The 132,236-nt window shown below is 47.0% G+C and overlaps 5 protein-coding genes across 15 annotated transcripts in view; 3 read left to right on the forward strand and 2 right to left on the reverse strand.

Moving 5' to 3' along the window:
• Positions 1-3,147: 3,147 nt before the first annotated feature.
• On the reverse strand, positions 3,148-52,860 carry PPFIA4 (PPFI scaffold protein A4). Of its 6 annotated transcripts, none has more exons than XM_087857039.1 (31): positions 52,741-52,860; positions 40,386-41,018; positions 37,037-37,138; positions 36,501-36,665; positions 36,115-36,189; positions 35,801-35,890; positions 35,037-35,228; positions 34,584-34,730; positions 34,169-34,303; positions 32,255-32,338; positions 31,857-31,988; positions 31,519-31,581; positions 30,773-30,864; positions 28,716-28,824; positions 26,960-27,168; positions 25,052-25,292; positions 24,577-24,612; positions 24,227-24,360; positions 23,766-23,932; positions 21,604-21,697; positions 21,008-21,089; positions 20,222-20,422; positions 19,464-19,526; positions 18,810-18,836; positions 16,679-16,854; positions 12,723-12,820; positions 11,866-12,041; positions 9,609-9,677; positions 5,929-6,103; positions 5,684-5,790; positions 3,148-5,458 (listed from the first exon to the last, which is right to left on the reverse strand). In XM_087857039.1, the coding sequence occupies exons 2-30, from the start codon at positions 40,617-40,619 to the stop codon at positions 5,732-5,734; spliced, it is 3,627 nt and encodes a 1,208-aa protein (XP_087713165.1). In that variant the 5' UTR covers positions 40,620-41,018; positions 52,741-52,860; the 3' UTR covers positions 3,148-5,458; positions 5,684-5,731. The 6 variants fall into 6 exon arrangements, with proteins under 6 accessions (XP_087713165.1, XP_087713168.1, XP_087713162.1 ...); XM_087857042.1 differs by lacking the exon at positions 52,741-52,860 and adding an exon at positions 41,172-41,272; XM_087857036.1 differs by lacking the exon at positions 52,741-52,860 and adding an exon at positions 41,176-41,270.
• Positions 52,861-55,491: 2,631 nt separating this feature from the next.
• Positions 55,492-69,880, reverse strand: TMEM183A (transmembrane protein 183A). Of its 5 annotated transcripts, none has more exons than XM_045787627.2 (8): positions 69,675-69,880; positions 69,384-69,473; positions 68,370-68,537; positions 63,045-63,201; positions 61,929-62,109; positions 59,413-59,493; positions 57,741-57,888; positions 55,492-56,194 (listed from the first exon to the last, which is right to left on the reverse strand). In XM_045787627.2, exons 1-8 carry the CDS (start codon positions 69,781-69,783, stop codon positions 56,100-56,102), a joined length of 1,029 nt encoding a protein of 342 aa, XP_045643583.1. In that variant the 5' UTR covers positions 69,784-69,880; the 3' UTR covers positions 55,492-56,099. The 5 variants fall into 5 exon arrangements, with proteins under 5 accessions (XP_045643583.1, XP_045643580.1, XP_045643582.1 ...); XM_045787624.2 differs by having other exon boundaries at positions 57,741-57,896; XM_045787626.2 differs by having other exon boundaries at positions 63,045-63,204.
• Positions 69,881-69,973: 93 nt separating this feature from the next.
• On the forward strand, positions 69,974-101,329 carry LOC123785854 (alpha-1,6-mannosyl-glycoprotein 4-beta-N-acetylglucosaminyltransferase-like). 2 transcript variants are annotated; one of them, XM_087857069.1, is made up of 5 exons: positions 69,974-70,190; positions 85,463-85,609; positions 92,772-92,946; positions 93,863-94,019; positions 97,501-101,329. In XM_087857069.1, the coding sequence occupies exons 3-5, from the start codon at positions 92,839-92,841 to the stop codon at positions 98,634-98,636; spliced, it is 1,401 nt and encodes a 466-aa protein (XP_087713195.1). In that variant the 5' UTR covers positions 69,974-70,190; positions 85,463-85,609; positions 92,772-92,838; the 3' UTR covers positions 98,637-101,329. The 2 variants fall into 2 exon arrangements, with proteins under 2 accessions (XP_087713195.1, XP_087713196.1); XM_087857070.1 differs by having other exon boundaries at positions 92,910-92,946.
• Positions 101,330-109,955: 8,626 nt separating this feature from the next.
• On the forward strand, positions 109,956-113,140 carry LOC123785646 (alpha-1,6-mannosyl-glycoprotein 4-beta-N-acetylglucosaminyltransferase-like). The gene is made up of 3 exons (XM_045787475.2): positions 109,956-110,063; positions 111,056-111,212; positions 111,999-113,140. Exons 1-3 carry the CDS (start codon positions 109,956-109,958, stop codon positions 113,138-113,140), a joined length of 1,407 nt encoding a protein of 468 aa, XP_045643431.2.
• Positions 113,141-128,457: 15,317 nt separating this feature from the next.
• The window catches only part of CYB5R1 (cytochrome b5 reductase 1), a 5,346-nt gene continuing 1,567 nt past the window's right edge, over positions 128,458-132,236 (forward strand). Inside the window, exons 1-7 of the mRNA XM_045787628.2 lie at positions 128,458-128,487; positions 128,797-128,946; positions 129,067-129,139; positions 129,604-129,710; positions 129,948-130,077; positions 130,768-130,851; positions 131,979-132,064. Of these exons, the coding sequence (XP_045643584.1) occupies positions 128,473-128,487; positions 128,797-128,946; positions 129,067-129,139; positions 129,604-129,710; positions 129,948-130,077; positions 130,768-130,851; positions 131,979-132,064 (645 nt within the window). The 5' untranslated portion in view covers positions 128,458-128,472. The remainder of the gene's footprint in view (positions 128,488-128,796; positions 128,947-129,066; positions 129,140-129,603; positions 129,711-129,947; positions 130,078-130,767; positions 130,852-131,978; positions 132,065-132,236) is intronic.

A 132,236-nucleotide genomic window follows, 5' to 3' on the forward strand; every position in this document is an offset into this window, starting at 1 on the left:
GTTTACAGTCTCACCTTCTTGGAACAAGGGCCGGAGAGGAATACCTATGTCATTTGCATGACTCGTAGCTTCCCCTGACTCACTGCCCTTGGAGATGAGGAGAGCCACAAGCCTGGGTGCAACACCTTGGCTCTCAAGTCTACATTCACTCCCTTACTATCCACTAAAAATGCTAGACTACACGTTCAAGGGGGTGTCTGCTCCCCTCAAGTTCATTTCCTCTGTCCCTGGCACCTCCCAAGCTCCCAGGTGGATACGATCCCACCACGTTCAGTTGCCCTGCCTCTCACTGGGGGGCCAGGGGCAGCCAAGGACAAGGGTACTCGTCTCTACCACACAGCTGATAGGCTCTTGAGTGGCTGGACAGATTTTTTAGGTTTATTCTTCTTCAGTTACCACGTCAGTTGGACACTGAGGTTCATATTCCTAACCTGGTAAGAATGAACAGTCCTCAGCTATGGCCACCAGGGTCGACCATTCCTGACCATTGTCCGGGGGTGGCCATTGTCTACCTATTTCTTCTTTGGTCTTTAAGTCCTTAAGCCTCCCACCAGAGCGACAAGCTGCTGGGATCTCCCAGGTGTGAACAGCAAACTTTGCCAAATGGAAGCCCAACCTCACCCATTATTTGCACAAAATAAACAATTGTCATCAATGCACTGAGCCTTTCCTAAAATAAATGCTTAGCCTTCGCAATTAAATTACAGATAAGACTTCAATTAATGAATAATGAGTGGTAGTTCTTTAGGGAAATTAGCTTAAATCTGGTCTCCAGTGGAAGTACCTGCAATGAATCAAACCGGGTTATTCAAATGTTACCTAATAATGGACTTCAGGGAATCCTCTAGAACGTAAAGATAAGACTTACTGGGCATTGACATACTGGTTGTCAATGTGTAAATAGGAACTTCTCAGAGGGTTTAGCTAATCAGCGTGAACTGCAGAATGCTTCCAGGACTATCTGTTGCTCCAAGTACTCTTGTTGCTTAGGTATCCAACTTCTCAGGTCATCTATCTGGCAAACTGGAAAACCTTTTCAGTGCTGCCGGTGTAGTAGCCGGTTGGACCACCTGGAGAGGGAGGTGGAGGAGGACAACGGAGGGTGAGAGGAGAGGTGCCCCCTCAAATCGGGTGTCTGTTGCCTGGATAGAACCCTATCACCAACGTGTCTCATCCCTTGGACTTGTCTGAGTCCCCGGCTTCTGGGCTCCAGGCTGGAGCTGAGGCTCCTGGTAGTGCACCGAACCTCAAGGACTGAAGGTTCTGGGTTCGGCTGGGGTCTTGGCTAAGGACCCACAGCCCAGGCCTGGGTGGAAACCCCAAATCTCCACCCTACGGCAATTCTGGCTGTGCCTCAACCCCTAGCCACAGGCAACCACCAGACACAGACTCTGCCTCTCGCTCTGCTTGGAACATTCCTAAGGCAGGCAAAGGAAAGTGTTCTAGGAAAGAAACCTAGAGCCTTCTTTCTTTTCTACAAATGCTGACAGAAACATGATGTTGGGGTCTCATCTCAAGCTCAGAATGTCTACAACTGAACTCACATTTCCATGTACACTTGCTTCTTCCACATTCCCCATCCCAGTGGATGGCAACACCGGAAAACACTTTTCAATCCAAAAAAAGTTTTTCTGGATTCTTTCAGATCTCATCCTGTAGCCAGCTGGTCACCAAGACTGGTCAATTCTACCTTTGGTCATGGAGTGGGTGGGAGGAGACCTCCAGAGGTTTGCAGGCACTAGGCCAGCACCTTCTCTCCTCTGTGTGCCCTTCCTGGGTCACAGGTTGCTTTGTCTGGCTCCCATCCTGTCACCTGTGCCCGTGGACTCTGCCACCCTGTGTCATCAGTGTTTGGGACAGTGGTAGCCTTAGAAAGGATATGGTGTATTATGCTGCTCTCAAGGAGTCCACAAATTAGGTGAGCAGAGAAACAGTCCAAAGAAGATCACAGAAGCCTAGAACCACATGAGTGTGCATTTGGGAGAGAGAGCTGGGGAAAGCTGAGCCGAGGGGCAGAGGCTGGAGCTCACTTAAAACAGAAGCAAATAAGAGAGAGAGAGAGGAGCAAGTAACATTTGGTAGGCAGTCCTGGCATTGGGTCAGAAGTTTTAACATACATACTGTAGCCAGGACAAGGCACTGCAGTCAGAAGACCTAGCTTTGGAACCTACATCTGTCTCTCACCAGCTGTGTGGTCTTAGCCTTACAATTTCCTGTTCTGCAAAACAGCCAAGATAACACACCACAGGGCTGCAAGGATTAAATGAGCTAATACATTGGGCATGCTTAAACGGTATCTGGCACACAACAGTTCCCAGTAAATTTTACTTTATTTAATAATAATCCTCATAAAAACTCTCTGAGATAAGGTTGATTCATTTATTCACTCGAGTGTGCCCATCTAGGGATCCGGAGATCAATAAGACAGACCCAAGGGGCTTCCTCACAGCCCCGTGTGGGAACAGACGAGGAGAAAGACTACATAGCATGGTGGGGTGCAGAGTGCCAGGGAGCAAAGGGCTGTTGCTTATCTAATTCCGCTGGGGAGGGGCTGGTCATGCCTCTCAGGTCATGTTCCAAGTGGGTCTGGAAGGTTCATCGAGGTAAAGGCAAGGCAAGAGGTACTCTCGCTGTCTTCTGGTGTTGGGGCTGGGGGACAGACGTTTCTGAGTTCGGTGGACTCAGACTGGTGAGTGAGGGGGCCAAATTTGGAGCCAAGTCATAGGCAGCCATCACGCCACATGGAGGGGTGGGCCTCTGCTCAACAGGCAGAGGGGGCTGCTGCAGCGTGAGACAAGGGGTGACCTGAGCAGGGGCCGTGCAGGGGGAACAGCCCTGGGAGCCTGGCGAAAGGCCAGCAGGAGGGCAGAGCTGGACCGTGTGAGTAGAAAGGAAGAAGAGGAAGAAGTCGGGCCCAGCAACAGGGTTCCTCACTCCTTTTCCTCAACTCCCTTGGCACGAGCAACCTGGACATGAACCTCTCTGGCAATCCCATGGTTATGTAAGTAAACAGAAGGTTCCCGACCATATGTCTTTAAAACGCGGATGTTTACTTCCCAGAGGAGCGCAGCCCAGAAGACTGTGGAGGAAGCTGGACATGTCAGCGGAGCTCTAAGTTGAAAAGAGAAAAAAGACCAGAGCCATGTGTAGGTTGTCTTAAAACCAGGTTGTTTATTGGCACGTACACACCCACACTCACACTCATCCACACCCACACACCCATCCCTGACACACTGAGCCAGTACAGTACTGAGAAGGGAACCGACGAGATACAGGAGGCTGGTGAGGGCGGGGTCGGGGCACTGGCGACTCTCCAGGTAAAAACTACATCAACTGTGAGGCAAGGGAGACTCCAAGATAACAGCTTTCCATCACTGTACGCACGAGTTCTCCTGCCCGTCAGCTCCCTGCAATACTTCCCAGGATGCCCTCAATAGACCCAGGTACATGGCCAACCACGACAGGGTGAAGGTGCAGAGGAGAAGCTGGGGCTGAACTTCCCACTTGGCTAGTCCATCAAAAGTCCCCTGACGCAGTCAGATGGCCTGATGGTCCCCAACTCCACTAATCTTAGGAATCCGGAGTTTCTCCACAATCTTAACATCCACGACCCAGGGATGGGGGCCTTTTCTCTCCATCCAACTCAGAACGCCGCCAGCTCCACTTGCAGCAGCCTGCCAGCAGGGAGGGCAAGGAACCATGAGGGAGAATCAGAGCGGCTGCTTGCTGCGCCCACGCCCGGGGAGCCCACTCGGCCCCACCATGGGTGGACCTCCTCTCTACTGAAAAACAGCAGAAGGTTCCAAGCCCTGGCATCGCCCCAGGCTCCATCACTCCTTCTGGCCAGGGTGCTCTGACCCACTATCCCACCTGCTAGCCAAGCCCCTGCTCAGAACCCAAGTCGATCAGGTTGCAAACCAGCTGCTCGACCACCTGCAGGATGGCTGGGCGCGGGCGCTTCTCCAGGACATGTGCTCCAGATACTTTTCCTCTCTCTCACTGGGGTCCATCAGCTCACCCTGAACTCGGGTGCCAAACACTTCCAGGCTTTTTGGCAGGATGAAGAAGCGGCTAAGGAGGAGGGGTTTCTTGGGAATGACATTCCGACCAAACCAGGACCTGTATCCCCGAGCCCCAGTTGCCACCATGCTGCTGAGGAAAGCAATGAAAATTATCGAGGCTGGGTGGGTCTCCAGAATTTCTGGAGGAGGCAGTCCCTGCGCACCAAAAGAGCCCTGAACAAGGGGTGGGTGACTTAGGGGCAAGCAGGAGAGTGATGGGCTTCACCAACATTGGATTTCCTGGACCTGGGATCAGACTCACGGAAGGGGAAGCTTTATTTTCTTCCCAAGAGATCAGGAGAAGAGAGCCTCACACTACCTTTTCCCAAATCTGATTTGGAAGTCAATGTATCTTCAATCCATCCATCGTGTATATTCTTAGGGGCTGGATTACTCAAGAGGTGGGGCAGAGGAGGACAGCAAGGGAGGCAAGACTGGGAGCAGAGTGGGCAGTGCATGGGTGGCTCTCTTCTGTCCCAAAGCCAAGACCCCACACGACCCCCCAGCCCGGCCCCAGCAGCAGCTCCACCTTACAGCTGGGGCATTCCGCCAGCCTTTGGGGCTTATGGCTAACACAGGCCATTGGCTCTCCCTCCAGCTGGCCGGCCTACATGTCTCACTGGGCTGGAGGGCTGAGGGTTTCCCCATCCTTAACCTTGGCTCAAAGCTCAGGGGCCCATTTCTCTGATTCTTCCCCAACTCATGTTTGGGATTCATCTTAAGCAAGGGCCTGGAATCACCACCTTAGCCTTCCTCCCCAGCCTCACCATCCTGAGAGAGAATGGGGCTTTCTGCAGCCCCTCCCAGCCGCCAAGGAGGTCCTGGAGACAGGAGCGGCCCTTGTGGGGATGAGGTGGGAAAGGGGTGATGCCGGGTGGGCCGAGGCCAAATGTCAGACAGCCCGGATGTAGGCAGGCACCGGAAGGCCCAACAGCCTGAGCAAGGCAGAGTCTGAAGTGCCGTTTTCTGGGAAGGGCCATCTCCAGTCCTTGGCCCCGCGTGCTGGTCTCTGGTGGAGGTCGCAGTCCAGACCAGGCTAGGTCCAGAAGAAGGACCGTGAAGTCACACCCCGCCCTGGGCTGTTGCTGTCCTGTCCCTTTGGCAGAATCCCAAGCATGGACAACCTGGACACCCAGCCACAGCCACAAGAGACTTACAAAGGACACACGGTGGGACTCAGGGTAATGGGATGCCGAGGGGATGGATGAGTATATTCTGAGATCCAGGGCAACTGGAAAGTCACGGAGGAGACTAGGAGCCGTGAGAGGACGGGGAACGAGCAGGAGGGGCCAGGGCCGGCTGAGCCTGCGAAACACAGCCGGAGGACGCTGGCCCTGGGGGCCGTGGCTAGTCCCGAAAGGCGGAGAGCATGTGTCCGTAGAGATAGTGGGAGCGAGCTGAGAGAGAGAGAGGGAGGGAGAGAGAGAGGAGTTGCGCGGTGAGCTGGGAGTCGTCCCGGGGGCCAGGGGGTGCAGGCGTGAGCGGCGAGCTTGCAAGCGCCAGGCGCCCCGGCGGCAGCGGCGGCAGCGGCGGGGCGGGGGAAGGCCGGGCGGGGGGCGCAGCGCGCGCGAGCAGGGGCCGGCGGCGGCGGGGGGCGTGCGGCCCGGGCCCGGCCCACTTACCCCGCGCCACAGGCACACCCCCGCGAGGGCCGGGGCGGGAGGCGGGGGTCAGCAGGAGTAGGTCCGAACCGTGGAGGGCTCCAGTCTCGGCGCCCCCGCCGTCCCGGCTGGGAGGAGTCGGCGGCCGCGGGAGAACACAGAGCGGCGGTTAGTGCGCGCGCTCCGGGGGCCCGCCCGCCCCGCCGGCCCGGCGGCAGCGTGAGTGCAGCGGCGCGCGCAGGCCCCTCCGGCGGCCCGTCACTCACCCTCCGGCGTGATCTTCTTCGGCGGCGCGGGCGGGGGCTGCAGCGGCCCCAGGCTGGCCACGCGGAAGGCGGCCGGGAGCGTCTCCGCCGAGGCGCCGAGCAGGCCGCCGTGCGGGTCCCGCGGCCGGAAGCGCTTCCTCCAGGACGGCGCGCGCCGGAACACCTTGTCCTCGCCCTGCACGCGACACGCGGAGACCCTCACTCCCTGCCTGCGCGAGGGCCCCCGCGGCCGCTTCTAGGGGTGCCGCTCCCGGCCCGCGCGAAGGCGGGGGCCAAGGTCACCTCCCCTGTCGGACCTTGTCTTTCCCTCTGTAGACGGATCGGGCTGAAGGAGACGACTCCCAGGGGCCCTTGCAGGCTCTGCGACGCCCGGTCTCCAGGTGGGATGGGGTCCCCGCTGGTCCGACCTGTCACCACCCTGCAGCATCCTGCCCAGCCCCGTCATCTCAACCTGGGCGGGGGAGCCCACTGACCTTTCAAGCACTTCCCCCCCAGCCTCGTCCCATGGGAAGTGGGCAGTGCCCCCCCCAACACCTCCTGCCTTCACTCTGGCTTCGGTCCAGGGCGCTGGAAGCGCACCCGGCCACGGAGACCTGGCTGCCATTTTACTAGCTCCGTGTCCCTGCACAAGTTAAGGGACCTCTCTGAGCTTCGGTTTCTGAAAAATGGGAAGAACATTATCCGCCTTTTTCTCAGGCTGCCTACCCCTAATGGGATTAAGTGAGAGCACCTTGTGACAGTGATGGGGCAGGTGGATGGCCCATCAGAGGCAGGTTCCTCCAAAGGCCTCTACCACCTACCAGCTGAGTCTCCAAACTATGTCTGCCAAAGGGCACCCAGAGCCACAATCCTACAGGATGCCCCTCTACACAGTCCTCCCCACCCCACCCGGAAGAGCCCACTTCCACCCTGCTTGGCAGCCATGTCTAATCTCCTGCCACCCTCAAGCCAACCCTGGTGTTCTCAGAACAGGTGCAGGCCGAGAGCTGCCAGAGGAACAAGGGACACTAACCCACCAGTTCTTGCCTCAACAACCCCTCCCAGTCCCAAGACCTAGGGGTTTGCTGCTCATGCCCTGAGGAGGCCAAAGGCTCCTATCACTCTTGGCACCATGCACCTCTGTCCCAGCACCCACCCCAGTATCATTTTTTTCATGTTTTTACAAGATTATTTCATTAAGCTCTCCCTCTCCTTCTCCCTCAACCCCACTCCCTCAACTCTCTCCCTCTCACTTTCAAATTCTATGCTCCACAGGACAGAGACCATGATCTTTTTTGTTCCAACAGGTATATCCCCAAAGGCAGTGCTTGGGAACACAGTAGGCCCTCAATAAATATTTGTTAAATGAATGGATGGCAGCTGGCTTCCTATGCAAGCATCCCATCCGTGAGTTCATCAGCAACTTTCCTCACCACTTTTATCCACTCCATGATCCTGCCCTTAACCTAGCCCAGATTGCTTTCCCTTTCTCTCTCTCTCCCTCCTTTCCTGGTTCCCTCCCTCTCTCTCTCTCTCTCCATTTCCACCTTCAGCCAACCCTAAGACTTGTGTCTGTAGCACTTGTCCCCTAATAGATGTTCTTCCTGCTCCCCTCCTCTTTTTCCTGGAGTCCTGCTCTCCATGTAGGGGGAGAATCAGATGCAACCCTCCAGGGCCTTGGAGCTTGCGAGGGGAAACTGAGAACCAGAATTGACAGAGGAAACACTTCAAGAGATAGCTCAAGGTTGCTGATGGCTGGACAGGAAACAGCCTCCCTGGATCTCTGAACTCCCCTGCAGCAGCACCACCAAATCCCACCTTATTCCCAGCACCTGGCCTTCGACTTTGAGCTTTCTGATAGAACCAGTCCTCTGTAGCCCCACACCTAGCTGCATCCCAGAAATCCCTCTGTGCTGCCAAGATGACATCATCTACTCAATAACCCCACCCCAATGTCTGAAGCCAGAGAAGCTGGCTAGCTCTGCATGCTTCTAGAAGGCAGCAGGATATAGGGGAGAGAATAGGAATCAGAAACACTTGCTCCATCCCTGCTCTGCCACGCATCGGCCTGTGACAGCAGGTAAGTTACCTCTTTGAGCTTAGTTCCTCATCAGTCAGTCCGATGGGATAATAACCCATCCCCCATGATGACTGTTAGCATAAAACGAGATGTCTGTCACCACTGTACTCCTCTGCCTGGGCCAATGCCTGGCCCAGAGTAGGTTCTTCAAAGAATATTTTTGTAAGGATTGAAGGAATAAATAGCTTTCTAACTAGAAAGCACCAGGCTAAGATATACAGACATCATGTGTCTACGCAGCATCAAAGAAAGCCAAGATCCTAGGTGTGGGGGAAGTAAGAGGAGGATGCACATAGCAGGGGCATTGGGAAAACTAAGATCCCGGAGAGTGGGGACAGCTGGTGGGGTCTGGCAATGTATCTCCTTGACGGGAATATGTACACACACATACACATGTATATGACGTGTACGTGTAAATAACACACTCCCAATTTCAAGGAACCTCTGTGAAGAAAATACCCCTCCACAAATTCTGTGTATTCCTGGGTGTGTCCTATCCACCGAGGCAGGGCAGTCACTCCACAAAGGTGGACTTCAGCCTATGAAACCTAACTCAGAAAGACTAATTGATACATAGGTAACACGAATGGTGTCCCAAAAGAGAGGCCCAAAAGTCTAAACAGAGGCATTGGTCGGGGCAGGGGTGTGTAGAAAGGGAAGCTACACAGGCCATGGAGATCAGAAGAAACAGACCTGATTGAAGATGGAGACACTAAAAATAAGTAATCTGGGCTCTTTCTTAACTTGTTTGGAGCCAAGGCAGCCAAGCCTGACCTGACAGGCAAAGGTAGGCGAGGCTGGTGATCGGAAAGTGAGTAGGGAGAAAAGGACGAGGAGGAGGGAAGGGGGAGGAGAGAAGGGGGGAAGAAGAGGAGTGCTGAGGAGGGGCTGCATTCTCAGGAAACAGGTACTTTGGCAGGCATCTCCAATGGGAGCATTACAGCTCAGGACTCAGTCCAGCCTAAACTCAGGGAAAGACCTGACAAAACCCAGGGGAAAAGGCTGGTTTTTCACTGACCAGGGGGACCAGAAGAGGAGAACCTTAACTTGGCTTGAAGGTGACTCAAGAATAGAACTGGAAAAGAAGCAGTGATGATAAACGTCTGGGCCAGGATGTCAAACTGCACGGCCGAACAAGCAAGCAGACCCTTCATTTAAGGACCTCGGCACAACGCGGACCTCCAAACAACCACGCTATGACAGGATGGGAAACCTGAGAAGCAGGCTGGAGTCATGCTCTGCCAAGAGCACTGAGAGATGGGGTCTGAGAAATGAAAAAAAAAAAGGTGTGATCCCAAAGAGATGGCCTTTGGGGGGAACCTCTGATTCTACGTAGTTAGGAGGGTGGCAGGGCACAGAGTTGGAAGGTGCTAGAAGTATAACATATAGGAGCCTTTCGTTTTTGTACAAGGAGTTTCATGGAGACTTCTCTAGGCCTATTGCTAGGCCTGGCCCTGGCCCTCCCCCCCCAACTCTCTGACTTCATCGCCATCCCCTCAGCTCTCCTCTCTCAGGCCACCCCACCAATCATCAGCCAAGGAAGGCGCAACTCATGAATTTCAACCCAACGAAACAATAATGCCCAAATCCAAAGGCCCCTAATTCACAGCCAAGTACTCACATCATCCAGCTTCCGGTCTGTGCCCAAGGCCAACAGGTTGTTGAACTCTCTCTCCATCACCTGGCGTGCCTGGAGTCCACAGGGCGAGAGACGGAGAGATGGGAGGGGTATAGTTAACGACCTCTATGCCATCTTGCTCCCGTTTCCTAGGGGCCCAAGGGCAGAGGTGGGATTTTCAGTGCATTTAACCCGTGAACCCAGTTGCTGCTCCTTCACGCAAACCTCAGGGTCCTCTTGGAAATGAAACTGTAAACCTTAGGATTCTTTCACAAGGAGCACATTAGAAAAATGTAACTTTGTACAAAGTAGGACCATAGAACGCATGGATACGTGGGCTTCATGTATTGGGGGAAAGCCCCACATTCTGTCTATACAGCAAAATCATGCCTTCCTACCTTTCTGGAGCGGTAAATAAGCATGTAGACCATGGAAAATATGGATTTAATTTATTTAGATTAAAGAAACATATTTCATAAGGCTCCACGTCAAAAATTTGAATCAGGAGGACTGCTCAGTCATAGATGTTGGTGGCCCTTAGGCCGACTAGCGCCTTGCAGGCCCTGACTCAGCCTCCCAGGAGCTGAACTCAGCAGGAGAATTGGGAAATGCCAGAAACAACGAAGCTTTCAAAACTGCCATCAGATATTTTTAACCATTGTTGATGAAGAATTCCACCTTGGGTCAGCTCCCACTCCCTCTAATCGCTGGGCTAAATGGACCAGTCAGGAAAACCAGAAAGCTTAGCGAGCACCAGGGAGGTCTCCTGCTGCTCTTCGCAGATGCACTGCTAGCCACAAAACCCGGACACATTTAGAGACAGGAGACCAACGACAGAGAAGAACAAGCCCATTTCTGGGTGGAAAATGTTAACCACAGAGCTTCGTAAGGACCGCCTCTGTCCCTATTGAGAACGTAATATTCTCCTAAGTGATGGGAAAGGAGAAGCACAGTCTATTTCCAAGTATCCAGATGACACCGCTCCTCCGGGTAGTGAGAGGGGAAGCTGACACTAACCTCGGAAACGTCTCCCCAAGCCGTGGGAGCGGCAAGAAAGCAGAGGAGGTCGGAGATGGGCACACACAGAAAAACCGCATGGGGGGCACGGGATCTCAGCGCTTCTCAGAGAACAGGGCATCTGTGCTCTCCGTTCTAACTGGTCAGAGGGGTCACCGCAGCGGGCCCATGGGACACACTGGCCCTGCGTGATGCCCAACACCCCCAAAAGACCAACACGCCACCCAGAATTACGAGGCCACACAGCCTACCCTCACACAAGCCAACACGCATCTGCTCCCGGAATAGCTTGTGTGGCTCTAGCGGCTGAATTTCAAGGCACCTGACAGCTGCACACAGTCCAGACGAGGGCGGCTAAAATGATCAGGGCACGGAGGCGCGTCTATATGAGGAAAGCCTAAAAGAATTAAGACCACTGTGTCTGGAGTGACAAAGGCTTGGGCCCCAAGGCAACACAATCAGAGTTGATGAAATGAGAAAGGTGAGGCTGGGTCAAACCCAGCTAGTGCCCTTCCTTCCCCAGCGGGAGCCTGACGGGGGCACGTTGGGGACAAATAAAATCAGGAAGTTCTTTGCACAACAGGTAGTACTCCTAGAGTCCATTACCCACAGGAAGCTAGAACGGCCAAACGTATAAATAGGTTCAAGAGAGTTTAGATATAGTCTCGGATGACAGCTCCATAGTAATTATGAAATGTAATTTAAGGAGATGTCTCATCTTTTGAGCTGTTGACAGGGAGACAAAGCCCTGGCACGGAGAGGCTCTGGGCTGTGTTATTTGGTATATTTAGTTTTCTCAAGCCTGGGAGCCCAGGAACAGATCCTTAGGATGGGAGACAAAGGAGACAGGGGGCTCTCTGATCCCCTCAGACCCCAAGGCTAGTTCTCCTCTAAGAAAAGTCGGGTCACAAAAGCAGAGTGAGGAAAAGGCAGCCGCAGAGTCTCAAATGTGAAGATGGGGTTGGGAGAGGGAGGGGGTGCCCACGGCAGGGAGGGGATGAATGCAGTATTGTGGGCCTGGGCTGGGTGTGCTCTCTACGTGAAGGACCCTGGTTCCCTAGGCGGCTTGGTTGTGCACTGGGACCACTTGGAGGTTTGAGGACATGGTGATTCCCCTCTGAGACAGGCCCTCAAACAGTCCCCCAACAAATCCATAAACCCATGTGTGTGAGCGGGAGAGAGCTGGAGAGTGGGGCAGAGGGGGGGCCTGAGATTGAGGCTGACTGATGACAAGGATGCCCACCTGGGTATTCTGCGTGGGGATCTGGAGGACCAGGGCCAGCGTGTTGTGGTCAAAGTTCTCATCCAGGGCCAGCAGGGCACCATGCACGCCGCTCTCCTGCAGGTTTCCTGCATAATCCCGCAGCCCAATGGACTGGACCCAGTGAACCACCTGGTCGTTGGTCCAGACGAGCACATCTGGAGGGCAGAACAAGGAAAGGGGCAGGAAGAGGCAAGAGGTTTGGCCACGACCCCTCCGGGGACAGAAACGGGGCTCCCTGGACCCAGAGCACCAGTCTGCCCTGCATTCTGTCTTCTGTCTCCCTGGCACCTGGGCTCCTGGAGAACCAGCCCCGCTTCCCTCCAGCCCTGCCAGCCGATAGGATTCAAGGCCAGGCCAGCAGGCTCCTGGTGTTCCTCCCAGGGCCCTTGCCTAGGCCCTCTCCTGCCCCCAGGCTGGAATGGTCCTCTTATTTTTCCACCTTCGAAGAGTCTCCTAAGACTTGTCTCTTTTCTGCCCAATACCACCCCGATCACCAAGTTCCACGAGCCCTTTCCCATGCCAGTCTCTAGCACTGTTCTAGGGGATTCACTGCATTTGTCCAGTTGGTGGCCACTGTCGGGGTGGGGTTACAGCTGACTGGGCAGGGACTATTTCTTCTCCACCGGGATGGCAACGTGCTTTGAGCATGGACTATGTCTCCCTCATCACACAGCCTGGGGCTGTGTCTTCCCTCTCAGGTTTGGAGCTTCCCTGAGGCACAGAACGCCTCCTCTCCCCGCCACTCACCCAGGACAGGGAACAGTGAGGTAGGGGCCTGCTCCCTCCAGGCTGCTCCCATCCCTTTAGTGGAGGCCTGCTGAGCTTGACCAGCTTACCCTTGATCTCGTGCTGGCTTTCCTCCCGCCTTTTCTCCAGCTCTTTCCGGTCATAATTCAGCCTCTTCAGACACATGATGCCGTACTGAAGACTGGTTCTGCAGGCACACCGCGCCCCCTGAGCCAGAGTCTCAGTGGGGCCACGCTCCTGCCACCTCTGCCCCACATCCAACACCAGCCATAGCACGTCCAGGCCTACATCTCCCAGCTCAAAGAGCCCCCCAGCCCACTCATGCTTCTCCTTCTCCCAGGGCTTGCATGTGACCCAGCCCGAGGCTACTTCCCCTCCTCTGCCCACCCCTGTGTCTTCCCTCTCGGCCAGGGTATGGGTCTGACTGATGGAAGGAAAGTTCTCTAGATGAAGCAACGGCCCCTCACTCTCTAGACACTGGAATGACCCTACAGATCTCTGACCCATACAGATAGGACCCTACAGAAGGAGCCTTACAGATATTTCCTTGATTCCTATTTCCCTCAGAGTCCTTCCAATGACCTGCACAGGCTACACGATTTGCCCTTGTACACTGACCCCTCTGTTCTTCCTCAAACACAGCAGGCACACTATGCCTGCCTATGTGCCTCAGGGCCTTTGTACTAGCTGCTCCCTCTGCCTGGAACACTCCTCCCCCAATCTGTTGCATGGCTCATCCCCTGTCTCCTTTAAGTCTTTGCTCAAATGTCATCTTCTCAATTCAATGGTCACCTTGTCCACCTGATTTAAATTGCAACATCACCATCACCACCACAGCCCATACCCTCAACCCCCCTTATCCTGGTCTTATTTTTTTCCTAGCACTTTTTATCTGTTAATATACTGTATATATATTATATATATATAATATATATATATATTATATATATTATATATATTATATATATATTTATATATAGTATGTTATATATATTATATATAATATATATATAGTATAGATAGATGGATGAATGAATAGATGGATGGATAGATAGATAGATAGATAGATAGATAGGTAGATAGATAGTTCCTTGTCTGTCTCTCCCAGTTAGAATGTAAACTCCATGAGGGCAACTTTGCTTTGTTCACTGATACACCTCAAACCTCTAGAATAGTGCACGGCACATAGTAAACACCATAAATGCTTAATGAATGAAATGAAGTGGTTCATAGAAAGCACTAAAAGTACTTAAACAGTACCAGGTGCAGATTAAGCATTCAATAAATAATAACAAGCCAGGCCAAGAACCACAGAATCTGCAGGTTAGAGGGGACCCCATGGGCCACCAGTCCAAGCTCCCATCTCATGCAGGCGTCCCCTGTGTAACATCCTTCTGAGCAGTGTGAGCGCCTGTGCGCAGCCCCTCTGAGACAGGGAGCTCACTACCTCTCGAGACAGCTCATCCCACCTTTCATTAGAGCGTTCTTCCTTCACTTGAACGTTGCTTGTCATTCAGCCTCTCTGGGTTTTGTCATCTATCAAATGCAGGAATAGACATTCCCTCCCAACTCTATTATTGAGGCCATTGCCTTGTGAAATCAAATTATGCTGCCTGCTCCCTCCTTCTCTCCCCTCAGCTCTACCCAGGCAGCCCTGCTTCCTAGAACAATCCCTCACAGCTCACAGACACCACTTCTAGGAACTCTTTTCTGGCCCAAGGCAACGAGTCATTGCTCAAGCCACTGGTTTAAGCCTTGGTCCTCTGGAGGCGGCAGGACCACACACACCTCCTGACTGGAAAGGCCTCCTGTCTACTTTTGATCTCACTTGCTATCATATTCTGTCCAGTTCCTAGGTCTTTCAAAGCTGTTGCGTAGCATAGCAGAAATTTAAGCCAGACAACCCGGGTCTGAACGGCAGCTGTGCCACTTCCCAGGCTGGCGGCCCTCAGCCCCTGGAGATGAGGCCAGCCCTCCCCTGCAGGGCTGCCACGAGCATCACAGGTGATCACGCATGGAAGGGCTCGCCCGAGCCCCTGGAGCACCCGGGCCTCCAGGCACGCAGCAATGGTACCACCATCAGGAGGACATTGCCAATCACTGTGTGTGCTGGTTCTCCTGTCAAACAGCTGGTTCTCTAGGAGAGCCGCTCGAGAGGACACGATGCCCCAAGGAAAAGAGCTTGGAGTTCGATGTCGAGAACGAAAGATGTTGGCCCCATTCCATAACCACCCGGCTGAGTGACCTGGTGGCACTCGGTCTCTGTTGGGCTTGTTTTCCTCACTAAAAGGAGGGTTTTTAAATATCTTTTGCCATAAAAAATTATGATTTAAAAGAATTTTTAAAGACATAAGGGCATGCTTGTGAAATGTTATGTGGAATAAAAGCAGGTGTATATGTAGTTGGGGTAAGCAACAGGGAAATGCTTCAGAAACCCTGAGACACTCCAGGCTTCCAACTGAATCTGGAACTGAATCTGGTGCAGGCTGAGACTCTCCTCGGGCCTGAGCAGAGGGTCACCAGGAGGACCTCCAGAATGCGGGGTGGGGCCAGCTGACTGATTCCCCTTGCCAACCAGGCACATCCCAGCTTGGCAGGGGCGTAGCCCTTCCCTCCCCAGCCTATCAATCGCTGAGGAGGGGACAGGTGCAGCCAGGCCTGGCAGCCTCCAGGACAGAGACAAAAGATTCCCTTTCAGCCCTGGGAAGGGGTGGGGGATTGCCGAGGGAGGTCAGAGTAGGGAGTTCCAGCATCACAGGCTCTGCGCTGTGGTGACAACAGGGCTGGACTCCGGTCAGGAGACGTGCACTGGGCTGCCATCCCTGATGCTCCTTCCTGTGCCTCAGTTTCCTCCCCCATAAAAATGGGGAAGCTAGCTAGATCCCTTCCAAATTGAACCTTCTGTGGTTTATGAGTCACAGAGACCAAGAGACGTCCGCAGAGCCCCAAGAGAACCTTGAAAAGCTACACATGCCCAGCCCCAACATTCGTCACACTATCCTCTCATTCTCCTGGGTCTGAACGCCAGCTGTGCCACTTTCCAGCTCAGTGGCACTCAAAATATGGGAGATGGGGTCATACATCTCCTGCAGGGCATTTCCTGCAGGGCGACCCGTGGACATTAAAGGTAAAAAAGACAAAGAACCTGGCTCAAACAGCAGCCTGTGTGATTTGAAGCTAGATGTTAAAAAGCCTCCCTAAGGACTGTTGACCCCTGGAATGTGACCACCCACCCTGCCCCCCAGCCCAAGTGCCTCCTGCAGTCAAGCAGATAACACAGTGAGTGAAGCTCCGGGATCTGGAGACTGTGCCCACCTGTCGTAGGAGGGGGACGCCACCAGCTCCAGCTGGCTGTCTCCATGCTGCAATGTGTCAACAGATCTTCCAAGTTTTTTAAGAGAAGCCAGACACCCAGAATTTTGTGTAAAATTTCCTAGTGTTTAAATACTGGCAACAAAATTCATAATCTTTAAAATACCGTGTCAGCCAAACAAAACACAATTGTGGGGCCAAATTCTGCCCACGGGCTGCCAGTTGGAGACCTCCGCGGCAGACACGTGGGAACAGAAGACCTTTTCAGCAAGGGGGAGGAGACACTTGGATGGCATCCTGTACCGAAGGGCGTGGGTTCAAAGCTGAGCGGCTCAGATCTGCGATGGAGGCAGGACAAGGGCCCAGAAAGACCTTTCCTCTCAACTTGGAAGGAATTAGACACCGAAACGGGACACTGGTTTCCGTTTAAGGCTTCCCAGGGTAAAGAGAGAAACTTCAGCAAGCCCAAAGGCAAAGACACGAAATGCAGACCTAGCAGGGAAATCTCCAAGAATGTGAAGCTAAGGAAGAATGACTTTCTGAGTCTTAAGGGCTGGAGGTGAGAGGGCCGAATCCTCCCCCAAAATGCAGGATGAGACGAGGCTCCGGCTTTCGCAAGGGGGAGACCCGTTAGCGCCCACAGGGGCCACACAAGCAGCCGGGGGCACCTGTATTGGTGCAGACGGAGCCCCAGGGCTGGGGGAGACCCGCGGCGCGCTCCAGCCTTGCTCACCGGTGGAAACTGTCCACCATCTTCAAGTGCACCCGCAGGTCCTTCTTGGTGAGGTGGTCCAGCATGCGAGCGTCCACCAGGCACTCCATGAAGTAGCTGCGGTACTGGGGGAGCCCCAGGCTGGGCAGCCATTCGTTCCCGATCCACTCGTGATTCATGTCCCCATAGGCCAGGGTCTGCGGGAACAAGGGAGAGCGGCCATAGGGGGGCAGGCAGGGCCAGCCGGCTGCAGCTGGCATATCCGGTGGAGAGAAACATCCCTCCATCCGCCGTGGCAGCTGAGTTTCACTAAGAAGCTGGGCGTGGTAGGAGGTGGGGGTTTTAAATGGCACTTTTTAAGATCTCAGAATGATATGGTTCCACTCACGGATCAATTATCTACACTAATGAACAGAAGCAACTATCCAGGCAGCAGATAATACGAAGTCCTTCCTGTCGACTCAGGAATGCATTTGTGGTGTTGTGTGGCCGACCTGCCTTCCTGGTTCTCCGCCGGCCTCAAGCCCACTGAGCCCAGGGGACAGGCCGAGTTACAGAGGACTGCAGAGTAGGGGGGAAAAAAACTCACTTGGGAAACTGGCCTCCCACATCTATCAGAGAGTTACAGACGGACTGAAGAAGTCAAAAGCCGCAGGTGACGGCCTGCACCTGAAGCTCTCAGCACTCTAAGCTCTGGCGTCCACTCCAGGAATTTACAGGGCCCTGTTTGCAGCTTTTTCCAGCACCCTACGCACACCCCCGGCCAAACCCCCTCACGCAGCCCCCCCCCCGCCCCACCCCGCTACTCACACCCCCCACCTGCACTTCCATACACACATACCCTTCGTCGCACCCCCCTACGTGGACTCCCCCCCCCTGCCTGACCCCCCTACGCACAACCCTGGCTGCACTCCCCTACGTGGACTCCCCCACCTGCCCCCCCACACTTCTGGCCACCCCACTCCGCGTACCCCTGGCCATCCCCCCTACGCACCCCTCCCACCCCTCCACCCGCTCTGTTGTCACCTCCTGCCAACAGCAGGGACTTCTCTGGCCACCTATCCTTAGAAACACTGTAGAAACAGCACCCCTCTGTCACTCTGGTTCCTTACCCTACTTCATTTTTTTTAGACTGAAGCACTGATTTTATCTTTTAAAACAAAATCATTATACATATTAAAATAAATGTGGCATAGGTTTGTTATTAAGCACGAAGAGGAAGTTAACGTCGATGGACACCAACCACGCCATCCCATGGCTGTGTCGGCCCCTCGCTCGACTTCCCCGTCCCATCCCCTGCTGCCCCTCCACAGGTAACCGTTATGCTGAGTGTGCTATCAGGCCCTTGCTGGAAAAGATGTTTTTACAGTTTTTAGAATCACCAATGTGCAGTCCTCTAAAAAATATATTATTAAGTTTTCTTGTTTTTGAGTTTTAGTATAAAATTTTATGAATCTTTTGGGCTTAGATTTTGCACTTAATATTTCTAAATTTCATCCATTTCCTCTGCTGAAGCTTTCACTGTGTAAAAATACTATGACTAATCTGTCTGGGACCTGGTTGGGTTTCCCTAGAAGAACCCACAGTGCGGCTCCACGGCACTTAGAGCCACATGACATAGCGGTCATGGATGTGTTTACGTGTTTACTGCCTGTCTCGCCCCTAGAATATAAGGGAGAGTGCTTAGTTTGTCCACTTCTGTATCCAGAGAGCCTAGAAAGGCCTGATACCTAGGAGCTGTGCAATAAATATTTGCCCACTAAGTGAATGAGTAAAAGGTCTTTGCCCAGCTCACCAGGGGTGACCCCTGAGAGGGATGGGGTGAGGAAGAGGATTCGTACCAATCTCAGTCTCATTATTACTGGGAAGAGAGGGGGAGGTAGGTGTGCTGGGGGCACAGCCCTCTAGGGCTCCCCATCTGCCATCCTGAGAAACCAGAACAAGTAGCTAGAGGGGAATGAGGAGGAAGGGGGCTTCAATGGGAGGAGAAAACCCATCCAGGGCTTTTCATGGGAAGAGGAACATAAATAGACTGAGGAACATAAATAGAGGAACATAAATAGACAGGAAGTTCTGTTGGACAGAGAGCCCATTGGGAAAATACTGTCCCGAACTCCTGAGAGGTGGTTCTAGACAGAGCAGGGGGTCTTACCTGAGCCCAGCTGCCCTCCTCACTGTCCTAGCAGGAACGAGTGCAGCGTGTCAGGGGAAACAGGCAAAGTCAAGAAACCTGGAAGCACCCACCCCAGGCCCCATCAAGCAGAGGGAGCAGACACCCCAGTGGCTGGGAGGGTGACTAGGGAGAGCTTGTTGGGATGGTCAAGAGAGAACACAAGGCTGGTGCGTGTGTCTGTGTTTGCACTGAGGGGGGAGCACATGTGTGTGTGGCAAAAACACACTCCCACACCTCGCAGGCTTGGCTGGGAGCCCCCCAAGGGGCCAGGCTCTCCCATACCCTGGTCCGCCACCAAGCCTCAAGCACAAGGGCAAGGACTCCATGGCTTCAGGCCCAGAGCAGGGCAAAGTACTCCCCACTCCCAAGGCCAGCTCTTCTCCACTGCAGCACACCAGTGGCCTAGGGTGAGCTCGGGACCCCCTGAGACGGATCCCCCAGCACACACAGACTGTCCTCGTTCCCACTCCTTTCCCACCAACCCACCATCCTGAGAACAGAACCCAACACATCAGGGATACCAATCTCATATTAGACCGACTGCAACCCCCTCTGACTTCCCACCACCTTCCCCTCATCCTCATGGGGGTCATCAGTCCCAACCCCAGGCCCAAGACCCAGGGCCAGACTCACTGTTTTAGTGGGTGTTGCCAGAGTTTCCATCTCTTCATGGGTGACCCAGACATTCCCGGAAGACTGTAGGCACAGAGGAAACCTAGCTGGTCCTGCGTGTGGGTCCCCAAGATTCCCTTGAGGCTGAGAACCCCAAGGACAAGGACAAACATCCCTTCCCCCGAGTCCTCCCACAGGCCCAGCCCCGAGCCCTGCATACTGTGCTCTGAGCAGCTCCCCGTATCACTGTAGGCGCACTGCTCAGCACAGTGCCTGGCACCTAGAAATGCTCAACAAATGTTTCCTGAATGAGTATGAATGAATGGTGCAGATCTGGAACATGGGCTGATCCCCATCAAAGAGATGGATGGCAGTGAAAGATTTTACCCAGAGGGTCCATGGACTAGTCTACATTCTGATGGAGAGGTTGGAGGACGAGGACAGAAGTCACAAATGCCCTACTCCTCGCCTCGCAGAGTCTGGCAACAACAGAGAACCCCCAGAAGCCCTGTCCTTGGAAACTCTGCCCGGAGATCTGCCATTGTTGGCAGTGTAGGGATAGGGAGATGGGGCCCACTGGTGGTATGTGAAGGCAGGAAACGAGGCTTCTAGAGTCCTCCTGGAATCAATGTCAGCCCCTCCTGGAGAGCAGGTGGAGCCCTTTGAGGGACTGGAAGGGGCAGGAATCCACACTACCATCTTCCCAAAGACCAATGGAAAACTGCAAATACTATTCCAGGACTTCGGAAAATGTCGTGGGTGAGGGAGAGGGCACTCACAGTCCTGGAGGTGGGCGGGGCGGAGGGGCTGGTCAGCGACACCATCTCCTGGATGGCCAGCCGGAGCTTGAGCCGGTGCAGGGCGTTGCTGATGCCGATCTCACGCTGGATCTCTGTGTCCGACAGGGCCGACATGATGGCACCGCTCTTGACGTTGGCCCGGCAGGCTGCCACGTACCAGGCAGGCATCCCCACCCAGAGCTGCAGATACGGGCACAGGAGGTAAGTTCAGCCCCTTCCCCAAGATCTGGGCCTCGCCGCCAAGAGCTTGACAATATCAACGAGCAAGGGCCAGGCCTCATGCATGGTCTCAAAAGAGCAAACGCAGAGCAGAAGAATTCAGAAATATAGAGATGACAACCACCAAATGCCTCGCTTTCCCATTTTACAGAAGGAAAATCTAAGGCCTGAGGATGTGAGGGGATTTTCCCAACATCACATGGGTGATTAGCTCCTGGGGATAGCCTACCGGGGGTGTCAAATTGCCTGTGAAAGCCTTATGGCTCGGTGATGCTTAGTTCCCCTCACCCAAACCAAGCTACCCGTGAGGCATCAGCGGTAAGTAACATCAGTTCTGCCCTCCACAGTAACTGGTACATGCATTTGCTGGGGAAGGGAGCGGGGCTAAATGCTAGGCATGCCACGCGTGTACTTGGCAGGAGAGAAACAGGCTGGGAAAGTTCCAGGGACACTACCCCTCTACCTACCCTCATCCCACCCTGCACATCCCACCCTGCACATCCTTCCCACCAGTCCCCTGAGTAGACTGCCTTTGCCTAGGCTTACCTCCAGCCAGGAGACCACAGTAGGGCCATCCCACTGGGCAAAAGGCATTCCTTTTCTGCGGGCATCTTCAAGCAGCTGGTGTCTTATGGGAAGAGGAACAATAGACTCACTAGTCTCCTTTTCTCCCAACCCTGCTTACTCCTGGGACCACGGACTGTGCTAAGTGGGACTCCCACAACCCGACTCCCCACCACTGGACTGCCACCCCTACTCCGTGCCTGAAGCGGTATGATGCCAAGACATGGGGCAGGACTCCTCTCCATCCCCAGAGGGCAAGGGTCTCTGACTTTGTTTGCACATGGCCTGACCCATAGACATTTCAGTCTGCTCTGCCAGAGACCCATAGGTCCTGGGTCACCTTCTCACAGCCCCCCAGCCTCCTTCTCTCTTGGGTCATCTCAAGAACCACCTCTCAGTCCCTGCTGTGCCTAGGCAGACCAGGCCAACTCAGTTCAGAAAGGGCCCTGCTCCAGCTCTGGCTGCCTGAGCTCATTCCCATGGCACCTAGAAACGTGCAGTCCCACGGCAGGCCAAGGGAAGGACAGTGGACGAGGGGTTGGGTGGACCCCTGGCAGAGCCTGGCCTGTGGCTCTTACTTCTTCTTCAGCCGCCGGTCCTTCTCTGCCTGGGTCCCCAGCTTGGCAGGCACCATGGGCTCCTGCAGACCAAGCTCGGAGTCTGTTAGCAGAACTAGAAGGGAAGAGACAGCATGTGAGCCAGGCCCTCTCCTCCTCCCTTCGCCTGGACAAGGATTGGAGAGCAGGCCCACAGGAGGCTCCACAGTGTTTAACAACCCAGGAGGCCTGATGAGACCGTCCACTCTTCCTGGAACCTCGGCTCATTGTCCCTACATCCAGGCGGCCCCACAGCAGCATCAAACCGGTCACCCAGCCCAGAGAGTCTCCCCCGGGGAGCCTCAGCCCTGGAAGCATTTTCCAACCAGATGGACCGAGGTTGTCCTACCCGTCCAGCAGCAGAGTCCTAGACAGAACATAGCTGTCCTCCAAACCAAGGTGCAAAGGAAACCTGGAGAGCCAGATGTGAGTGGGCCCTGGGCCAGAGAGGGTTACCCTGACCCAGCTGGGGTGCAAAGATGGGCACACCGAGAGACATGGCCTCGGCCTCTTTCTCAGGGAGCACACACGCACGAACCACACGAGGAAACATTCCCAACCCGGTCGTCTTCTCTTAAGGGTCTCCTGAACGGACGCCAGACCCCCATAGGAGTTCATGGCGGCGCCACATCTTAGAACTCATTAAGTTCCGGTCACTCGGCACCATGCAGCTGGCAGTAGGTGTGGGCATTCCAGAAAACGAGGTGAGATGCTGTCTTGGGGTTAGGCGCCGCTGTGGTGCAGGGAGCGTAGAAAATCCTTCCCACAGAATACCTCTTCCACAGACCAGACCTTCTCAGCTCCCTCCCAGCCCCATCTGTGCCAGCTCCACCACTCCCTGCACCGCTGGGGGCTGGGGGCTGGGGCAGGGGGCTGCTCCTCATTCCCCACCCAGGCGAGAGGTGTCTGCCTTCCCTCCTCCTCCTCACTTGGCTAGCTAGCTTCTGATTCACACCTTCTCCGAGGTGCAGAAGGTCTAATTATGCCTTTGGGTTCAAAGGTTCCTTTCTTCCCGTTGATCAGGCCCTCCCCCCTGCACCGGTTGTCAAGGCTCCCGCTGCCTGGGGAGAATTTCTCAAGGCCCTTCTGAGCTGACCCCAGCCTCGGGTCCACAGCCACCTCCTCCACGCCTCCCACCCTCTTTCTCCCCCACTCTGAATAGACTCACTGCATACAGAGCTCCTGCACCCAGAGCCTGCCTCTCCCAGATCCTCAGGCCCCTCACACACAACTCTTCTTGGTTTGGCTATTTCTTACTTAGCCTTCCGGCTTCAGCCCAGCTGCTGCCTGGCAGAGGAAGCCACTGCTGGCATCCCTAACACTCCATGACTGAGTTCTGCGTTCCAGAAACACCTGAAGCATGTTGCTATCATTACTGTTCCGGAATCATCTCTATTTTTTTTTCCTTTCCCTGAGACACTGAGCTCCTTGAGGGAATGACCTATTGTTCCAACACCCAACACACACCTTGTATACAGTAGTTACTCAATAAATGTCTGTTGAACAAATGGCTGAATAGATGAGGGAAAGAGGAGGAAGGGAGGGGAGGAAGGAAAGGAAAGCAGGAATGGGGGAAGGAGGATGAACACGGCTGACATTTATTGCGTGCCCACCAGGTGCCAAGCACACACAGCAGTGGTAATGCTACTGCAGCCCAAGCATTTACACGAATATACTATCTATGAAGCCATCAATAGGCATTATGGTATGCTGCGTCCCGGAGGCCAGATGTGCTAGAAATAAGTTCTAATCAAGAACTGACTCTCCTCCAGAAAGAACCCAGAGATTCCTCCTGAAGGTCCGGAGCACGGTACCTCAGAAAAACCTCGAAACTGCAAGAAACCTCAGAGGGCCAACCTCTTGCTCGGTACAGGAGTCGCTTCCACAGGATTCTAAGTGAATCACCACCCACCTGCAGCCTGACGCTCCTCGTGGCGGGAGCCCGTGGCACCTGAGACAGCCCGTGGCACTGTGCCACAGCTTTAACCCAGAACCACTGCCTCTCCTCTCCGGAGCCAAAATCGGCCTGACTATGGCTTCCACCCACTGGCCCCTGGGAGGCAGGCGGGGAAGGCTGGATCCCAGGACTCCCTCCTGCTCTGGGCCCTCTACTTGCACCCATTCGCTAGGAAGTGGACAGACACCATGGCCCGTGGCTCCATCCCGGCTCAGCTGGATTAGCCGGCCCTTCTCCTTCTTCCCAAACAGGCGGCCGATGGACGACTTGATGCCCTTGCGCTTGGCGCCCTTGTGCAAGGAGTCCTGGCTGCTGTTGCTGCTGCTCGGGTTGCTGCCTTGATCCTCCAAAGCACTACGGGATGACAGCCGGCGGGGGTGGAATGAAAAGAAACATGCTTTCATTATAACAGGACACCTGGAAGTGAGACCTCAGGAAGAACTTACAGTAAGTGTCAGAGGTGGGGGGGAGGGGTATGATCAGAGCCGGTGACCAAAGGAGGCATGGGAATGTCCTTCCCTGACGGTGTTTCAGAGAAGTGACATGTTCAGACACCCAGACAGGTGAGACTCTGTCCCTCCAGAGGCGGGGGAGGGATGAGATGACGTTGGAGGTAGAGGGACTCAAGGTGGGGCCTGTGCCACTTACCTTTTGCCTTCTTCCTGGCTCAGGGCTGGATGGCCAAGCTTCTCTAGCCGCAGCGTCCTGGGTGAGGAAGGAGGAGAAGTCTCACATTTTATGGTGGCTTTATCCTCTCGGTTCTCTTCCCGAGACACTGGCGACTGAACAGACAGTGGAGCCGTCAGGGGATAGAGGGAGAGATCTGGGGCCTGCCTACCCAGCCCAGACGAGGCACAGGAGTTCGGAGAAATGCAGTGGGAAGCCTGGGGGTGTCTCTGAGCCCAGACTCCAACTCAAGGGCCCAGGGAAGAGAAGCCAAAAGGGAAGGGCCTGGGAGGATTCACCCGTTAGTACCTGGGTCATTGGGCAGCACTCACCAGCAGCTTCCTCCTATGCTTTCTTAAGTCACTGGGCTGGAAGAGAGAGTGAAGGGTGAGCTCAGAGTCACCCTCCAGATGCCCGAAAGTCAACCCCAAGGGGAGCCCGGTGGTCTTAGGAGAAGATAGGATTCAGTGCCTCACATTGGAGGCCTGGAGAGAATACCACAGCAGAAAAAATGCTGGCCTGGAAAAAGAAGTCAGGGCTACCTCTGGAAGACAGGGAGAGGTAGGGGCAGGAGGTGAGTTTCTTAAGCATGCCGTGCTTATTCAAGAGAGAGGGTTGAGGAAGACATGACAGGCCCTTGCCAATCCCAGAAGGGCTTGTTGGAGGCCTGACGTGCTGGGAAGAGGATGCCAGGCCCAGCTGAGGAAGAGTGAGCCCTCCCAAGCCTTCGCAGCAACCCTCAGCCAGCCCCCAAAGCGGAGCCCAGAGCTGACGAGGGCCGTTCATCAACTGCCCCAAGACTCTCACCAGGGTCATGACCCCCATTCGGTCCAGGTCCTGGGCAGCACTGCGGGAGGTAAGCTTAGGCGTGGAGCGGCCGCTGAGCGGAGGCGACGCACTGGCCAGCGACAGGGCCGTCAGAGAGGTGGGGATGGAACTGCGTTTGCGCAGCTGGGTCAGGTTGAGGGCCTCCATGCTGCCACTGGTCACCCGAGTCTCGATCTCCTCAGCACGCAGCTCCGTGGACTCCTTCTCTTCCTGGATCATCCTGGGAGGGAGGCAAAACCAGACCTTATGTTGGCCCCAGCAAGGCCCAGCAGGAGGCGGGTGCCGGCACCACTCTCCCCACCCCGGGACCCCAGGCAGCAGGCAATGCCCAGGGGGACCCCGCACTGCTTCTGGCCTCGATGGGACGTGCAAGGCCTCGCGGACACAGCTCGGTCTTCCCACTGCAGCTCAGAAACATTTCTCTCTCTGTCTTGTTAGCTGATTTCATGTAACAGAACTCCCCAGCTCAGCAAAAGCAGTTGCTGGGAAAGGAGGCATTTAGTCAGTGGGAGACGAACCATCCTGGAAGGCAGAACTCTGGACCTACCACTGACTACGCGGGCCACCTGGAGTCAGACTCCCGGGCCTCGTTTTCCCCCTCTGCCCAAAGTCAAGAGGGGTCCAAATCAGCAGTCCCCAAACCCAGGTCCTTTAACTGACGTTGACCCCTGATGGAGTTTTCCCTGTTCCACAGAAAAATGAGAAAACCCATGATAATTCTGGGGGGCAGGGAGCTCAGAGAGGCACGTGTGTATGCACCCTCACACTCAGGCGCACACACGCATGTGTTGATGTGACAAGGCCAACTGTCCATTAGGAGCCGGACTTGTCTTTTCTCTGAGAATATGTCTTTCCAATGTGAGGGCTGTTAAAATGCCCTTTCTTTTCTAGAACAGTTATGATAGGAGACAGTAGTTACCTTTCATGTTTTCCTTTGCAGAATAAAAGTTGGCAGCCCTATGTTAATACCCTTCTCTCCTGTGTGTGTGGGGGGGGGCTGGGTGGCACAGCGGTTGAGCGTCTGCCTTCGGCTCAGGGCATGATCCTGGCATTATGGGATCGAGCCCCACATCAGGCTCCTCTGCTATGAGCCTGCTTCTTCCTCTCCCACTCCCCCTGCTTGTGTTCCCTCTCTCGCTGGCTATCTCTATCTCTGTCAAATAAATAAATAAAATCTTAAAAAAAAAAAGAGAGAGAGAGAGAAATACGTTTCCTTTCTAACTGGTCTATAAAATCCAAAAGTATGGGAACCATGGAACCAGATGCCCCCTATAGCCCTGCAAAGCTCTGATGTATTCTGGCTCAGGTTTTCCTTGCCGCTGGTCATAAACATTTGTAAACCTCCTACAAAGGCAGGGTAAAGTACAGGTCTTGATCGCTTTCCCTGCCATTGGTTTCTGTGTCATGCCTCATTAGGGATGGAAGGAATGCTACAATACATTGAGTGCAGACCTGAGTTTGAATCCTGACCCTGCCACTTACTGTGTGGCTTCGGGCAAATTCCTTAACCTCTCTGGTTTCTGTTCCTTTGTCTGGACAATGGAAATAATGCTGCCTCCCCCCACAGACTGCGGTAAGACTGACAGGAGCATTTACGAAGTTCTCCCCCTGAGTCAGGGGGAGCTCCGGTCTCCGCTGCAGGAGCTGCGGGAACACAGCCTCCCCAGTCCCAGGAGAGGAAATGAAGCCCGAGACATCAGGCTGAGGTCTCACCCCTCTCCGTCCGGTATGGAGCCAGATGCCCCGCACAGAATCCCTAGACTGAGCACTCAGAGGTGCCGCGAGAAAAGGCAAGCAGACACACGTGGAATTTGTCCTGTAGTGCCCGAACCTAAAGGGGCCCCTCTCCTTCAAGGCACCTCCCAGGCCCTCTGCCCCTGCCCGAACCTGATCTCCTCGTTGATGGCATCCAGCTGTTCCTGCAGCATCATGGCCAGAGTCTGGGCATCCGAGTGGCCGCTGGGGGAGACAACATCCACAGAGCCCACCAGACCCCCTGGCTCATCCTCATCCACGTCAGAGATCTCGGGGTCACTGTCAAAGGCAGGGGCGGCTGTGGGGGCCAGCACCCCAGGCAGTGGAGAGGGCTCCCAGTCCTTAGCAAAGGAGGGGAGAAGAGCAGTAGTAAGACACACCAGGCAGCCGAGGAGCGGGACCCTCCCCACCAATCCCAGCAGCACTGGCAGCTCGTGGCAGTGCCAGACGTTAGAAGCGCAAGATGTCAGGCCCCATTCCAGACCTAATGATTCCAAATCTGCATTTTAACCAGTTTCCCAGGTGATTTATTAGCCCATTAGAGTCTAAGAAATGCTGCCCCAGTTCAAGGAGCCAGGGAGCAAAGTGGCTAGGAACAGATTCCGGAGAGAGACTGCCTTGCTTTGAAACCTGATTGTTAGCTGTGCAACGGTAGTAAAGTTGTTTAACCTCGCTGTGCCTCAGTTTCTTCATCTGTAAAACGGGGATGGTAATAGTACCTACCTACGTTGTAGGTAATCGTGAGAACAGAGTGAGGGCATGCATGGAAAGCACTTAGCATGGCATCTGGCACAAAGTAAGCACTATATAAAGGCTATCCCTTTCTCTGAATACAAACTCTCAGAGAGTAACTAGATCCAGGGGACAAGAGAAGCCAAGCAGTCCTGTCTGTCTCGTGTCTCCCAGAGTTTCAGCACATCACAGGACCCTGTAGCCAACCCTGAGCGGTGGTGGTCCCAGAAGTCACCCTACAAATCTCTCCAGCAGACAAAGGCCCAGAAGAGGAAAGAAAACAGAAGTGGGCTGAGCAAGCCAGAAGAGCAGGAGGGCCAGGGATAGAGAGGTGCTCTAACCCCATCCTCTAGGACCCAGACCCTCAAGTTCCCGTTAGGGCTCTTTTCCAGTTCCTGGGCACCTGCTGTGTTCTTATCAACAGCAAGAGAAAAGGGTGAGGGGAGAAAGAGATGCCTTCAGACTGTGACCCCATCAGACGAGGGCTTTCCTAAGGGCAGAGATGAAGCCTCCGCGTCAGACTAGGAGTTCCCTCCTTCTCTACCCATGTCTTGTAGTGCTTTAGAGCATGCAGAAGGCCTGGGTTCAGGGCAGAGCATGCTTAACAGTTACAGGGCTAGGACGGAATAAAAGACAAGGTCAGTCCTTTTCTGCCCCTTTCTTTTCCGCTGCCCCTTCTAGCCCCCCAGGCAGTCTCAGCAGGAATGCAAAGCTGCTTCTCAGAAAACTTCAGGTGCCATCTCCAGGGCCACTTAACCCTGCCATCCCTCCCTCATCTCCCCCATAAACCACAGCTTTTGTTCTAGGAAGCTGTCCAATTCCATCTCACCCCTGCGTCTCCCACTCTGACCACCAGAAACACACGCCTACACCCCCAGGCGCACGTGCACACGCTTCAGTAGGGCCTCAGGGACTGGCTGGCCGCCCGCCAGCCCCGACCACTTGCCCACCAGGAGGCCAAGGCGAGGGGGCACAGCTGTCGCAGCTAACAATGGCCCCAACCCCAGGGCTGCAGCTGTTGTCCACACAGGGGGGACGGGAGGGGGAGGATTTGCACCACACGCCAGCCGTCTGTGAAACTGGAGCCAGGCACGCGGCCGAACTGACCCCACACTCCCTGGGGAGACCCCTCCACACTCACCCCTCCATCCCTCACCTTGGCAGACTCCTCCCGCAGTGCTGAGTAGCGGCGGTGCAGGCCTGAGGGCGCGTGGGTGGTTGTGCTCAGGGAGAGCCGCACGTCCGCTGCGCTGCCCGTGTGCGACCTTGAGTGGTTCGGGGCAGAGAAGACCAGCCCTGAGGACTGAGGGCCCAGCTCCCACCCACTAGGGCCCAAAGAGTTAAGGGATCTTTGGCTTGGCAAAGAGAAGTCTTAGCTGGCAGAAAGCTACTGTAAATGGTTTAAGGGCTGCCGTGTAAACAAGAGATTCGATTTATTCTCTGGTGCCCCAGGGATCAGAATGATCCAGGGGAGAACATTCTAGGAAGCGGCTTTCCATTTAATATAAGAAGCACCTTCGAACGGTAAGATTTGGTTTATGATGCAACTGGTGGCTTTAAAAGAGCTGAGCTCTCCATCAGAGAGGTATTCAAGCAGCGGCGCTCAGGCCATCCAAGAATGGTGCCAGAGAGCTCCTGGCACTGAGGGACTTTGCAAGGGAGGGTCCCTCAAGGTCCTTTTAATCCCGAGGGTCTTTGTTTCTTCATCTTCTCCCCAGCAACTTTCCTTGGGTTTCCCCATAATCTGGACTGAGTTCCTGGCTGAAATTCAACCCAGGCAGACTCCCTTTCCCCAGGAAGCTTCAGGAGGCCCTGACACTCCAGAGACATGGGCTAGAAAAACCACTTAGAGGCCCCCGGGGTTTATTCCAACTCGGAGATTTTAGAATCCCAGTAATGATGCTCTGGAATGTCTGGAAGCCTTCCCTAGTGACACTTCTTCCCTATGATGCCTTCCCAGTTTGGAACCCTTGAGGGGCCCAGGGCAGAGGAACAGGACAAGCCTACAATGGCTAAGGTAGCTGAGGGGAAAGGGGAGTTTCTGCTTATCCCCCTCTTCTCTCCTCCAACTCAGTCCCAGTTCCATGATGGGTCCAGTCTTTCTACGATCAAAGCCAAGAATGCTCAACCATTAAGGAAAGCAAGCAGTGGCAAACAGCTTGGTGTACTCTGAGTCATGGGTCGTGTCCCAAACGATAATTCCTGATGAACTCGAAGGTGGTACTTACGTCTCTACCACCCCAGACACCAACAGGCTTCTCTTCTTCAGGTTCAAGGTCCCTTTCCCTAATGCAAGCCCTACCCCGCCTCACACAGATGTGCATAGACACCTTTCCTGTAACCTCTCTTCGGGGAAACTGATCCTTATTACCCCGATATTGTAAGAGCATTACTGAAGGGAACCTCAAAGCCTCCCTTCCGTGAGACTTTGGTTTGGAGAGAAAACAGCCAGCAGCCATGGACCTTGAGGGGCTTCACCTACTAGTATCCTCAATCTTCACCCTGCCTCTCCGGGCAGAGAAGTGGCAGCAGAATTGAGGTCTGAGTTCAATGTCAGTTACTTCACAAAATGTGGAGAAAAATCCAGAAGTTCCCTAAAACATGGACCTAATTCGAGCATTAGGTGAAAAGCACCACTCCCCATCTCTCACAATGTTTTCAGCAAAAGGGAGGTCACAACCATGACGTGACATCTCAACTTCCAACAGTGTGGAAGTTCTGGATGCCTTACTTCAATCTCTCATGCTGCCTTTCTGCCCACTGCCTGCCATCTGAACCTAGGTGGTCCTTAACTCTCCAACAACCGTCCTCCGGAGCCCTAAAGATGGTGTCTCCAAGGACCTAGACTGAACCAGACACTCTCCATGAGCAAGTCTGTGGGACACAGGTGAGCATGTAACTCAGCAGACCCCTCTCCAGGGCACGTCCTCTGTCAGGGAAGCAGGAAGCGGGGCCTGTGTCCCACGGCACTGGGGAAGGAGCACCCTGTCTTTACTTGCCTCTCTTTACTTGTCCCTCAGGGGACAGGTGCTCCTTCTACACTGCCCAAGTGAGCTAGGTGACTTTGACCAAGTTCTGGGAGCCTCAGTGTCCCACCCTGAATAGGAGGAGGACCCTGAGGTCCTGGGCGGTCTTTTGGCGGGAGGAAGTCTCCTTCCTCAGGGTCCATCTAGGACCCCATCCCAGCACGCCCAGCCTCCCGCGCTCCAGTACCTGGAGTGGACGCCATCCACAAACGGCCCCCCTCGACCCTTCAGCTGGTCCACCTCTTGGCGCAGCTTCTCAATCTCTTCAGACAGGCGGCCCTGTGCCAGGCAGACCCGGGGTGGGGGTGGGGCCAGGGAGGGGCAGAGAGGGGAGAGAGGGACAAAGAGGACAGCAGAGTTGGGGAGAAGCAGAAGAATGTACTGCAAAGTCCAAAGCCAGGGACCCCCGTCCAGGCCCACAGATGATACCAAGAGAAGAGATCCAACTGGAAAGTGAGCAGAAGGGTCGGCAGCGGGCAGGCAGAGGCGCAGGGCCAGGAGAGGGTCTGTCTCGGTCAGGATTCTACCGGACTAGGCCTGCTGAGCCCTCACCACCATGGCAATGGAGGCTGGGCAGCAGAGGGGCATGGGGTACCCGCCCAGACCTCACAGACATGGCTGAGCCAGGGCCAGTGACGTCCTCGCGGAATCACCGGACTCCTGCGTCACCTGCTTTGAGGCCCCACCAAATCTTCCCCTGGGCCCTGCCTCTGCTGCCCGCCCTACGCCCTATGCTTATGGCCTCCGTTTCTTCTTTACTTTGGGTGGTGACGCATCCACCGTGAGGGCTCTAGCGAGGATCAGCGAAATCACGTCTGTACACAGACTGGCGTGGTGCTGGGTATCAGCGCAGCCGCGAGAAGCACGGGCGTGCCCCCTCCTCACCGCAGGCCCGGCCCTCCCGGGCTGGCGGGGCTGGCGGCTGCTGGGTACCTTGTGACGGTGCTGCTCCTCGATCTGCCGTTGGGAGCTCTCCAGCTCCTGGATCAACGTGTTCTGGGGAGAACAGCCGGCAGCTGGGGACCCCGCCCTGGTTTCTTCCACTCCGTCCCCTCCCTGCCCCTCCTCTCCAGGCCAGCCCGCCCCTCCTCACCCCTCCTCGCCCCTCCTGCTCCTCCCTTCTCCAGGCTCCCCAAGTCTGTCCCCCCAGGTCTGCGTCCCAGACACGCCCGGCCCCTGACTAATCTCTCTCGCATCCCGGCTGGTCCCCTCACCCTCGCCCCGCCCCCTCCGGCAGCCCCCACCCCCACCCAGGCCCCCACCCACCGCACCTTCTCCTCCAAGGCTGCCATCCGCTCCTTGAGGTGCAGCTGCAGGCGCTCGTTGGACTCGCTGAGCAGCCGGTCCACGGTGTCTGACAGCCGCTTGTTGTGGTCCTCGTTCATCTTCTCCCGCTGGCGCACCTGCAGAGCCAGCACACCTGGTCCCAGGTCACCCCAGGGCCGCCCGTTCCCACCTGGTTCCACCCCCCTCACCTGTCCCTTCCTCGTCCGTCCTCCAGGAGCCCCTCTCTCCAGCTCCCCGGACCACCTCCTGTGGCCCCTCTCTGGCTCGGTCTCTGGCCAGGCCCCTCCCAGCTCCCACTCTTCTCAGGCCTGTCCACACGCCATCCTGGGAGGCTGCCCTGGGGACAAGGAGGGGGCCCGAGAGCCCAGCCCGGTGCCCTCACCCTCGCCAGCTCCTGGTTCTTCTCCTCCAGCTGCCCCTCCAGCTGCCGCAGGTGCTCCTCAATGCTGCCGTGCCTTTCTTCAGCCTGGAGGCGGGCACGGGTCAGTGCGGCCTGTAGATCCCCTGCCCTCCTGCTCAGGCCCCGCATCCCACGCACCCTGGGCCAGGGGGCTCTTCGGGGGTCAGGGCCTTAGTGCCAATAAAGCCCAGCCCTCAGCCTCTCACCCGGAAGCAGAACTGCCGCCACCCCTGCCCTTCTTCCCAAGCACTCTCTACTCCCTGCCAGGTGGTCCCCCACCCCCTTCTTCCTGCTCAGGGCCTGCCTTAAAACATCCTGGAGCTGGCAGCTCGGTGGGCTCCACACTTCCAGAAAAAACTCCACTTGAAAGCATGAGCTACCATAAATGTCCTCTACGCCTCCAGGTTAGATGGACATGCACTTAACATGAATGCAAGCCAGGCAGCCTGGGTTCAAATCCCAGCTCCCTCTCTTCCCAGGTGTGATGTTGGGCAAGTTATTGGACCTCCATGTGCCTGAGTTTCCTCAACTGTAAAATATGGAGAATAACAACACCTATGCCCATTGGACCGTTGTGAGGACTACATGAGATAATCCATGGCAAACGCTTAGGACACAACAGACACGCAGCAAATGCCAGCCATGGTTATTACCAGCCCAGACAGAGTGGGCTCCCTTCCACTCGTGCCTCTCCAGGGACGGAGACCCCGTGTCTCCGCCGACAAGCTATTCCAGACTATCACACATCTTACAGTCAGGGAATCCCTCCTCATAGCCCCCCTACTATGACTCATTTGAACATACGAATCACTTTAGCCCATCCCTTCCTGTCAGTTTGGGCAGCTATGAGAGCTGACGGCTCAGCATCCCACACGTGGCTCCCTCTGCTGCACGTCAGCCCTCGGAGCTAGAAAGACCTTAGCCACCGCCAAGTCCAACCCTGTCATCACAGAGGTGATGATATGATCAAAGAGACAATGGCACGAATGCCTGATTAGGGAGGGGGGGTCTTTTCTCAGGTCACGGAACCAGTCGGTGGCAGAAGCAGACTTGGTCCTGGATTGACCGAGCGGCAGCCAGGCTGGAGGCTCCAGCCACGGAGCCCCCCACCTGCCACACTGGCACAGCCGTCGTCCAGAGCCTCCGGGGCCTGCTGCTTACTCAATGCCGATTTCCTTCTCTCCGCGGGTTGGGGGGAGGGAAGCTCTGGTGACACCAAGTGAGGACCCGCTGAAAGCACCCAACCTGCTGCAAACACTCCTAAATTCTCTAGATGAGCCCACCGCATGTCTACGTCCGTGCATTCCCCCAGCTCTTTCAGATCCGACGATGATCTCAGCCTGCCTACCTCTTAGAAATTATTCCTCCATAAAGCTATCCATCAGGTACAAATCTAGTCCCTTTTCTCAATCCTAAAGCTGCAGCCTTCAAGCAACCAGAGTTGGTCCCTAGATCCAGAATGCTTCCCTTTGATAAAGAAAGGTAGGCTCAGCCTACACCCCCACTGCCCCCCCAACTTTGATCAGATCTCTTCTCGGATTTCATCTTTCCAGAGGTGAAAGTCCTAATTTTTCCACTCCAGGCCCCAGCAAACGCTAGTATGAACACAACAGAGTAAATGATCATGGCAACACGTTGCACTGGCACAGTCTCATCTGCTTCTCCATGGACTTCTGCAGCCCTTCTCAGGGACTGTCCCTCCCCTGAGGGGTGATGAGGGCAGGGATTACTTTTCCTACAGACAGACACGGACGCTGTGCTTCCCAGAGTCCTGCAGTGAGAGGCAGTTCCCTGGCTCCCAGCCCTGCACGCCTCCCACTCTCTGCACTCACTGCCTGGCTCATAAGAGCTCGGCAAGCGGAAACAGGCAGATCCCCGGGCCCCGGGCCCACTCGCCTTGGTGAGGGCTGCAATCCTCTGAGCCAGCTCAGCCTCCACCTCCGGCAGCGTCTCGGCCTTGCGCATTGTCTGCTGCAGCTTCTGCTCTGCCACCTCCAGCAGCTCCTGCAGGTGCCGGGCCTTCTCCTCACACTGGCACCATGGGGGGCAGCGAAGAGTCAACCGGGAGCCCCGAAGCCTCCCCCAGCCCCTGGCCCCACCTCAGGAGAGAGCAGGTGACAGGCCAGAGGAGCAAAGGACAACCTGGTTCTTGGCTGCCCACCAGGCATGGCTTCCTTTTCCCAAGGTGACCTGCAGGACCCTCCCCCTCCCCCCGGGGGCTCCTGGGCCATGGAGGGAAGGTTCCAGCACCATCATCAGGACCTCCAGGGTCAAGTACAACGCCTGCCCCCACACCAGTGGGAAAAGTTACCTGGCGGTGCAAGGACTCCTTATTGGCCAGCTCATTCTCCAGTTTGTCATTGAGGTCATGGATGGAGGTGGCTTCGCGCTGTGCAGCCAGGTAGCGCTTCTCGAGTGTTGTGATTCTCTCCTCCATGTCTTCCTTCTGGGCCAGAGCCTAGGGCGGGAGAGGAGGGGACGGGAAGGAAGGGCATTAGCTTCTCCCTGCCCCCATCCTGCCTGCACCTCCCCACCAATGCCTGGCTGCCTGTATTCTCCCCATGCCTCCCTGCCGGTTTAGGACCTTGACCCAGCCCTCCCGCTACTCCTCCCCACAGTGGACCCCACCCAACGTTCAGTCTTAAACTCCCCAGCCCGGGCCTGGCCCTCCCTCTACACCTAGGGCATCCTAGCAGCTGCCCTCCGGAGTGCTGAATGCCCGCACGCTGCAGCCAGATGGGGGCAGGCCGGGGCCCTAGCTCACCTCCCGGAGGTCCCGCTGATGCTTGCTGCTCAGCTCCTCCGACTTGATGAGGTCCCGGCGGGCCGTGCCCAGGTCCTCCTCAAGCTCGGTCACTGTTGCCGTCAGGGTGACCAGTCGCTCCTGAGCCTGGCTCAACTCAAAGTTCTGCTTCTCCAGGAGCTCCTGCAGCTCCTCTACCCGGCCCGTGTCATCCTCCAGGGACAGTGAGCCATCCGTCAGTCATCGGGGCCCAGGGCAGCCCGCTCCCCTGGCCCACCCCAGGGACGGCACCCCCAGAGCACATCACAGCTCTGCCTCCAATCTCAGTGCACACCTCCAGCTCCACCATCCTTCCTCTGGGCCCCAGGAGCTCACTCCAGACAGTGACCAAACAAAACACCCTTGCTCTCCTGCGTTTCTTTTGAAAAACAGTAGTTTCTAGTTTTACCTGCTGTCTCAGAATCTTGTAACCCAGGAAGGGGCATGACTAGGGGAACAAAGGCTCAGGGAGAGAGAAGGGATCTTGCCTGACGCTGACACACAAGGCAGATGGCGCCTAACGATTCGAGGGGACAACGTATTATGTGCCTAGCAGCGGTACACACACAAAATCTATTGATTTCTTCACAGGTGGGGTGGGGGGAAGAAGGAAAGAGACATGGGAATATTGGAAAAAGCCCCAAATTTCATTCCAGAATTTGCTCTCCTGAACAAATTCAGGGTGGGGCCCTCACGCCCCGTCTGGGGGCCGCCCTGCCCCTGCCATGCAGTTCCCCATGACCTACCTTCCACAGGCGCTTTGGTCCCAGCTCCACCGTCCCCTCCTCCTCTGCCACTCCATCCCGAACCCCTGCCCCCTGCTGCAGGGCAGACACCTGTAAGGCACAGACCCCAGGGCAGTGAGTCAAAGAGAGGAGAAATTCCTGTGTATTCCAGACCCTTCTGAGTCCCCTGCCTTGTCCCAGCCTCGCGTTGGCTAGTGGTCTCCAGCCATGACCGCGGAAGAAATCCAATGCGGAACAGAGTGGGGCAAAGCCGTGAACCCGCCTCGGCTACTAGGAGCTGCCGTCGGCCGGCGGAGGGTGGACGGGCAGCTCACCTGCTGGTGGGCCCCTGCCAGTTGCTCTTCCAAGGTGGTAACTCGCTCCAGGGCCGCTCGGAGCCGCTCCCGCACCTGCTCGAGGCAAGGAGAGATGGAGGAAGACACAGGGACCCCACAGGACTCAGGCTGCAGGAGCCTGGGCTTGACCTACCAGCATTGGGCATGAGGCAAAGAGAGGGACCTGCCAAGAGGCACATCTCTGAGAGGGAACCTAACAGGGGGACCTGGAAATTAGGCCGCTGGGAGGGGGGGCCAGTTGAGAAGCTAGAGGGCAGTTTCCCCTCAACACGGGGTGCAGAAATTGCAGACGAAGGACACACGGAGGCTCCGGGGAGGCGAGGCTGGATGGTGGGGTGGGCCCGGCGGCGGGCCAGGCCGGCTACCTTCTCATCCAGGGCCTTGTGGTGCTCAAACAGCGACTTGAGGGCCTTCAGCACCTCCACCTCACTGGAGACCCCCGAAGGCGACTGGGCCTGGCGCTTCACCACAGTCATCCGCAGCGACCGCTCGTGGCGGGACACCAGGCACTCCAGATGTTCCAGAAGCAACTGGCAGGGCGTGGGGCAGGGCAAGAGGGAGGGCTGTGAGCACGTGCCCGGGGGCTAGACGTGTCCACATGACCACTGAGGAGACGTGAGTAAGGCTGTGTGCACCTTTGTTCAAATGTTGAAATGCTTCATGTTGGTAAACAGCTGCTGCCCGATTGAATACCTTCCCCAAGCCAGCTGCCCTGGCCTCTGTCCCAGGACCCCGACCTTCCCATGGCCACCCCACCTACAGGTGAAAAACCCGTAGTATCCACCCCAGAATACAAGAGAGGAAGAGATCAGCACAAGGCCAGGGGTGTGCCTGGCCCTGACCACACCCTTGATCAGGGGGTTCACCACGCAACACACACAAACCAGGTCACCCCACTTACCCTTGTGTTATTCCGTTCTGCTTTCAGCTCTGATATCTCTTCTTCCCTTTCTAGAAGCTGCTCCCGACACATGCTCAGCTCCCGGGTCAAGGTGGCAAATTCCTGAAAACCCCCAAGGCCCCTGAGTGCTCAGGGATTTGCCCCCTAACCAGTGTCCTACATGCCCACATCAGTGGTGGGATCTTCTCACCCATCCCTTACTCCCGGCACCTGCGCCCAGAAAAATCCCCATGCCTCCATATTGCAGGGCGATAAACCACAGCTAACATGTGCACCCCCAGAGGGGCCCCGTCTCTGGGTCCTCCACGCACTCCAAGTATGTGTTAGGGTACGAGGGGACCGAGGTGGAAACAAGAGTGAGAACGTCACCGAATCTGCTCTGCAACCCCTTCCCCCTCCAGCCAACAACATAACCTGATTATATCTTTCCACCTAGTTTGTACTTCTGTTTAATGACATTATCCTTGAGAAACAGATGGAGGGGAATCTCACCTCTGGTTTGGCATGGTGAGGTCCCAACAGAGACTGGTGGATATTAGACAAAGAAGAGAGGGGGCTTTGAAGCGAGTGCCCCCGGGAGCTCCCACCCACACCCACCCCAGGGCTTTGCAAGCTACAGGTGGCTGGTGAAATAAGGGGACTGAAATAAGGACCCATGTATGTGGGAGCAAGAGAGCCTGCAGACCTGCCCGGTCAGCCATGCGGCTTTAGCCTACAACCCAGGGATCCCCGCTTCCTTAGTCTAGGGCTGCCTCCTGGTGCCTGAGACCAGGGCACTCGCTCTGGCCTTACCGAATACCCATGTTCCAAGTGTCCCTTCGAGGAACTCTGTTCCCACACTGTCAAGCCCAGACACGCGGACACACCTTTCCAGCCCACCATCTCAGTCAAGACAAGCATACAAGCGTGAGAGGCTACCCCACGGTTCCAGGTCCATCGTATCCTATTTATCCAAGCAGACATCACCTCATTTCAGAAAAGTTTTCAGAGAGGTGGCCCCAACTCTGTGGATGCCCAGGGTCTGGGAGTGACTGAACCGTGGCTGCAGCCCTCTCGAACTGAAGCCTCCTTCATCCACCAAGGATTCATGACTGAAGGAAGAATTCCAGAGCAATCCCCTCTTATCACTCCAGATCAGGCAACAGGGGACAAGAAGGGTTGTGGGAAGGGGCCAAGGGACCCAGGGGTGCCAGAGCCTGAGAAGCCTCAGACCTCTAACCCTGTTCCTTGATTATTGCCTTTCTGTCAAAGCCATGGCCAAAAGTGGCCAAACATGTCACACCCAGAAAGCCGGCTCTGGCCCCAGTGCTGCTCCACTCCTCAGTTCACACACACACACACACACACACACACACACACACACACCATGCACACCCACTCACACACATTCACTCTCACACATGCACCATGCACACTCACATTCACTCACACACACACACACACACACCCATACATACTTCTACCCAGAGACAGGACTCCGCACGCCCCTGGCCTCACGTCATGACGCCATCACCAAAGCACCGGTGCTCTCTTCCACCCACTCCCTGGGATCCACCTCCCCAAGACACCTGCCTCCTCCCCAACTCTAGCCCGTCTGACACACTGCTGCCAGGACAATCTCCCAAAGCAGGCGCTGTCCACAACATTGACTAGAAGCTTCTTATCCTGGTTTTCAAGTTTCTCTCTCACGGTTCCTTTTCACATGCCCCAAGACCTGGTCAACCTGGGTCACCTGCTGTGTCCAATCACCAGCAAGCCGACCTGATTCCACACCTTTGCTCAATGGGCTACCTCCCCCTGGAAAGCCCAACCCTCTGTCACCACCTGATGAAATCACATCTATCTTTCAAAGCCTGTCTCAAAGAATACACCTCCTTGGGACCTTTCTGGACTCCCTGGTGGAAGACTGTCTCCCTCCTCTGAATACTGCCTGGAACAGCACTCAACAGCACCAGCTTAGGGGCCCATCATTCAACCACAAGTACGGTGAGCACCGACCACGTGCCGGATCCTGTGCTGCTCCCTGGGGACACAGTGACAAGAAACACATAATCCCTGTCTTCCTACAGCTCCCAGTGTGGGGCTGGAATCCAATCCCAGCTCTGTCCCATTAGCTGTGTGACCTTGGCCAAGTCACCTAGTCTCCTCTTTGAAGCTCTATCTATAAGATAGAAATAGAGGCCTCCCTCCCGTCTTGCTACAATGACCAAATGAGCCAGTGTATGGAAAGCACTTAGCACAAGTCCGCCAAAGGCAGCGACTTTTACCACCGATGCTGTTTTAACAACCTTTGGGACTGCTCTTCTCTTCCCCTGCCTGGTCTTCTTCCAGTCACTTGGCTTTTTATCTATCTCCTTTCTAGTCTGTGAGCCCCAGGGGCAGGGCCTGGCTCCTCTAATCCCCAGCTTATTCAGGGCCTCCTGAACCCCATTCTGTAACAGGGCTCCATATCCTTTTCGAGAAAGCATCATGAGACTCCGCCCCCACCACTTCTGAGCCCTGGGCAGGAGATTTCCACAGCCCACCTGGGTTCACCCTGATTCTTCTCCCCACGCGTGAGGAAAGGGCGTGGAGCTGAGTCTGGAGCCGTGTGGCTCCTCACGGCTGCCTCCCCAAGTCCCAGCAGCAGCCCCCCCCCCACACACACACACAGCTGGGCAACTGGCTAATCTCCTCAAGCATCAGCTTCATCATTTGTAAAATAGAGATGATGGTGGCAATAGGAGCAACTTCATAGCTGTGAGCATTTAGTGAGGTAAACTGCACACAAAGTGCTTAGTACACAGAAAACACGCCGAAATGGCGACCATCAGTGCTGGCAGGAGTGTTGTTGATCAAGGAGCACAAGACAGGTGTCAAGATACCTAGCTTCTAGATTCAGCTCTGCCTAGAATTTTCTGTGCGATGCCTCTTGTTTTTTCCATCTGTGCAATAGGAGGTGGAGGACGAGATGATCTCTAAGGCTCCTCCATTTCCACCTTCTGATTCCCCACCCACCACCTCCAAGAATAGGGCACTGATGAGGCGCAGGCAAGGCGGTGCCACCAGTCTAGGGTGCCACCTGCTGGCCACATGGGCTCACTGCAGTTGGCTGCTATGGCTGGGTTTTCTTCCTGCATCAAATTCCATCCATCTCTCCAGGTAAAGCCAATTCCAGGCTGAGGTGCTTGGCAGGGACAGGGAAAGGATTTATGTAGGGAGGTGAGGGAAAGTTAAAGGCTCTGTGAATTCCATTTGTTGATATGCAAATAGATGCAGGTACGCTGAGGGCCCAGAGTACAGCAGGGCTGCTGGGCTAGGGGAGAACCAGAACCAGGGGAGGAGGGCGGTGCCAACGATCTGGCCTTACCTGGGGCAGGGCAGAGTTAAGGTGGCGCTGGAGCTGGTCCCGCTCATGCAGGGCATCCTGGAGCCGGCTCTGTGTGGCTGCCAAGGTGTCCTGACTCTCCCGAAGGGACTCCAGCAACTTCTCCCGCTCATCCAGCATGTTCACCATCAGCTGCTCAAAGTTGGCGTCAGCATCGGTGCCATGGGGGGGGCTCAGGGGGTCCCCCTCATTGATTGTGGGCATCACCTCACACATGGTGGGGGTGGGCAGGGCCTTCTCAGCGTCGGGGGACAGGGGAGGAGTTCACAGGGTTGGCACCTCCAGGGGGACCCAGTGCCTGGGTCTCAGAGCAGGCTGCGCCAGGCGAGTGGACAGGTGGGTGGGGGCTTCTCCCATGGCATCAGTTGCTCTTGCTCTGAAAGGGGCCTGGTGCCCGGAGCGCCCCTGTGGAATGGAGCCAGAGGGCCTGGCTTAACCTCTCAGGGCTGGGGCTGGGTGCCCTGTGTCCCCAGACAAGCGGGCAGCAGCCGAGTGTGGCCATGACAGGCAGACAGAGCAGGGCTGGAAGAGGGCCTTTCGCTTAGGCTGAGTGCTGGAGCCTGGCCGAGTCCCAGCTGGGTCTAGCGACACCCATTGTTTCTGGAGGGCAGTGGTCTGTGGAAGAAGAGGCTGCCGTGAGGACCAGCTGAGTAGAGAAGGGCATCCAGGGGGGGGGGGGGGGTGGGGGGGGGGACAGCAGACAGGACCTGGACCAGAAGGTGGGGGAGGAGAGGGAGGTGTTGGCGCATGCCCCTTCTCCAGGCTTACTCACTCAGATGGCGCCTTCCTTACTTCTCCCAAGGAATGCACATGCCCGCTGCCTGCCATAGCCTCTGCCTCCAGCTCTCCCCACCCCCAGCTGTCAGAAGTGCAGCCGCAGTGGAGTGGTTCCCCACCCACGTGGCTCACTGGCCAAATATAGAAATGATTCAGTCAGTGGCAAGGGAGCAGCCAGCAGGCTGCCCAGAGTCCCCCTGAGACCCAGGGGTGGGAAAGTGGGGGGAGGGGGGAAGAGGGTCTCTGCCCCCACCATAGCCTTCTCCCCTGTACTTAGGCCAAGGTAAGCACAGAAAGGGTTAAAGGGCTCTTTGTGGGTGTGAGTCCACACAGGGTGGACTATTAGGGTCATAGGAAACAGGGGCAGGGTGCCTCCTACCCTGGCCACTGACACAGTCTGGTTCCTTGGAAAGGCATGGGCTGGGCACTGGGGTGGCAGACAGCCCTGACCTGCTCCATGCCCATCATTTGGAAAAGAGGCTCTGGCTCAGGTCATCCCCACTCCTGAAACCTGGCAGAGAGCAAGCTTCCATGCTGAATTCATGGCCCACCACCTCTGTGTTGGAGCAGGAACTGAATGACGTGAAGGAACCCAGGGTCATGTGGGGGGTACGGGGTGTCATTCTCCTGATGTGTGCGGGCCCCTGCTCATGGCTGGGAATCTTCTCCTTCTGTGTAACTGCCCATTGCTGGCACTGCCAGGCGTCCGCAGCCAGGGCGGTTAGCATGTGCACAGCCTGGCTCCAGTGACGCCTTGAGGCTGGCACCGGGAAGCCCAGTGGTCAGAGCAAAGGAAGGTGTGCTGGGGATTGGTCTGCCCACCCTCGGCTTCCAGCCCCCCTGCCCACTGCTGGAAGGCACCACTTTAATCAGTTTTCAGAGGAAGCTGTCTCCAGAGCTCCTGCTGCATGAGAAACAATGCGAGGCAGCCAGCACAGCCATGGGCACACAGGAGACGCCCCATAAACAGTGCTTCCCTCCCTTCCCTCCTCTTCCCACTTGGGAGATACAGGGACAGCGTCTCGGCCACCCCTCAGGTGGCCGACCGGGCAACAGGCAGACTGGGACGGTCAGAGAGAGGACAGAAGGTATCAGGACCCAAGGTGAGAAGTCAGACACTGGGCAGCCCCCAGCCTGTGGCGGGGCTGAGCCCAACAAGGGAACCAGAGAAGGGCCAAGCCTCTTCTACCTGAACCTGCCTGTCATGCCCCCCAGCCAGCCCCCCACCAAGTACTCAGGATCTAGGCAGACATGCGAGCAGCAGAGGGAGGCTGAGGAGGAATGTGGGCCTGGATCGGACACAAGCTAGAGCACCAGCTTGAGTACTCCTGAGCTCACCCCCACAGCCCTTCCCAGAGGGCTCAGGAGTTCAGGCCGGCACGGGGGTATGCCCACACACACAGACAGGCAGATACAGAAACCTGGGGACCTGGGACATACACGTGTGGCCACAGACATGCTCCCAGACACAGACTGGACACAGACACTAACCCAGGGGATCCTTTCCCCAAGCTGGACAGCCACGGTGAAGGGGAGGGTCCCAGGAAACGACAGAGGTGAAAAGGAGCACCCTGGTCTGTACTCTCCCTACCTCAACATCCCCGCCCCAGAGAGCAGCTGGGAGTGGACAGAAGGGGCTGCCGCCCCAGTCTTGCCAGGACTGACAACTCGCTGATGCTGATACCAGCAATTCCTCCAATTCTCCCGCCCACTGTGCCCAGGACCCTTCACCCTGAATGCTCCGATCTGTGAGGCTGAAAGCCACGATGCCCCCCCCACCCCAGACCTCTCCAAGCTCACCAGCGGCTGGGCCCTCACCCCACCCCAAGAAAAAAATGAGAGACCAGGAGTGAAGGGCAGCCTGGGGAAGGGGCCCCTTGTGGCAGAATCTGTCCTTTGGAGAAGAGTATAGTGGTCTCAGGAGCGCAGGCGCCTGGGAGCAGCCTCAGCCCCACAGATCCCCGGGCATCCCGCAGTGTGGTAGGGAGGAAGGAGCCCAGAGCTGGGACTTTGGACACCGAGGCTGCAGTTCTGCCACAGATCTGCTGGATGACCTTGGGCTTGTCACCACCTACTGAGAGCTCTGCTGTCAGATGGAACCCACGACCCTTGTTTTGCGATCACAGAAAAACAGAGCCTGGAAAAGCAGAAAGCAGCGCGGATTGCAGCGCCGTGTGACTGACCATCAGAGGTGGGCAAAGGCAGGCCTGCGGGAGGGGTGGTTCTAGCTCCTTACAGGGAAGGGCTTGGGAAGTTCTCAGGAAGGGAGAACAGACCTCAGGCTGCCCGCTGGGATGTGCTAGCTATTTGGTCCAACTTGGCCTCCCCAAATCCTCCTGGTCATTCTGGCAACGGAGAAGCCGGCCGCCACTGGCCCTTTCCCAGCCTCCCTCCCGGCCAAGTGACAGGTAGCCACTCCGCTTCCCCTAGTGAGGTGGCATCGTGGACAGCAGGTTGAGGACGAGCCCAGAGGGCACTGCCGGGCAGATGCCCCGAGATGGCTGTCCGGCACCCCCCGCCCTGGCCCCGCTGATGCAGCAGGGAGAGCAGAAGGGAGCTCTAGGGCAGCCACGCTGGGACACCTGGCTCCTCCTGGCTCCGGGGCCGGCTTTAAATAGCGCAATTATCATCTCAGCCTAACAGAAGCCTCCTCGACTCCTGCACAATTTCTAAGTAACACTCCTAGGTCCTGATTCCGAGGCGACAGCTACCAGCCCCCAAAGTGAGCATTTGAGGGGCTTTGCCAGTGAGGAGTGTGGGCAGGCTGTGAAACAGAGGGAGAGGGCTCCAGAGAGAGCAGGCGTGAGGGTGTATGTGCATGAGGGGGGGTGTGCCAGACCCACTCCAGGTGTCTGGGTTTCTAAACACAGAAGAGGCAAATCTGAGGCCTCTCTAGCTTCTCAAAAGTCACCCCCATCTCTTCCCCACAAACAGGAGGGTTGTGCACTTGGGTCTGATGCCCTGGCCAGCCACACACATGCACGCACGCACATGCACACACACGGCCTGGCTCCCCACTGCCCTACCAGATGGCAGGCACGCCCCACCTTGGTGAAGGAGCTCGTCGAGGGCACAGCCGGCAGCCCTGTGGAGGCCAAAGGGCCAGGGCAAAGCCGGCTGGTGCCGCGCTCAAGTGAATGGGCCATGAGCTAGGCAAAGAGGGGGCCTCAGGGTGGAAGCCCCCCGGAGCGAAGAGGTAAGAGAGGAAGGCCATGCCCCCAGGAGACCAGAGGAAGATAGGTGGTCCTCCAGGAAAATCATACCAATTATGAGAGCAGCTCTGACTTACTGGATATTTACCCCATGCCAGGCGCTGTGTGGCCGGTCGTCATATATTCACTTACTTTAATCCTCACAACGCCTTGCAAGGAAGACACAATTCTTCCCACTCCGCAGATGTGAGGACTGGGCCTCAGAGTCAGGTACCCGAGTCTACACAGCTGTGAAGAGGAAGAACTAGGATTCCATCCCAGTCTGTCTGACTCCAAGGAGGGGACAGGAGTTGAGAAAGGGGAAGAAAGGCTATGACTCCTTCACGATTTCTCGCCCTCGTCCAAGGGCATGGCAGCCTAGGGACAGCTCATCTCGGCCTGCTCCACCTGTCCCCCCTGGGGAAGGAAGGCCTCTGCACAGCAGCCGCCATGCTCCCGAGGTGGCCACTTCCCCACCGGAAGTGACCCATGTCCAAGGCCCCATCCACCATCCACCCAAATCTCTCCCCCAACCCCATCCCCCCTAGGTCTCCAATCTGAGTTGTGAGCAGTCTCCTGAGTCCCACACACCACACCACACTCTCGCAGGAACTGCAGAAACAGCTAGCCCTCAGTTCCCCTCACCCTGCGGAGTTTTCGGGTAGTACCCTCCCAGGGCAATGACATCCAGCTGCCCACCTCTCCTTCCCTCTAACCCAGAATCTTCTCCTCTTCCCCTGTCCCTCTCCCTGTTCAGCCCACCACCCCAAAAAGCCTTGCCCTCACTCTTCCTCTCCTCCGAGAGCCCAGTGAGCCTCCTCCCCTGCTCCCCCTACGCTGTTCACTGTCATGCTCCTAGGCTCACTATTGTTCACCCAGCCTGCCTCAGTCTCCCCTTCCATGTCAGCCTAAGGAACTTCTGATCACCCTTCTAAGCCCACCTCAAACACTACTTCGTCCATGGAGCCTTTTCTGATTCCCCCCTAGGTAAGCTTGATCCTTCCACAGGCCCAGCAAAGCCCTTTACTCCTACCTCTCTCTGTGACACATCATCTCATCTGAAGACTCGGGGGTGAGAACCGTGTCCTACTTCTTTCTGGACGCTCCAACACAGGGTCACGACATCCGTGGAACTAAACTGACACGAGTGACCGGGTCATTTCTGGGGAGACCATCCCTGCCCAAGTGCAAAGAAGAGGAACTCCAAAATAGTAAAAATGGGCTCAAGGCCTGGGAATAGGTTCATTTATCTTCCCTTCTGAAAATTAAAGCTTCTCGAGAGCAAGACAGGGGCCACTCGTGCTTTGCAAGGCAGACTCTGGAGCAAGCTGATGGGTCTGAATGCTGGCTCCTCCACTGACCACTCATGTGACTCTCTGAGCCTCAGTGTCTCCTCTGTGAAATGGGGATGATAGCAATGTCCACCTCACACAGCCAATTTGAGGATCGCTGGAGTTAATGTACACAGAGGGCTGGGATCACGGCCCAGGGCTCAGCAGTAACTCTTAGCACCTTAGGCTCTTAAGGCACCTCAAGGCCAGGCCCACTCTGAACACAGTAAGAAAACTAAAAATCCAAATTAGCTACGGGAAGCCATTGCCAGAGAAAAACTCTCTTGGAAAAGCTCTCCTGACAGTTTCTCCCATCTGCACAAATCCCTTCAAAAGTACCCACTTCTCCCGGCCCCCAGAAAGACCAGCAGTGAGACTTTATCTCTCTGGGCTTCGGGTTCCCAGATCTGGAAGATGAAAGTCATAACACACAACACGCTCTAGTGATGTTCTCAGTGGTCAGGAGGGTCAAAGGAGATAAGACAGAAACTGATATGAAGAGTACAATATGCTACCCAAGGGCCCGTGGGCACCGATGGCCACCCAGGCCCTCCACGTCCTCATGCAGGCACATTCAGGTAGGCACAGGGAGCGAGGTCTCTATCCAACGGTCTCCCCGGGCCTGTCTCTGTGAAGTCCATCTCCCCAGCTGCTCCCCAAAAGTTAGGTATGGACCACTCCTTCCCGAGACATGGCCTCCCACTTGGGTAAGCATACGACTTACTGTCCAAACCAGGCCCTTCCTGAGAATGAATGGAGGCACTGGGAACAATCACACCAGGACACAGGTGTAAACTGAGGCACACCTGGCTGTATGGTCACCCTCATTATCACCACCCCAGGGGGACTGACGTCAAAGGCCAGTGGGGAAAGGAGGACTGGACGTCTCTTCTAATACTTTCTCTTCTAAAATACCCAAAAGTAGAGCCATGACAACTACCTCTCTAAATGAAGACGGGAGGGGCGCCTGGGTGGCTCAGTCAGTGAAGCATCTGCCTTCAGCTCAGGTCATGATCCCAGGGTCCTCTCCGAGAACAGCCTGCTTCTCCCCCTGACCCTCCCCTGAGCACTCGTTCTCTCTGTCAAATAAGTAAATAAAATCTTTTTTAAGAAAACAAAGAAAACAGGATTTGCAGGCTGAGAGAGTACCTTTGGGGGCCGATTCCATGACACAGAGGGGAGGCAAGTGCAAAGGGCTCTGAACTCCCTTTTCTTAATTTAATCTCATCAGTTCCAAATCTGTCAATGTTTCTGGACATCTGATTAAGGCTTCATCTGTATAAAAGCATTCCAAGTCTAAAAAGCATTTTAAGTACCGTCTGCAGAAGGCCCCTGTTAAATAAACACCTGTTCCCTCAGAGTCAGCACGTCAGTGCCACAGGGCGATGAGCCTGAGAAGGCTGCACGGGGGACTCTGGGGGCCCCCTGACTCCTTCCCACATCTTAAAGGTCTCCCAGAGATCATATACCTGCATCAGCCAAGACGAAGGCTACACCCCTGAACACAGCACATGGCTTTGGCCGAACTTCCCTCATTAAGTTCAGTAACCCTAGCCGACCTCTGCCAATCAGAGCCATTGAGTAACACTCATATATGTCCTTAAAGATTGTTTGCAAAAGAAGAAACAAAGTAATAAATGTGGCATATTTGGACAATAAAAATCTTACAAAACTAGGGGTCCAAAACTGTAGGCCATATATGGTTCTTCTGGCAATGAAAAAAAAAGCTCAGAAGTCTCTGCATTAGATCAGCCCATAGATTAGGGAGCTGTCACATAGCAGAAAACAGAGCTGCCCGGGTGGGGAGGGGGGCATCAGGAACACTACAGGGAAGTGCTATCAGGTGCCAGGGCACGAAAGGTCCAGAGTCCTCAGAACTGCATCATAATGTGTGTGTACATGGTCAGAAAAGGGTGTGTGGGGGGGTGGTCATGAAAGAGAGAGAGAGTGGGGGGGACATGGGCAGCCATGCCACAGAGTGGAAGAGTAGAGTCATGAGAGTGTGTGGTGTGTATGGATGGCTGTGAGAGAGTGCATGTAGTGAGACTATGGTCATGAGAACGGGTCCTGAGAGCGTGTGCATGGACAGTGAGTGGGTATGTACGCATAACGGCAGGACAGATTGTGTGTGGTCATATGTCAAGGGCTCCTGATGTAGGTCTATGGTCATGCCAATGTGTTGTGCATGTACAGTCATGAGAGTGACAGCGTGTGGTTATGTAAGCACGTGCACCTGGGAGTCACGAAATCGTGTGTGCTCATAAGACCGCGTGGGCTCCATGAGAGCTTCTGCGTGTGTGCGCGATCATGAAAGCAGATACCGCTGGTCATGAAAGAGGGTGTGTGCATGTGTGGTCTTGAACCTGTGTGAGAATGTGTGAGAGAGAGAAGAGGGAGATATGGGGATGATAATGAGAGAATGAAAATCCCCTGGGGCACCTGGGTGGCTCAGTCGGTGAAGCGTCTGCCTTCAGCTCAGGTCGTGATCCCAGGATCCTGGGATCGAGTCCCACATCGGGCTCCCTGCTCAGTGGGGAGCCTGCTTCTCCCTCTCGCTCTGCTCCTCCCCTCACTGGTGTGCTCTCTCTCTCTTCCTCTCAAATAAATAAATAAAATCTTTAAAAAAAAAAAAAGAATGAACATCCCATTTGTTCCAGGTGCTCTGCCCTGAACAAGAGCCAAACATTTTGGGTACTCCGCAGTGGGCCTGGTGTGAGCTGAGGTCAAGACACTGTGCCCAGCCCACCCTTCTCCTTACTGCCACCCATCAGGTCTGCACTGCAGGGTCTTCCAAGCCCAGGGCTCCCTGCGCATTAGAGACAGTGGTGGTCACCCCCTGGATCTCCCAGCACGTCACTCCTCATAAAACAGCCCAGGCCAAGGTCCTGGCCTGGTCCCCCTTCCTGAGCCCTCCACTCTCAGCATCCTCCGAGCCAGACAAAGGAGAGTCCTTTTCTGAAGCGGCTGCCAAGGACCCCTACCATCGACTGCCCACCCCACCCCATCCCCTTACCTAGAACGGCACATTCCTACTTGGAAGGACCTCCTCCGAGGTCACGTAGGCCAACCTCCCCCACAGCGTGGGAGCTCCTTCCACACCTCCCTGACAGCTCCATCTTTATTTGATTATCCTTCAGGAATAGGAGCTCACTACTAACTGAGGAAGCTCTCGTTGTCCTAAGGAAACTTCTTCTTCAACTGAAAGGAAACCTCTCTCCCCTTTGAAGTGACAGTTACCTATCTGAAGACAGTGGCCATGAAGTCACATGGGCAGCATATTTTACCTACGAGAAGTCAACTATCTTGGGTGAGCAAAATAAGCAATGAAAGCCTCTAATGCAAACCAGCTATTTCATCTGACACTTAACTACAAAATTGTACTGTACGTAAGTACTCTGTAAAATCACTGTACACATTATATAATTAATATATAATGTATACGCTCTCTGTATATTACCATTTTGTTCAGCATCAGAACCATACACCATGCTTTATGGGAGGTTTAGGGATTTGCACTTTACCTATAGCCTATAGAATCTAATTCTCCCACTGAATGTAACACCACCGTACTGGGTCCCCAGAGGCTTCTCTGCTCCAGGTTAAATATTTCGAATTGCAAGGAGGCCCTGCTTCACTGAGTCCAGGGAATAAGAAGACAGACCTCTTCGAGTCAATCCAACAATTAACCTATTGGTAGATCTCCATGAAGCCGATGCTGAGCTAAGAGTTGTTATGGATACAAAAGGTACGTAAGATATGCTGTCAGCCCTCAAAAAGTTTAGTCTACTTGAAAGAACACCGACAGAGTGGTCCCCCCATCCATAGCCTCATTTTCTGTGATCTCGGGTCCCAGCGGTCAACCACTGATAGAAGCAGACGATCCTCCTTCTGTCATCACAAGGTCAATAGTAGCCTAACACTTCATCACAGTGCCTACGTCATTCCTACTTCATCTCATCATGTAGCCATTTTATCATTTGCATCATCACAAGAAGAAGGGTGAGGACAGTAAGATATTTAGAGAGAGAGACCACATTCCCAAAACTTTTTTTAACAGTAAATTGTTGTAACTGTTCCTTTTAATTATCAGTTATTGTTGCTCATCTCTTCCTGGGATGAACTTACAGATTAAACTATCATAGGTGTGTAGCCTGGGGAAAAAATCGAGTATATCTAGGATTCGGTACTATCTGTGGTTTCAGGCATCCACTGAGGGTCTTGGAATGTATCCCCTGAGAAAAGAGGGACTACTCTACGCACGTAATGGTTCGAAAGCAACAGGGAGTAGCACGTGACCAAATATCCAGTCTCTGGCACCGCCTGGGGGTCAGCCCCGAGCACCACTTGGAGGAGGACCAACTGAATTAACCAGTGGCAGTTTCCCCTCCAGCTCTCTCAGAATGAAGCAGCCCCAGTCAAGGCCTCTCAGCCCGATAGGCAAGAAGCTGCTCTGTGTTAGAGCTTGACTTCACTCGAGGGAATAGAAGACACTTGAGGGGGGCGGGGGTCTGCAGCCCCCAACCAAGGCTCTCTGAAAGCCAAGCAATGAGCTGGGCAGCAGTCATGTTTCCTGTGTGATTGGAGAGCCATTGCCAAGGAGAAGAGAGCAGTCCTCAAGCTCTGCCCAGCCCTGGAGTTTCACACCGTGCTAGCTCAGAGCTCCTTCTCCCACTATTCCCCGCCCCCCCCCCACTGGTCCTGCCCCCATGGCATTCTCAGTTCCCGCAGGCCCCTCCCAGCACAACAAAGACTGAGGGTCCCCTAGGAGCTGCCCCTCTCACCACAGCCCATTCCAGTACTTTTGACTCCACTGGCCATCCGAAGTGCCACGCTCCTGTGAGCCAGCACCGTATGCCCTCCGGAGCTAATTATAGGTCAGTGAGCTAGCAGGCCAGAGGGGGGACAGATGGTGACTTCATGTGGCTGCAATACACACCACCCCTCCCCCTGACCTCCCCTCCATTTCTCCTGATCCCATACTTGGGACCTAGACTCTGAGGCAGCTTTCACTCTTGTGGTCCTCCCTGATCCTTACCAGCTCCTCTCCCAGACACACATGCCACATGCAACTCTATGCCAATCAGAAGCCACACCTTGCTTCTACAGCAACCCATCCAAGGGTCCACAGCCCCAGGGGAGAGTATCCCTGGCATAAAAAGGCCTCAGCTAGTGCGTCCACATCCTAAAGACCCCTGACCCCCAGCTCCCCGGCCCTACTGAGCCTTCAACCCTCACTCCTCCTCCTCTCCCCAGCTCTCACCCTGCTATCCTCAGAGGCTCTGAAAGGACCCACTGAAGTCCCTGATGACTCTTGCCAACTCTAAGATTCCAGCAATCAACTCAGAAAAGAGACCCAGGAGCCTGGTTGCCTGCCCTGCCCTGCCCCTCCAATCCCTCCTTACCACCCAACAGCCAGACCTCATATACTCCACAGTTTTGACATCATGACATGCTCATCAGCACACACCCAGATACCCCTGGACAAAGTTTCACTTCATACCCCCTTCCCCCACACTCTTCTCTCTTCCAGAGAGGGCATCTCCCACTGTGCCGGGTGTCCAGGGCATTCTTGGCCCCCAATAATCATTGTGCTATTCATCATCTCATTATTTTGAGATGCAGCCTTCTCAGGCATCAGGACAAAGTCCTAGAAAATAGCCAAGGGAAATCATTCAAACTCATTCCTTTTGCTAAAGCAGCTTCTCTTGGGACTACCTGGCCAGTTAACAGTGGTAGGGAGTGGATGGGTTGGAATTCAGTTCAGACAGCTGTTTGAAAGCACGTGGACAGGGCTCTGCTTTTTTAATAATCTAATAGCAATGAAACAAAATCAGGGGCAGGGGCTGTTAAGAGAGTGCCTACTGTATACCTTTCAGCAGCTCCATGGCCCTAAATTGTCTTCAGAAGACCCAGCACATAGTATAGTGCTTGGCATACAGTAGGTGCCCAATAAATGTTTGCTGGGTATGGAGCAAAGTACTAGGAATCAGTTCCAACACTCCCAGAAAGACTGAGGGAAGTCCCTGAAACCTAGCTGCTGGAAGGGCCCCTTAAGCTCCCACCAGGAGGGGATCTCCATGCTACGCAGAGCCTCCTCCTTAACCACTTGCTCACCACGTAGAACAACAGAACAGCAGCCCCAACTCCCATATCCCTCTAATGGATACTACCAGCATACTTCTTCTCAAAGGTGACATCAGCACCTAGTGGCACCTTGTCCTGGATCCCTCCTCCTTCTCAAAGAAAACCATCCACACCACATTTCCAAGTCCTCCAACCCGACCTCTCTCTTCCCACCCACCATCAAACCCTGCAGGATCTACACAGGAAAACACCCCTACTGCGTGGTCCAAAGTCAACTCCCCACTCTCACCCTCCCAGTTCAGGAATCTATTCCAGCCCTCTTTTCCGGTTGCGCCCACTCTCACCCCCACCCCCACCAGACCTCGGGTTGGCCGCTCCATCCATCCCATCGCCCTGGCACTGCGGAGACGGGGGCATTTTTCTGGCACAGCCTGAGACTGGCAGTTCAAGGAACAGAGAGCTAGCGATATCAAGAAGGGGTGTTAGTAGCAACGCGGGAAGGATTAAGACCCCCCGGTAAGCGCGAAGACCTCAGCACCTGTGCCCAAATGAGCGGAGCTGGCCCAGGAGCGGAGCTGGGCCAGGAGCTAAGAGGTGCTTTTTCTCTGACTCTCCAGGATGGGAAATGGGGGCGCAGTCCATCCAGCTCCCACAGGGAGACTTGCCAACTCAGCCCCCCTCTTCCGAGACCGATGGAGCTGAGGGCGAACTCCACGCCCTCCCGCAAACTGGGCATCGCCCCCCATTCTCACCCCCAAGGGCACAGGGCACTGCAAAGGCCTGCGAGGGGCGGCGTAGGGAGCAGTATCTGTGCCAGCCGGAGACGACACATCCGGAGTAAAACTGGGCTGTTTTCCAAGGCGCGTTAGACAGAGACCCCCTCCCCAAACTGGAGGGCAGCTGGAGGTAGGAAAAAAAGGCATCCTTTTCCCACCCCAGGTTCTGGACGCTCACCTGCCTGCAGTCGTCGAAAGCCGACTCAGCTCCGAAGCGGAAGGGAGCCGCCCCCGACCCGGGGAACCCGACACGTCCTAGGGAGCAGAGCAAGCGCTGAGGTAGCAAGCCTCCGCCAGCGCCTTAGCGCCCCGCCTCAAAGTCCCGCCCCTCCCTCCCCGGAAGGCCTCTGGCCCCACCCCCAAGGGCGGGGCCTGGTCGGCTCCCTCAAGGCCACGCCCCCAACCCGGCACGTGACAAGAGTCACTTCGCTACTGCGCGCCATCTTGGCTTGGCCTGGAGAGTCCCTCTGAGGTGATGAAGAACCATTTTACCCAAGACGACTACAGTGTCGGAGCTCAGCGGCGCCCTCTCGCCTTCCCAGTGAGGCGCAGCACGCATTCTGTCCGTCCATTTGAACTCCATCCTTGTTCCCCATCTAACCCCCTGCTCCCTAAATTGGCCTCAGTCCTGGCCATGTTGCCAATGGTTTGTCACCTTTCACACCTGCTCTCTTGCACCCATTACTCTTCTTTTGGTCGCATCTATTTCTAAAGTGGAGAATCTCGAAATCCAGATACATTTCCATAGTGTACGCTTTAGTGAATTGTATTGCTCGCCTGAATTCAGGCCCCTGGCTGTGCTAACACTGTTACTAGAATATGAAATGTTTGTTATATATACATAGTATGAAGACAAGTCTCAATGCCAAATTCCTGACTGACAAATTTTAGTGCAATCTCTCCATTTTCCTGAATTGCTCCTTACCCTGTCCCGTGTGCCTATTAATTGCATCTTTCCCGTCTGATTTGTGAAGTGTCATCACAGTGCCTACTCAATCCTTTACGATACCCAGTAAGTGCTGCTACAAGTGCGAAGAATTTTTATATACACGCAATGTGTACACATTTATAAATATACACACATGTTCTGTATCTTCTGCAACAAACGCTGTATGTCATTGAGATTGGTGGCACATACCTTTTTTTTCTTCCTCCCAATATATTCACCAATTGGCTTAGTTTCCTGTATCTTCAGTAGAAGGCAGGAAAATTTGAGTAATTCTGATTTATTATGAGGGTGAGAAATGAAGCTAAATTTGTGTTACTTTGTTTGTCTGACCCTGAGAGCAAAATCAAGAGATGTATTTTTAAAAGTGAAAATTACAGAGCAGTTTTTACAAAAGTAATCCAGAAAGTTCCAACTCTTCTCCAGGTGGTTTGGGGTTCTTCAAAAGGAAATCTCTGAGACACTTCACACATCCTTTCACTAAAATGAATCATCCTAGAAAAGGCAACTCAATCAATGCAGAGGGAAGCCTAAGCCATGATAACACACTTTACCAAGTGTCTGTCAATATCATGCTAAGAACAACTGAGACGATACCTAATATTATATCTATCATCATCATAAAGTTTAATATAAAAACTTAGAAGTTGAGTCAGAACACAATTATTAAACCAAATTAATTTCCCTCCCCTTTTAAAGGTTACCTCCCACATGGGGGAGGACAATGATCCACCAGAATAATTCCCTTTTGCTTCATAGCATCTCCAGTCCAGGGAAACAGAACTCTGTGCTTCTCTCCTTCTGCCTCAAAGAAGCAACGTTTGCTTGTGGGGGTGAAAGGTACTTATTGTCCAAGGTGCTTAGTGTCCTTGGGTTCTTTTGCTTTTTACCATTTACATGCCCAAATTCTGATTTTTGCTGACCCAGGCTCACTTTCCATGTGAACAGCTTTTAGTACCACCCTCAGTGTAGAATAACATTTAACCGTTGGCAGCAGTATTAAGCAGATGCTTCCTAAGAATATCCTTTAAATAGCAGGGGTTAGGGAGGATGATTAAGGAAAAAACCACACACTAATTTAACAGTTTGGTTTGTGATAATAACTGCCCCCACAAGATTTTCATGTTTTAAGAATATTGTATTAATGTCCATCTCATGGCAATATCCAGCTAATAACGAGCTCACTGGCTAACTTGGAGGGCTGAGAAGGGAGGACAAGTAGCAAGGTTATCTTGTTAGCAAAAACAAAATAAAACCAAAATCCCACCCCTGATCCTCTTCTCAGAGTACACCAGCTACAGCAATGACTAACATGACATTAGCATTTCTGCAGGGATGAAAGGCCAGGCTCCTGTAGACACACAGGATGATAAGCAGCACAGGCCCGGGCAGAGCAGAAGAAGGTCACTAAGTGCCTATAGTTCAGGAGGCTGGTTTCAACATGGGATGCATTTTTTCAAATGACCTTCAGCATAATAAATGCCTTTCTAACGATCCTTCTTATCCTTCCTGCCTTTCTTGGTTAGTTTTACAATTTACTTAGAAACACATATTTCAAAGACTCTTTCATCAATCTAATATCCTTTTAGGCTGATAAGGGATGAGGTATACCACAAATTTTTACCCACCCTTTTACTTTCTTATCTATGTATACTCTACCTACTCCCCTTTGCCACCATCTACTACAGGGAATAAAACTGAACTTTTTAACTGTGGGATAGCGAAAAGACCTGGCTGTATGGCCTTGGGTAAATCACTGATGCAGTTTTCTCAGCTACAGAATGGGAACAATATCACCTACCTTGCAGGATCATGAGAATTAGAGATATTATGTAAAGTTCCCAGTATAGTACCAAGGGCACAAAGTCATCATCACCATTACCAAGCCTCATGCAAAAAAAAATACCTAAAATCCAAAATCGGCAAAAGAATATTTACACAATATCCAAAAATTATTTTAAAAGAAAGATACACAAGTCAATCTTGTACGATTCTGAAAACCCTGTCACCTGCTTTATTTCTGGAGAAGGGTAAAGGGAGAAGAGAAAATATTCACTTGAATTTGAAGGGCAGCTTAATGGGAAGCAACAGTAGCAACAATTTCCGGCCTCGAAGGCTCCTCTCTGATCACAAAGGAATGCTGAAACTTCCTTGTTTGGAGATGGATGAGTTTAATTTTTCCCTAGAGCAAGATCATCCATTTTTGCTGGGATAAAAGAATAAAGAACAAACTCAATAGCACCAAATGGGGTTTAACACAGAAAATAGGGCCAGGTTTCTCCTTTCAAATGCAAATTTTTACATTAAGATAGGTTTATAAATCATAGTTGTTTTTCCTCTTGAGTCAATCCTTCTCCTTCTCCTAACAGGAGCCCTGGGAGCCACAAGAGCATGTGCATTACAAACCAGATATACAATCCAGACACCCCTTCCAAACTGGAATCTGATTACTAATGGACTGGCCTAGCTCAGGGCTGTCCTCAGGGACAGGAAGCAGTAACTATGCTCTCAGGGAGAATGGATACTGAGGATGCCACCAGTCAAAGAGTCGAACGCTGTGCACTGGATCCAGGATGACTTGCACACCCTGTTCACTGCGCAGTTTCCGACCACCATGGACAGGAGAATCTTGGAACACCAGTCTTACACGATGATGCCGCATGTCCGTGCTCACATTGATAGTAAACTAGGAGAGAAAAGCAAATTCAGTACCCAAATTAAACAACCTTGTTTTCCCACGGCTCACTCTGAAATAAGACAGTCTAGACAAAATTTACACTGGCTAGGCCACGAAATGAAATTCTTCATATTTAAACTATGCTAAAGAAAGCCTCTCAAATGGCTGAATAAATTAGGATACATGCACATAGACTAGCACTGAAGCCAATTTTTAAAAACTGGGTTAGAACTATACGAAATGACTTGAAGGGGTTCTGATGAGATATTGTTGAGCAAGTCAACCAAGATGCATGAAACATACATCTAATCACATTTTTGGTAAAATAAACCACAAAATCTCTAAATCTGTTTATATGTATATGCTGGTCAGAACAGAATTGTGTGAATATGAAATACATGGAATATGAGTATATAAATAGTCACTAATGTGACTTAACCTAGAGGGAGCGGAGAGGTGCCTAACCACCAAAACAGCATATATGATATAATCTCAATTAAACAAAATTATTTAAGAGAGTGGGTGTATACAAGTACATAGTAACAGATACATTAAAGAACAGTTCCCAAAAGATTAATAGTTATAGGCCAGTAAAAGTCTAGATCACCTTTACTTTTTCCATGTATTTATGTATTATTTAAATTATTTCCATGAAGTATGCATTACTTATTTTACCATTAAAAAAAGAATAAAGCTAGGCACCTGGGTGGCTCAGTCAGTTAAGGATCTGCCTTCAGCTTAGTTCGTGATCCTGGAGTCCCATGATCGAGCCCTGTGTGGGACTCTCTGCTCAGTGGGGAGTCTGCTTCTCCCTCTCCCTCTGCACCCCCCACCCCAGTTCTTGTTCTCTCTCTCTCTCATAAATATAGAAGGAAGGAAGGAAGGAAGGAAGGAAGGAAGGAAGGAAGGAAGGAAGGAAGGAAGGAAGGAAGGAAGGAAGGAAGGAAGGAAGGAGGGAAGGAGGGAAGGGAGGGGAAAGAAATGAACAAAGCTATTTTCGGTGCAGAGGAGGGAACCCCACATAGCTCTGAACATAAGCCTAAAGGACAGAGAAGATAAACTGCATAAACTCTCAAGTTCTCAATCCAGTTAAAAATTTTAAAAACCTGGAAAATATGCCAGAGACATATCTGTTATTTACTAATCTAATTCTTAGCTAAGGCTTGAACAGTCATCATCACATAAGGGACAGAGCTGGTCACCCTACACTTTAGTATTCCATTTATGATACCACAAGCAAGCTTCAAGGTCCTGACATACAGTGCTCATATATAAGTCTCATTATTATCCCTGAAAGGATAATGTTTCTCAAATATTAATGATCACTACACAGAAGATAGCAAAAACATTCCCTTTACTATAAGAAGGAAACAGATAAAATATTCTCAGATATAATTAACTCTATTTCTAATAAACAAGTCTGCTTTCAGACTTTTTAAAAAAATTCTTCAAAGATTTCTTCTTCCTCAACGGTTAAATTTACAAATTTCTTTCAAAACTTAGGTATAGTGAGAGTCTACGAAAGAGCTAAGGATGATATTCTGTCTCCACTTACCAGGGTAAATATCATTCCCATGACAATTGGAATAAAGATGAAATTGAGGGTGGTGACCTGCAGTAGGCAGCAGTCCTGGTCTGGGTTGGTATGAACATCTTCGTACTGAATGGGAGGCTGCAACCCTCCCACACACTTGCTCTTTAATCTAGGGGACTGAAGAGAACTGAGAATTACTCGAATGGCTTAGAGGAAATGTTGATGGCTCTAAGACTCCACCAGTGAAAATCCTATGGTTCTCCTTATATACATATTGGTTTCTACACGGATCAAGGAAAACCTGCCCTTTGAAAGAAGAGGAAACACATTTGCATTAGCAATGTGGCAGTGGGTATATGCTTCATTTAGATGGTATTTCCTGCCATCTGGCAAGAAATGAAAACTTATTGTTCTATCAGAGGCTCTCCAAGGTCTGAAAGATCGCAAACTCCTCGTGACTCGTCGAACTCCAAAGAACATCTGCTGCACAAAAGGGACAGAAGCAGAAGGGGCCATCTAATTCTAGGCACCGTAAATAAAAGAACCACAACTCTCAGAAGTGAAGGAAATCTGAGCGTTCACCCTCCTGCAGTTAATTCCACTCTCAGCTTGAACACTGCTGAGACTGCCCTGCAGCCCCTTCCCAGAAAGGTCCTATGGTGGACTTACCACCGACATCTCATGGGTATCACAGGTTGAAGACACTGAAGACATTAAAATCAAATGACTAGAAACCAAAATTCTTCCCTAAAACCATGTTTATGAAAAATCAATGGAAAAATATGATTTACTTTCATTATAAACTTATCTGTAACTCGCTGGCCATCAAGTGAGGGATAACTAATCCTATTTGTAATATGTCTCCCTAGTGAGATACTAAGTAAGGGAGACAGAAGGAAGAAATGAGCTGCTGAGGATAAAAAGTAAAGGCAAGCAAGGGAGATCTTCAGTGCGGCCAAGATCTCAGGTACAGTCCAAGCAAAACGCAGAAACAGAGTAGAATACTATCTATTCTTCTTATAAATAGTCTCTTGGCGGCAGTCCCTTTCCTCATGACTTCCCCAAATGGCCTCAGGTATAAAACCATATAAATTATGGTTGGTTGCTTTGAAAAACAAAAAAATTATAGGCAAATAACCTCACTACATTGTTATAACAAGTTTTCCCCTTTTTCCCACCTTTAGAAAGTCTTCAACTATACAGAAAGTTAATAAAATAGTGCAATAAACTCCTGTATACCCTCTACCGCTAGATATTTCACCATATCCGCTTCCTCTCCTCCCACCTCTCATTTTATGTATAAAATGGTGGAGGGGGCAAAACCATCTGCAAGGAGCACTGAAGCTCCACCCTTATTCAGCATAAATAAAGACACATATATATAACCACAGTATCATTATCACACCTGAGAAATTAACAATGACTTCATGTCATCTAACACTTATACTCAAATCTCTTCAATTGTCCCACGTGTCTTTTACGCCCTTTGTTCCCTGATCCAGCACCCACTCATTCAGCTATCATACTGCTGTGTCTCTTTCATACAGAATAGTTCCTTCTACCTTTTCGTTTCATGGCATTATTGTAAATTTTGATGTGTACTAGTTGATTTTAATAAGGCAATTTTATGCCTAGTGAAATTTATTAGAACAACATACTACCTAAAAAACTAAGAGAAGATATGACTACATACCTGTTTTTTGAACTTAAAGTTGAATTCCCACATTGGTTCCTGTCTGTTCCCAACAATCTTTCTGCACCAGAAAAGTAAGCACTGTAAGAAAATAAAAACAAAATAAACCAAAAATAAATAAATAAACAATAGAAAAGGAAAAAATGAAAATAAGGTAACAGAAAATAATCAGCAAAAACCTGTCTCACAGCTCCAAGGCCAGCCACAGTCCCAATGCTGAGATTTCACTTCGGCACAGATAGAGACCCCCCCAATTTGACACTGGTGCAACATGAAAAGAGACAGTCCCAGGGCTATTCAGTAAAGAGAAGAGGGACCGATATAAGTCAACCTCAGATGCTGTTGAGGGCAACCCCCACTGTTCTCATCTTTAAAGACAGAAACATGGTCTCTAGAGACTGGGACATTCTCTGAGTCAGCAAGCCACTCCTCTATATGAAAATATAAGGGCAGCCAGTAGCCACCGGCAAGATGATAACAAAGCCATAAGGCTGGCAGAGATGGCTGTCCTGGAACAGGTGCAAGCCACTCAGGACCTTCTGGGAGCAGAGAGCCGGTGTGAAAATGACAGAGCTGGGCTGAATTCAGTCTACAGTAAGCCCCTCCATGAAAGTCAGGCTACAGCTAGGTTAACACAAGAAGTTAAGTACCTCCCAGGGGATAAGGGGTGGGTCGTCCGCCGTGCCAGCTGTCCTGCCCTTCAGACATGCCCTGTACGTCCTGCTGTTCCATCAAAAATAATGGGCTTGGCTTTAAGGGGCAAATACTTCTGCTGCCATCACAGCGGCTCCAGTGTCCCATACAAGCTATGCTATTGAAAAGAGAGAGAGGGAGAATCAAATACGAAAAGCTGGAGTCCAAGAACCTGGGACAACTTCCTTTAGGCATGCTGCCAACTCCCTGAATGCCATGCGATTGTGGTTATACAAGTGGCAAGGCCATGCATGGGACACCTGTCACTGCAGGTCCCATATCCTCTTCAGAGATCTGTAACAACAAGGCACCAAAGCAGCAGCCAGGTGGCCTGAGCTTACTGTCTGGATTAAGACCTTAGTTATCACCACCTTGGCTTTTTATAATCTACTTCAAAAAAATTAGTATACAGTGACAAGAATATGAAGACACAGGTATTTTCGATTTAGGCAGTAGCACTTGCATTGTGCACTGGAGCCGCTAGGATGCGTCAAGCATGAGGAGTTTGCCCAATGCTGCTCTACTCCCAGCAACTGATTCACACCCAGCGTGGTTAGCTGTGGGATGACCCCCACCTCCTCAGAGTTGGTCTGATACTATCAAATATTTCTGGAGGAGGGAAACTGCAAATGTGAGATGATACACTGTCCACTCATATTACTAGGAGAAGCAGCTGCTGGGTGAAATTCTACTCGCCCCGCATTCTACTCCGCCCTAAAGCCACCAGCTAGTGTGATATTAAATTGAGCTCAGCCCAAGGCCCTGACCATCTCAGTTTGCAACCCTCAAAGGAACCCTGATAATCTTGAAGCCAACAGTACCCTTTCAATCAATATGTATCAGGTAGAATATTATCATACTGGAGCTAAAATAGGGGAGAAGAATCATTACAGAACATCCAAAACACAAAAACAAAATAGAATAGAAAGTACTACAGAACACCAGATTTGGGGTAGGAATGGAGTAATAAAAATTACCCTCTAACTCAAAAGATACAAAATTCAGACAATGGTATTAGTTGAAGGAGAAATAGGCTGAGACATCAACTTGCCTAAGTAATCATATCTGTTGTACCAGTCTAGCTTGGCAAAGGTGAGCTCAGTGGATATTTCATTATGGAGAAAAGGAGAGAAAGGACCAAAGGCTAACAGACCTATTTACAAATCAGAAGAATGCCAAACACTTGAAAACTATGTATGAATATAAACTACTGGGGAAATCCCAAGATATAAGAAATAGCCCAGGACACAGGAAGAATTTTAGAGAGCTAAAGTCTGTGAGTGGGAGTACCTTATAGTCTCGGAAACGACCGAGCCCAGAGGTTGGCAATAGTGCGCCCTCAGCCTATGTTAAAGTCTACACCAAAATCTTTTAAAGAGGTCAACAAGAAAGAAGAATCCCAGGTATCAAGGTCACATTAGGAAAAGAAAATTACCAAGGTGTTCATGTTATATCTTTGCATCATGATTTACAGCATCTTGTAAGAACTATGGTTTACATCTACCATTTGAGTTGTGCTCTTCCTAATCCAAACCATCAAAATCATCTAAAGTGGTCCAACGTACAAGGCATGAGAATAAATTAAAGAGAATAAAGAATATGCTAAAAGCACAAGAAAGCTTTAAGGTAAAGAGAAGAGAAGCCAGCCCAGCAGAGCAGGAATGCCTTAGAGAACTGAAACCCTGAAAGTTTACGTTAGCCCCCTGGCAGCCCGGGATTGACAGCCCTAGCCCTCCCCATCAAGGAAGCCAGAGACAAGCCATATTAACAGGCCCACCATGTAAGAGTCCATTAGTTAGGCCCCAACAATAATTCTCACTTACTTTGGAATTCTTTAATGTGCTGGGAGTGCTTTCTGGAATGGCTGGATTCTTGGAGATTCGAGCAGCAAACGGCTCATACATATGGTATAGAGATCGGATCACACATGCCCGGAGACAGCGCAGCTTCTCCATTGACTCTGGTCGCAGGCGTAAAGGCAGAGAGGCATCCAGCGTGTAGTGCCTGAAAGAGGACACATTACTCCTACCAATATGTGACCTGTCTCTCCTGCTCTACCTCAGTCTCCTAGGACTCCTGGTCTCTGTATGAACTTAATTATACTATTACACTATTCTACTGGCCAGTAGTTAGCTTGTCCCAGTGTTCTCTCGCTCTCACACACACACACAAATCACCACCTCCTTCGTTTCTCTGCTACTTTTGCTTCTTTGCTATGCAAAAACCAATTCACATATACCTTATAATCCTGCACTCCATTCATGTTAAAATTTTAAATCCCATTTGACTCTAAAAAATGGCAAGTCTGGGACTTGACACCAGTACAGTATACTTCAGTTGCTCCAAAGGAGTGTGTACTGAAGAGCCACCACGGGTCTCAGCAAGTTCCCTACACCCTTCCACTTCAATATCCCTTCCTACAACATCCTGACAGTTTATAATCTTCATTACACTTCTGCACCCGGTACCAAAAGCTAGCTGTCTTACTAATCCCATCATTTACTCCCTCCTCACCACTACAACTATATATAGGGCAGCATGAGTACAAAAACTCTATGATACACCAAGATAACTACCCAACTAAGAAACACCGAATCCAGTTAGAAAGATAAGTAGATAGGCAGCTTTTGAAAATTCTAGCTAAGATAAACGTCTGAAGACAAGTCAAACACAGTTCTTTTTAAGACCTGAAGCACAACTTTTTGCTGAAAGTGGATACTGGCTGGGGGGAGGGGCAAACATAGGGAAGACAATTACCTGGACAAATTAATAAAACCAAACTTAAATTAGAGAGGGGCTCAAGGAGTCCAAAGCTAGGTTCATGCCCATGCATGGAGTAGAGAAAAGGAAAAGAGGTCACCATCCAGGGAGTAGCTCCAAATCACAAACAGCAATGAAATCAGCTACACAGATAACAGAGTGAGTCTCTGTGGTCGCACCTTCGGTACAACCTGGTCCAAAAGGCAGCAGTGCAAGTGACAGTCCAGGCATTCTTACAAATCAGGGAAAAATTCACAATGTCCTCAGGACGGATATAGGAGGCCAGCAATAGCCAAATATCCATGGGATACTCTTCTCCTCCAGCAACGTCCAAGTCTTCTGAAACAGAAAAAACAGAACTATAACCTTTGACCTTCGATCATGTACATATCTAAAGATCCCCAATCATTTCAATTCTCCCAGGGCTTGCACCACTAAGAAAACAGTTTTAAATAGTCCAACAAAGCCTCTCAGACTCATCATTTCCTGCTTATTCTAGCTGCTGGAAACTTTTGCTTCCTGTTGCCCAAGTGACTGGGTCTCATTCTTAAGGCCTTTCTTCAAGAACTATTCACATAGTATTTTCAAGTTTTCAAAGTTTTTCAAAGTTTTGCACACAGTATTATCATTCCATTCTAATAATTCTTCAACAGAAATAAGGAAAATATTACTGTGCCCATTTTACTAGTAAGAAGACATAACCTTGCCACTAATTAAGGTAAACAGACCCAGGTTTTTGTTTTTTTTTTAAGATTTTATTTATTTATTTGAGAGAGAGAGAGAACAAGAACACAAGCAGGCAGAGCAGCAGGCAGAGGGAGAAGGAGGCTCTCCGATAAGCAGGGAGCGCAACGTGGGGCTTGATTCCAGAACCCTGGGATCATGACCTGAGCCGAAGGCAGACGCTTAACCGACCAAGCTACCCAGGTGCCCAGACCCAGGTTTCTACTCCAAATTCTAGCTTCGCACTGTAAACTCTGCCCCTGATTTCCCTCATGGTCCTCTTCCACCAAACATTTTCTTCAGTTCAGTCATTTAAAACAACTGATTTTAAGAAGGTATGAGGAAACCTCAAAGTGCAAACTCAATAAAACACCCGGTAAGTTACGGTATATTTTCATTACTCAATAAATGCCTGTAGACATTTCTTTCCTTCTAGTTCCTCATTTCATTGCCAGTTTGACCTATGATCCCAGCCACAGGCGTTCAGTACTCAAGATGCCCTGTGACAATGTATCCCCACCTCCTCCTCCTACAGACTTCGTTAGGATTCATTCTCTTGACCCTGAAGTCCACTAGGTGTCTCAGGTCCAAGTAAAAACTCACACTCCAAAAAGACACTTGCATCTGGGGCCTGAGTGGCTCAGTCGATTAAGTGTCTGCCTTCGGCTCAGGTCATGATCCCAGGATCCTGGGATTGAGTCCCGTGCTGGCTCCCTGCTCAGAGGGGAGCCTGCTTCTCTCTCTCCCTCTGCCTGCCACTCCCCCTACCTATACTTACTCTGTCAAATAAACAAATAAAATCTTTTTAAAAAATTAAAAAAGAAAAAAAAAAAGACACTTGCATCTGGGCAAACCCCACTCCCAACCTGTAATTCAGACCTGGTCACAGAACTATGCAAAAATCAGCTTTCTTCTTTCTGTTTCCTGGGTGAAAAGACCCTACACAACCTCTCCAAAGCTGCCTCTACTTTTTGAGCAAACTGCTTCCTGCAGCAGTATGACTCAGTCAGGTTATTGTATTGGGTTCTTCATAACAGAGACCACTACCTCTAAAACAACATCCTCTTTTCTGGTTCCTAATCTTCCCTGTAATCTCCAGTGACCACTGAAGGCTTAGTCCTATCATGTTTGAGCCCCATCATCTCCCATGTTAAGTCTCTCTCTAAAGGATGACTGTCAGGATTTCTCCCACTGAGACCCATCAGGACTTTTACAAAGCAGGGTGCTATTAAAAAATGTTCTGTCTGGGGCGCCTGGGTGGCTCAGTTGTTGGGTGTCTGCCTTCGGCTCAGGGCGTGGTCCCGGGGTCCTGGGATAGAGCCCCGCATCGGGCTCCCTCCTCCGCTGGGAGCCTGCTTCTTCCTCTCCCACTCCCCCTGCTTGTATACCCTCTATTGCTGGCTGTCTCTCTCTCTGTCAAATAAAGAAATAAAATCTTTAAAAAAAAATGTTCTGTCTTTAGTGACAAAACGCAGTAATTACTGATGAGGAATAATTTTCATTGTTTTAAACATTATTAAGAAATTTCAGAACGTAGGAAATGGAATCAGTAAAAGAAAGCTCCACGGAGATAAGCCATGAAGGACAGAAAGAACTTTGATAGGTATAGGTTAAGAGTATTCCAAGTGAAATAAACAGCTAACAGGAAGCCCAGATACTTAGAAAACGAAATACATGTGATGGCAATAAAGAGACAAGTCTAACAGGATTTTGATGCTATCAAGAAATTACTGTAAATTTTTTTAAACATGATTAACTTTTTTTGTTAAAGAGTATTTGTCTTTTGGACGGAACTACCAAAACATGTAGAGATAATAATAGGGTACCTGGAAATTATTTCAGAATAATGCATAGTGTGTATGTTGGGGTGGGGGAATAGTGGCTGAAACAGAAATGGCCATGAGTTGATTAAGTGTTAATGCTGGGTAAGAACTAGATGGGATTCCTTAGACTATTCTCTCTTCTGTATTTGTTTCATTAAAAAGAAGCTGAAAGAGGGGCGCCTGGGTGGCACAGCGGTTAAGCGTCTGCCTTCGGCTCAGGGCGTGATCCCGGCGTTATGGGATCGAGCCCCACATCAGGCTCCTCTGCTATGAGCCTGCTTCTTCCTCTCCCACTCCCCCTGCTTGTGTTCCCTCTCTCGCTGGCTGTCTCTATCTCCGTCAAATAAATAAATAAAATCTTTAAAAAAAAAAAAAAAAAAAAAGCTGAAAGAAAGAAGGGGAAAAAAAGACCAGTCTGACTAGAATAAAGGAACCTAATGGGAGTAAAGCAGAGCAAACAACTAGTTAAGTCTGTAAGCCACAAATCATACATCTGGTAAGTGACCAGTATCCTGAATATACAAAGAATTCTCACAGCTCAGCAATAAAAAGATAACCCAACTTTAAAATGGGCAAAGGAGGGAGTCTGGGTGGCTCAGTCAGTTAAGCACCCTCCTTTGGCTCAGGTCATGATCTCGGAGTCCTAGGATCAGGTCCCGCATGAGGCTACGTGCTCAGCGAGGAGTCTGCTTCTCCCTCCCCCCGCCCCTCCCCCAGCTTGTGCTCTCTGTTGCGCTCTCTCTCAAATAAATTAAATCTTCAAAAAAAAAAAAAAACAGGCAAAGGATTTGAATAGACATTTCGCTGAAGAAGACATACAAACGGGCAATAAGCACACATGAAAAGATGCCCCCCCCCCAAAAAAGATGCTCAACATCATTAGCCATCAGAGAAATGCAAATCAAAACCGTAAGATACCACTTGACATCTACTAAGATGGCTATGATTTAAAAAATCAGACAGGGGCGCCTGGGTGGCTCAGTCGTTAAGCGTCTGCCTTTGGCTCAGGGCGTGATCCCAGGGTCCTGGGATCGAGCCCCACATCAGGCTCCCTGCTCTGCTGGGAGAGCCTGCTCCTTCCTCTCCCACTCCTCCCGCTTGTGTTCCCTCTCTCGCTGGCTGTTTCTCTGTCAAAGAAATAAATAAAATCTTTTAAAAAAAAAAAAATCAGACAATAACAAGTGTTAGCAAGAATATAGAGAAACTGCAACTCTTACACACTGCTGGTGGAATGTAAAATCGAAACCTCAAAAAACACACTGGTAGGGCACCTGGGTGACTCAGTCAGTTAGTTAAGCATCTGCCTTCAGCTCAGGTTATGATCCCAGGGTCTTGGGATTGAGCCCCCTGTTGGGCTCCCTGCTCAGCAGGGAGTCTGCTTCTCCCTCTCCCTCTGCCCCTCCCCTTGGCTCGTGCTCTCTTGTGCTCTCTTGTGTTCTCTCTCTCTCAAGTAAATAAAATCTTTAAAAAAAAAGAAAACTGGCCATTATTCAAAAACTTAAACTACAGTTATCATGTGATTCAGCAATTTCACTACTACCCAACAGAAATGAAAATATATGTCCATGCAAAAACTTGTCCAAGAGTGTTCATAGCAGCATCATTCAAAACAGCCAACTGAAAAAAACTGAAGGACTGATATATCCTACAAAATGAATGAACTTGAAAACATGCTAAGTGAAAAAAGCCAGACATAAAAGGCCACATATTACGTGATTCCATTTATATGAAATGTCCAGAACAGGCAAATCTATAGAAACAGAAAGTAAATTAGTGGTCAGAGTATGCCGGGAGAGTGGGAGGGTTGGGAGAGAACAGGAAATAATGCTAATAGGTCTGGGATGATAAAATGTTCTAAACTTAGATCATGTTGATACCTGCACAACCATGTGAACATACTAAAACCACTGAACTGTACACTTTAAAAAAGTGAATTTTATGTCAATAAAGATGTTTTAAAAGTCTGTAAGCTGTTCTATGGAGTGTGCCCAAAAACAAAATAGAGCAAGATAAATTTCTAATAGCATGGTGATGATGAGTAGAAATTTCAAGCAAGAAATTAAGGAACAAAGAAGTGTTAGGAACATCAATATTAATTTTGACCTTCTGGAAAAGAATGGTTATCGCTGACAATAACTGGCATAATTGTAAAACGGCAGTTCATTAATTATCAATTACTTCAATGTAGTTCAGTAAGTACAAATATCTGTTTATCTGACTCTCAAGTACAGGTAAAAGTTCTGGTAGATCTGAAATCAAAAATACACATATCACTTATTCCATTAGCTTCCCCTAACTCTAGCTGATCACTGGAACCACTTCAGCTTTAAGAATGGCTATTCTGGGTGCTATCCCAACAAAGTCTGATTCATTAAGTCTAGAGCAAACCACTGCACAAAGGTTTGGCACATTACATATTATTAGCTTATTTTTTGTTTCATTTGTGTGAGTTTTATTGCCATTAGGTATAAAATCACATACTTTTCTACTTCCCACAGTATCTATTAGACATAGAGCAGACAGTAATAATTGCAAAGCACTTAAAAGTCCATAGTAATACCTAACTTCAGTTGAAATGAAACCGGTTAGATACACTCCACATATCTGGGAAAACATATTTTTGTCACATCTTTGATTCCTTACCTGTCCAGAAATCCAGAAATGCAAAGGCTTTTTGTTTTCATGCTACCATAGGGGTTTTTACCTAACAATGACATGTTCTCAAAGAATGGTTACTATAGTCGAGTTTACAGCTCCAGAAATCTACTGAATCTTACCAATCTCCTTTCTTCTCAAATTTAGACAAAAGTAGAAAGCCCTGGTATATTAAACCTGTCCCACTTCTAAGATCCAAACCCTGGTTCTCCACTGGTATCACCTCTTACCCTACTGAGAAAGTGAACAGCTTCAAGTTACCACCACAGACAGAACTAATCCAAAAGCAAACAAGCCCTATACCTTTGTGTCTCTTGCTTTTCTTTTTTCTGGAGACAGTTCTCTCACGGATGCTCTCCTCCTGGGCATCCATCTCGTCACTGCTGTCAATGATGTCACAGGGCTCACCAACCCCAGAAAGAGCTTCCACTGCAGGAACCTGGGAGGCTTCCAAGCCACAAAGAGATTTTACTAGAAGAAAATAAGGGGAGAATGAGATGGCAGAGTCCCATGCAGAAATACAAAGGACTCAGGATATCAGCATCCATGAGGATGCAGGGAAAAAGGGGGAAAAAAGCAATAGTGTGAGAGAGTCTGCAGAAGAAAGGTGAGAACTAGAAAGAAAGAAATTTTAGCATTTTAAATACTAAAAACTGGAAAGCAATGGGCAAACTGACCCCAAAGTTGCAGAGACTGACTCCTTAAAAGTGGCAACTTCAGACCTGAAGAAAAAGGGAGAGTATTATTCTCCCACTATAAACCCTGTAGGATAAAAAAAAAAAAAAAAAAAAAAAGTGAATGCTATTCTCATTTGTATAAATTCTGAGGAGCAATGTTTGAGAGAAAATGACCCTGTTCCTAAGCTGGAGACAGTCGGTGTCATAAAAGCACAAGTCTCAGGGACATGTGAGTAAAAGGTTTGAAAGTAAGAGAAGCATGAGAAAAGGAAAAGCATACTTCAGAGTTATTACACAAAGAAGCAAACTGCAGAATAAGTGGAGAATATATGTGAACCACAGGAAAAAGATGAATAGCCAAAAAGAAAGCAGTGAAACCTACAGAAGAGCACGCAAAGATTTTTTTTTTTTTTTGGATGCAAAGAGAGAAATAAAATATTTCTGCTATAGAAAGCGTTACTGCTCTTGGCTAATCCTCCCTGTCCCCTCCTCCGAATACATGAGGGGCCGATGAAGACAGCAAACACGTTTATGGGAAAATGCCCAAAGGATTTTGCAAGAAAAACACTGAGGCGGAGTTCCAGGAAAATAAAACACCTAGTTCTGTCTTCCCGGCCTGAGAGACTCGTCGGCAGCCTACCTTCCTGCTGCACAGCATTGGCGACGGCTTTCTTGACCCGTCCAGACCTCACGACCGCCGGATCCGAGTTGGCATAATCCGCCACGGTCACTGAAATACAGCAACAACCCTCAGAGGAGGAGGCCTTCTCTCTGTCAGCGTCCTCTCCGCCAAGACCTCCTGCTTGCTCACTGCAGGTCCCCGGCCCCAGCGCCCTCCCATTACAGGCAAGCGAGCGCTCGCCTCGGCGCTGTCCAGCCCCCTCCCTGCCGCCAGCGCCCAGCCTTTCAACGCCCCCGCCCCTTCGCCCACCTCGTCCAGAGCAGGCGTCGTGGGCCCGGAACTTGAGTCGCTTCCCTCTCTTGGGCATGGCGACCGTGTCGGGGCGAGGCCGGCCTACCAGGCCGGGCCCCCGGGCCATGTCTTGGGCCGGAGAGCCGGCTCCGGGAGCCGCGCGCCAGCTCCGCCTGGCTCAGCGGCCATCCCGCACCGGAGTCCGCGGCTCTCGCGAGGACTTAGGCCGGGGCCCGCGTCGCGTTGGCAGCCGACGCCCCATTCGGAAACCAATCACCGCCTGGGCTGCGGAGTACGTCATCATCCAGCGCCTACGGATCACCTGCCTCGGGGTTCGGTAGGGATCAACCTGTGTCTGGGTTGCTGCTGTTCTGGCAGTGTGGGATTTCGCTGCACCTCTTGTGAGGTGATTGGTGTCTCAGACGTGGAACCCACACCCGCGTTGACTAGAACTGAGTTTACACGCTGGTCTCCACGGTTTTTCAGCTGCCGCCTCCGTCCACGCTCCAGGTTCACTTCAGCACCCAAATGTCCGTACGTTGTCGCTTCCGTGCTTGCTATTAACAACATGAGTCTGTAAGAGTCTTCACTCTAATTTCTTACACAAAAGCTATAAAGTTATGAATTCTCAACATGGAGGGAGGGGTTCTTAAAAGTTTTTCGAAGTACCACGGTCCTCCAAACAAAACACTCCAAGGATCGATGAGGAAAGAAAATTGTCATTCCTTTATATTGAGAGAGAAAAAAGTCACTGAGTGAAGGTTGCAGAACTGTGAGGGAGCAGGACCCTAGACTGGTAGCGCTAGTACGAATAAGAAGCTATTTATGGTTCTGAGTTACGTTCTTTGTCTTCTAACTTCCTTGCAGCTCTCAAAAGATGCTAATCCAGGTCTTGAGAAGCCAGACATCCAACCTGCTGGACCCACCCTAAGATATTTAGGAGACTCCTGTTTTTAATGTGATTACCTAATACATAAAAGTTCATTAGGAGCAAACCACTGGACTTTTACTAACATTGTGCTAATAGGCTTGAATCAATTAGGAATTATAATTGAAGCTGAATATAATTGATTATAATTGTGAACTATTCAAAAAATTTTTAAAGATTTTATTTATTTATTTACTTATTTATTTATTTATTTGACAGAGAGAGAGAGCACAAGCAGGCAGAGCAGCAGGCAGAGGGAGAGGGAGAAGCAGACTCCCCACTGATCAGGGAGCCCGACATGGGGCTCGATCCCAGCACGCTGGGATCGTCACCCGAGCTTAAGGCAGACGCTTAACAGACTTAGCCACCCATGGGGCGCCTGGGTGGCACAGCGGTTAAGCGCCTGCCTTCAGCTCAGGGGGTGATCCCAGCGTGCTGGGATCGAGCCCCACATCAGGCTCCTCAGCTATGAGCCTGCTTCTTCCTCTCCCACTCCCCCTGCTTGTGTTCCCTCTCTCGCTGGCTGTCTCTATCTCTGTCAAATAAATAAATAAATAAAATCTTTAAAAAAAAAAAAAAAAAACAGACTTAGCCACCCAGGCACCCGTGAACTATTCAAATTTAATTTATCTAAAGGCAAAACATAAAACAAGGGTCCAATAGACTGTTAACTAAAAGAAAATTGTTTCAAATAATTTTTCCACGTATACATAATTCATGTTTGTTGTCAAGTTCTAAATGCAGCTGGTATGCACTGAGCCTTCTCATTTCACAATGTTATCAATAAAAAATTAGTAAGGCCACCGTTCATATAGATTTCTGCTGATGTGGCACTTTGCTGAAAACACTCAGGGTTCACAACTTTGAAGGAAATCAAAAGTGCAGAAGATAAAAATTCTATTAAAATGTTGTCACTTTTGCAAACAGTTAAAGGTTAAGGGTTTTAACTGAAATGTTCCCATTTTCAATGGCATGCACTCCTATTTTAATGCATTGGAGTGAAAGAAGTGCTAATACCAAAACTGTTTATTTCACTTTTCAAATTTTCAAGAATGAGAAGTAAGGCCACTCAGACTGTTAAGTCCTTTGGCCACTTTAGTGGAACAAAACACCTGTAGGTCTTTTATTCTACTTTTTATTAAAAAGCAACAACTTTTAATTAATACCACTGTTAGCTTCCAGATCCAAAATACAGGTTCTTTCTAGGAAGACAAGTTGTAAACATTACTAAAAGAGCTCTTATATCTAAATGCAAGTAGCATCTAGCTATTAACCTAGTATTAGGAAGAAGGAAGAAGAGTGTTCTAAAGTCTTTGTCCTCGGGGTGCCTGGGTGGCTCAGTCATTAAGCGTCTGCCTTCGGCTCAGGGCGTGATCCTGGAGTCCTGGGATGGAGCCCCACATCAGGCTCCTCTGCTGGGAGCCTGCTTCTTCCTCTCCCACTCCCCATGCCTGTGTTCCCTCTCTCAATGGCTGTCTCTCTCTCTGTGTCAAAGAAATAAATAAAATCTTAAAAAATAAATAAATAAAGTCTTTGTCCTCAGCAAAGTGGAAAATTTAAGGACAATACATGAATACATATAGTATTAGGATGCTATCTTTCTAAGTTCTATCCATCCTACTTTGGGAGTATTAAATCATCCTTTATTTTGGGCTAATAGTAAATGATAGTGGTGGTGGTTGGTTTTTTGAGGTCCTTTCTTGTCAAAATTTAAAAGTGGCAAATCTATACTGTTTATCAGAATCTTCTTTTAAATTTTAATAGCCTGTAAAGTCCTAAACCTAGAAACCATTGTTTTGGAGACACTGGAAGATTATTCCTTCTGATTTGAAGAAATACCTAATAGTAGCATTTCCTATTGGAAACAGTATAAAGCAATATAGAAGAGTAATAAAGAGTGTGGATTCTGAACCAGACTTACCTGGGTTCAGGAAATATTTCTGCCACTTCTTATCCATGTAACCTTGGAAAAGTTACTTAATCTCCCTGGGCCTCAGTTTCTGGTCTATAAACTAAAGATAATGATAACTCCTAATTCATAGGGTTATTGAAATAAATTAATTAATCCATGGAGAGAATTTAAAATAATACATAGTAGTCACTCAATAAATGTCAGCTACTGTCGTTGTGGTGGTGATAGTTAAAATTGTAGTGTTTGTTGTTACTTAAAGTCCCCTCAGATGACTAAGGTCCTTTTGCTTCTTCATGAAGAAAGAAGTTGAAGCAAGACATACATTGTAGTTGATTAAAATGCTAGAAGACTGGCTGATATTTATTGAGTACTTATCATGCGGTGACAGTACAGAATTCAAATTGAGGATTGTCGGGCTTCAAAATTCATATGTAAAATCACTGTACTATATTACCTCTAAAATGAAGGAAAACATATGAAAGCTTTGCCTTTGAATAATATTAATAGCCTAAACAGATGTGGAGTCCAAAAGTGGCTAAGGGGAAAATCTATAGGACAAAACAAACTGAAATGGTACTTAATGAATTTCTATGATGTGCCAAAGCTGTAGACAAGGTATCTGAAGAATCTGATTCAAAGTAAGATTCAGTGGCACTAGAAAAAGTACATTAACTTAAATCTGGGAAAAAAGTGCTTGTGACTAACTTTTTATATACTATATTTAAAATATAGTGTGTGGTAAAATAGCTTAAGATAGGGGCGCCTGGGTGGCACAGCGGTTAAGCGTCTGCCTTCGGCGCAGGGCGTGATCCCGGCGTTATGGGATCGAGCCCCACATCAGGCTCCTCTGCTATGAGCCTGCTTCTTCCTCTCCCACTCCCCCTGCTTGTGTTCCCTCTCTCGCTGGCTTTCTCTATCTCTGTCGAATAAATAAATAAAATCTTTTAAAAAAATAGCTTAAGATAGAGTTTTTTCAGTTAAAAATAATAATAAATAGAGTAGCCTAGTAATGAGGAGCTCAGTTTCTAGAAGCAGATGTCTGGGTTTAAATCCCGGTTCTTCCTCTTGATAGCTACATGACCTTGCAGGTGAGGGAAAAAAACTTTTCTTCTACCCTCTCAGGTTCTGTTACTGGAGTCCTGCAAATTAAACTGACAAAAGACAGATTAACAGGAGGAAAAGATTGGTTTATTTACATGTGCAACATGCACATACATGGGAGACATCAGTGATGAATAACTCAGAGGTGATTAGGATTTGGGGTTTTTATACCATCTTAATAGGTGAAAGGGAGGAGGAGAAAGGCACTTAAAGGAAAACAAATGACTTTTTGGAAAGATAAATGGATTTTCAGGAGAACAAACAGGAAATAAGAAAGTTTGTGATAATGGTTTTCTATCTTGGTACAAGTGGTCTTTTTGTCTCCTTTAGGGCCATAAAACTTCCCTAAATAAAGGATTTGAGGTAGGTTTTATTCTAATTCTTTTTCATTCTCATTTTCATCCTATTTCATTCTCATCCTTCCTTCTGGGAGTAGTTCTGCCCTCAAGAAGAATTTATGGTAGTCTTATTCCCCAGAAGTTGTTGCTTTTAGTCAGATAAGGGAAGCTCTAAAAAGCCTTTTTTCTGCAGCTGTTGAGTCTTAAATACATCTCAAATACCCTTAGCTTAAAATAATCTTTACGCCAAAGTGGCATAGTTGGGGGTGGCATATTCTGTACCCTCAACCTTGAACAAATTACTTAATCTCACTAAAATTCAGCTTTCTTATCTATAAAATGAGCATAATAATGGTACCCAATTAATGGAGTTGTTGTGAGGATTAAATAAGATAATATATCGGAAGCTCTTAGCTCAGCACCTGGAATATAATAACCATTTGATGAACTTAGTTATTTATTATTTGCTACACCTACAACTAGAAACTTACTGGTTTGAATCAGTAATTCTCAACCTTGGTTGCACAATGGACTCCCTGGTGGGATTTCACAAAGTACCAGTTACCTAGCCCCACAACCAAAGGTTTTTATTCAATAAGTCTGAGGTAGGGCCTGGGCACACACATTTTTAAAAAAAAGACCCCAGATAACTTTATTGTTCAGCCCAAATATTGAGGTTTAGATCAAGAGTGAACAAATTAGTGGCTATAGGACAAATCTGACCCTTACCTACTTTTGAAAATAAACTTTTAGTGGAACAAGGTCACACCTATTTGTTCATGTATACCTGTGGCTTTTACTCAAATCTAAAATATTTACTGTTTACAGCAAGTTTGTCAGTTCTTAGTTTAGAACGAAGTTGCTGGGCAGCCTGTACCACATGGGGGCAATATAGGCTCACAGGATCAAGATTTTAGGGACTAACAAAACTTGAAAATTGACTGCTAAACTAAATACATCAGGAATTATAAAAATGAATATATTTTTCCTATCTGTAAGCTCTTTTCTCTAGTTTCCAATCATGCACAAGTCTATTCTAAATTGAAAACATCTATGCCAGGGGTGCCTGGCTGGCTCAGTCATTAGAGCATATGATTCTTAATTTCTGGGTTGTGAGTTTGAGCCCTGTGGGTGTGGAAATTACTTAAAAATAAAATCTTAAAAACAACAACAACAACACCAAATACTGATCCCTCCTCTGTCTACCATTCATGCCTAGTAAGTCTAGCTTTTACCCATGGCTTTTCTGTCTTTAGCACCTAGTCATTTCTGGTGTCTTTGAACTCTGGCTTCAAAGCTCATTTGTTCGTTGAAGGTTACTCTCCAGGGTCACCAATGACCTCCTAGTTGTATTTTCTGAATTCTCTTTCTTGTATTTCCATGGAGATCCCATCCTTCTTGAAACCCTCTACTCCATGCCATTTCACATTCTCAGTTCTCTTGCTTTCTAGCCACTTTTACAGTTAAGAAGTTCTTGTTCTTCTCCTTTAACCTGTATTCTCTTAATATGCTCTGTTTAGGATGGCTATCAGTCCAAGTAGGTGCACTACTTTGCTTTTGTAAATTGTTATTAGCCCTACAAAGTTTGGGAATCAGGTTGCTGACTTACAAGGGGTGGCCATGATTTAGTGCGAAATATGACCAGATAAGAAGGAATTGATATTAATTGAAGAGGTTTGATCAAGCATCATGTCCAAAGGGCAGACCACAGTAAGTTAGGGGGTAGACACAAACTTCCTTAGCCTCATAAGCCCACACTTCGTGACTCAGTCACCTTTGAGGGCTAGACTCAAGTCTAACTTTAGAGATCTTTAGGCTCTTTCCTCCATTAAGGAACATCTGCTCTGCTTCTTTCTTCTGGGTAACATAAGAACCCTGTGGGATGCAAAAGAAAAAGGAAGGAAGGAATGAACAAACGAACTGCATTGCTACCAGTAAACACTGTACTTGCACCTTACTATAATTAGCTCGAAACTCTGAGAATTACACTTAAAAATTCCTAAAGCCACCTCACCCTATATCTACTGCCTAACCACTGTTACCGTACCAGAAAATATTACTCCTAGACTCCCACTCAGCAATTCTTTCTTTCCACATACTGCTATAGATGGAACACTGTTCCTCATATACAAAAGTATGAATATGTCATATTTGTTTTGTTTTGTTTTGTACTTGGCAGGATAAGTGGAGCCAAATAACCAGACTGGTCTTTGTATTTGGTGGCCTCACCCATAAAAAATGGCTAACAGTGTCATCCATAGGTTGGGGACAAAGGAGGGATGGTTGGTTATTTATTAAGCCAACTAATTGTTTCTTCCTTCAAACGATAAAGTAGAGTGAACTGTTCTTATAGGCCCCTTTTCAGGAAAACTTGTACTAGAACTAAGCCAAAACTACTGAGAACCGCAGGTTTAGTTAGATCTGGGCTCAGCATAGGTAGATGGGAAATAGAGTTTATAACCACACAGAGCTAAAAATAGCAAGCACTACCACTCAGTGAATGCTGAGAATAAACAGAGCTACCAGAAAGGGCTTTGAGGACCAAGCCTTAGCCACACGGGAAGAGTTGACAGCTCCAGCTGTGTGTGTGGGAGAATGTTGAAATGCTGGCCACATTTCCCCTGGACCCTCAGACTTTGGCTCAAACCAACAACCACATTGTTAGCTAAAATACCTAAACCTTCTACTTTACCTCACACATCAGCTTACATACTCTGCAAATCAAAAACAAACCTCCCTATCCTGCTGTTATCAGAAGCCTAGATAAATAAATCACATACCAGATGTTTCTTGACTTGAAGTAAAAGAAACTGATCCTGATCTTAAGTATGACTGGATACACCTGGTTCTAAGGGATTGCTTTCCCCTCAAGTGGATAAGGTTTGTATCTGAGAAAGCTTATCTGGCAAGAAAGAATGAAGCAAACTCTCCAAGAAACACAGCACAGGAGATGAAGATGGTATTTCTTAGATTTTTGACTCAAACTAGGTTTTCTGTGTTCTTATTACAATTCTTCTTGAGGCACAGGTGCATGTCTTCCCTTGTTTTCATGAGACACCCCTGAGATCTTAAGATACCATTTGAGTTGGTTTTTTCTGTTTGTAACTAAAGAATCCTGATTGCTTTGCTGCCTAAGCCTCAAACCTACCTGTACCAACGTGCAGTGCAGATTCAGCAAGCCACTGGCTCCCCCTGAGGGAGGGAGGGAGGGACATTTTGTGAACAAGAAAAACATCCAATTTTTAAGATTGCTGCAGCTTCAACAGGGTCACTCAACAGGATGGCAGACAATTTAAACAGATCACCAACATTCTGGACACCATAGACCTTAGATTTTAATGAATTTCCATCTTTTGGCATTAGCCAAAAGAGTATGTCGGGCTCTTCTGGCAAATGACCTCGTATTCTTCCTAGGACTAATGAATGGATTTCTCATAGCCTCATAGAATAGTTGTCATCTGTTTAGATGACATCTTGATTTATATGCCCATTTAACCTCTCATGAGTCCCTGCTGTGGGCCACAGCACCTCTGAGATAACCTTGAGAAATTTATGGTTGAAGGCCCAAAGGGAGAGCTCTTGAACAACATTCTGTCCTACCATGATGTCTGTCTGAAGCTGGACAAGTTACCAGCGGTCCTGGAGTAGCAAGCCTCTGGATAATCAAGGCTATCCAATAATTTCCAGAGAATACTGGATAAGAATAGCAGTTCAGCACCTGTTCTTTGCTTCTGGAACCCAAAGACCAATGGACAAGAAAGTGAAGGGGTTTATCTGGTATCTGGCTGTAGCAGGGACTGTCTTCGCTTCTTTGCTCCAATCTTGACCTAATTTGACCTAGCTCAGCCCCACAAGATACTTCAAGGTAGAGTCATAAAATGATCTCTGGGTCTACTTCAATATCTTTGTGCCCAAGGTCAGAACCACAGGCCTTGGGGTGCCTGGGTGACTCAGTTAAGTGTCTGCCTTCGGCTCAGGTCGTGATCCTAGGGTCCTGGGATGAGCCCCGACTTGGGCTCACTGCTCAGTGGGGAGTCTGCTTCTCCCTTTCCCTCTCCCTCTGCTGCTCCCCCGTTTGTGCTCTCTCTCTCTCTCTTTCAAATAAATAAATAAAATCTTAAAACACACACACGCGCGCGCGCGCCCCTTATCTCAAGCTAGAACACCGGAAGCCATCAGAAGTGACCCCCACTAAGAAATAATCCTATCGCTTCTTATTTTTGTATATTACGGTGAATATATTTTTTAGTTTTAATTTATAATTAGTTCTTTTTCATGGCTACTCAGTCCTAATTAATATCCACCTCTTTTGTTTTGTAACCTTTGTCCTAGTTTTAAGGGTAGTATTCTTTTCTTTATCTCTTTAAGGATCTTAATCATACTCATTTAAAGTCTTCTTTTGATCCATTGCTCAATCATTTACCCTTCCTCAGGAGTGAATTCTTCTGTTAATTGGGTTTGTTGGCTATCTTTGATCATATGCTTTGCACTTTGAGTCTGCAAACTCATCTGAGGTAGTTTCCCCTTCTTTTAAACATTAGTGTTTTATTAACTGCCTGGGTACCACAGCCTAGCCAAGTTGATACGTAAAATTAACCATTACCCCAATGATAAGACTTCGTATAGAGTTAAAATAATCAGGATAGTGTGACATTAGCAAAGGCATAGACACGATAATCAATGAAACAGAAGAGAATGTCCAGAAATAGTCTCACACAAATGTGGCCAATTGATTTTTGACAGAGGTACAAAAGCAATTTCAATGGGGAAAAGATAGTCTTAACAAAGGTGTTAAAACAATGAACATCATTATGCAAAAAATAAGCCTTGATCTAATCCTCACACTTTATATAAAAATTAACTCAAGAAGTATCATAAGTATAAAATGTAAAGCTATAAAATACTTGGGAAAAAAAACATGAGAGAAAGCCTTTGAGACCTGGGGGTAGGCCAAGAGTTCTTAAATATGACACCAAAACCACATCTACAAAACAAAAATTGATAAATTGGTCTTCAATTTGGTTTTCGAAATGAGAACTTTTGCTCTGCAAAAGGCACTGTTAAAACAATGAAAAGACAAGCTATAGATTGGGAGAAAATATTTACAAATCACATATCTGACAAAGGACTTGAATGAAGTCCTTTAAAGAACTCTGATGACTTAACAGGACTATTATAAACAACCCAATTTTTAAAATGAATCAGACACTTCAACAAAAAGGATATTGAGATGGCAGGTAAGCACATGAAAAGATGTTCAAAAGATGCCATTAGAGAAATGTAAATTAAATTTAAATTTAAATCATAATGAGATACAATCATACAACTTAGAATACTGACGATACCAAGTGCTGACAAGGATGCAGAACAGCTGGAACTTTCATATGTTGCTAGAAGGGATGCAAAATGGTACAATTTAGCCTCAATTTAGCAGTTTCTTATAAACTTAATCTACCAGTTTCTTATAAACTTAAATATACATTTACCATATTATTCAGAAATCATACTCCTGGGTATTTACCCAGGAAAAATTAAAATCTGTGTTCACACAAAAGCCTGTACACAAATGCTTCTAGCAGCTTTATTTATAATTGCCAAAAACTGGAATCAATCTAGATGACTTTAAGTAGCCAAGTGGATAAACAAAATGTGATAATCCATAAAATAGAATATTAGTGATAAAAGGGAATAAACTTGTTCTACATGTAAAAATGTGGATGAATCTCTAAGACATTATGCTGAATGAAAGAAGTAGTCTCGAAAAGTTAAGATATTATATGATTCCTTTTCTATGGAATTCTAAAAAAAAAAAAAAATACAGGGATGGAGAACAAAGAGGAAGAAGTTGCCAGGGATTAGGCCTGGGGAGGGGGTGTGATGATAAAGGGATACCACAAAAGAATTTTAGCGGGTGATGGGACTGTTCTGTATGGTGATTATGGTGATTGTTACATGAGTCTGTGCACGTGTTAACATTTATAAAACTGCACACCAGAAAAATTCTCACATGGTGACAGTGGATCTCTTCACTCACTCTGTTGAATCAAATGCCATTCTCTCCAGAAGCATCCTCACAGACACACCCATATATGTTTTATTAGCTATCTGGGCATCCTTTAGCCCAGTGAAGTTGACGGGTAATGCTGGCCTAATAGGAAGAGTCACGAAGTGTTCCCTTTCCTTCAATCTTTTGAAACAGTTTGAGAAGGATTGGTGTTAGACCTTCTTTAAATATTTGTTAGAATTCACCAGTGAGGGGCGCCTGGGTGGCGCAGTCGTTAAGCATGTGCCTTCAGCTCAGGGTGTGATCCCAGCGTTCTGGGATCGAGCCCCACATCAGGCTCCTCCGCTAGGAACCTGCTTCTTCCTCTCCCACTCCCCCTGCTTGTGTTGCCTCTCTCGCTGGCTGTCTCTGTCAAATAAATAAATAAAATCTTTAAAAAAGAAGAAGAAGAAGAATTCACCAGTGAAGCCATCAGATCCAGGACTTTTCTTTGTCAGAAGATTTTTGATTACTGATTCAATCTCCTTACTAGTTACAGCTCTATTTAGATTTTCTATTTCTTCATGATTCAGTCTTGGCAAGTTTTGTGTTTCCATTTCAGAATTCTAAAAGAGAATAATGAGGAGAGACTTATTTTACCAGCTGTAAATACATCACTAAGAATATCAAATACCTACTTAATAGCCATTCTCCTATACTCATAGTAACAGAACTCCAGACATATGGAATTGATATTTTGTGTGTAGTATGAGATCATGATTTTTTTTCCAAATGGATATCCAGTTGACCCAGCAGCATTTGCTCAAAAAGGTCAGATTTTCCCCACTGTATTATAATATCACCTTTGTCATAAACCAAGTAACTATATATGCATGTATCCATTTCTGGACTTTCTATTGTGTTCCGTTGATCTACTTATCTTTATGTCAGTACCACACTGAATTACTATAGCCTTATAATAAATCTTCATAACTAGTAGTGTGAGTTCTTCAACTTTACTCTTCAAGATTGGCTATTCTTGGCACTTTGCATATTCTGATCACTTTTAGAGTCAGATTGTCAATTTCCACCCCAAAAAAATTGCCTGGAATTTTTATTGGTATTGCAAGAATCTATAGATCTGCTATAGAGAATTGAAATCTTTACAGTATTTAGGCTTCCAATCCATGAATATAGTATGTTCCTCTATTTTTTATCTCTCTTTTAATTTCTTTTACTAATGTTTTATAGTCTTCAATTTATTTTTTAAGTTTATTTATTTAAGTAATCTCTGTACCCAACATAGGGCTTGAACTCACGACCCAAAGATCGATGTGTGTGTACATACAGTGGTATGGGAACAAAGTGCGTAGAATATGGTGGAAAGTGCTGTAGAATGGTGGGAGACGAAGCCTGGGGAGCGTGCGCAGTGAGAAATGCAGAGCACTAACAGTGATGGTCCCTGGGGAAACCTTCTGTAAAGAGTGGGCGGAAGGAAGGAGAAAGAAAAAAGGAAAGAGAAAATATGAGAACCGGAAGAGTGCAGTCTTACAAAAGCAAAGGGAGTCTGAGCATTCTAGCAAAGAAGGGGCAGTCAGCAGTGCCAAGAATCAGAGAATGCATCCTCACTTTACAAATATAACTTTTTTTTTTACCTCAGTGAGATCTCATACATGTCCATCTAAATACAGAAATCTAAATCTAAATCAAAATCATATTGGAACATTAGCTATTAAGGAATCTGAGAAATACAGATTTTAGCTTGCCAACCTCTACAGAACAGGGAAGCACATTTAGAAAAACATTGAACTGGCTGCTGAGCAAGCAAATCCACAATATTCACCAAAGGGTGTACATGCTGGGCATCAGAGCTTCCCTCCTTCGGGTAACCCGTCCACCTTGGAATAAAGGGGAAGGTTCTGCCCATCCCCCACCCCAGTCAGAGCAATGATTGTCAGAAGGGTGTTCCCTGGCAGGGGCAACCAACTTTGACTTCCAAGCCCCATTGGACTTTATTCAGTTCCATCCTTAGTTTAATTTGTCTGGATTTGGGGGGAATACCAGGTGGAAGCCCCAAACTCGGTCTCCTCTAGGACTGGCATAGAAGAGAAAATCTCCACGGGGAGAGAGACAGCTAAACTTTGTAGCTCAACTCTACCTCCCGGAGAGTCACCTTCACCTGGAGGGGGAACTCTATCATTAGTTCCTACTCTGCCCATAGCAGAGACGTCAGAGACTCTCCACCCCTGGGTTCATCCACCTCCCATGACCTGAGCTCATTGGGATTGCCTGGCCTAACCTCAAAGGTTTGACATATATATTTTCTGGTAAATAATATTATAGCAAACATTTTACTAAACCAAAGCCAAATAAGTAACTAGTAAAACTGTTTGCTACCTCCTCTTACTCATGCTGAGCTAGACTATAGAACACCATGATGGTAGAAGAGATTTTGACAGCAGGAGGACTTATCTGGAATTTCCTAATTTTCTAGCTTGCAATCAGTAGGCTTTTTGCCAAACTTGCTCCCACACCAACAGAAAACCTAACAAACTGATTATACAGAAAGAATTTTAAGCAAACTTGCACAAAGACACTTAACAGGCCATAAGAAAAGGACACCTTGCTTAGTTTGCTTCCAGCACACAGCATACATTCATGGGTTCCCAAGAAACTAGAGACTCCAAAACACAAAGTATTTTTGCCTTCTCAGCACTAACAACTAGAAAGCGCATGATATGTAATATTTTATCCTTAAGTAGGTGATCATTTGACATTCCAAGATTAAATCCACTAGGTTAGCCAGAATATTAATCTATTAAAAATATTTTTCAAAAATATTGCTTTTTTTAGAAAGAGGTTTCTCCTAGAAACAGTGGAACTACATCAGGATCAGCAAAAGATACAGTCCTTTTTTAGCAAAAAGGACTGCAAACATAAGCCTAGGGGTTGATTTTTACATCTCTCTTTTAGGTAAAGAACATCTCTTTCGATTGATTCCCACCGCCAAGACTAGCTGTGATTTTCCTAGAATGGTGGGTAGAAAATAGAATCTTCAGAAAACTTAAGAAGGCACAGCTAGTTTGAGTAACACCTTAGATAAACATTCCCAAACACTCAAAACCACCTCACAGCTGAGCCTCTGGGACTGAAAAACTGAGATCCTTGCCCAAGTGAAAGAGCTGTGAGCACACAAAAGATTCATGCAACGCCTGTCTCTGGTGGGGGTTCAGCATGTGTGCTGGAGGAAGGGGTCCCAGGTGGGATGTTCAACATGAACTGACTCTGAAGTTGCCTGACTCAGAAGTACCTGGGACAGGTATCTACTCTGGGAGGAGTCCTAGAATTACTGAATACGAGAAGATATTTTAGAGGAAACAGCAATCCCTGAAGTCAGATAATTTTATTTTTTTCAGGCCCTTAAGTGTTTTTTTTAATCAAGATATAATTCACACACCATAGAAATCATCCTTTTAAAGTGTACAATTTTTTTAGCATATTCACAAAGTTGTGCAACCATCACAGTATCTAGTTCAGAACATTTTAATCACCCCCAAGAGAAACTGTTTTAATTATCAATTTTCCCTATTCTCCCTCTGCCGAATCCCTAGCAACCATTAATCAACATTCTGTCTCTATGGATCTGCTATTCTGGACATTTCATACAAATGAAATCATATCTTATGTGGCCTTTTGTGTCTGTCTGCTTTCACGTAGCATGATGTTTTCAAGGTTCATGCATGTTGTAGCATGTATAAGCAAGCACTCCCTTCCTTTTTATGGCTGAATAATAGTCCATTACATGGAATACCTTATTTTGTCTGTTTATGAATTGATGGACATTTGGATTGTGTACACTTTCAGGCTATTTTGAATAATGCTGCTGTGAACATTCATGTACAAATTTGTATGGACATGTATTTCCATTTCTCTTTGGTATATACCTAGAAGTGGAATCGCTGTGTCATTTGGTAATTTTTTTTTAAGATTTTATTTATTTATTAGTCAGAGAGAGAGAAAGGGCACAAGCAGGGGGAGGGGCAGGCAGAGGGAGAAGCAGACTCCCCGCTGAGTGGAGAGTCCAGTGCAGGGCTCAATCCCAGGACCCTGAGATCATGACCTGAGCTGAAGGGAGATGCTTAACCAACTGAGCACCCAGGCATCCCCCATTTGGTAATTTTATGTTTAACTCTTTGAGGAACTGTCAAACTGTTTTCCTAAGCAGCTCTACCAGTTTACATTCCCACCAGCAACGTGTTAGTGTTCCAACTTCTCCACATCCTCATCAACACTTGTTATTGTCTGTCTTTTTTATTATGGCCATTCTCGTGGGTATGACATACTATGTCATTGTGGTTTTGATTTGCATTACCTGACTGACTAATGATATTGAGCATATTTTCATGTGCTTATTAGCCATTTGTACATCTTCGGTGAAATGTCTGTCAGATACTCTGCCCATTCGTAAATGGGTTGTCATTTTATTGCAACAGTTCTTTATATATCAATGTGGGGAGTGTTGTTATGTTAATAACATTAAATCTTCTGTTTTCTTTTTGACTCCTCAATACTTAACATTGATGAACAGGTACAAATTCAGATTTTCCAAGATCTGTTTTTCTGTCATTGTTAGCCTAATCCTCTCCCAACCTATTGAGCTGTAGATGTCCAAAGCAATCCCATTGGCTGGAGGTGAAAGCCAGCGTTGCAGTGCTCTGGATGATGGAAAGATGATTTGCACAAGTAGCCAGTATACCACTGGTTACTTCCTGTACCTGACCTCCCTTTTCCGCTCTGTAGTCCAGAAGCATTTCTTTGAAAGATAGAAAATCCAAAAGTGGGAGCAGCCTGTCAAAAATGTCACCAACCATTTCATCTTTATGGGGCTGTAATGTGAAAGTCACCAAGTTAAATCCAGGAAGGCTCCAGCAGCTGTTCTTTCATATGCTTTTCTACCAAGTAAATATATTTGTTAAAAATAAGCAGCATGGGTCGCCTGGATGGCTCAGTGGTTAAGTGTCTGACTCTTGATTTCAGTTCAGGTCATGATCTCAGGGTCTTGAGATGAAGCCCTGCATTGGGCTGAACACTCAGCAAGGAATCTGCTTCTCCTTCTTCCTCTCTCTTCAAATTGAGTAAATAAATAAATAAATAAATAAATAAATAAATAAATCTTTTTAAAAAAATAAGCAGAATAAGTGATTTTATTCTTTCCTGTCTTCAAATTCCTGGTAGTATTTGTCCATGGAATTTTTTTAAATAATCTAATGTTTTACATTGAACATGCATTGTGTTTTAAATTGGGGGAAATACCAATAAAACTATTTTTATTTGGAGAAAAATGTGGCCCAGTCCATAGTCCTGAATCTAGGTCAGAATCTCAGGAAGCTGTTATCAGAACTTCCTCACCATTTCCCTGGGACCATCACCAAGGAGCTGGTGTTGGGTGTGAAGTTGGAGGGTAAACAGGCCCCATTCAGGGAGAACAATGGTTGTCAGGGGGAGTGTCACCTGAAAGCAGTGACCATCTTTGTCTTGCCTCAGAGGATGCAAATTCTGGCCCCATCCCAGCTCCCCCAAACATTATATTTTCTTCTTGACTTTGGAGAACAACTTCAACTCTCAAGAGTTGTGAAGCTGAGTTCCTCTGCAGTCCACGAAAGAAGTCTCAGAACTATAGCTCCATTAAAGGTGAGAACTTAAATGTGTTGTGGTTGAAACTTTTATATATATGAATATATATAAATTTATATAAATATATATATTTAGAATTTATATAAATATATATAAATAAATATATACTTTTAGTAGACCTATAAAAGAGCAGTTTCTATGTTATTGAAGTTAAGCCAGTATAAATTCAAATTAAAGAGTTATAACTTTAGGATGCTAAATGTAATCCCCATGGCAACCACAAATAAAATAGCTATAAAGTACACACAAAAGGAAATGAAAAGGTAATTAAAACATTTCACTATCAAAAAATCAACAACACAAAAGTAGATGGTAATGAAGAAAATAAGGACAAAAATCTGTAAGGCATTTAGAAAACATATAACGAAATGACAGAAGTACATCTTAGGAGTAATTACTTTAAATGTAAATTAACTAAACTCTCCAATCAAGACGGACATTAGCAGAATTGACTTAAAATACTGATCTGGGCACATGGGTGGCTCAGTCGGTTGAGCGGCTGACTTGATTTCAGCTTAGGTCATGATCTCAGGGTCCTGGGATTGGGCCATGGTCAGACTCCACACTCAGTGCGGAGTCTGCTTGTCACTCTCCCTCTGCTCCTTCCCCATTCTCTGCCTTTCTGTCTCTTTCTCTGTCTCTCTGTCTCTGTCTCTGTCTCTCTCTCAAATAAATAAATAAATAAATAAATAAATAAATAAATAAAATCTTTTAAAAATAATCTGATACAACTATGTGCTAACTATGAGAGACTCAGTTTTATTTTTTAAAATTTTTTTAAAGATTCTATTTTTAAGTAATCTCTATACCCACTCAAAACCCCAAGATCAAGAGTCACATGCTTCATTGACTGAGCCAGCCAGGCTCCCTGAGAGACTCACTTTAGATCCAAAGACACCAACAGTTTGCAAGTGAAAAGATGGAAAAAAAATTTCCAGGGCGCCTGGGTGGCTCAGATGGTTAAGCACCTGCCTTTGGCTCAGGTCATGATCTCCAGGTCCTGGGATCAAGTCCCATGTCAGACTCCCAGCTCAGCTGGGAGTCTGCTTCTCCCTCTGCCCCTCCCCCTGCTCATTCTCTCAATTTATCTCTCTCTCTCAAATAAATTTTTAAAATAAAAAAATAAATAATAAATAAGTAAATAAATAAAAGAGTACTATGAAAAATTGTATGCCAGTTAATTGGGTAATCTAAATTAAATGTCCAATTCCTAGAAATATAAAACCTACTAAAACTAAACCATGAAGAAATAGAAAATTTGAATAGATCTATAACTAGTAAAGAGATTGACTCTAGTAATCAAAAATCTCCCCACAACAACCAAAAAACACTGGGCCTGATGGCTTCACTGATGAAGTCTACCAAACATTTAAAGAACTAGTACCAATCCTTCTCAAACTTTCCCCAAATACTGAACAGAAATAAATACTTCATAAATCATTCTATGAGACCAACATTACCCTGATACCAAAGCCAGACAAAGACACCACAAGCAAAGAAAACTATGACCCAATACCCTTTATGAATATTGATGCAATAATCCTCAGCAAAATACTAGCAAACCAAATTCAGTATTTTTTTAAAAGATTCTATTTATTATTTATTTGAGAGAGAGTGAGAGAGATCACAGAGGGAGAGGGAGAAGAAGACTCGCAGCTGAGCAAGGAGCCCAATGCAGGACTTGATCCTAGCACCCTGAGATCATAACCTGAGTGGAAGGCAGATACCCAACCAACTGAGCCACCCAGACACCCCTCAAATCAGTGTTAAAAGATACATGCACCATGATGATGTACAATATACTCCTGGAATACAAGAATGATGCAACATACAAAATTTGATCAATCTAATATGCCACATCAACAGAATGAAGAAAAAGCCCCATGTGATCATTTCAATTGATGCAGAAAAAGCGTTTGACAAAATTCACACATTTTCATGATAAAAACTCATACTCAATGGTGAAAGACTGAAACATGTTCTCATCACTTCTATTCAACATAGTATTGGAAGTTCTATTAAGAGTAGTTATGCAAGAAAAAGAAATAAAAGACATCCAAATTGGAAAGGAAGAAGTAAAATTTTCTGTTTGCAAATGATATGATCTTATAGGTAGAAAACTCTGAAGATTCCTTACATACACACACCAAAAAATCTGTTGGAACGAATAAATGAATTCAGTAAAGAAGCAGGATACAAAGTCAACACAAAAATCTGTTGCATTTTTTATACATGAACAATGAACAATCTGAAAAGGAAGTTATAAAAACACTTCTACTTACAATAGCATAAAAAGAATAAAATACTTAGGAGTAAACGAGTGAAAAGACTTATACAATGAAACTACAAAACATTGCTGAAAGAAATGTAAGACATAAATAAATGTAAATGCATCCCATGTTCATGGATTAAGAAACAATATTGTTAAATGTCGGTGCTGCCCAAAGCAATCTACAGATTCAGTGCAATCTCTATCAAAATCCCAATAACATTTTTTGGAGAAAAAGAAAAATTCATCGTAAAATTCATATGGAATCTCATGGGACTCTGGATAGCCAAAATAATCTTGAAAAAGAAAAAACTGGGAGACTCACACTGACAGATTTCAAAACTTACTACAATACTACAGTAATCAAAACAGTGTGGTATTGGCATAAATACAAAATGGGATAGAATAGAGTGCCCCAAAATAAGCCTATGGATATATGGTCAAATTATTTTTGACAAGAGTGCCAAGACCATTTAATAGGGAAAAGAACAGCCTTTTCAAAACTGGATGTCCACATGAAAAAGAATGAAGTTGGACCCTTACCTTACACAATATACAAAAATTAGCTCAAAATGTATCAAGAACCTAAATGTAAGATCTAAAACAATGAAACTCTTAAAAGAAAACACAGAACAAAAGCTTTACAGCATTGGATTTAGCAATGATTTCCTGGATATGACACCAAAGACACTTAACAAAAGAAAAAATAGACAAATTGGACTTAACGAAAATTTTAAATTTTTGTTCACCAAAAAAAACACTATCAACAGAGTAAAAAGGTAACCCACAGAATGGGAAAAAACATTTGCAAATCATATATCTCATAAAACATTACCAACCAGAACATAAAGAGAAGTTCTAAAACACAACAAAACAAACTGATTGAGAAATGGGCAAAGGACTTGAATAGACATTTCTCCAGAGAAGATATATGAATGGCCAATAAGCACATGAGAAGGTACTTGACATCATTAGGGAAATGTAACTCAAAACTACGATGAGATATCATCTCACACCAATTAGGATGGCTACTATTAAAAAAAAAGTCACAAAAAGACAAACACTGTATGATTCTACTTATATGAGGTACTTAGAGTAGTCAAAATCATAAAGACAGAAAGTTGAACACTACATCAAAAACTAATGATGTACTATATGTTCGCTAATTGAACTTAATAACAAACAAACAAGAAAGTACAAAGGTAGTTGCCAGGGGCTAGGGGGAAGGGGAGAATAGGGAGTTATTGTTTAATGGGTATAGAGTTTCCGTTTTAGAAGACAGAACTATAGGGGTGGATGGTGGTGATGGTTGCACAACAATATGAATTTATTTAATACCACTGAACTGTAGACTTAAAAGTGGTAATTAATTAGTTTTAAAAAGTGATTAAAATGGTTTTAAGGGGGGAAGAAAAAGAAAGGAAAGGAAGGAAGAAAGAAAAGAAAGAAAAAGGAAGGAAGAAAAAAAGAAGGGGAGGAAGGAAGGGAGGGAAGAAAGAGGGAAGGAAGAGGGAGTAGCCATATTAATTTCAGACAAAGCGGACTTAAAACAAGGAAAATTATCAGGTTTTTTTTTTTTAAGGATATTACATAATGATAAAGGGGGCAATTCTCCATGAAGACATAACAGTTCTTAATGTGTATGCACCTAAAAACAGAGCATCAAATTTAATGAAGCAAAAACTGATAGAACTGCAAGGAGAAATAGATGAATCCACTATCATAGTTGGAAAGCTCAACGCCACTCTATCAGGAATGGACAGATCCAACAGGCAGAAAATCAGTAAGGATATAGTTGATCTCAACAACACTATCAGTCAACTAGACATAATTTATATCCACAGACTGGTTTATCTAACAACAGCAGACTACACATTCTTCTCAAGTTTACATGGAATGTTCACCAAGATTGACCATATTCTGGGCCATAAGACACATCTTAACAAATTTAAAGGAATAGAAAAAGAATCCAGTAGACTGAAATCATAATTACCTTATGTTCTTATTGCCTTTGGTTTCTGCTTTTATTTTCCACTGGTCATCACATACATTATTATTCTATTCTCAATGCTTCTTTGACGTTCCATTTTATACCAATACATGGACAGGCACATATAGATTAAAAATTGTTTAGAAGCCCTATTTTCTTTTTTTTTTTCTTTTTTTTTAAGATTTTATTTATTTATTTGACAGAGACAGACAGCCAGCGAGAGAGGGACACAAGCAGGGGGAGTGGGAGAGGAAGAAGCAGGCTCCTAGCGGAGAAGCCTGATGTGGAGCTCAATCCCAGAACGCTGAGATCACGCCCTGAGCCAAAGGCAGACGCTTAACGACTGCGCCACCCAGGCGCCCCCTAGAAGCCCTGTTTTCAATAGTAGCCATTTCTATCAATTATCACGAACAATTATATAGGTACCAAAGACTTCTGGCGAGATCAAGAGCTCAGTCATTTCCCACAACTTATATTACTTAGCCCTGACCATGCTGAGCATGAGTCTTAAGGTTTTGAATGTATTTTAAAAGCATCTCATTTTTTTTTTCAAAGATGGAATCAAAAGTTTCAAGAATGGGGGCGCCTGGGTGGCACAGCGGTTGGGCGTCTGCCTTCGGCTCAGGGCGTGATCCTGGTGTTGTGGGATCGAGCCCCACATCAGGCTCCTCCGCTGTGGGCCTGCTTCTTCCTCTCCCACTCCCCCTGCTTGTGTTCCCTCTCTTGCTGGCTGTCTCTGTCTCTGTCGAATAAATAAATAAAATCTTTAAAAAAAAAAAAGTTTCAAGAATGTATTAAGCACCTATTGTATCCGCAGCACTATGTTTAAATGCCATGGAGAGGACAAAGGAAAAATAGCTTCTTCCTTCAGAGAACTTACTGCTAATAGAGAAGACAAGATTGACAAATATAAGGCAATGAGAGAATGAAAGAACAATTGGTTCTAAGTATGCATAAACCATAAAAGAAAAAAACTTTCAAATAAAAAGAAACATGTTCTATGTTCTAGCATCTGACTTGCTTTCACAAAAAACTGAAAACCTCATGAATGGTGCACTGAAATAGCAAAATTCAGGTCAGGGGGAGTGGGGAGGGGAAAGATTTAAAAAAATAGAAATCACACAATGTCTGCTCTCAAGCCATAGTGGAATTAAACTAGAAATCAATAACAGAAAGATAACTGAAAAATCCAAAATACATGGAGCTTAAACCAAGGAAACACCTCTGAATAACACATGGGTCAAAGAAGAAATCTTCAGGGCAACCCCCTTAGGTCCCCTCTCTGGGAGCTTTGAACTATCACTTTGTTATTGCTCAATAATAAACCTTGCTTTGCTGCCCACCAAAAGAAGGAGGAGGGGGAGGGGGAGGGAGAAGAAATCAAGAAGAACAAGAACAACTCTTAAAATATTTTGAACTGAATGAAAATGAAAACACAACTTATCAAATTTTGTGGGATACAGTGCAAACGGTGCTTAAAGGAAAATTTATAACATTGAATGCATATATTAGAGAAGAAGAAAGACCTAAAATCAATAATCTAAGTTTCCACCTTGGGAAATTAGAAAAAGAAGAGCAAATTAAATCCAAAGTAAGCAGAAGAAAAGAATTAATAAGAATTAGAGCAGAAATCAATGAGATGGAAAACAGGAAATCAATAGGATGAAACCAAAAGCTGTTTCTTTGAAAAGATCATTAAAATCAATGAGCCCCTAGCCAGGGTAACTAAGAAAAAAAAGAGAAAGGACACAAATTACTAATAACAGAAATGAAAGAGAGACCATCACCACAGATCCCATGGAAAGCAAAAGGATAATAAAAGAATACTAACAATATCTCTATGCCCACAAATTTGATAACCTAGATGAAATAAACTAATTCCTTGAATGACACAATCTGCCAAAACTCACACAAGGAGGAACAGACGATCTGAAAAGCCTCCGTCTATTAAATTGAATTAATAACTAATAACCTTCCAAAAAAAAAAAAAGCATCAGGCCCAGGTGGGTTTGTTGGAGAATTCTACCTGACACTGAAGTAATTAAAACAAATTTTACACAATCTCTTCCAGAAAATAGAAGAGGGAATATTTCTCAACTCAATTTATGAGGTTGATAATATGCCGATACCAAAATCAATGAAAACAAAATACCTCTCATGAACTTAGATGCAAAAATCCTCAACAAAAATATTAGCAAATTGAATCCAACAATGTAAAAAAGAATTATACACTATGACCAAGTAGGATTTATCCCAGGCATGCAAAGCTGGTTTAGCATATAAAATCAACTAATGTAACCCATCACATCAACAGATTTTAAAAAATTATCAGATGCAGAAAAAGCTTTTGACAAAATCCAACACTATTCATGATAAAATCTCTCAATAAACTAAGAATAGAGGGGAACTTTCTCAACTTGATAAAGACTATCTACCAAAACCCTACAATTAACATCATATTTAATGGTAAGAAACTCAAAGCTTTCCCACTAAGATCAGGTACAAGCCAAGGATGTCCCTTTTTACCACTCCTTTTCAACATTGTACTGGAAGTCCTTACTAATGCAGTAAGGCACAAAAAAAAAAAAAAAAAAAAAGGAAAGGGAAGTATACAAATTGGGAGGGAAGAAATACAACTGTCTTTGTTTGCAAATGATGTGATCATTTATTTAACAAATTCAAAAGAATGAATAAAAAAATGTGTAGGAGTGGAAGGTATATGGAAAATCTCTGTACTGTCCTCTCAATTTAGCTGTGAACCTATAACTGCTCTTTTAAAAAGTCTTTAAAAAAAAAGAATGCTACTTATACAAGTAAACTGTATACTATAAACTTCCTTGATTCATGAAAAAAATATTACTGTCAAATGAAAACTTTTCTTAATACTGTATAAATTGCAGACATCTAAATATACATCCAAGGATCACATATTGAGAAACAGCTCTGCAAGCTCCCAACCCCAACACCATGAAAGATTTCCTATGGATATTCATCATTATTGCAACAGTAATGGTGTTTTCGATCTTCTTTTTCATTAGAGAAAATCCCTTTGATACTACAAGTTTCCTATCTTTGGTGAGTACCAGAAATTATGGATGGAGCAAAGTTGAAATCCCTTGACTTAAAAAAAAAAAAAACAGATTATCTAAGTGTCTAATTGTGTGAAATTGTCACTAACATTGTAGACACTCAAAGAAGAAAAAAGATAATAAAGTTTGAGGACTCAACATATCTTTTTTCTTTGATGGAGGCAATAAGGGATGTGGCACTCCAAAAGACAGAATTTAGGGCTGAGAAAAAATAACACTTATTTAATACTTCAGCAAAGTTGGCCCTTTTTTTAATAGCAATTGATGAGACATAAAATATTCTTTGTTTAGTAAGTTTCCCATTTTAGAAAATTTCCTTCAGTTTCAAAGTTACAGATCCCCTCTCGCCCATTTTATACGATAGGATGCTGAATTTCAGAAAAGTGAAGTCATTTATCTAAGCCAAGAAAAAGTCTAAAGAGTTGAGAAAATTGCACTAGAAACCAGAAAAGACAAAGAAGAAAAGGGAGAGTAGTAAACGAATTTGGAAGAGTGAAGTGCCACCAACAGGAAAGAGTTTAGATTGGGACACTGGGTGGAATTACCTTCTCTCCTGTATCTCTCACACTTAATATATGTTTTGCCCTTCACGGAACCCATATCAGGCTGTAGTCATAGGGAGGATTGTGAGTGAAGAATGACATAGACTGACATTATCTCATTTCCTACATATAACCCAGAAGAGCTAGAGAAATTCCAATTCCCTTCACCCCAGGACCCACAGCCTATACAAGAACCCCTAGCGTAGAACTTTTTTAGAGAATAAGAAAGAAACTGAAGTCAGCCCTGAGCAACCTGCCCTGTATCCTGGAGATATTTCATTGTGTTACACAAAGAAAAGCCACTCAACTATTATTCCCTAAGGGCTTGAATCATAGAGCTGAAACTTACTTTTTTCTCAGGAGGAAAAGGAGATGGTAGCTTGGCAGAGAGCCCGGATGCAGATCGACCCTGATAGAACAAACCACTTGGAAACCTTTAAAAATATGCAGAAAAACTTAGAACTGCTCAAAAATGTAAACTCCCGTATCTTGATTGGAGCTCCTCCTGTGAAAAAAAGTGAGTATGCACAAGGCGTATGGAACGTGCTGGGACAGGTCAGACAAGAGTAGAGACAAGGCAGTAGAAAGGAAATAGGCCTAGCATTTGGTCCAGTGGATCACTGTCTTAACATTCTTCAATTGCTTACAGAATCCCAAACTCTCCTGGTTTTCCTCCAGCTTCCTAGTAGATCCTCAGTCTCTTTTGCTGGTTTATCTTCTCTCCAATGTCTAAATGTTGATGTATCCCAGTTCTTGTCTAGACTCACTGTCTTGGTAACCTCATCTAGTCTCACAGCCCTAACTACCATCTATATACTAATTACTCTCAAAATTGTAGCTCCAGCCTAGGTCTGACTGTGGTCCTCACTGACTGCTGCAGTAATGGTACCCCTCTTTCCCCTATCACTGGTAACTGTGCTAGCATCTGTTATGAAGTGTACGGCTAGAGAATATGTGGCTTTTATCTGTTAGCTCAACTAGGACTCTGGGATTCTCTTTGCTAAACAAGCTTCATTTTGGCATTGTGCACCCTTCTGAGGTCCAACTATGGCACTCATTTGATCCCCATAAGTTGGGATGGCATTTGATAAGAAAAAATAAACCTTGTGGCAGAATAAGCATTAACTGACTCAAAACACTTTAAGAATTCAAAGGACAGTGCAAAGCTATTTATTGTCAATAAAATAAGGTTAAGTTCAAGAGGGCTTAAGCTTGTTGGTCTTAAAAATACAAAGAACTCTCAGCAAGGAAAAACTACTTTTTTCTTTAAGTTTAAATGCATTTTTGGGGGTGCCTGGGTGGCGCAGTCGTTAAGCGTCTGCCTTCGGCTCAGGGCGTGATCCCGGCGTTATGGGATCGAGCCCCACATCGGGTTCCTCTGCTGGAAGCCTGCTTCTTCCTCTCCCACTCCCCCTGCTTGTGTTCCCTATCTGGCTGGCTGTCTCTCTGTCAAATAAATAAATAAAATCTTTTTAAATAAATAAATAAATAAATAAATAAATAAATAAATGCATTTTTGAATTGAATACATTTTGAAATATCAGTCTGAACCCATGATGTGTTCTTTTAAAAATTTTTTTAAATTTAAAATCTTTTTAAAAATATTTTTAGCTCTGTGCACTAGGGCCTAGAAATGACCCACTAGCAACGAGTAATACCATTTTATAATAAAAGAACCAGTCCTCCTTGAAAAAAATACCTGATTCCAGGTCCAAGGCAGGAAATGTCATACCAAATAGCAAGGAATCTTTCAAAAATAACTAAAGTTGAGGGGCGCCTGGATAGCTCAGTCGGTTAAGCATCCAACTTGAGCTCAGCTTTCAGCTGAGGTCATGATCTCATGGTTCATGATGTCAAGCCCTACATGGAGCCCCATGTCCAGCCTGGCTCAGCCAGGAATCTGCTTGAGATTCTCTCCCTCTCCCTTCCCCCCCCAAAATAAATAAACAAATCTTTTTTAAAAAAAGAAAAATTACTGAAGTTGTATTGAAGGGGCTCAGGATCCAACTTTAAGAGGCTACTTGCCTAAGATAGGACAATTTGAGCATCAATGAAGATAAAATTTCAATGGTTTGAAACATAAAATTTATTAGTTCATATGGATACCAAAACAAACAAACAGGGGCGCCTGGGTCGCACAGCGGTTAAGCGTCTGCCTTCAGCTCAGGGCGTGATCCCGGTGTTATGGGATCGAGCCCCACATCAGGCTCCTCCGCTGTGAGCCTGCTTCTTCCTCTCCCAGTCCCCCTGCTTGTGTTCCCTCTCTCGCTGGCTGTCTCTATCTCTGTCGGATAAATGAATAAAATCTTTAAAAACAAACAAACAAACAAAAAACCACTAACCAATTGTGTCACCATTGGAGAATGCTAGGAAACAAATCCATTATTTTGAAAGCTGGTAAATAAAGGGGAAGAATCAAATACTTAGCTCACTTTCCTATATGAACTATACCACTTGGTAACCAAAGAAAAGGTTAGGGGAATTTTCACTTTATAGAAACATTCCAGATAATGAATGGAGAAGGAATGTTTGACTTAGAGTATCACCATATTACAACCCCGAGAGTATTAATGGATCTAGACACTGAACGTCGAAAGTTGCGAATATCCTAAAAACAGAAACAATTTGCCATTGTGTGCCTTCTGATGGAAGAACATACCACCAACTCATGAAATATTATTGCCAGATAAATCTAAGCTGAACTTGGTCAAGTCCCCATATCCATATTTTCTACAAACTTCTTTTCATACAAGCCTGTTCTTTTGCCGAAGAGTATGCTTTCTTCTTCAATCCTCTGAAGATTGATGTAATATATTTGAAATGTTCTTCATTTCAGTGTTCCCTCTTATATTTTTGGAGTTCTCTTTCTGGTTGAGTTGTTGCTTTTCTTCCATTATGTTGGTAATTCTTGTTTCATATTTATATCCAAATGTTTGATGATTCTTGTTTCAGATTTATATTCAAGGATCTAGAATGAACAGTGTAATTCTCTACAAATAACCACTCCTTTTTGCCTCTCTGTAGAAGTGTGTTGTGATTATAGAAGCCTGCCTCATTAGATGATGGGGAAGCAGTGACACAGAAAAGTAAGGAATGTGGGTAGCAGATCTCTGGGTGAAGTATCCCACTCTCTCTCCTAGTAGAACCCTAAATCATCTGGGGAATTTCCCCCATTTATCTGCTTAGACACTCCGGCAGGCTCTACATTTCTGAGTGTCTACTTGAGGGAATCTAAAGGTAAATGCCATAGTCAGCTGTGTTATCTCCTCTCCCCCTTCTTCTGTGCCTAGAGATCTTGGCTGCAGTTATGATGTTCTCTCCAGCCCCAGGACTCACACCTTGGGCCTTTGCCTGGCAGACCTTCCACTTTATTTAGACAGAAATCTTTAGGACTTTAGCCTGGGCTTTGGTGTTGCTACCCCCAGCCCCTTGGTGATCACTGGTGCAGTGGTTCTGGGAACAGTTCTGCAAGTATCCAGGTGACCATCCAAGAGCCCATACCTCTATATTTGGTGGCTCAAACTTCGAACTTTTCTGAGGCTTTTGGTATAGATGTATCTGTGTAGTTGTTTTCTCTGTGTGTCTTTTGGGCTATAAATTCTACTTAGATTTCTCCACCAATCCTGTTCCATATTCTATCTTCCAGGAATTCCTCAATTATGATTTTCTCATGGCAACCTTCCTCATTTCTCAGTGGGACTTTGGGTGGGACGAGACACAGATGCAATATTATTAGTTTATCTTCTTTATCTATTTCTCCCACGATAGTTTTTCAAAGATAATTTTTTTTTTAACTCACAACTTATGGCCAGATATTTTTAGCTCCTGATATGGTCCATACCCAGGCCTGGGGGAGGGAGAGAAAATGTAAAATAACCACAGGGACAAATGAATTTAGCATATGGAAAGACCTAAGAAAGTATTATAACCTCACCTATAGCAACTATTTTCCTCATTTCTCTAAGTTGTTAAAGGTCCTCTTTTCTCCCCAATCCTAGAACTGCTGACCATAGGGATTTCTTCAGTTCAGCATCCCCGTGGGAGCTACCTCTTGGACACCCTGCAATCTCTCTTCTTTGCCTCCTCCTCATCTGAGCAGAAACACTTCATCGTCGTGGTACACCTGGCAGATCCTGACCCCAAGTGGCTTGGTCAAATGATCTCCAGCATCTCAACCCTTTTTAAACCGTATATCCAGGCCAGACAGCTAATAGTGATCAATACACCTCTTAAAAGCTATCTTCCCTTAAAAGACCTTAAGAAAAACTTACATGACTCCCCAGCTTATGTAGCCTTCAGCTCCAAGCAGAACATGGATTATGCCTTCCTCATGAACTTTGCTACCAACCACTCTGACTACTTTCTGATGATCGAAGATGATGTGAAATGTGCTCCAGGATTTGTCACCCAGATAGTTACTATAGTGTCTGCCTGGGAAAACAAATCTTGGTTGACTCTGAACTTCTCTCAGCTGGGCTTCACCGGAAAACTCTTTCGTACTAGAGATCTTCCCTGCCTGGTTCACTTCCTTTTCCTCTTCTACCAAGAAATGCCCTGTGACTACCTCCTCGCTCATTTTCATGACCTTCTCATGCAACCAACACCAATCCAATTCTTCCCTTCCCTTTTCCAGCACATGGGTAATTCCTCCTTCTTTGATGGCAAATTCAATAGCTTCAAAGATAAAGAGATTGAGGAAAATGACCCTGGTTCTCCCAGCAACCCTGCTGCTTCCATCTACACTAGCTTGAAGGTTGCCAATGGCTCTGTTCTCATGAATGCCTATAGCTTGGATAAGAATTTCTTTTATACCAAATCTGCTGAGGCTGGCAGTCATCTGACTGTGGTTTTGGATGTACCTGCCAAAGTGTTCCGAGTTCAAGTGTTGACTGGATCTCACCTAAAAAACAAGAATCAGCTGGAAGAGGGACACGTAGAACTGGGCTATGATGCTACTAATAGGATCAATGACTGTGATGACTATATTCTACTGGGGCTACTGGAAAATGGCACCCTGAATAAGCAGATATTATCTAATGAATCTGGGAAGAAGGTAAAATGTGTGAGATTGCTTGTGACAGCCACTCCACCCTCTGGAATAATAATCAGGCACATCAACCTGTGGATTAAGTGAAGTTTAATAATATTGAAGAAGCCATTGGGAGTTCTGGGAGGGATCAGGTTGGAGGTTAGAATCTATAGAGGTTAAAAAAATTAAAATCTTGAAATTGGTCAAGTACATCTCACTCTTGGGTCCTTTCAGGATTCTTAATACAGAAGACACAGCATGTTAAAAGGCAGAGTGAAGGTAACACCTCTTGGTCCCAGAGAGCCGCTAGTGGAAGAGGCAGGATTTTTAACACTTCCCTGGTTTTCTATGCAAAAGGATCTACCATCCAAAATTCTTCCCTTGAGGCAAGAATGCCAGACTTCTAGAAACTATAGGAACATGTGGGTAGGACTGACTGATGCTCATACCCCAAGACTCTAGCAGTGCATGAAAGAAGACAGAGGATCTTTCCAACAGCCAAGAAATAGTGTCATTGAAGGCTGAACTTCCTATGTAACCAAAAAAAAATTGGTTGGTCAGGAGAGGAACATGACTATTTTCTCTGTGATCTCATTATCCCATTACAAGGCAGTCATTCATTTGATAAATATTTATTGGGTAACCTTTATATTAGGCAGAGTTTCCTCCTACACAGTTACCCAATATGTCAGGGCATTCCCTTTTAAATAGCATCAAAATTATTAAAAATAATTTTCTCTGATTTTTGGTTGCTCCTGTCTCTAGCATAGTCTTATCTCTGGGACTATAAGGTAATTGGGATGTTTCTGATAGGAAAAACTGGGTATTTTACTAACATTTTTTCAGTTCAGTTTTGCTACGAGATCTCTATTCCAGGAAAAATCTGAGCTCTGAGCCCTGAGCTCAACTAATGTGCAGTGTCTGGTTTTCACTAGCTTGAGAACTATAATCCATGAAGGTAGGGATAAAGAAAAAAGAAATGACCACTTTAAGAGGGATATTTGGGAAGAAATGAAATAAAAAAAAACAGGCAGTATGTCCTAATGAGTGGTAATAAAAATGGATAGAAAGAGCTGGGGGATTTGGAAACAGGATAATGGGATGGAAACACGGAGGGGGATGTGGGGGAAACCGAACAAGGATGAGAGGTAGAAGCTTTGGGAACATCAAACGCAGGGAAATGGAGCAAGTGTATATGGTAGCCATAAAAAGGTATTGTTGAAAGCTGCTGCAAGCAGCATGACTGACAGCTCCCCTGCTATTCTCTGGATCCACCACAGCGTTGGTGGTAAGGTCATACTTCCCACAGAATGCTCCCGCCAATAAGTGACTACAGCAGGGGTACTAGCAAGGCCCATTCTGGTAAGATGGGGGACTCCTCCAACAGGTGACATTGACTCAAAACTCTTCATCATCCTGTTTGAAACTTTCTTTGAACCATACTGCAGTCCTAGACTCTTCTTACCAATTTCTTCCTTCTCCGTCACCTTCCACAGTTGTCACTACACTCTGAAGCCTCTCCATGCTTTCTCCTTCTCTCTCCACTAATAAATCTCTTGGATGTCTAACCCCATTTTCATGTTAGCTTCTTGGCAGGTGTGTACTAATACAAGAGGTACTAAGAGTATGCCGAGGAAGTGGATAGTAAGGTGAGGATTTGGGACCGGTTACTCATGACCCTCAGGAAGTTGTGGAAATAGAGGTTAAAATAGATGAATAGAACATGTCATCACTATGCACAAAACAGATGGATAAGAAGGCTGCTACTTAATATCTACAAGCAGGAAAAGGCCAACATGGAGGAACAGGAGGTTGAGGGCAGTCACCCCAATGAAAAGTCACAATCTCTTGCTTAGGTCCTGGACTTACGCCAATTTTCAGGCCTATATTCACTGACAGAAGAGGTGGCCAAGTCCCTAGAAGGAGGACCTTGTAACAATATATCCTGTAATGATTCCCCAGCTTTTTTCCCAAAAGGACCTATAGCCATCTACTTGGATAATTGTACAACTGGGGAAGGGGAAATATCCAGACATTTTCACAACTATCACACACAAGTTCTGGGTTGATATTGATATCCAGAATCAAAGCATAATCACAGCCTCCTGTTAGAGTGGGAACTTAAGGGGGCCACATTATAAATGCTGTCCTTGCCAAAATCATGCTTACAGAGGGACCACTATGTCTACAGACCCACTCAATGGTCATTCTTCCAGTCCCTAAGTGTATAATTGGAATTGATGTATTCGGTCGTTGGAGTAACCCCTCATTGGATCCTTGGTCTATGGGGTAAGAGCTATCATAGAGGAGAAAGCCAAGTGGAAACCTCTGAAACTGCCCCTACACCCGGCCAAGATAGTAAATCGAAAACTATTCTATGCCAAGCAGGGAAGGGAAGGATGGCAGAGTTCAATGTCACCAGTAGAGACTTAAAGTATAAATTGTGGAAGTCCCTATAATATCTATTTAATTCACTAATCTAGCCCCTGCAGAAACTGGATGGCTCCTAAAAAAATGACTGTAGACTACCACAAGCTCATCCATTTAGTAGCTCTGATTGTAGCTGCTGTGTCAGATATACTGCCATTGTTAATGCAGATTGATATCCCCGTGAGCACATACTATGCAGCCATTGACTTAGAAAATGCATTCTTGGGGCGCCTGGGTAGCGCAGTCGTTAAGCGTCTGCCTTTGGCTCAGGGCGTGATCCCGGCGTTCCGGGATCGAGTCCCACATCGGGCTCCTCCACTGGGAGCCTGCTTCTTCCTCTCCCACTCCCCCTGCTTGTGTTCCCTCTCTCGCTGGCTGTCTCTATCTCTGTCAAATGAATAAATAAAAATCTTTAAAAAAAAAAAAAGAAAATGCATTCTTTTCTATTCTGATTAGAAAAGAAAATCAGGGGCACCTGGGTGGCTCAAGTCCTTAAGCGTCTGCCTTCGGCTCAGGGTGTGATCCCAGAGACCTGGAATCAAGCCCCGCCTCGGACTCCCTGCTCCACTGGGAGCCTGCTTCTTCCTCTCCCACTCCCCCTGCTTGTGTTCCCTCTCTCACTGGCTCTCTCTCTCTCTGTCAAATAAATAAATAAAATCTTTAAAAAGAAAAAAAAAAGAAAATCAGAAAGACTTCACAGTCACATGAGTTGACAATACTCGTTCACATTTTTGCCCCACAACTATGTACACTCAGGGGTGCCTGGGTGGCTCAGCTGGTTAAGCATCTGCCTTCGGTTCAGGTCATGATCCCAGACTCCTGGGATTGAGCTCAGCGAGGGCTCTCTGCTCAGCGAGGAGCCTGCTTTTCCCTCTCCCTCTGCCTGCCGCTTCCCCTGCTTGTGCGATCACTCTCTCTCTCTCTCTCTCTCTCTGTCAAATAAATAAATACAATCTTTTTAAAAGAAAAAACAAAAAGAACTATGTAAACTCTCCTGCCTTCTGTCATAATATAGTCCAAAGAGATTTGGACTGTCTAGATATCCCACAGAACATCATACTGATTAGACAAGACAAGTGAGTGGCTAGATGCTGGAGATCTTGGTAAGAGGGTAAAATTCAGGAATTTGCCACTTGAGTGAAGTATTTTGGAGTCCAGTGGTCAAGGGAGTAGCAGAATATTCCCTCCAAACTAGAGGACAAATTACTGCATTTACATCCTCTACTACAAAAAGGGAAGCATGGTGCCCTGTAGACCTCTTTGGGTTCTGAGCACAATAGTTTCCAAATCTGGCAATGCTACTCCAGCTCATTTATTGGATGATACTGAAAGCTGCCAGCTTCGAATGGGTCTTAGAGCAAGAAAGAGCTTTGCAGCAGGTCCCTGTTGCAAGACAAGTTTTGCCACCGAGATCATACAATCCAGCAGATCTGATGGTATCAGAGGTTATGCTGATGGGAAAAGATGCAGTGTAAAGTTTATGAAAAGCCCCCATGTTCAGCTCATAAATGGGGTGCATTTCTGATACAAAACTGGATCATCCCAGGGGCGCCTGTGTGGCTCAGTCAGTTAAGTGTCAGACTCTTGATTCCGGCTCGGGTCATGATCTCAGGGTCGTGAGATTAAGCCCAGCAACAGACTCTGTGCTGGGTGTGGAGCTTGCTTAAGATTCTCTCTCTCCCTCTTCCTTTGCCCTTCCCCCTGCTCTCTCTCTCTCTCTTTCTCTCTCTCTCATCTTCTCCGTAACCACTTCTTTTATTTTTCTCTTACTGCATTGTCCCCACCCATTTTGTATGAATCTCTACATCAGGCTGTCTTTTATTGACCTTCTGTCCATTTTAAAAATAATTTGTTGTGTGCAGATCAGAAAACACAGTTGGTTACTTGTGATCAAAATTAAGTTGGGATATCCTAAGACAGCCGAGCAAAGTCTCCCAAGAGTTAGAGTCTAGAAATGGAAATACTGAGACCCAGGGCCAAAGGTAGGAGAAGGCAACATCTATCAATAGCAGACTCTTAATAAATATTTCTTCTCTTTACTTAACCTCACTTCCTCATATGTAGGGATAATAATATATACATTCAATGGCATTTATGAGGACTCAATAAGAACACATTAGCAAGTGACTTCCCATTCCATCACTACCATGTCTGCCACAAAAGTTATTCAGTAAATGCTAATTCTCTCAGCTCTTTTTCTTTGCATTATATCAGAGATGGTACTAAAAATTTAAAAACTAGATGGAACAAGAACACTTCAATTGAAACAAGCGCTGGCCCCAGCACTAGGACAGGGTCCTAGAAGTCCCCTGAAGTGCCCGTTCTTAACTCCTGTTACTAGGTCATGGAAGGTCTGGGGAGTATCAGAGAAGGGGAAGAGATGCCTCCTGGGACACTGGACCACACCCAAGGGCAGGTGCTTATTAATTGGTTGGTAACTGGGTTGAACATCAACCCTGTATTACTCACAAGAGTCTCACAATCTGGATCAAACTTCTCAGACTCATATCCTTCTACCTTCTGTAGCCAAAATTCAGATCGTCTAATATGCCCTTACCCTTAGATTCACCTGGAAAATTCCCAATCAGCTCTCAAATTCTAGCTCAAATGCAATCTCCTCTGGGAAGTCTTCCCTGACTATCCAGAGACAGAGTTAACGCATTTCTGCTATTTTTCATAATATTTTATGCTGAACTCTACTATAGCACTTTGTTCAATCAAGAAATTATATTGAGGGGCTGGGGCGCCTGGGTGGCAAAGCGGTTGGGCGTCTGCCTTCGGCTCAGGGCGTGATCCCGGCGTTATGGGATCGAGCCCCACATCAGGCTCCTCCGCTGGGAGCCTGCTTCTTCCTCTCCCACTCCCCCTGCTTGTGTTCCCTCTCTCGCTGGCTGTGTCTCTCTGTCAAATAAATAAATAAAATCTTTTTAAAAAATTATATTGAGTGCCTTCCATGTCATAAGAATTGAGCAAATAAATACCCTACAGATATTATAACTTTCTGTCTGCCTGTCTCCTACATTCGACTATATCTCCAAAAGTCACAGGGCAAAGTCTTGCTCTTCCTTTCCTCTCCTACAAGACTAATGCAGCACCTGGCAACCAATAGAAACTCAACATACATTTGTTGAATAGGTGAATTATTTTCATTCAGGCCGTCTGAAAGTGAGTCACCCATTCTCTCAAAATTGAGTGCCCTCTAAGCTAAGCCTTATGCTAAGCACTGGGAATTTAAAGATCGATGATACAGTCCCCAAGATGTTTACAGACTAGTGGCGAGATTGATAACATTCTAGAATATTGCATCATCATTTAATGGGAAATGCTAGTTAGACATGAGCACAGAGAGTAAGGACAGCAGAGAGGAAGGGCCCCCACTCACACTGCCCCAAAGCATGGATGATTTATTCCGAGAGATTCCTCAGGATCCTAAATTCTACCTGTCAGATACAGAAGTCTGTGAGTAGGGGACTTTTGTGAAAAGACACCCTATAATGATGAGTTCTTAACCTGGAGCTAACCTGAACTTCAATACAGAAGTGTGTGTGAGATGTGTGTGTGGTTTTTGTAAGGAGGTATGTATATGGGTGCTTACGGGTATGTGTGAAATATCCAGGTGGGTGGGTAGGTGAGTGGGGAGTATGTTAATGAGAAGAGTGTATTGTGTATATAAGTGGATGTATATGTAGGTGTGCGGGGTTGGTTGGTGTGTGGAAGGTGGATGTGTGGCCATGTGGGAGTGGGTATATGTGCAGGGGTGTGGGGGTGTTAATCGGTATATGTGTGATTGGTTGGAGGAGCTGTGGTCTTTGTATAAGTAGGTATTGGAGAGTGTGTGAGTGGCTGGGCATGTTTTATGCATTTTTCTGAAAATGTCCAAAGAAGTCTATGTCTAAAATATGATTAAAAGCATCTCCTGGATACTCTTCCCTTTCCCTCTGAAGAACATTTGAGTTTGTCAGTCTAGAAAGTCCCCAGATAGGATCATCCCTGAGTATAGTACAGGCCTAGTGAACGGGATATCACCCAATGTTCCTCAGAGACACAAAACAACGCCTTAAGGAAAAGACAACATCTGTTACTGCACCAATCAGGACCAGGCCCCAGGCCAGGGCTTATCTAGGCAAGATGGTAATGGGCCCAGCCAGAAATGGAGGAAGCCAAGAGATGACAAAATAGCGCCAAAGACCTCTCTTTGACAAGACAAGCCAGAGAAGCCAGATCTGCTTCAGGTTCAAAGAGTTATCTGGTCAGAGACTGAAAAGAGAAACCAAAAAGTCAGGAATGAGGTCAGTGGGAAACCGAAAGCAAGGCCAGGTGAGAAAATTTTGCCAAATATTTTGCCACAGCAGAACAATGACTGTGTATTAGAGAGCTACCCTGGTTTCAAGGATTATAGTCATACAAAATATGCTCTCAAACTGAAAAGGAATAAAAGTAGAAACCAAGAACAATTAAACATCTAGAAAATCTCCAAAGATTTGGAATATTAAGCAACATTTCTAAATAACTTATGGGTCAAAAAGAAATTGCAAATGAAATTAGAAACTATTTTAAACTGAATAATAATGAATACACAACCTCTAAATTTATGGGATGCAATTAAAGCAGGACTTAGAATAAAGAATATAGCTTTAAAGACTGATTTTAGGGGGGGAAACGATCAACATCATTAACTATTAGGAAAATGCAAACTGAAAACACAATGAGACACTAACATATACCTATTTGAAGGGATAAAATGTTTAAAATAACCTGACAATCCAAGTATTGATTGGGAGCAACTGGAACTCTCCTCATATATTGGGGGGGGGGAGGCTCAAAACGATCCACTGCTTTAGAATAGCAGTTTCTTATGAAGTAAACATGCATGTATCGTATGACTCAGCAATTGCTCTCCTGGGCATTAATCTGAGAGAAATGAAAATTTATGTTACACAAAAACCTGATAGAGAACATCTTTAGTGGTTTTATTTGTAATTGCCAAAACCTGGACACAACCCAAATATCCATCCGATTATGAATGAATAAAGAAGCCCTGGCCCATCCTTAAAGTAGACTATCACATCTTTAGTGGTTTTATTTGTAATTGCCAAAACCTGGACACAACCCAAATATCCATCCAATTATGAATGAATAAAGAAGCCCTGGCCCATCCTTAAAGTAGACTATCACTCAGCAGTAAAAAGGAAGGAGCTCCTAATATACACAAAAATACGGATGAGTCTCGAATGCAGCGTACTGAGAAGAGCCAGACTCAGAAGGCTACATACCACATGATTTCATCGGTATGAAATTCTGGAAAAAGCAAGACTGTGGAGACAGAAAACAGGTGAATAGCTGCAAGAGGCTGGGAATGAGGGAAAGGATTGACTACAAGAAAGTATGAGGACATTTCGGGAGGTGATGACAGTGTTCTCTGTCTTGAATATGGTGGCAGCTACATGACAGTATATTCATGCCAAAACTTACAGAACTCTATGCTTTAAAAAGCTGATTTTACCATAAAAAAATTAAATCTTAGTTTACAAAAGAAAAACAAACACAATGAGATACCAGAACGTACCTACTAGAAGCAGACGGTAGAATGGTGGTTGCCAGGGCTGGGAGAGGGGAAATGGGGAGATCTTAGTCAAAGAGTACAAAGTTCCAGTTGTGCAAGATTAATAAGCTCGGGGGTCTCGTGTACAGCAATGTGAGGATCGTTAACAATACTGTATTGTATCCATGAAATTCGCTAAAAGGTAGATATTAAGGGCTTTCATCCAAAGAAAGGAGGGAGAAGGAAGGAAGAAAGGGAGGAAGGAAGGGAGGGAGGGAGGGAAGGAAGGAAGGAAGGAAGGAAGGAAGGAAGGAAGGAAGGAAGGAAGGAAGGAAGGAAGGAAGGAGAGGGGAAAGGAAGAAAGGAAAGAAAAGGAAAAGAAAGAAAACGGTCACTATGTGAGGTGATGGATATGTTACTGAGCTTGATTGTGGTGATTATTTCACAGCATAAACGTATATCAAAACATCAAGTCGTACACCTCAAACACATATAATTTTTATTTGTCAATTACCGTATACTTCAATAAAGCTGGGGGGAAATTAACACTACAGATCTAGAAGGAAACGTTAGAGGCTATCTCTGCAACCATGTAGTGTGTGATATTTCTTAAACAGGACCAAAAAAATCACTGACCATAAAAGAAAAAAAATAATAAATGAACATTAAAATTATACACAATTTTAATGCCAAAAAAAGTCCTAGATTTTTCTCTAACCATCTTAACTTCAATGTAATAGTTTTTTATTTGTTTGCTTGTTTATTTTTTGGTTCCTAGAGGAGAAAGGAGAGGAGAGGAAAAATTGGAAGAGAGGATTCAAAAGGGGAAGAGAAGGGAAGGAAAAAGGGTTTTAGTTCAGGGTAGTTATGCTGTGGTAGAAAACCATATTTTTTAAATACATGGACTTCTCAAACAGCATTATTAGGAGTCAAGAAAATGTGTGTAATACTCCTCAGCAGTCAAAAAGAAGGAAATCCTGCCACTTGTGACACCATGGATGGACACGGAGGGCATTATGCTAAATGAAGTAAGTCAGACAGAGAAAGACAAATTCCATCTGATCTCTTTCATATGTGGAATCTAAAAAACAAACAAATTCACAGAAAAAGAGATCAGATTTTCAGAACCAGGAGTAGGGGGTTGAGGGGAGAAGGAAGTGGAGGAAGGTGGTCAAAATGTACAAACTTCCAGTTATAAAATAAATAAGTACTGAGGATGTAACGTACAACATGATGACTGTAGTTAACTCTGTTGTGTGGTATATTTGCAAGTTGCTAAGAGACTAAATACTAAAAGTTCTCATCACAACAAACTGAGGGCCTCAGAGGGGAGGGGGGTGGGGGAATGGGATAGACCCGTGATGGGTGGTAAGGAGGGCACATATTGCATGGTGCACTGGGTGTTATACACAACTAATGAATCATCGAGCCTTACATCGGAAACCGGGGATGTACTGTATGGTGACTAACATAATATAATAAAAAATCATTATAAAAAAAAAAAAAAGTTCTCATCACAAAGAAAAAAATGTGGTTTTTTTCCTGTGTGCGTGTGTGCGTGTGTGTGTGTGTGTGTGTGTGTGTATGTCCATATGGGATGATGGATGTTAACTAAACCTTATGGCCGTAGTCATTTTGCAATATATGTAAGTAAAGCCACTATACTGTGCACATTAAACCTATGTAAACAGTTCTGTATGTTCACTATATCTCAATAAAACTGAAAGGAAATAAAATATTATTGTAAGTAAGATCTTATCCTAAAGGCAGGTTCTGTTTTTCTTTTCTTTTCTTTCCTTTTTTCTTTTCCTTTCCTTTCCTTTCCTTTCTTTCCTTTCCTTTCCTTTCCTTTTTTAAAGATTTTATTTATTTGAGAGAGAGACAGAGCACGAGCCAGGGCAGGGGCAGAGGGAGAGGGACAAGCAGACTCTGCACTGAGCGTGGAGCGTGGGACTCAATCACAAGACCCCAGGATCATGACCTGAGCCAAAGTCAGATGCTTAACCGACTGAGCCACCCAGGGTCCCCAAGTTCTGTTTTTCATATCTAAAAAGCTGAACTGATAAGAGACAATGTCATTTGGTTATATTCTTTCCTTAGTAAAAGGCCAAATGTGCTTTTTTGCCTAATGCGAAGTCAAGCATGGAGGGGAGTGGTGGGGAGAGCAAGGAAGAACTGGAAATGTGATCTTGGTAACGAGACAGAGCAGCTAAGGAGAATAGAAGAAAAGGAAACTTCAGACGCCCACTGGGCAGTTCTGGGAAGTGGGAGGCCCACGTAAGAACTGCAGATCTGGGGACCAGTTTGTGGTGACTGGCGCATCCCCCAGCAGCACAGCGTCACAGAGCCTGGGTGGGGAGGGGGCAGAATGCGAGCTATAACTCCTCCAGGAACCATCTGTGGCAGCCTTCTCATAGGGGACAGGAACATTCAATATCCACTTCCGTTAATTAGATTCGAACCAACAGTTAATTTCCACACCTCTGAGTTTGAGATAAAAGATAAAAGGCTTTAAAACTTTAGCCCCACCTTATCCAGGAACAGGTGCTTGATGTGAGGCTGGAGTGGTAACAAGCCCCCCATTCAGGTTGGACAATGGTTGTCAAGCAGGGTCTCCTGGGAGGGGTGACTAGTTTCTGCTACCTCAGAGGAGCCACTCTGGGACCCCATCCTGCATGCATAAAAACATTAAAGTATTTTCTCCTTGATCTCAGAGAAATTCCAGCTCTCCGATAAACCCTCAAGCCACATCTTCTGTTAGACTAAAAGACTCCGTGGATATAGCACTCCAAACATGGTAAAGACTTTCACGTCATTAGAAATTTCTGGTCACTTTTAGGTTTCCATCCTAGTCACCAGTTCAGGATGGGGAGAGATATACTAACAAGAGCTTCCCTTGGTCCCTCTGACTTAATTCAAAACATCATAATCTGCTTAACATAATCCTGGGAAGAAGGATCAGACACAAAAATTAAACAGGGAACTAACAGACAAGACCCAATTGATTGATCAATAACATCCAAGTAGAGACTTTGACTTGAATTTGGAGTTTAGGGAAGAATATGATTAATGCCTAACACTTGATTTCCTCTTCTTGGCAACACATTCTCTCTGGTTGGGTCTCTACTCCAAGAGTGGATAAACAAAAGAAGCTACTCCAGTGTCACCTGGAAACCCAGACAGGAGGTGAAGAAGGTAGACGTGGAATTGAATCAACCTCCTTGGCCCTTGTCTCTCCTTAGATGGCTACAAGTAGGAAGGGGGGTCGAGGTGGGTGGGGGAAAGACGGCTGACATAATTTGGCAATGGTGTCCAGAAGGAAGGAAGAGGGGACAGGAAGTGGGAGGCTTCCAGGCAAGAGGAGGCCGTCCCTAAGCTTTTCTGAGCTGGAGGCACTCGGGATGCATACCCTGCTCACATTTCTTTTCAGAGCTGCTCCAGGCTCCAGCACCATGCATCATTGCCCATGGAAATGTATCATAGTTGCTGTGTCCTTAATCTTCCTGAACTTCTTCCTCCAAGAGAATAATGAAGAACATCTTCCATATAACTTGCCATTGGTAAGTACCAGAGACTGAGATTGGACTGTTTGTCAATACTTCGGTAGGGGGAAGTTTTTTCCAGTCATGCAAACACTCTAGTTATCATGGCAAAAGTTCTAAGAAGAGGGTGCTTGAAGAATCAGGAGAGTGTCAGAGAAAAGGTAAATATTGAACCAGCCTTGAAAGAGGCATAAAATTTGAACAAAGGCAAAGAGGAAGAGGGGGCAGTTTAAGTGTGGAGAGAGCAATGCACAGACACGTCTAGAAAACCATGCTGACTCAGGACCTGCATGGGATGAGGACTGCCTGAGTGCTGGCCTCTTCCCCCACTGGAGCCTGGCACAAGAGATGTGATTCATTCCATTTCTCACATGAAGGGATTGAGACACATTGAACCCTAAAATAACTTCTCCCATGTGCACGACACCTGCAAGTAGAGAAAACCAAATCCAATGCAGGTCATGCTCAAGTTTGGGGAGTCTATATTTTTCCTTAATGCTTCTGACCAGCTACAGCAAAGCATGGTGGATGTGGGGAAGTGTTTGAGAAATGTGCACATGGTCAGAGTGGAGTAAAAGAAAGGGCTTTAGAATTGAGGCACTGTGGGTATCTTCCATAAGGACAGGACCAGACACTGGTCTTCAGTACCTACCACAGAACCCAGCACAGTCTAAGCTGACTTAGGTGACTTTGGCCAGCCTAATAATGGTAGGAGAAATTAGATGTGAGGCATGCTGGGGCTAGCAAGTTCTACTCCACAGAAGCCTAGAAACTCCTACAAGTATTCCTACTTTCTACCGGATTCCAGGGCCCACCACCCCTTCTGGAAAATCCTGTGTGTTCTCATGGTGCAGTGGGGACAGCAGTCAGCTAAGTCCTGATACTTGGGCTCTCTGGTGACTGGATCCTGGGGCTTGCCCTGACTGTCTTAAAAGGGGGATCTGCCCCTTACTTGTCTCCAGGGGCCTCGGGATGAACATCAGTGCTGATGTTCATCTTATCCTCAGCAGGAAGAAAAGAAGAAAATACTGTGGCAGCTCAACCAGGAGCAAATGAGTTCTGAAAGCAAGAACTACCTGGCAACCTTCAAGGACCTACAGAAACCCTCCCCTTTACTCCGACAGGCCAACTACAAATTCCTGGCTGGATCCCCTCCCCAGGAAAAGAGTGAGTATAGGGGAGGGAGTGGTCAGACTCGGAGAAGGTCAGACAAGGTATTCCAACAAGAAAAAGGAGGATGGGTAAAAAAGGAACATGAGCTGGCTTCTGGGGAGGAAAGCAGGGTGGTCTGAGGGAGGGCCATGCTATAAAATTTGGTGCAGGTTATAATCCTGAGTGTACTTTCTTCCCACTGGCCACCCCCTTGAATGACTAACAAATTGAGAAGTCCATAGTGACCTATTAAGGGGCCATTCCATAGTGAAGCTCATCATGGACCCCCCCATGCCGGGGCGGGGGGGGAATACAGGATGGGAGAGGAGGAGAGGAGAGGAGAGCTAGGTAAAAAGCACTGGGTAGAGGAAGAAAAGGGTGGGTGGACGTTGACTCGCTGTACACTAGACTTCCAGAACCCTTGGGTTTATGTAGTTCCCTGGAGATCCTCTAATCCAGGTCCAGTTGATCCACAGTAGCTGAGAAAACTCTGAGGTCAAGGCCTGGCTCACTGGCCAAGCCAGGAAATTTACCTTTAGTACATGGCAGCTCCCCCATCAGAGAGACGCTTGTTCTTCATAAAGTTTCCACCAACAGCCTTTTAACGTTTGTGATCAAATAAAACCACTTCACGACTTCTAACCAGAGATTATTAACCTCATATCTGGAGCACACTCTTCCAAGGAAAGGAAATGTGAATTTGTCACAGGTATGGCATTTAGGGGAAGACCTGAGAGGAGAGACCTAGGAATTCTTCCATCTGTAGGTGGTAAAGGCTCCCTTATCTCCCTCCACCCCTAGAGCTGCTGACAGTGGGGATTTCCTCAGAGAAGCGCCCTCACGGGACCTACCTCTTGGACACCTTGCAGTCCCTTTTCGAAGCCTCCTCAGAACCTGAGCTGAATTGTATCGTAGTGTTGGTCCACCTGTCAGATCCTGACCCCGAATGGCTCAACCAAACAGTTGCCAATATTTCAGTCCTCTTCAAACCACACATTGAGGCCCAGAAGCTGCTCCTGATCCATGGTGATCTCAGTGACTCTCCTCTCCCGGGAGATCTGAATAACGTTAGTCACGCCTCACCCTGCGAAGCACGTTATTCCAGGCAGAAAGTCAGTTATGCCCTCCTCATGAACTTTGCTCTCAACCTCTCTGAATACTTTCTGGTGATAGAAGATTATGTTCACTGCACCCCCAAATTTATTTCTACCATCTATTGGGTATTATCAGCCTGGAAAGAACTATCTTGGGTGATCCTAGAGTTCTCCAGCCTGAGCCTCTCTGGGAAAGTTTTCCGCAACAGTGACCTCCCCCGTCTGACCTCTTTCTTTCTCCTTTTCCATGAGAACATTCCCATTCATTTGTTTCTCTCTGAATTCCGTCTTCTCTTGGCCCAAAATGTTCCAATTCGTTTCAGTCCCTCGGTCTTCTACCACATGGGCAATTATTCTGTGTTTGAGGACACATGCTTTCCTGTGGAGAAGGAAAAGGTCTTTGGTGAACCAGACAACCCTGTTGCCAACGTCCTCACTGACATGATGGCAGGACTGAACGTTATTCCACAGTACGCTTATATTCTGAACAAGGAGTGCTACTCTGTCCTCGATCCTGTAGAAGGCAACTACCTGACAGTGATTTTGGAGAAGCCACAAAAAGTCATCCGGATAGAGGTGCTGACAGGTTCTGACAAACAAGGGCTGTACTGGCTACAGCAGGGGCAAGTGGAACTGGGCTATGATCCCTTGGAGAATTCCAGAGGCTGCACCCGCTATACCCTACTAGGTCCACTGGTAGAAGGACATTTGGACCAGAGGGTATTTTATGAAGAAGATTCTGTGGAGGAGTTGAGTTGTATACGATTAATCGTGCTAGCATCTCAAAAGTCTTGGCTCCTGGTCAGGCAGATCAGAGTCTGGACTCAGCCTGAGGAAGAGAAGAGTTAGCGCAATGGGAATTCTGGAAGGGTGGGGCCAGGGAATGGAATCTACACAGCTGACCAGAAATAAAGATAAAATCCATCAAAGCCTGCTCATTCTGAGTAGGGACCGTGTAATTTATTATCCAGGGACACTTTTGAGAAGGAAAGGAGGCACTATTAAAAATTACACTTGAACAACATGTGGAAAGCAAGACTGCCCCAGACAAGCTGAGATGTGTGGTCATCCTAATTCTGATTTTTATAGGTTACTCAAGATAGATAACATAGTCTGATGAGGGGCAGAGACAAGACAACGTCCTCTGGCTTCCAAGGGCCAAAAAGAGGGAAGAAGTCTCCATGAACTACCTGGGTTCTCATCAACAAATAAGTGTAACATCCCAAGATCTCTCCATGAAGGAGTTATTGCCCTATCTAGAGTTAGAACAGTCTTCATAGTGGTGGAACTATGATCCTGGTGGAACTGACTTTGGATCAGATCTATACACCTGTCCTGGTCTGTTTGGGCTGCTATAACAGAATTCCATAGATTGGGTGGCTTATAAACAACAGGAATTTATTTCTCACAGTTTCGGAGGCTGGGAAGTCCAAGGTCAAGGTGCTGGCAGATTTATTGTCTGGGAAGGTCCTGCTTCCTGGCTCATAGCTGACTGGCGGCATCTTTGCTGTATTCTTATATGGCAGAGGTGGGTAAGGGAGCTCTCAGGCTTCTTTTATGAGGGCGCTGATCCCATTCATAAAGGCTCCACCCTCAAGACCTAATCACCTCCCACAAGCTCCACCTCCTATTACTAGCACCTTGGGGGTTAGGAGTTCAACATATGAATTTGGGGGAACATATTCAGCCCATAGCAAGACCAAAACCTCCAGGGTGCCAAGGTTGAGACCTTGCTGAAGCAAAGTTCGTTTAGTTGGGATTCAGGAATGGACATTTAAAATATCTATGAATAAAACAAAGTACCTATGAATCTCCTAGAACTGTATGCAAAATTTGGTAGGAATTCATATGTGCATTTTTCTGAGAACAAAATACTTTGATTACAGCATTAAAATACTATATCTATCTCTAAAAAGTTAACAATAGTATAACAGCAGCTATAACCTTCCTGAGGGAAGGAACAATGTTGTTTACAACAAAAATCTTTCTACTTCCATTGAAAAATAAGGAGTTAGGATTACACAGTCCTTCCTGTATCTGTTCATCAAATATTACATACTTAAGGTTAAGTACTGTTACAGACAGTATGAGCAATAGGATGAACCAAACATGGATGACACCAAAAAGTGACTTAACAACAGAAATCAGTAATTAAATTGTGTGACATAGAAAAATGGGGTGACATAGGTATCAATTCTCTCTAAATAGATTAATAAAATTGATGAACCCCAATAAAAACACAAATTGGAGTTTTTGTTTTTGAACTTTTTCCTGAATTTACTTTTTAAAAAGATTTTATTTATTTATTTGAGAGAGACAGAGATAGCGAGAGAGAGCAGGAGACAGAGATGAGGGAGAATCAGGCTCCCCACTCAGCAGGGAGCCCCACAGGGGGCTCGATCCCAGGACCCTGGGATCATGACCTGAGCTGAAGGCAGATGCTTCATCGACTGACCCACCCAGGCACCCCAAAATTTTTCCTGAATTCAAAAGGAAAAAAAGACTTGAGTCTAACCAGTTGCCTCTCACTAGAATATTTATTCTCCCATTTCTTTTTTTTTTAAGATTTTATTTATTTGAGAGAGAGAGAGCACGAGTCAGGGGAGAAGCAGAGAGGCAGGGAGAGAGAGAATCCCAAACAGACTCCCCACTGAGCACGGAACCTGATGTGGGCCTCAATCTCACAACCCTGAGATCATGACCTGAGCCAAAACCAAGAGTCAGATACTTAAGTGACTGAGCCAACCAGGTACCCCTATTCTCCCATTTCATTAGAAACAATAACTTCATGGGAAACCACGTACACATCTAAAAATGAACAAAATTCCCATATTCCTTGCAATTTGGTTGACCAATAAAATGAAAGTAAAATCTTTGGGTGAGATTTCCATTAAAAAATTCCAATAGAGGCTTAGTCAGCTGGCAGAACCCTTTTTTCACATTGACGTAATAATTCTTCTTTATCTTGTAACTTTGCTATTGCTTTCAGTCAGACGCTATTTATATTTTGTTCAGCTTTTCTAGTTGTCTTGTGTAAGATGGTTCAAATTACCTAAACTGCTATTATAAAAAAAAAAAAAACTTTTATGTATAACTCGAAAAGATCTTCAAGACACACCATTAAATGAAAAAACCCCAGCTTCAATATAATATATACAAAATTATTCATTCATGCAAAAAAATCTATGCATTTTATTAGCATAATTACAAAAAAACTATAGAAGAATCGATTATTGGTTATTTGTCTATGAACCCTATAAAAACTCTCCTGATTGAAACAACTAAATATACTAAATGTACTACTTAAAACCTGTTTTTTAAGAGTATCAATGAAATGAAAAGAATATAAGAAATACTCAGAGACCAAAAAGTTAAACAAAAATAAGAATCCAGGGGCGCCTGGGTGGCTCAGTCGTTAAGCGTCTGCCTTCAGCTCAGGTCATGATCCCAGGGTCCTGGATGGAGCCCCGGGTCAGGCTCCCTGCTCAGCAGGAAGCCTGCTTCTCCCTCTCCACTCCCCCTGCTGGTGTTCCCTCTCTCACTGTGTCTCTCTCTGTCCAATAAATCAATAAAATATTTAAATAATAAAATAAAATAAAATAAGAATTCAGATAGGTTGGGGCGCCTGGGTGGCACAGCGGTTGAGCGTCTGCCTTCGGCTCAGGGCGTGATCCCGGCGTTATGGGATCGAGCCCCACATCAGGCTTCTCCGCTATGAGCCTGCTTCTTCCTCTCCTACTCCCCCTGCTTGCGTTCCCTCTCTCGCTGGCTGTCTCTCTCTCTGTCGAATAAATGAATAAAATCTTAAAAAAAAAAAAAAAAAAGAATTCAGATAGGTAAATAAGGTCTTAAGCTGGCTTTTGCCCTGATGGAATTAACCAAACATTGATGGTTTTTTTTAATTTTTTAAATTTATTTTTTTGTTTAAATTCAATTAATTAACATGCAGTGTACTATTAGTTTCAGAGGTAGAGTTCAGTCTTATTCATCAGTCTTATATAACACCCAGTGCTCATTACATCCGTTGCCCTCTATAATGTAATCACCCAGTTGCCTCATTCCCCCATCCTTCTCCCCTCCAGCAACCCTCAGTCTGTCTCCTGTGAGCTCCATTTTTGACAGCTGTGTGGGATGCATGAGACTAAAGAAAAGGTCAGGGATATCTAAGATTTCGTGGATAATGGGAGGCCACCGTGTAAATCTGCAATACCTGGCGGCTACACGCTCATCATAGAGAGCTGGGAAGAGACACCACCACAGAAGGGAACAGACACAGAATTACCTGTCTCGGTCTGCACTTAGATGGGAAAAAAATTTTCCCTGATATTCCTAAACACAAGCTGTCCTTTATGGATTTGCTGTGATTCAAATTAACATTTCCAAGCGCTCCCAAAAATCTCCAGTCAAGATTATCTTTTAAATTGGTCACAGTTCAAGTTGGTAGTGCCCCCCAAGATTTTGGGAAAAGGCAAATGTAAATCTTTTGGAGGAATTTAGGATTCAGAGAATCCTCACGAAATTCTAAAAATCATAAGCTCACAGTAACAACTCAAAAATCACACAAGGAAATATGGCACCATAATGAGAACCAGGAAAAAAAAAAAAACCCAACAGAGTCAGAGCTGAAAAGACTACAAATTTTGAAAATATCAGACACAGAATAAAAAATAACTTTTAATATATTTTTAAAAATGGAAGTTAGGATTGAAAATATGAATAAAGAATAAATGACTAGGAAAAGGACTGAGAATATTTGAAATAGAGAACTTTTTTTGAAGGTTTTATTTATTTAAGTAACCTCCATACTCCATTCAGGCTCGAACTCACAACCCAGAGATCTAGAGTCACATGCTCTACTCACTGAACCAGCCAGCTACTCCTGAAATACAGAACTTCTGAAGATAGGAAAAAATAATAATTGAAATTTAAAACCCAGCGGATAGGTTGAAAATCTGATTGAACACAAATAGTAAATTAGTGAACCAAAAGACAGAATTGAAGATATTATCCATAATGCAGCACAGGATAAAAAGATGGGAAAAATATGAGAAAGGATTTAAGAGATTTAGAAGACTGTAAATGGCAATCATAATTCCAATCTGGGTTCAAAAAAAAAAGAGAAGTTAGAGAATGAATTTTATTTTATATAGTTATTGTGTGTAAGCACACACACATGGAGGGGACTGTTAATCAGAATTATAGTACCGTAAGGTTCTAGTTCAATGGAAGAGTAAATATACTAACTTTAAATATTAAGTAAAAATATTCATGTTAAATTTTTAGAATAACTCTGAAGGCTAGAAATAGTATTCCATGCCAAAACCAGAAAGAAAAGGAAATGTAATGAGGAAAAAAAGAAAAACTCAACCAATTCTCCCAGAAGGCAAGAATAGAGGGAGAAGAAAGAAAAACAGAAGGCACCTGATGTAATAGTATAAGTAAATTAATAAATATAAACAGTATCTGATAATTGAAAATGAACTAAACTCATTAGCTAAAAAAAGATTTTCTTACTTGGTTGGAAAAAAATACAACTTTTTCTATTTATAAGGACTGAAACTTAATAACACATAAAAGTTGGAAACGACAACATGGAAAAAGATATAACTGACTAATACAACCAAAAATTAAATGATACTGAACAAGACTTTAAGGGGAAAAAAAAAGTATTACCAGAGGTAAATAATATTAAGACATATCTCAGGGATAGCTTGATAAAAGATGCAGCTCACAAGATGTCCATCAACAGATGAATGGATAAAGAAGATGTGATATATATACGTATATATATAGAATAGAATATTACACAGCCATCAAAAAATGAAATCTTGCCATTTGCAACAATATAGATGGAACTAGAGGGTATTATGCTAAGCGAAATAAGTCAATGAGAGAACGACAATTATCATATGATCTCACTGATTTGTGGAATTTAAGAAACAAGGCAGAGGATCACAGGGGAAGAGAGGAAAAAAGAAACAAGATGACACCAGAGAGGGAGACAAACCGTAAGAGACTCTTAATCATAGGAAACAAACTGAGGGTTGCTGGAGGGGAGGGGGGTGGGTGGATGGGGTAACTGGGCGATGGACACTGGGGAGGGTATGTGTTGTAATGAGCACTGATGAATCATAGACCTGTACCCCAGAAACAAATAATACATTGTATGTTAATTAATTGAATTTAAATTAAAATATATATATTTTTTAAACAATTTAAAAAAAGAACACAACTGACAAAAATATATATATTTTTTAAACAATTTAAAAAAAGAACACAACTGACAAAATTGGAATACCAATGGTGTAGAGATTTAAAAAAAAAATGCAGCTTACAATAGCGTAAAGGAAGCCTGCTTAATATTCTCTCTTCCTCTGTCTCTCCCCGCCACCTCCCCATACACACACACACACACACACACACACGTTTGTTCTCTCTCTCTCTCAAAAAAAAAAGAAAGAAAAGAAAGAAAGAACAAAAGAAAGAAAGAAAAGGAAATACTTGTGAACTTCTGATGTAGAGACATGCGAACACTCGTACTGCTAGTGGTGGTGTAAACCAACAAACCACTTTGGACAACTGGCTGTATCTGCTACTACCGTGTACGGTCAAACATGGAGGCACCGTACTGATGTGGTTGTGGAATATAGGTGAGGTTCGGTGGGGTGGAGTCCGGAGCCCAGGACCAAGAAAGAATTCTTGGGACGTCTTTGGTGCAAAATGGTGGTTTATTAAAGCACGGGGACAGAACCGCGGGCAGAAAGAGCTGCTGCCCCGGGTTGTGGGGGGTGGCTGATGATACACTATGGGGTTGGGGGAGGTAAGGAAACAGGGAGGTTGAGAAAGTACTTTCATATGTTAAAGAAGACTCACAGGATGCCAGAGGCCTTGCCTTTGTCAAGTTAAGGTTGTTTTGCCCTCTAGCAAGGCATTAACCTAAAGATAGTTGGGAGCTTCCGGGAGGAACATCACATCCCCACCCAGGAGTTGGGGAGGGGCGGTTGCAGAGTGTAGGCTTCTGCGCGGTCTTCAGCCAGCCCGCCGCTCCCTCATCAGTACTATTCACAGAGGAGGTAGTGGACAGGAAAACAAAGGGTAAGAAACAAATGGCGAAGAAAGGAAAGGAAAGAAAGAAAAAGAAAGAAGGAAGGAAGGAAGGAAGGAAGGAAGGAAGGAAGGAAGGAAGGAAGGAAGGAAGGAAGAAGGAGGAGGAGGAGGAGGAGGAGGAGGAGGAGGAGGAGGAGGAGGAGGAGGAAAGAAAGAAAGAAAGAAAGAAAGAAAGAAAGAAAGAAAGAAAGAAAGAAAGAAAGAAAGAAAGAAAGAAAGGGAGAGAGAGAATCTCCGTCATTCCCAGAGCTCTTTCTGTGCCCATGGAAAGCATTAATTCTCTTTGACTATTGGCTTCTTACCCCCAACCTGTGCCTTCCCAAGAAAGATACACCGTAAGGCTAAGGCGAGCAGATAAGGAAACACACAGCATTGCCGGAGGACTGGGGACTGTTTTAAATAACAAAGAGTGACAAAGACACAACTAAGGCAAAGATAAAATGAGGTATGGTTTTGCTTGCTCGGTTCCATTCTACCCTCTCTGTACAAGTATCTTCTTCCCAGTCTCCCTGCATGGTTCCCTGACCCGCTCCTCACCAGCGGATCTCAACCAGAGTGATTTTTGTCCCCCCTCGTCCACCAGGGGACCTTTGGCAACATCTGGAGACATTTCTAATTGTCACAACTGGGGGACGCTACTGACATCTAGTGCAAAGAGGCCGGGAGAGCTGCTAAAGACACCTCAACAGATGGAACATGTTGCCCTGACGACAAAGAATGAGCCCACCCAAAATGTCACCAGTGCCCATGTCGAGAAACCAGCTTTCCAGTGAATCAGCAGCAGCAGACCTGACAGGATGACACCACTTTTATTTCTTTTTTAAAAAGATCTGTTTGTTTATTTTAGACACAGAGAGAGAGAGAGCACAAGAGAGAGGGGCAGAGGGAGTGGGAGAGACAATCCGAAGCGGACTCCTCGCTGAGCTCCATCTCACCTGAGACCACGGACCCTGAGACCACGACCTGAGCCGAAACCGACAGTTAGACGCTTAACCAACTGTGCTACCCGGGCACCCCTGGATGACACTGCTTTTAAGCAATTTTTCAAAAGCAGAAAGTGTCAAAATTATGCAAGGAGGAAATGCAATTATCACATAGCAGACAGATCAACAAAGTATTTTAGCCACAAAAGGCAAAACCACGAGCTCAGTGAGTAAATCACGGCATGCATAAACTATATCTAGAAAAATGCCTATAAAGAACAGAACTTGTGAGTCTTAAGTTTTAAGGAATTTCTACTAGGATTTCTTTTTAACTTCATGATTCTACATATTTGAATTGTGGTGTTTTGTCACATTTAAGGTTTTACTTGGGATTTGTAATAGAAAGATGATCTGACCCCTCAAAGGGGCTAGAGCCAGACTTTATAAATCTATGAATGTCTCAAACGCTCTCCACTCAGGATTTTGCCTCTATCACTCTACCAAAACAGCTCTGGTCAAGATTTCTAATGACCTCCCGGTTGCAAATTTTGAAATTTGTCAGCACTTAAAACCATGAGGTGTTCAAGGACTGAGGAGGCTGAGTAGATGAAGGGGAACCAGCACAGGTGAGCGAGAAAGAGCAGACCTAGAGATGGGCGGGAAGGAAAGCAAGTGAGTGTGACCTGACCTAACTGCTTTCAGCCCTTTTAACGGTTTCTTCCGGTGTTTATTTGCATCCATATTTCCAAATAATAGACATACGTTACCATCGTTTGATTAGCGTAATACACAATTCCTTGCCACGACAGTTAAGGTGTTAGCCTTTTATGCTACTCCGCAAATTTAGACACCTATCCTTTCGTTCTTCCCATATAGTTTTCTCCATGATCACATCCTGACGCTTACGGGAAGCATTCACTGCTGAACAAGGCTTTGGCAGGCAGTCCTCCAAGGCGTTTCTCCGTGTCTTGGGCTCTCTTTTCAAGGATGTTTGTACAGCAAACAGCCTTGGGAGCTAGAGCTAGTGTCTCCGGTCCAGCAGAGGGCAGATTGGTTTTAAAAGACAGCAACTCTCTCTGGAGAGATTTAGAGACCTAGTACTGCAGACACACTGCGGAATAATAAGGTCTCCTCTCCCTCCTCAGAGAAGATGTTTCCTGAACCAAGAAATACAGATAATGTCTCCCAGAGGGGCGAAGGTTGGGTTTGCTAGCAGTGCCCTTATAAGACTGAGAGTTTCAGGGCGCCTGGGTGGCACAGCCGTTAAGCGTCTGCCTTCGGCTCAGGGCGTGATCCTGGCGTTATGGGATCGAGCCCCACATCAGGCTTCTCCGCTAGGACCCTGCCTCTTCCTCTCCCACTCCCCCTGCTTGTGTTCCCTCTCTCGCTGGCTGTCTCTATCTCTGTCAAATAAGTAAATAAAATCTTAAAAAAAAAAAAATAAGACTGAGAGTTTCCACAGTTTGGCATTTCTCAGCTGTGACACAGGTGCGCTGTTCTTCGCAGGAAGAACTTGGGGCAGGGAGCAAAGGGAATTATTGCATCATGAAGTCCAAGCTACCTGCTGTGTCACGGGTAATAGCAGTTTCTTTGTTTCCTTAGCAACTGGGTTTATGAAAGTGTGGCAAGACAACCGAGCAGCTACACTGTGCTTAGGGATTGCTTGATTGTTTGATTTCCCAGAAGCAATCTGTGATGATTTTTTTTTTCATGTATAATTTTTCCTCGGGGCAGTGGTTATCTCTTTTATTATTTGCACTCTTGTAGGCACTCAGGATGCATTAGTAAGCAGACCAAGATGGCTACCCTTGTGGGGTGCATATACTAAAGTGGGCAAGGCAATGAGCAGAATAAGGAAGTGTGAGGCAGAGAGATCGCAGGGACATGATCTGACTAAAGTTATGAAAGGATTACTCTGGCTGCTGTGTAGCAAATAGATTGTAGAGAAACGAGGATGGAAACAGGGTTAATGAGGATGCTTCCACGGGCGTCCAAGTGAGAGAAGGTGGTTTAGACCAGAGCTGTGGCAGTAGAGGTGGTGAGAAGTGGTTAGATTTTTTAATACATTTTGAAAATCGATCCAAGAGCATTTCCTGAACGATTGGTTGTAGGGTTTGAGAAACAGTAAGAATAACTCCACAAAGCTTTTGACCAAATCACTGGAAAGATGGAGCTGCCTGCCACTGAAATAGGAAAGAATTTTTTATGTCTTTTAAGGGAATTTGGTAATTTTCTCATCAGGGCCTTGCACCTCCTTCATTATATTTATTCCTAGATAGTTTATATATTCTGTTGATATTAATATATTCAACTATTACTATAAGATTTATACTTTATAGTTATCAATTATAATATAATGGACTTTTAAAAGGTTTATTTATTTGAGAGAGACAGGATGAGCAGGGGGAGGCGCAGAGGGAGAAGGAGAGAGACAAGCAGACTCCCCACTGAACACGGATCACCGTGTGGGGCTCAATCTCATGACCCATGGGATCATGACCTGAGCCAAAATCAAGAGTCCAATGATTAACCCACTGAGCCACCCAGGTGTCCTGGACTTTTTAATATTTTAGTTTAATCTTGTATCCAGAAATCATCTGGAATTTTCTTGTTATTAATAATAGTGAGCTCATTGATTCTCTTGAACTCTCTATGCAGACGCACACTCTATGCCAATAATGACTATTTTGTCACATTCAGTTCTTATTCCTCACTTATTTTTCTTATCTTGTTGCATTGGCTGGAACAGAGATTGGCAAACTATGGCCTGCATGTCAAATATTTCCTACTACCTGTTTTTGTAAATAAAGTTGTAATGGAACAGAGTCACTTTCATTAACTCGTGTATTACCCGTGCCTGCTTTCATGCTGCAACAACACAGCAGAATAATTGCAACACAGACCATGTGTCCTAAAATATTTACTCTGTTCAACCCAAACAGAAAAAGTTTGCCAACTCCTGGGCTAGGACTTCCAATACCATATTAAATAATGGCTTGGATTACCGATATTTTAGCTTTGTTCCTGATTAATGGAAATGTATCTAAAATATGATATTTGCAGTAGAATATTGATGTATAATCTTTATCAAGTTAAGTAAGTTCTCATCTACTCCTAGCTTCCTAAGAATTATGGGGTTGAATTTTATTAAATGTTTTGTCAGCAACTAATGAGATGATCGTGTGATCCTTCTCCATGAATCTGTTAATGCAGAGAATTTTATGTAGAGATTTCCTGTCTTTACATTCTTGAGATAAATCCAACATAATTATGGTTTATTGTTTTGTGTTTGTTTTAAAATAATTGTTGGGGCCCCTGGGTGGTTCAGTTGGTTAAGGGTCTGCCTTCTGCTCAGGTCATGATGTTAGGGTCCTGGGATCAGGCGCCAGGTTGGGCTCCCTGCTCAGTGGGGAGTCTGCTTGTTCCTCTCCTCCTGCCCCTCCCCCAGCTTGTGCTCTCTCTGTTTCTCTCTCAAATAAATAAATAAATCTTTAAAAAATAACAATAATAATTGTTGGAGGGGTGCCTGGGTGGCCCAGTCAGTTAAGTGTCTGCCTCTTGGTTTTGGCTCAGGTCATGATCTCAGGGTCATGAGATCAGGCTCTGCACTCAGCATGGAGTCTGCTTGAGATTCTCCCTCTCTCTCTGCTCCTCTCACTCGTGCTCTCTCTCAAATAAATGAATAAATCTTTAAAATTAAAAAAAAATTATAATTGTTGGATAGGGTTGCCTGGATGGCTCAGGCTCAGTCAGTTGAGCATCCGACTCTTGTTTTTGGCTCGGATCATGATCTCAGGGTTGTGGGATCAAGCCCCACATCAGCTCCCCACACTGGGCTCCACACTCGGTGCTGAGTCTGCTTGAGATTCTCTCCTCTGCTCCCCCACCCCTGCTCACTCTCTCTATCTCACTCTCTCTCTCTCTCTCTCTCAAATAAATAAATAAATAATTGTTGGCTATAATTTGCTAATATTTTATTTATTAATTTTACACTTATGTTCATAGAGATTGAACAATAATTTTCCTTTCTTGTGTTTTCTGTAATACCAGAACAGTATATAACCCCCAAATATTTATTGAACCCCTAATATATGAAAGCACTTTGTGAGGTACTGGAAATATGTCAGTCCCTACCCCCATGGAGCTGAAAATTTAGGCAGGAAACAAAATAACTGACTACAGAATGGATCAGATATAACTGTTGTGGTAAGTGCTAAGAAAAAGCAGAGTCAAGATGTCTAAAGAGACTGGGTTATTGGGGATAGGAGTGGCTGAAAAAAGCTTCCTCTAAAGAACAGATGCTTTGGGGGCACCTGGGTGGCTCAATCGGTTAAGCATCTGCCTTTGGCTCAGGTCATGATCTCAGGGTCCTGAGACCGAGTCCTACATCAGACTCCCTGCTTAGCCTCTGCCCCTCACCCCACTCGTGCTCTCTCTTTCTCTCTCAAATAGATGAATAAATAAAACCTTAAAAAAAATAAAGAATAGATGCTTTAGTTCAGCTCTATATTAGTTTTCTATTGCTGCATGGAAATCACCACAAACAGTAGCTAAAAATAACACAAAGTTATAATCACACAGTTTCTGTGGGTCAAGAGTCCATGCACAGGTTATCTGGGTCCTATGGTTAGGACGAAAACAAGGTGTCAGCGAGGGCTACAATCTCCCCTGAGGCTCAGAATCTTCTTCCAAGCTCATTCAGATTGTTGGCAGAATTGAGTCCGTTGTGCCTACAAGATTAAAGTCCTAGTTTTCTTGCCGGCTGTCGTCTGGGGGCTTGCTCTTAGCATCTCAAGGTGGCCCTCAGGTACCAGCTCCATGGCCCTTTCTCAACATGGCAGTTCCCTCCTTCACACGCAGCAGGCGAATCTCTCAGGGGTCTACCAAGTCAAGTCATATATAAAGTAACCTAATGAAGTGAGTGAGTGTCCCATTATAGTCAGAAGTCCTACCCACACTCAAAGGCAGGAGAGTCTACAGGTCATGTCCAACAGGGGTAGGAATCTTGGGCACCATCTTAGAATTGTGCCTACAACAATCTCTGAATAAGTTAGAAAAACCTAGGTGAAGGGTGGGTGGAAGGATAGGGGATGAAAGTTTTAGGCAAAAGGAATGGTTTTGCAAAGACTACGAAGACCCTAGTAAAATGACTGTTTGAGAAAATGAAAGAGAGTGTGGCTAAAGGGGAGAAAGCAGATGGAGTCTGTCACCATGTGAGGAAGAAGAGCTAGAGAGGGACCCTTTTTTTAGGGAGCCTGGAGGCTATGCCTGATGTTTATTCTAAGAACAATGGGAAGCCAAGAATGGGGTTTTGGTTATGTTTCTTTTTTAAAGATTGGAACCCCCAGATTATTAATTCCTCTAAAGAGGGTCTGTGTCTTATGGAACTCTATATCCCCCAATGTCTAAACTAGTGCCTGAAAAATGATAGGCACTCAGAAAATGTGTTCTGTGATGGTTTTTCCCATTTGTCGACTTTCTATTTCTTGGATTCCCCCGGTTTCATAACCCAACGGCTCCTGCCTGCCTCTGATCCTTTTGTTAGCACCCCTGTTGAAATCCATTCTCCGGCGCCCTGACCTCGACCCCCACACTAAATGCTCATATCCGCTTCTTTGATCTACACTCTGAAAGTAAGAGATGAACCCTCCACCATCCAGGACTATAGGTTTCTCCCTGGACAGAACACGCTATCTGAGAGGGAGCAACAGAGCTCCCTGATAACAACTACCCACCTTCCTTTTAATCAGTAGGACCCCCTGGGAATTAATACTATGATTCACCCAGGAATATCTACAGACTTAGAGACTGCTGTGTTTTGGGGACACTGGGCCTCAAATACCTTCTACAAGCAACTTATTATAGTGGTTAGGAGTATAGCCTTGTTTTTTCAGTAAATAAATTTGTAAGGGGAAAAAAAGGCAAGCAAGAGATGGAGGGGACATGTATACATTTAAAAATACCTAAGAGACATAAACAAATTGAATGTGTGAACTTCCTTTGGATTCTGACCCAACAACACATTTTAAAAATGTAAACCAGACAGAGACAGTACGGGAAGTAGAAAACGACAGAGCAATATTTCTCATGAACATGGTTGTAAAAATTATCAACAAAATACTAATCAAATACAAGAATATATAAAAAGAACAATACACCAGAACCAAGTGAGGCTTATCCCAGGAAAGCAGCATTGGCTCACTGTTAACAACAGAAAACCCAACGCAATCCACTATATTATAATTTAAAGATGATCATATCAATTGATATAGAATAAAATATTTGGTGAAGTTTAGGATCCATGCAAGATAAAAACTCTTGGAAAACTAGGAATAGAAGGGAGCTTCTTCAGCCTGATAAAGGGCAGCTACAAAACAAACGAACACCTACAGCTAACATCAGACTTAATGGTGAAAGACTGAATGCTTTCTCCCTAACATTGGGAACAAGGTGGTACCGGTACTGGAAGTACTAGTGTGTGCCGTAAGGCAAGGAAAACAAAAAGCATATAGACTGGAAAGGAAGAAACGAAACTATCTCTATTCACAGATGACATGATTGTCCGTACAGAAAATTCTAAGAAATCTACCAAAAACAAAACAAAACAAAACCCTTAGAACCAATGAATGATTTTAACAAGATCACAGAATACAAGGTCAACACATGGAAGTCGATCTATTTCTATCTAATAATGTACAACTAGAAATCAAAATTTTAAGAAGCAATGGCATTTAAAATAGCACCCCTCTATGATGGCCTGAATTGCGTCACCCGCCCGCCCCCTCAAAATTCACATATTGAAGTCCTAGCCTCTAGCCTCAGAATGTAACTGTATTTGGGGATAGAGTCTTTAAAGGGGTCAGGAAGGTGGGCCCTACCAATATGACTAGTGGCCTTATAAGGAGAGGAGATTAAGAAACAAACACACAGAGATAAGATGTGAAAATACGAGAAGATGTATATCTACCAGCCTAGGCAAGAGACCTCAGAAGAAACCAAGGGCAAATGTCAGTCTGGTTGGGAAACTGTGTGAGAAAGAATGGCTATCTTGGCCAATGTGTGGCTCCGGTGGCTCTCAGTATCTATTTCTGACTCCTCTTGTCCCATTTTGGGGCCGACAGAGCTCAGCTCTAAAACCCTATCAGAGCTATCTTCTGAGCCATTAAGGCAGCTGACATCTGTCAAGTGTCTTGCTCCCTAACAGGTGTTACACGAGGCACATTACAGATCTCATTTAAGCCTCACAACAACCCCAACGGACTAGACAGACAAGAGCACACATGCACTTCGGGATGGGGAATCACAGAGAAGTCAAGTCAGGTCACAGAGACAGTACGTGCCCGAGGCCAGATTCTAACTCAGTCTGGTCTGCCTCCACAGCCCAGGTCGCTCACCCTGAGGCTAGGAGAACCCAGATCAGGACAAGAAGCTGGATTTGATGATGGGTAGTAAGGAGGGCACGTATTGCATGGTGCACTGGGTGTTATACACAACTAATGAATCATCGAGCCTTACATCGGAAACCGGGGATGTACTGTATGGTGACTAACATAATATAATAAAAAATCATTAAAAAAAAAAAAAAAAGAAGAAGAAGCTGGATTTGGACCCAAAGGAAGCTACTCAGTGGCCCCGATGGCCTGGCGCTTACAAGCAAAACCAGTCAAGCGGGACGAGGAAATGAAGTTGCCATGCCACACTGCTCATTCCTGAAGGAACCCCCACCAGACGGTTCAATTCTGTTGCAATTCATTCTGTTGGAAAACTAAGGGAATTTCAGCCTTTCCTGCTCAGCTGTGGGCCCCCAGCTCTGGCTCAGTGCCAGACAGCTTTCTGTGCAGCATCCGCAGACTCTGATTTCCAGTGCCCCACCTTTGATGGGACTCCCCTCTTGTTCGGGGTCAGCGGATCGAAGTGGCAGGGACAGAAGGCTTGGAAGGGAAGGAGAGGGAGATCTGCGGTCTTAAAAGATCTTGGATTAATCCAGGGGCTACTGAGCCCCCGGGCCACCGAGTCTGGGAGCAAAGGGGTGGGGCGCAAAGCCGCTCCGCCCGCCAGCCCCGCCCTCACCAGGCCCCGCCTCCCGCCCGCCCCGCGGCGCATTGTGGGATCTGTCCGCGGGCCTGGCTGCGAAGGACGAGGTGTGCGGTCATGGGCTTCCAGCCGGTGAGACCCTTACTCCGTGCCCTGCACCAGGGAACACCGCCCCATCTGGTTCTGAGCACTCCGCTCCGGACCAGGGGCTCTCGCCGCCGACCCCGCCCCGTAGGGCGCTGCACCTGCCCTGGATGCCGGGGTCCCGGTACCGCACAGTCGGGCTCGGGACCCTGCCCAGGCTACCCTTCTGGCCCTGACAGGCTCCCGCGCTGGAGCTCGGGATCGCCATCCCTGGGGCGGCTGGTCGTACGGGACAGTCACCACCCAGTCCCCGGCTCTTCCCCAGCATGATGGTCACGCTGCCTCCTCTACCCACAGAGCCCTGTCCTGCTGGCCTCCCTGGGGGTGGGGCTGCTGACTCTGCTCAGCCTGGCTCTGGGCTCCTACTTGATTCGGAGGTCCCGCCGGCCAAAGGCCACTCTCCTGGACCCCAATGAGAAGTACCTGCTGCGACTTCTAGACAAGACGGTAAGTTGTGAAGGAGGGAGCCCGGGTAGCGGGGGGACCATCCACTGGGGTTGGGATGCCCCAAGGGACTTTGCGGCACCAGACCTGCCTGGTGAAATGTGTGTGTCATCCATCCTCCAGACTGTGAGCCACAACACCAAGAGGTTCCGCTTTGCCCTGCCCACCGCCCACCACATTCTGGGGCTGCCTGTGGGTAAGGAAAGTGTGGAGTGGGCTCCTTTCCCTGGTATCCTAACAGGGTGACTCCCCTTCCCTACCCAGTTATGGATCCATGAGGTACCACTGACCCTTGGACCACTCCAGGGTGTGGCTTCTGTGCCCCCAGACATGCTATCACTCACCAGTTCTTCCCCCTTCCCGCAGGATTTGTTTATACCTCCCCCTGAGCAAACACTAATTTTTTTTCTCATTGCTCAGACCCTCAGTTCACCTGCCGCTGCTAAGGTCCTGGCAGCAATTGATGAGTTTCTCCAATGGGGGCTTAGGAGGGGGACAACTGGTAGCCCAAAGGGGTCCTTCCTGCCTGGGAGCTCATTGGAACCATGCTAGGAAGCAAGACATCTTTGTTCTCTGAAAACTCCTTAAGTATTTCGAAAGGTAACAGGAATGCGGCTCGTCTACAAGCAGCCCTTACGTAGCTCTCCACGTGTTCCCCAGGCAAACATGTCTACCTTTCTGCCCGGATCGATGGCGGCCTGGTCATCAGGCCGTACACTCCTGTCACCAGTGATGAGGACCGAGGCTACGTGGATCTCGTCATCAAGGTAAGGGGGTAGGAAGGAGCCCCAGGAGCTCCTTATCCTTCTCTTTCTGGGATTTGTAAACTTCCAAGAATTGTTTGATAGCAGGAGACACGTGTCCTTCGGGCATATGAAGAAAGTACATGGATTGGGGAAGAGGCACATGCGTAATTCCTGCCCCCGCTTCAGGGAGGATCGGTCAGCAGGCGGCTCAGAAGTCGTGACATTCCAAATAAAGTATGTTCCGTTCTGTTTTATCAGATCTACGTGAAGGGTGTGCACCCCAAATTTCCTGAGGGAGGGAAGATGTCTCAGTACCTGAATAGCCTGAAGATTGGGGATGTGGTGGAGTTTCGAGGGCCAAGTGGGTTGCTCACTTACACTGGAAAAGGTAATGGCCTCTCTCCTGCCCAAGCCTGTCTCCCACTTCTGCAGCGCCATTGTCGTCTTGGCACAGTGTGGCCGAGCGTGTGTGTGCATGTGCGCCCATGGGGAAGGCCCAGAGCTGCCCTTCCTTTAAACATAGCACTGATGTGGTAGAGAGGCATACTTCTCGGCTGCATTTGCCACAGGGATCGGTTCCCTCTCCACTAGAATTCTCCAGCCATGACTGCTGTGGAGATGCCTAAAGCAAACCCAGGTCTCTGTTTCCGTCCCTCAGAGATTCGCGTCTTAGGCTGAGCGGTTCAGATAGCTGGAGATAGCTTGCTTTCTTCCCTGCCCCTGGGAACAGCTGCGTGCATTAGCAAGCCTCGGGAGCTGCCCTGTGCCACTTGGGAAAACATTCATACCTGGCCCCATGCCTGTCGCCCTCACCAGGGAGTGACCCTCTGCCAGAGGCAGCTGATGACTCACTGTGCGGCCCTAAACTGACTTAATATGGGACAGATAGTCCTGGCCCCGTTGTCCCTCAAGTGTATTGTTGTCAGGGCTGCTCAACTCAAACCACCACCCAAGCTCCGGGATCCGGTTCCATAGCAGCTGCTAAACGGGCCCAGGACATATTTTGAGTTCTGCACTTGTTTTCTTATTTCCCTGTATTGACTTTTTTCTTCCACCCCCTCTTCACTTGACTTTTCAGGGAATTTTAGCATTCAGCCCAACAAAAAATCTCCACCAGAGCCCCAGGTAGCGAAGAAACTGGGGATGATTGCCGGCGGAACAGGTGTGTGTCACTTGAGGGGCCATTGTCTCCCACCATTGTGGATTGTTGCCGTGAAAACACCCAAGTGATTCTCAGAAGGTTTGGTAATCATAGCCAAGCTGTTAATCAGGGGATTCCTGGCAATGCCTAGAACTTCCCAGTATCCGAAAAAATCATAATCAGGTAGAAAGCAAACAAAACAGCAATTGTTTTTTTTTTTTAAGATTTTTTATTTATTTATTTGACAGGATAGAGACAGCCAGCGAGAGAGGGAACACAAGCAGGGGGAGTGGGAGAGGAAGAAGCAGGCTCATAGCGGAGGAGCCTGATGTGGGGCTCGATCCCATAACGCCGGGATCACACCCTGAGCCGAAGGCAGACGCTTAACAGCTGTGCCACCCAGGCGCCCCAAAACAACTGTTTTTTAACTAGTAGAATGAGAGAAATAAATCATGTGGGCGCTCCCAAGACCTCCAGTTGAATGAATCTAATAATCTTTAGGTGACAGTAGAGAAGCAGCTAGAAATAGGGAAGTCGAGAAGGAAGAAAATGAACAAATATTGGATGTTTCTAAAGATTAGACACTATGCTAGTCACTTTACATGTGTATCTATGAAGTAGATACTAGTCTTCCCATTTTACAGATGAAAACAGTGAAGGTTCAGAGAGGTCCACTGGTCTCCACAGGGTTGAATAGTGATGGCCAGAGGCAGGGTTAGTATCTAGCTCTGTCCGGTTCCAAAGCACATGCTCTCAACCCACAAGTCCAGTGTTCCCGAACCTTCATCATTGAATCAGTAGGTACTTATAGTTATCTGTGACATTTGAGTCCCAGACTCCAATAGATTTCAGAGGAAGAGTCTGAGATTGGTTCCTTAGAAGGATTTCAACAGTATAACCTTATGTGAATAGAGAGCATGACCATAGTTCGCCTACCAGATACGAAGTTGAGCGTCGGGTCAAGGGCATCTCTCCCCCGGAATGTCCATGCTGCAGGACATACAGGAGGACAGAGGATTAGGGTGCTCCAGGAAGATGGAGTGGAGTGGTGAAGGAGAAGAATGAAGATGAAAGGTTGATCAGCTGAGGCGCGAGGACAGGGGAGGGGCTGCGGCCAGCCTGTCTCATCGTGGGCTGTCTGTTTGCAGGAATCACCCCGATGCTACAGCTGATCCAGGCCATCCTGAAAGACCCTGAAGATCCAACCCAGTGCTCTCTGCTTTTTGCCAACCAGGTGGGTTTACTTTCGTCAGGCCTTGGTCTTCAAAGTTGTGGTAGAGGCGGGCTGAGAGGTGTGGCCCTGGCAGGCCCAGCCGGTCCAGTGCCTGTTGTGGCCTCTGCCCCAGGTCCCCCTGCAAGGGAGAGGACCCTCTCCTGCCAGCAGGAGGATGGAGCACTGAGCCAGA

The sequence above is a fragment of the Ursus americanus genome, chromosome 2 (assembly GCF_024610735.1).
Source record: "Ursus americanus isolate L20-20 chromosome 2, mUrsAme1.1.p, whole genome shotgun sequence".
Classification (NCBI taxonomy): Eukaryota; Metazoa; Chordata; class Mammalia; order Carnivora; family Ursidae; genus Ursus; species Ursus americanus.

Coding starts and splice junctions, on each gene's coding strand:
- PPFIA4 (XM_087857039.1), bottom strand. CDS start 40,619: ATGTGTGAGGTGATGCCCACAATCAATGAGGGGGACCCCCTGAGCCCC. Junction 21,698..23,765: donor GGATGGAGCCACGGGCCATG/GTGTCTGTCCAC, acceptor CTTCCCTTCTAG/TTCTGCTAACAGACTCCGAG. Junction 21,090..21,603: donor GACCGGCGGCTGAAGAAGAA/GTAAGAGCCACA, acceptor TCTTCCCATAAG/ACACCAGCTGCTTGAAGATG.
- TMEM183A (XM_045787623.2), bottom strand. CDS start 69,783: ATGGCCCGGGGGCCCGGCCTGGTAGGCCGGCCTCGCCCCGACACGGTC. Junction 68,538..69,383: donor CAATGCTGTGCAGCAGGAAG/GTAGGCTGCCGA, acceptor ATTTTCTTCTAG/TAAAATCTCTTTGTGGCTTG. Junction 62,110..63,044: donor TGGACCAGGTTGTACCGAAG/GTGCGACCACAG, acceptor GTCCTCTTTCAG/GCACTACACGCTGGATGCCT.
- LOC123785854 (XM_087857069.1), top strand. CDS start 92,839: ATGAAAGATTTCCTATGGATATTCATCATTATTGCAACAGTAATGGTG. Junction 92,947..93,862: donor CTACAAGTTTCCTATCTTTG/GTGAGTACCAGA, acceptor CTTTTTTCTCAG/GAGGAAAAGGAGATGGTAGC. Junction 94,020..97,500: donor AGCTCCTCCTGTGAAAAAAA/GTGAGTATGCAC, acceptor CCCCAATCCTAG/AACTGCTGACCATAGGGATT.
- LOC123785646 (XM_045787475.2), top strand. CDS start 109,956: ATGCATCATTGCCCATGGAAATGTATCATAGTTGCTGTGTCCTTAATC. Junction 110,064..111,055: donor TTCCATATAACTTGCCATTG/GTAAGTACCAGA, acceptor TATCCTCAGCAG/GAAGAAAAGAAGAAAATACT. Junction 111,213..111,998: donor ATCCCCTCCCCAGGAAAAGA/GTGAGTATAGGG, acceptor CTCCACCCCTAG/AGCTGCTGACAGTGGGGATT.